A 144,179-nucleotide genomic window follows, 5' to 3' on the forward strand; every position below is an offset into this window, starting at 1 on the left:
ATCGAACTCAGGGCCTCAGGCATGCAAGGCAAGCGCTCTACCACTGAGCCATCTTCCCAGCCCCCACAGTTGATGTTTTAATGAATCCAGCCCCTGGGCCTCTGCTTCCTCCCCATTCTCCCTCATCTGTCCGGTCAGCGCCCACGTTCCGCCACAACCTGCGTTCACGACTGCTGTGGCAGATGTGCGGTGACCTCTGTCCACATGGTCGGCTCCGGCTTTCCCACGGCCAGGTGTCCTGAGCCCCGCAGCTGGTTTCCCGACTCCCTGTCTCCCTGCAGTCCACCTCCGCGCCCCAGACCCCCTGCATGCCGGGATTTAAACAGAGAGGCCGGGTGGCCCCGCCCTGCCCAGCGCCAGAGCCCTCACAGGCCTGGAGGCGGAGCGCCGGCGCCTGGCGTTGACCAAGGCCACTCCACAGAGGCCGAAGAAAGGCCGTGTTTTCTTTTCATGCCGCCACTGTGTTCTGGGACAAGCCATTGCCTCTGAGAGCCTTTCTGACACAGATCACTGCCTGGGTGGTGGAGCGTCACTGCGCTGTGGCTGCTCCTGTGGCACGTCCCTGGGGCTCATTCCAGGGGAGGCTGGTGAACCCCAGAGGATCCGCCACACGGCAGAGCTGCTCCGAGCAGACGGGACCTGAGTGCAGGCTTGCCTGGCACCGGGCGGCCCCCTCACCTGGGCAGTGCCCACAGACTGACCAGGGCCTCCAATCCGGTCGGCGGCGTGCAGTCTCGTGGTGCACAGGGACCCACGGCTGCCCCGGTCCCACACACGCTCGACGAATTCTTGTTTCATTTTAACATCTTGGAAATTTTACTTTATCTTTCTAAACTAGGTCTAAGACTTTATTCGGAGACTTTTGTACTTGGCACAAGCAGAAACATTTAGGTGACAAGGAACAAAAGGCAAAACCAAAAACACCACCATGGCTCAGACTGACGCATGGCCCGGCCCCGGCGATCTGTTGCCAGGAGACGGCGCTCACTGGAGAGTTGCTGGTGGATTAAATGCCACTCTTCACGGAGTGAAACTGATTATGGCGGCTCTCAGCACCCATGGGTCAGCCCTCACCGCACAGAGACGCGAGCACAGATCAGACGGAGCACCAGGAGCATGCGGCAGTGAGGAGGACACGACATGGGTTCTATTTCTGGGTCCACAGAAAACAGGAAGACAGGAGGAGAAAGGGAAATGCATATCTTTCAGACGTCAACTTCCTGTTTGTTACCAAAAGGGGGAAAACCTTGGGGTTCAGACACCCAGTGTCGGATCGCCTCTCAGCCGCAGGGGCCCCTCCTCTGGTCCGACCCTCTGCTTCCCAGCCCACAGACGGGAGATTCCCCATTCTCAGCCCATCCCCCTCCTCAGCCTCTCTACTCTAGTCCAGGGCTGAGGCTGTGCACACTGGGTCACAGCTGAAATCCAGCTTCAATACAATCTGCCTCACAATACCCAAAATACTCTGCCTAAAATGAGAACAAAAACCAGTGCTGTAAAACTGTAAAATGCCCAGAAGAGTGCAAACAGTGGAAACAACTCTGACCCCGATTTCAATAGCTCAGGAAGTAAAAGTGGGAATTAACAAATAGGATGATGTCCAGCTGAAGCACTTCTATCCAGTGAAGAAAAGGATCAGACGTGATCTGCAGCACGGGAGGAAATCTTCATAGTTATTCATCCAGCAGAAGACTAATGTCCAGAACCCCAAAACCCAGCAACAAAAGCCAAGTAATAACTCAATGTAAGCATGAGCAGATGATCATAAAGAACACTTCCCCTCCAAAAGAAATACACATGGCCAATGAATAGATGAAGTCTTCACTATTACCAGTCACCAGAGAACCGTGACTAAAACTACATGAGCCTCTGCCACCAGATTAGGACAGGGGTCAGACAAAGGGCTGCAGGAGCTGGCAAGGACGCGGCTGGGGGAACACGAGCAAATCACGGTGGAAAGCAGAATGGAGAGTCCTCACGAAACCAAGCAGAGTCCGCGACACACCGCTGGCAGTACCAAGGGAGCGCACCTAGTACAACCGAGGCCCAACGCTCATGACATCGGTCACAGCAGGCATGCCGAGGCATGAGCCCACGGCCTCATCAATGAGGAATGGAAAACGCACGGGCAGTGTCTACACCAAATAGAGTTATTCAGCCATCAAAAAGCATGAAATTACATTGTTTGCAGGGAATTAGGTAAAGCTGCAGTGTATCATGTTTAGTGAAATCAGCCTGATATAAAGAAAGATAGGTATTGCCTATATTCTCTTATATGCAGAAATCAAGTAACAACAAAATGAGACACAGCTGAAGGCAGAGAGACTGTCCGGAACTGGTCGGGGCTGACCAGGGGCTGGCGGCTCAGGGTGTGCACGTGCAGCTGATATGTGATGATTGTGATGGAAAGCGGTTTCCTCCCGCAGTGATGGGTCGAGGGATCTCATGAAATGCACAGAAATGACTAGAAAGCATGAACTTAGGACACGGTGGTACCAGTGACCCTATGGTTATTAATGTGTCAGCTGATGGGAATCATGTGACCAGAGATGAACTCAAAACTGACAGCAGGCAGGGAGGATGAGAGAGGAGGGCAGTAGGAAGTGAAATGCTCCGAGGGATTCGCTTACGTTCTGTGGGTGGCCTCGGCTCTGACTTCTATAATCAAGTGCAGCCAGGACACTTTTCTTCTGATAACTGAGGTCATTAAAACTCAGATCACAAGATCCGAAGAATGTCATTAAAGTAAACTTAGAATGTTCAAAACTGTTTGCTATGAATCTGTTCTCACACACATCGATCCCAACGTTGCCAGATCTACCACTAAAGGAGTGTCTTTCTCTCCTTCCGGGTCAGGTCTGCTCTTGGCACCTTGCTCCAGGCCAGGGTGTGGAGCTGCACTGGGTCTTTCTAAACCAGGTTTACTTTCCCCTGTGCATTCCCTCTTCTGTCAGCTCAATCATTTGTCCTGGTTCTGTTGTTAAAATGCCACGTTTTGCACCAGCAGACCCTGAAAGTGATTCACAGCCAGATGAAATGACTGCGTCACACCTGTAACTGGAGACACAACCTTGTTTCTTACTTTTTAGGAGGCTTTTTAAATATATACCTTTTACTGTAAAGATACTGTACAGAGGGGTCACAGTTACGTGAGCAAGGTAGTGAGTCCACTTCCTATCAAGCATTGTTACCTCCTCCTTTGTTTTTCCCCTGCCATCCTTTCCCCCCCCGCCTCCCCAGTCCCTCCTTCCGCCCCCCTAATGTGAAAAGTTCGTTTTCAACATAACATCTTCTACATCTTGTTGTTACAATGAGTCAACCTGTACCCTTATTTCAGCATTTTGTTATTTCCCTTCCCCTCCCCAAATTAGAAAAATGCAGGTTTTTCCTCCTAAAAATGTGAATAAATTCCAAGATAGCCATCAATTAATGTTAGCAAAGTGAATTACTTAATTCTACAAAGAATAATATTCTGTCAAATACCTGTATTTAGATTGGAAATATTTACAGGTTACTAACCTGAATAAAGACAATTTCCCAATTAAAATATACCGCTTGAGCCATCTCCCAGTTAGCAGAACGATTTCTGTCCTTGGCTTCCCATGGAAGGAAAGCTGCATAGAAGCTCACTTGTGTGTGGTACCTCAGTGCTTTCCGGAACCCACAGGCTGCCACAGCGTCTGGACGCTGGCTGTCTGTCCTGGAGGGTGGGAGGAGATGGGCTCCCGTCCGGTCGCCATACCCCAAGCACAGGTGCCCGGATGATCGGCTGACCTCCACGAGCTCATGTTTGATTGCACCTGCGTCCAGGTGAGCTGTGGGAGCAGGTGAGACAATGCTCAGGTGAGGCTTCTACAAACAGCAGCTGCAGAGCCTGACCTGCTTCTGACTTCTGCCAAGACCTGACTCACTAACCGCCTATCATCTCACATACAACCCCTCTGACATGTGCCTGCCCCAGAGGGCCTGCGGGCCGTGCCAAGGCCGACTCTCAGAATGGTGACCGGCGCCGGAGGGCTGAGGCCTCACGCCAAACGTGCCTGGAGAGTCAGGCAGGGGCTGGAGGCGTGGCTGGCGGTGCAGCGTCTGTACCTCGCTGCAGCGGGGTCCACACAGCGGTGCAGCGTCTGTACCTCGCTGCAGCGGGGTCCACACAGCGGTGCAGCATCTGTACCTCGCTGCAGCGGGGTCCACACAGCAGTGCAGCGTCTGTACCTCACTGCAGCGGGGTCCACACAGCGGTGCAGCGTCTGTACTTAACTGCAGCGGGGTCCACACAGCAGTGCAGCGTCTGTACCTCGCTGCAGCAGAGTACACACAGCAGTGCAGCGTCTGTACCTCGCTGCAGCGGGGTCCACACAGCAGTGCAGCGTCTGTACCTCACTGCAGTGGTCCACACAGCAGTGCAGCGTCTGTACCTCACTGCAGCGGGGTCCACACAGCAGTGCAGCGTCTGTACCTCACTGCAGGGGTCCACACAGCAGTGCAGCGTCTGTACCTCGCTGCAGTGGTCCACACAGCAGTGCAGCGTCTGTACCTCACTGCAGCAGAGGACACACAGCAGTGCAGCGTCTGTACCTCACTGCAGCAGAGTACACACAGCAGTGCAGCGTCTGTACCTCACTGCAGGGGTCCACACAGCGGTGCAGCGTCTGTACCTCACTGCAGCGGGGTCCACACAGCAGTGCAGCATCTGTACCTCACTGCAGTGGGGTCCACACAGTGGTGCAGTGTTTGTACCTCACTGCAGTGGGGTCCACACAACAGTGCAGCGTCTGTACCTCACTGCAGCAGAGTACACACAGCAGTGCAGTGTCTGTACCTCACTGCGGTGGGGTCCACACAGCAGTGCAGCATCTGTACCTCACTGCAGTGGGGTCCACACAACAGTGCAGCATCTGTACCTCACTGCAGTGGTCCACACAGCAGTGCAGTGTTTGTACCTCACTGCAGTGGAATGTTGTACACAGCAGTGCAGCGTCTGTACCTCGCTGCAGTGGAATGTACACAGCAGTGCAGTGTCTGTACCTCACTGCAGTGGGGTTCACACAGCAGTGCAGTGTCTGTACCTCACTGCAGTGGAATGTACACAGCAGTGCAGCGTCTGTACCTCACTGCAGTGGGGTCTACACAGCAGTGCAGCGTCTGTACCTCACTGCAGTGGGGTTCACACAGCACTGCAGTGTCTGTACCTCGCTGCAGTGGATTGTACACAGCACTGCAGCGTCTGTACCTCGCTGCAGTGGATTGTACACAGCAGTGCAGCGTCTGTACCTCGCTGTGGTGGGGTTCACACAGCAGTGCAGTGTCTGTACCTCGCTGCAGTGGAATGCACACAGCAGTGCAGCGTCTGTACCTCACTGCAGTGGATTGTACACAGCAGTGCAGCGTCTGTACCTCGCTGCAGTGGAATGTACACAGCAGTGCAGCGTCTGTACCTCGCTGCAGTGGGGTTCTACACAGCAGTGCAGCGTCTGTACCTCGCTGTGGTGGGGTTCACACAGCAGTGCAGCGTCTGTACCTCGCTGTGGTGGGGTTCACACAGCAGTGCAGCGTCTGTACCTCGCTGTGGTGGGGTTCACACAGCAGTGCAGCGTCTGCACCTCGCTGCAGTGGATTGTACACAGCAGTGCAGCGTCTGTACCTCGCTGTGGTGGGGGGAGGGAGGAGAACTGCCCTGCTCTTAGGAGACAATGTTTGATGCATTTTCCAAAGAATTGTACATTTGTACAAAATACGAAAACAACGCATAGTGTAAGATCTCCCTGGAAAATGATTGTCTTTATTGTGGTCTAGTAAATGCTCATTTTTGAAACTTTTTTCATAAAAATGAAATGAGTGTGCAGGGCGAGTATCTGTGCCAAAGACACGTGCAGAGTGTCCGCTGCAAGAGGCCTGGAGAAAAGGAGTCTGGTTTTATGTCTACTGGGTGCACAGTTCACTGGCAGGGGTGCTGGGAGGTAGGTAGAGGCAGTGGAGAATTGATGGTGGGGCTGGGGGAGATGGGGTGGCAGAGATGGTAGGTGGGGGTGGCGGGGCACTGGGGGCAGGGGTGGGGGTGGCGGGGGAGCTGGGGGCAGGGGTGGGGGTGGCGGGGCACTGGGAGGCAGGGGTGGGGGTGGCGGGGGAGCTGGGGGCAGGGGTGGGGGTGGCGGGGCACTGGGAGGCAGGGGTGGGGGTCCGGGGGAGCTGGGGGCAGGGGTGGGGGTGGCAGGGGAGCTGGGGGCAGGGGTGGGGGTGGTGGGGGAGCTGGGGGCAGGGGTGGGGGTCCGGGGGAGCTGGGGGCAGGGGTGGGGGTGGTGGGGGAGCTGGGGGCAGGGGTGGGGGTGGCGGGGCTCTGGGAGGCAGGGGTGGGAGGGGCAGGGGTGGGGGTGGTGGGGGAGCTGGGGGCAGGGGTGGGGGTGGCGGGGGAGCTGGGGGCAGGGGTGGGGGTGGCGGGGCACTGGGAGGCAGGGGTGGGGGTGGCGGGGGAGCTGGGGGCAGGGGTGGGGGTGGCGGGGCACTGGGAGGCAGGGGTGGGGGTGGCGGGGGAGCTGGGGGCAGGGGTGGGGGTCCGGGGGAGCTGGGGGCAGGGGTGGGGGTCCGGGGGAGCTGGGGGCAGGGGTGGGGGTGGCGGGGCTCTGGGAGGCAGGGGTGGGAGGGGCAGGGGTGGGGGTGGTGGGGGAGCTGGGGGCAGGGGTGGGGGTGGCGGGGGAGCTGGGGGCAGGGGTGGGGGTGGCGGGGGAGCTGGGGGCAGGGGTGGGGGTGGCGGGGCACTGGGAGGCAGGGGTGGGGGGTGGCGGGGGAGCTGGGGGCAGGGGTGGGGGTGGCGGGGCACTGGGAGGCAGGGGTGGGGGTCCGGGGGAGCTGGGGGCAGGGGTGGGGGTGGCAGGGGAGCTGGGGGCAGGGGTGGGGGTGGTGGGGGAGCTGGGGGCAGGGGTGGGGGTCCGGGGGAGCTGGGGGCAGGGGTGGGGGTGGTGGGGGAGCTGGGGGCAGGGGTGGGGGTGGCGGGGCTCTGGGAGGCAGGGGTGGGAGGGGCAGGGGTGGGGGTGGTGGGGGAGCTGGGGGCAGGGGTGGGGGTGGCAGGGGAGCTGGGGGCAGGGGTGGGGGTGGCGGGGCACTGGGAGGCAGGGGTGGGGGTGGCGGGGGAGCTGGGGGCAGGGGTGGGGGTGGCGGGGCACTGGGAGGCAGGGGTGGGGGTGGCGGGGGAGCTGGGGGCAGGGGTGGGGGTCCGGGGGAGCTGGGGGCAGGGGTGGGGGTCCGGGGGAGCTGGGGGCAGGGGTGGGGGTCCGGGGGAGCTGGGGGCAGGGGTGAGGGTACGGGGGAGCTGGGGGCAGGGGTGGGGGTGGCGGGGCACTGGGAGGCAGGGGTGGGGGTGGCGGGGGAGCTGGGGGCAGGGGTGGGGGTCCGGGGGAGCTGGGGGCAGGGGTGGGGGTCCGGGGGAGCTGGGGGCAGGGGTGGGGGTGGCGGGGGAGCTGGGGGCAGGGGTGGGGGTGGCGGGGCACTGGGAGGCAGGGGTGGGGGTGGCGGGGGAGCTGGGGGCAGGGGTGGGGGTGGCGGGGGAGCTGGGGGCAAGGGTGGGGGTGGCGGGGCACTGGGAGGCAGGGGTGGGGGTGGCGGGGGAGCTGGGGGCAGGGGTGGGGGTCCGGGGGAGCTGGGGGCAGGGGTGGGGGTCCGGGGGAGCTGGGGGCAGGGGTGGGGGTGGCGGGGGAGCTGGGGGCAGGGGTGGGGGTGGCGGGGCACTGGGAGGCAGGGGTGGGGGTGGCGGGGGAGCTGGGGGCAGGGGTGGGGGTGGCGGGGGAGCTGGGGGCAGGGGTGGGGGTCCGGGGGAGCTGGGGGCAGGGGTGGGGGTGGCTGGGGAGCTGGGGGCAGGGGTGGGGGTCCGGGGGAGCTGGGGGCAGGGGTGGGGGTCCGGGGGAGCTGGGGGCAGGGGTGGGGGTGGCGGGGGAGCTGGGGGCAGGGGTGGGGGTGGCGGGGCACTGGGAGGCAGGGGTGGGGGTGGCAGGGGAGCTGGGGGCAGGGGTGGGGGTGGCGGGGGAGCTGGGGGCAGGGGTGGGGGTGGCGGGGGAGCTGGGGGCAGGGGTGGGGGTGGCGGGGGAGCTGGGGGCAGGGGTGGGGGTCCGGGGGAGCTGGGGGCAGGGGTGGGGGTCCGGGGGAGCTGGGGGCAGGGGTGGGGGTCCGGGGGAGCTGGGGGCAGGGGTGGGGGTGGCGGGGGAGCTGGGGGCAGGGGTGGGGGTGGCGGGGGAGCTGGGGGCAGGGGTGGGGGTGGCGGGGCACTGGGAGGCAGGGGTGGGGGTGGCGGGGGAGCTGGGGGCAGGGGTGGGGGTGGCGGGGGAGCTGGGGGCAGGGGTGGGGGTGGCGGGGCACTGGGAGGCAGGGGTGGGGGTGGCGGGGGAGCTGGGGGCAGGGGTGGGGGTCCGGGGGAGCTGGGGGCAGGGGTGGGGGTCCGGGGGAGCTGGGGGCAGGGGTGGGGGTGGCGGGGGAGCTGGGGGCAGGGGTGGGGGTGGCGGGGCACTGGGAGGCAGGGGTGGGGGTGGCGGGGGAGCTGGGGGCAGGGGTGGGGGTGGCGGGGGAGCTGGGGGCAGGGGTGGGGGTCCGGGGGAGCTGGGGGCAGGGGTGGGGGTGGCTGGGGAGCTGGGGGCAGGGGTGGGGGTCCGGGGGAGCTGGGGGCAGGGGTGGGGGTCCGGGGGAGCTGGGGGCAGGGGTGGGGGTGGCGGGGGAGCTGGGGGCAGGGGTGGGGGTGGCGGGGCACTGGGAGGCAGGGGTGGGGGTGGCAGGGGAGCTGGGGGCAGGGGTGGGGGTGGTGGGGGAGCTGGGGGCAGGGGTGGGGGTGGCGGGGGAGCTGGGGGCAGGGGTGGGGGTGGCGGGGGAGCTGGGGGCAGGGGTGGGGGTCCGGGGGAGCTGGGGGCAGGGGTGGGGGTCCGGGGGAGCTGGGGGCAGGGGTGGGGGTCCGGGGGAGCTGGGGGCAGGGGTGGGGGTCCGGGGGAGCTGGGGGCAGGGGTGGGGGTGGCGGGGGAGCTGGGGGCAGGGGTGGGGGTGGCGGGGGAGCTGGGGGCAGGGGTGGGGGTGGCGGGGCACTGGGAGGCAGGGGTGGGGGTGGCGGGGGAGCTGGGGGCAGGGGTGGGGGCACTGACCCTCCTTCTGACCCAGGAGGAGCAGCAGCCCCCGCCAGACGCACCCCGCGCTGCAGGGCATCCTCAGGCTTCCTGTCCCTCTGTCTTCACATCGTGAGCACAGTCTTGGGTTTTCCTAACCCCAGCTGTGTTTCTAAAGAAAATTCAAGAACTCCAATAAATGACCTTTAATAGCAAAAACAGAATCCATCTGAGCTTAGAAATCCTATACGATGTGGGAATAAAGGAAATCAAAGGAAGAGCTGTATTTGATGAACTGGTTAAAAATAGTCCTGCCACATTTAAGTGGCAGGACTCCGTAGGAAAGGATGGACACGCAGGTATGGTCTCCTCTTCCCAGTCCCAGCCCTCTGCCCGACCTCGGGCGCCGGGCGTGGGGCCTTTCTCCTCTCCAGGACGCAGCGGAGGTGTGCTCTCAGCCACCCACGAACCCGCTACATGTCTGACGATACACAAACGCTGCCTGTGGCCAGCGTGGCAGTGGAGTGTCCCCCCACCCCAGGGGCTCGGGGTGCACCTGCCCCCATCAGCATCAACAACGAGGCCGTCTGTGAAACTAGTGATGTCTTCATTGGTGTAACAACTAGAGGCTCCCTATAAAACCACACAACATTGCCATACGGTGCAGGGAAGATTCATTTCTTAAGAAAACAGTGTGTCGGCGGCACTCAGTTGCTGCAGGCGAATCTTCGAGCGACGCTCTGGCTGGCCATGAACAACGGGTCCAAGGACGCCACCTTGGCGGCCAGGAAGGAGTGGATGCAGTGCAGGACTGCCGTCAGGTCCTGGAACTCCAGCTCCTGGGGAGAGACGAGGCAGGGCTTGCCGTTACTGGGGCAGGGCAGGGGCGCACTGCGCACGGCCCGTACCCGCAGGACGGCAGCAAGGCTTCTCCAGGGAGCTCAGCTCCACGCACGATCGGGGTACATTCAAGAGTCGGGAGGAAGCTGTTCGTGAAGTGATGTGTGTGTCTGCCTTTCTGTACAGACAGAGCCCGACAGAGCCCAGGACTCATCCGGAGCCCCCCTCGGCTGATCGGTCATTTCCGGTATCTCGCATCCCTGCCTCCTCTGTTCTGAGTCTTAATCGGGCCTTGGGGTTGAGCTTGGGTCCGCCAGGACCTGTGTGTGTGACGGTGCGTCGCTGGCCACGGGCTGGCCTGGGTTTTCAGGTCATTCTTCCTGGATGACCGGGGCTGCGGGTGCCGAGTGGGTGTCCAGAGCCTAGGCATGGGGTGGGGGAGGGGACCTCGGGTCCCCAGTCCCGCTGCGCTGAGGGGAAGGGGCCGGGTACCCTGAGGACCGGGCTGCAGGCGGTGCAGAGCCAGGAACACTCCGGACCCTTCCTTCCCCACCGCAGAGACCACCCAGATGCTATGATGATGTGAGACCGGTGATTCCATAACCCCTCCTCCCCACAAGCGTCCCCAAGTTGACATTGAGCTCCAAACTGAAGAAGATGCTGACACAGTCTCCAAGACCACTCTGCTATGGGGAACCAACCTCGGGGCCTGCTGGGATTCCCGCCCCCAGCGTGGGAGCGGCCCTCAGGGCTGCTGGGATTCCCACCCCAGCCTGCCCAGGCCCAGCCTGCAGCCCCCTCCACAGACAGGATGGGAGGGGCCCTCGGGCTCTCAAAGCTCCAGTCAGTGAGGAGCAGCTGTGCTCCTTTTAAGGCGATCGCTAATTGATGAGACACATCTACCGACCTTCAGCAAAATTCCAGCAGATTCTAACCTGTGGAGATGACCAAGTAGGAGCGCTATCAAATTTTAAGGCAAACAGCCCAGTTAGACTCATCAGTCTCCTGAGGTGTTTCTGGAAGCTTCCCCAGGCCAGGGCCTCCGGCCGGGGAGGGGGTCTACTGGGGGGGGCGGTCCACTGCAGCAGAGCAGCACCACGCCCTCAGACCCTGCCATGCTTCCTTCATGGGGGAACCAACCGCCATCTTCCCCCACGGTCCGTCTGCCTCCGCCCTCCGCCCTGCCGTTCCTGTGTCTTCCAGAGAGGAGATCCACAGAGGGGCCTGGGGTTTTCTTTGCAAAGACCACACAGAGGGAGTGAGATGATGCAGGGAAGGACCGCAGTCCCCGTTAGTGCAGCGCTGACGCAGGGAGGACCGCAGCCCCCGTTAGTGCAGCACAGATGCAGGGAGGACCGCAGCCCCCGTTAGTGCAGCACAGATGCAGGGAGGACCGCAGCCCCCGTTAGTGCAGCACAGATGCAGGGAGGACCGCAGTCCCCGTTAGTGCAGCGCTGACGCAGGGAGGACCGCAGCCCCCGTTAGTGCAGCACAGATGCAGGGAGGACCGCAGCCCCCGTTAGTGCAGCGCTGATGCAGGGAGGACCGCAGTCCCCGTTAGTGCAGCACAGATGCAGGGAGGACCGCAGCCCCCGTTAGTGCGGCACAGATGCAGGGAGGACCGCAGCCCCCGTTAGTGCGGCACAGATGCAGGGGGGACCGCAGCCCCCGTTAGTGCAGTGCAGATGCAGGGAGGACCGCAGCCCCCGTTAGTGCGGCGCAGATGCAGGGGAGGACCGCAGCCCCCGTTAGTGCACTGCAGATGCAGGGAGGACCGCAGCCCCCGTTAGTGCAGCCCTGACGCAGGGAGGACCGCAGTCCCCGTTAGTGCAGTGCAGATGCAGGGAGGACCGCAGCCCCCGTTAGTGCAGCACTGACGCAGGGGAGGACCGCAGCCCCCGTTAGTGCAGTGCAAATGCAGGGAGGACCGCAGCCCCCCCGTTAGTGCAGCACAGATGCAGGGAGGACCGCAGCCCCCGTTAGTGCGGCACAGATGCAGGGGAGGACCGCAGCCCCCGTTAGTGCACTGCAGATGCAGGGAGGACCGCAGCCCCCGTTAGTGCAGTGCAGACGCAGGGAGGACCACAGCCCCCGTTAGTGCAGCACAGATGCAGGGAGGACCGCAGCCCCCATTAGTGCAGTGCTGACGCAGGGAGGACCGCAGCCCCCGTTAGTGCAGCACAGATGCAGGGAGGACCGCAGCCCCCGTTAGTGCAGTGCAGATGCAGGGAGGACCGCAGCCCCCGTTAGTGCAGTGCAGACGCAGGGAGGACCGCAGCCCCCGTTAGTGCAGTGCAGACGCAGGGAAGGACCGCAGCCCCCCGTTAGTGCAGCGCTGATGCAGGGAGGACCGCAGCCCCCCGTTAGTGCGGCACAGATGCAGGGAAGACCGCAGCCCCCGTTAGTGCAGCGCTGGCGCAGGGAGGACCGCAGCCCCCGTTAGTCCAGTGCTGACGCAGGGAGGACTGCAGCCCCCGTTAGTGCAGTGCAGACGCAGGGAAGGACCGCAGCCCCCGTCAGTCCAGCGCGTGCACCCCCTCCCTGGCACAGGACGGTCCTGACCTCGCCATCTACCCAGAAACATTTGTCACTGGTTGTCTGCAAGAAAAATCTTCCCGACATCTAGGGTCCTCCCAAGACGCTCTGTGTGTCCAGAACTTTCTCAGACAAGCTCTGGGTTTGCCAGCAAAACAAGAAGCACAAAGCCACCTCCTGTGCACTGCAGTTGCTGGGTTTTCTATGCCAACCAGAACCCCCTTTACGGACGCTGACCACTTACCCAATACTAGTGTGGCTCACCGGGACAGGAGGCCAGGCCCCGCCAGGACTGGCCCACAAACCACAACCCGCAGCGGCCTTCTCTCAATCAACGTTAATTAGCTGTTCAGAGGTTTCAGTTCTGCCTGTCAGTCTTTCTGACCAGTGCCCGTCCATCACCCCTCCACTGCATTTTTACCAGCATAGATTAGTGGACAAGTGCGTTCCTCCCGGCATGCCCACACACACAGTGGCTCCTCCGACTCCCGTCCCCCCCTCACGGTGCCGCACTGTGGCGAGTTCACACCTGCACGCACACTGTCTAGTCCTTATTCACCCGCCTTCCCTCTGACCTCTTCCCCTCCCGCCCAGCACCCGCAGGGTGCTTTACTGCAGCTAACGGCTCCAGGGCTTTCTCTGTGGTGATTCACACGCAGATGTAGAGTGCATTATTCAGATTGGCCCTTTGCTTAATTTCAATCATCAAAAGTACTAGCAAAATGTACAAGTGAACCCAATGGTGAAACTCCACACAACCTGGGTCCACAAGGCTCAACCCAAACAACAGCCTCTGTAAAACGTGGCTGTCAGTGAGCCAGATTCAGAGTAAGCAGGCAGGGAATGTTCCAGAATCCCCTCTCCCAGCCAAAGGCTGAGCAGGAGGCTCTCTCTTCATCTGTGAGCAGACCTGTCAGCTGTCTGCATGGAACTCTGGACGGGACCTGTCAGCTGTCTGCATGGAACTCTGGACGGGAGCTGTCAGCTGTCTGCATGGAACTCTGGACGGGACCTGTCAGCTGTCTGCGTGGGAACTCTGGACGGGAGCTGTCAGCTGTCAGCTGTCTGCGTGGGAACTCTGGAGATGGAGCTGTCAGCTGTCTGTGTGGGAACTCTGGACGGGAGCTGTCAGCTGTCTGCGTGGGAACTCTGGACGGGACCTGTCAGCTGTCTGTGTGGGAACTCTGGACGGGAGCTGTCAGCTGTCTGCGTGGGAACTCTGGACGGGAGCTGTCAGCTGTCTGCGTGGGAACTCTGGACGGGACCTGTCAGCTGTCTGCGTGGGAACTCTGGACGGGAGCTGTCAGCTGTCTGCGTGGGAACTCTGGACGGGAGCTGTCAGCTGTCTGCGTGGGAACTCTGGACGGGAGCTGTCAGCTGTCTGTGAGGGAACTCTGGAGATGGAGCTGTCAGCTGTCTCCGTGGGAACTCTGGACGGGACCTGTCAGCTGTCTGCATGGGAACTCTGGACGGGAGCTGTCAGCTGTCTGCGTGGGAACTCTGGACGGGAGCTGTCAGCTGTCTGCGTGGGAACTCTGGACGGGACCTGTCAGCTGTCTGCGTGGGAACTCTGGACGGGACCTGTCAGCTGTCTGCGTGGGAACTCTGGACGGGACCTGTCAGCTGTCTGCGTGGGAACTCTGGACGGGAGCTGTCAGCTGTCTGCGTGGGAACTCTGGACGGGGAGCCCTGCTGAGCCTTGCCTCGGCATTCTGTGTGAACTGATCCTCAGGGAGACTCTGCTTCCGCTCCTGCGCCCCGCTCCCTGCGCCCACCACTCCTGCTGGGTCCTCCAACACCCCACAAGTCAGCAAGGACCCAGCCCTTGGGCCGGCAAGGGAAGGGGCTGGGGCTGTGTGCACAGGAAGGGAAGGAAGTCGCTAAGTATCAGCTCAGCCGCAGTTCCTGAGCTGGCCCCTGGGAGGAGTCTGTGTTTGAAGAGGAGTCTGTGACTCAGACAGACTAAAGCAGGACACCCTGGGGGAGGATCCCAAAGGCATAACTCCTCTGGACATTTAAAAGACAGCTTCTCTAAGTGAATTCCAGGAAATAGAAATGCAGGTTTTGCTTTTTGTTGTTGTTGTTGTTTGCCTTTGCTTTGGTCTGTTTTTCCTTTTCCTTTTAGGAGATTCACGGGAGGAGCAGAAAGGGCGGGAGGAAGGGGGAACAAAGGCAGTCATGTTATTCAGCAGACACCTGGAGGAGAATGAACTCTGGAAAACTCCGGAGGGGGAAACTGGAGGACCAGGAAGGAAGGGTGGCATTGTCTCAAAAGAAACAGTCTCGTTGAGTGACGGGTGGAACTCTGCGTCACATTAACGACAACAGTAGCGTCTACTTTAACAAGCACCCAGGAACTCAGGAGGCCAGACGGCTGCTTGCTGGGACCGGCCTCAGACCACCGTCTCCACATCCCTGCTTCCAAGTGAAAGGCCACAGGCCCGAGCCACCCCGTAAGCACCGGCTGTGTTTCCTCAAGTCTTTCTTTACATGGTGGTGGCTGGAATGGTTCAAAACGTGATCTGCAGCCTGGTGCCGCTTCCCAGCCTCCAGTGTCTCAGGGCCCTCAGTCTGGCCTTAGTTAAGCAACATGGCTTCTGCAAGTCTGAGCAGTGACTGGAAAGGTGTGCCGCCCTTCCCACCCTGTGCTCCCCGTGCTCCCTTCCCGCTCCCCGTGCTCCCTTCCCCTGTGCTCCCTTCCCCTGTGCTGTGCTCCGGTGTGCTCCCTTCCCCTGTGCCGTGCTCCGGTGTGCTCCCTTCCCCTGTGCTGTGCTCCGGTGTGCTCCCTTCCCCTGTGCTGTGCTCCGGTGTGCTCCCTTCCCCTGTGCTGTGCTCCGGTGTGCTCCCTTCCCCTGTGCTCGGGTGTGCTCCCTTCCCCTGTCCCGTGCTCCGGTGTGCTCCCTTCCCCTGTGCCGTGCTCCGGTGTGCTCCCTTCCCCTGTGCTGTGCTCGGGCGTGCTCCCTTCCCCTGTGCTGTGCTCGGTCGTGCTCCCTTCCCCTGTCCCGTGCTCCGGTGTGCTCTCTTCACAGAAGGAAGTGTTCACAGCATCCTCCGTCGCCAGCGAATTTCCCAGTGGCAGTGGCATCCCTCTGCACACTCCACAAGTCCACTTCTGCCCAGACCGCTGGACACCCACCCAAGGCTGTCAGCAAGCCGGCCGCCTCAGAAGGCTGTCGCCTCACGAGGTTGCTTTGCCAGCTTGTCACCTAGTGACCCAGGGAGCACGAGGAGCTCTCCCTTCACACGGGAGACTCGCGTCCACTCAGAACCTGCAGCCAGTGACCACATGGCGAGTCACACGGCCAGTCACACGGCGAGTCACACGGCCAGTCACATGGCCAATCACACGGCCAGTCACAGGGCCAATCACGGCCAGTCACAGGGCCAGTCACACGGCCAGTCACACGGCCAGTCACCACACAGCCAGTCACACAGCCAGTCACACGGCCAGTCACAGGGCCAGTCACACAGCCAGTCACACGGCCAGTCACACGGCCAGTCACAGGGCCAGTCACACGGCCAGTCACCACACAGCCAGTCACCACACAGCCAGTCACACAGCCAGTCACACAGCCAGTCACACGGCCAGTCACACAGCCAGTCACACGGCCAGTCACAGGGCCAGTCACACGGCCAGTCACCACACAGCCAGTCACACGGCCAGTCACAGGGCCAGTCACAGGGCCAGTCACAGCGCCAGTCACACGGCCAGTCACAGCGCCAGTCACACGGCCAGTCACACGGCCAGTCACCACACAGCCAGTCACCACACAGCCGGCCACCCCTGCCTCCACCTCCCCTGGGTCTCTGTAGCTCAACACAGAGACTATGGGGCTTTGAGCATTTGCGTGACACTCAGAAGACCCTTGATGCCCAGATGTTTACAGCTCAGCAGGGGTGGGATCTGGAAGGCAATCTAGAAGGGCCCGGAAACAAGAGTGTGGCGAGTCTGGACAGTGGGTGGTGGCCAGGCTGGGCTCAGAGACGGCTAGGAGGCCAGGCTGGTCAGGAGATCAGCCAGGCCACTGCACAGCATGCCACCGACGAGGCCTTCCAGGAGGCCCGGCAGGCTGCGTGGAGGGCACTGTCCTCTGCGGGAAGACTGCCATCATGAGACAGGTGGGCCAGCCAGAAGGCAGGACGTCCTGTAGGAGGAGGATCCTGGACTAGGCGTGACAGAGAAGGGAAAGCAGTATCCGTGGAAGAGAACCAGGAACCCATGAGCTGGGGTCGGGACGGTATGCCTGGGCGCTCCTGGTACAAGCAGGACAGGGTGGAGTTAAATGAGGTGCACGCTTCCATCTGTCTGTGTCCAGGACCACAAATCCCAGTCAGGGCTTCGCGTTCTCAGATTCATCTACCTGTGGTCACTGTGGTTTGAGACTATTAAATGGAAAATTCCAGAAGTAATTTGCAAGTCTTAGGATGCTTCCCCTTCTGTGTAGCTGACACAACCCCACGCTGTCCTTTTTAAAGTGCTCCCAGGGTGGACACCCCATGTCCAGTGTGTTCACGTGGTCTTCTGTCCCCCAGGGTGGACACCCCATGTTGAGTGCATCCACGTGGTCTTCTGTCCCCCAGGATGGACTCTCCTGTGTCCAGTGTGTCCACGTGGTCTTCTGTCCCCCAGGATGGACACCTCATGTCCAGTGTATCCACGTGGTCTTCTGTCCTCCAGGATGGACACTCCATGTCCAGTGTGTCCACATGGTCGTCTGTCCCCCCAATATGGACACCTCATGTCCAGGGTGTCCACGTGGTCTTCTGTCCTCCAGGATGTACTCTCCTGTGTCCAGTGTGTCCATGTGGTCTTCTGTCCTCCAGGATGGACACTCTTGTGTCCAGTGTGTCCATGTGGTCTTCTGTCCTCCTGGATGGACTCACCCTATGTCCAGGTGGTCTTCTGTCCTCCTGGATGGACACTCCTGTGTCCAGTGTGTCCATGTGGTCTTCTGTCCTCCTAGATGGACACTCCATGTCCAGTGTGTCCATGTGGTCTTCTGTCCTCCTGGATGGACTCACCCTGTGTCCAGTGTGTCAATGTGGTCTTCTGTCCTCCTGGATGGACACTCCTGTGTCCAGTGTGTCCATGTGGTCTTTTGTCCTCCTGGATGGACACTCCATGTCCAGTGTGTCCATGTGGTCTTCTGTCCTCCTGGATGGACTCACCCCGTGTCCAGTGTGTCCATGTGGTCTTCTGTCCTCCTGGATGGACTCACCCCGTGTCCAGTGTGTCCACGTGGACTCAGCCCATGTCCACGTGTATGTCCACGTGTTTTCCTTCCCTGTACTAATAACCTCATGTGCCTCGGGAGCAGTGAGTCCCGGCTCCTGTTCCTTCTACCCTCTCTCCGTCTCTACTCACTTCTGCAGCTCAGGGATCCAGTCCTGCTGCTACAGTCGCAGAGAGAAACAGCTCCATTCCGACCTCTTCCTCAGAGTCAGGGGAAGCGTCTGAGGTGGAGATGGCCTCTCCTTGGCCAACGCTCCCTAGGAACCTGTGCGGGAGTCTCGGTGGAGTCTCCGTTCTCGGTGAGTCTGTCTGTGCGCACCCCCGGGGACCGTCTCCCGGATCCTGAGGGACAGGAGGCGCCGGGCCCGGCAGGAACACCGGAGCAGAAGCGGCTCCGGGCGCTCCGGTGCCTCTGCTCATCTCTGGGCCATGCTTTCTCATCCATGCTCATAAAACTTACACATTTTAATTAAAGCAGATAGTTCATTATTTTAGAAATAATCATCTCCAAACGGCAGGCTGTGCGTCTGTGCTGAGCTGCACTGACATGGCTGAGCAGCGCGCACACACCCTGCCCCGGCTGGCCACGGCCACGGCCACGGCCACGGCCCTGTCCCTGGAGCATGGCGTCCACACGGAGGCAGGAGTGTGCTTCGTGGGACCGAGCCGGGCTCTCAGCAGGGTGCCCCGGCTCTGTGTGGCATGGGCCCTGCGTCCTTCCTCACTATGGGCTTGGAGACGCCGTGGCTCTGGGGCTGTCAGCTGGCCGGAGCCTCACTCAGCCTCCCTTACCTAGAGAACACATCTGAGGAGACCAGCCGCCCCATGGACGCTTCCCCGAGAGGTCGGGGTGCTGCCCTGCATGGTGCACACCGAGGTGCGGACGGCCACGTGGAGTGGGGGCCCGAGAGTCGGCGTCCCCCAGATCCACACGCACAAACCCGGGGCCTGTCCTCGCCGCGTCGCCAACGGATACGGAGTGCCCGTGCGTGCCCGCATCCCTCACCACGGTGCCCAAAGAACCGAAGACCGGGGGACGTGCTGACTTTACCAGCAGTAGCCACCGCAAGGGAGATGGGATGGGCTAACACATTCTTCCTTCCTACACTTACCTGACTGAGCTCGACAAAGGCGTGGCTTTCTCATTCAGCAGTCCCGTGCGTCCTGGCTAATTTCATCAGAACCCAAAGTGTGCCAGCAGCAGACTTCCAGTGCCTAACCACGAGCTCATGGACTCAGATCTCCAAACGTACTTTCCATTGTGTGAAATCTGCACTTTGTTTACTTTCTGACGCTGTGTGTGTTGGTTTGATGACACACTGATGTCAAAGCATCCATTCAATGGTATCCACTGATAGCAAGGGTGGATCTAAATGCGGTAAACTTGTTAGAGCAGAGAGGCTCACTTTTAATGCTACAGATGATTCATCACATACTTAATGTAGTTTGCAAAGAGGTCCTGAATTTTTACTTCTGTAGTATTTTAAGTAGTACCTTCCTGGAACTAAGAAACTTATGATTTTCAGTGGAACCAAGTGCTTGTTTCAGAGATCCCAATGCCAGGATTTAAAGTGCCCAGGAGCAAGCCTGGGTCTTTGCAGCAGGACCCACCCTTCAGGAAATATTTCTCTCCTTCACATGTGGACTTTTTAACGCATCGACCACTTACGTCTCTTTCTGGGCATGCACTGTGTGCCTGGGGAACAGCCCTTACCTTCATCTCGATCTGTTTGGTGTCTGGATTCTGAAACAGCAGCTTCACTCGGGCTTTTCCATCATCAGAGGACCCCTTGAGCTGGGAGAACTTGAATCTCCAGAGTACGTTCTGCAAACGATTGACGTTAATTAGCGATTTATGAGCAAGAGCTCATTTGCTTAATTAACATCTGCTAACAAAGTGAGCCGCCTGTTCAGGTCAACGCTGCCCTTTGTCTACCTGGAGGCTGATCAGAGTCCGGTCTGCTTCTCTCCCACACTGCCCTGTGACCCTCAAGCAGGCCGCTCCCCCCTCCCCCTGCCCAGCCACAGGTACCGCAGGTCCCAGTGACCTCATTCCGCTGGGGCCTCTTGGGTTTCCCAAACTCAGATGGAAGACTTCCTAAGAGTCTTGTCCCTTTTTCTATCTGGAGAAATGTAACTACCACCACCTCCTCCCATTTCCTTCCTCCCCTAACCCCTCCCCCTCCCCTCCCCTTCCCCCCCCCCCCAACCCCTACTCCTCCTCCTCCTCAGGAACAGCCTGCAGGAGACACACGCTGTAGTGCAGAGCAGACGCTCTGCCTGGCCACGGTCTGCCCATGAGGCTCTCTGCCATCTCCAAGAACCAACGTGAAAGGCGTGGGCACGGCTGCCTGGGCGTCCTGTGGTGAGAATTACTCAGAGTTCATGGAGACCACTCACAGATGAATCGTGATCTACACAGGCCCAACACAAGACAAGGAGCTGCAGTGCAGGGAATAGGACAGCCGTTTCCATAGAATGGAATGATACGTCATCTGTGGAGGTAAGTTCTATCTTCCCACAAACATTTCAATAAGAAATTACAATTACTTATTAAGGCAAAAGCTAGGCTGAAATTCTATCAATATCATTTGTTTGAATAATGAATATATTTTTCTCAACGGAGAGCTAGCATGGAGATAGAGTTTCGAAGATCACCTGTCACATGAAATCCATGTGCTCACATCCAACACCAGCTCACCTGTCACCTGACATCCATGTACTCTAGCAAACACCAGCTCACCTGTCACCTGACATCCATGTGCTATGTCCAACACCAGCTCACCTGTCACCTGACATCCCGTGTACTCTGTCCAACACCAGCTCACCTGTCACCTGACATCCATGTGCTATGTCCAACACCAGCTCACCTGTCACCTGACATCCATGTACTATGTCCACACCAGCTCACCTGTCACCTGACATCCATGTACTATGACCAACACCAGCTCACCTGTCACCTGACATCCATGTGCTCACATCCAACGCCAGCTCACCTGTCACCTGACATCCATGTGCTCACATCCAACACCAGCTCACCTGTCACCTGACATCCATGTGCTATGTCCAACACCAGCTCACCTGTCACCTGACATCCATGTGCTCACATCCAACGCCAGCTCACCTGTCACCTGACATCCATGTGCTCACATCCAACACCAGCTCACCTGTCACCTGACATCCATGTACTATGTCCAACACCAGCTCACCTGTCACCTGACATCCATGTACTATGTCCACACCAGCTCACCTGTCACCTGACATCCATGTGCTCACATCCAACACCAGCTCACCTGTCACCTGACATCCCGTGTACTCTGTCCAACACCAGCTCACCTGTCACCTGACATCCATGTACTATGTCCAACACCAGCTCACCTGTCACCTGACATCCATGTACTATGTCCAACACCAGCTCACCTGTCACCTGACATCCATGTACTATGTCCAACACCAGCTCACCTGTCACCTGACATCCATGTACTATGTCCAACACCAGCTCACCTGTCACCTGACATCCATGTACTATGTCCACACCAGCTCACCTGTCACCTGACATCCCGTGTACTCTGTCCAACACCAGCTCACCTGTCACCTGACATCCCGTGTACTCTGTCCAACACCAGCTCACCTGTCACCTGACATCCATGTGCTCACATCCAACACCAGCTCACCTGTCACCTGACATCCCGTGTACTATGTCCAACACCAGCTCACCTGTCACCTGACATCCATGTGCTCATATCCAACACCAGCTCACCTGTCACCTGACATCTCCTGTACTATGTCCAATACCAGCTTACCTATCACCTGACATCCATGTACTATGTCCAACACCAGCTCACCTGTCACCTGACACCCATGTGCTATGTCCAACACCAGCTCACCTGTCACCTGACATCCCGTGTACTCTGTCCAACACCAGCTCACCTGTCACCTGACATCCATGTGCTCACATCCAACACCAGCTCACCTGTCACCTGACATCCATGTGCTATGTCCAACACCAGCTCACCTGTCACCTGACATCCATGTACTATGTCCACACCAGCTCACCTGTCACCTGACATCCCGTGTACTCTGTCCAACACCAGCTCACCTGTCACCTGACATCCATGTGCTCACATCCAACGCCAGCTCACCTGTCACCTGACATCCATGTGCTCACATCCAACACCAGCTCACCTGTCACCTGACATCCATGTGCTATGTCCAACACCAGCTCACCTGTCACCTGACATCCATGTACTATGTCCAACACCAGCTCACCTGTCACCTGACATCCATGTGCTATGTCCAACACCAGCTCACCTGTCACCTGACATCCATGTGCTCACATCCAACACCAGCTCACCTGTCACCTGACATCCATGTGCTCACATCCAACACCAGCTCACCTGTCACCTGACATCCATGTGCTCACATCCAACACCAGCTCACCTGTCACCTGACATCCCGTGTACTCTGTCCAACACCAGCTCACCTGTCACCTGACATCCATGTACTCTGTCCAACACCAGCTCACCTGTCACCTGACATCCATGTGCTCACATCCAACACCAGCTCACCTGTCACCTGACATCCATGTACTATGTCCAACACCAGCTCACCTGTCACCTGACATCCATGTACTATGTCCACACCAGCTCACCTGTCACCTGATATCCATGTGCTCACATCCAACACCAGCTCACCTGTCACCTGACATCGTGTACTCTGTCCAACACCAGCTCACCTGTCACCTGACATCCCGTGTACTCTGTCCAACACCAGCTCACCTGTCACCTGACATCCATGTACTATGTCCAACACCAGCTCACCTGTCACCTGACATCCATGTGCTCACATCTAACACCAGCTCACCTGTCACCTGACATCCATGTGCTCACATCTAACACCAGCTCACCTGTCACCTGACATCCATGTACTATGTCCAACACCAGCTCACCTGTCACCTGACATCCATGTGCTCACATCCAACACCAGCTCACCTGTCACCTGACATCCATGTACTATGTCCAACACCAGCTCACCTGTCACCTGAAGCTGCCTCATTACTCATGTTCAAGATGAGCTCTAGGCTTTCTACACTGAATTTGGTGATGGACAGAGTCTTCTAAGTGCACAAGTCATCAGAGCTGATGGAAAGGGGAAAAACTTTGGGGTTCATACACCCAGCCCTCTGGTCACCACTGAGCTGCAGGGCCACAACAGGCTGGGTACAGAGGGAAAATCCTTTAGAGGATTCCGGAGGCCGCCAGCAGCTCTGATCACAGGCCTACCTGCTTTGGTGTTGGATATGAACATGAAGTCATTCCTTAATATTAGACTGTGTGCAAATACATCTTGCTGTTGTGAAGCCTACGTATGTCCTCCAGGAAATGCCCTAGTTTCCCCTGGGAAGCACAGGTACAGAGCCCACGTGAGCGCCGGGTGCTGGCCTTCTGTGGAGGCTGTGCTGCGTCAGCACGTTGGATTGACATCTCTGTGACTGTGTCCTGCCCTCCGGTGCTCCACAGCATGGCTGGCCGCGGATGCAGGAGCCGAATGTCTCCAGAGATCTGCACGTGCCCCACAGGGGGCAGACTTGTCCTGTCTAAAGCCTGTGCGCTAGCGGAAGGACGCGAGGCGGCCAGGACAAACCTCCCCCAGAAGGGTGCTGCCCCCCAGGCGTCAGTACCCGCATCCACAGGGACCTGCAGGAGACAGGGCCCAATGCAGCAGCTGGGAGTAATGACGAGGTGAGGGCTGACGTGGGTCTGAGGCGAGGCTTGGCTTATTCAGGGACACAGGAGCACAGGCTGAGTGTGCAGAGCGTGCTCGGGACATGTCACGGGTAGAGCCGTGTGCAAATGGTCCTGGTGAAGCTCGTGGGCACACACTGCCTACACTGAGTCCAGCACGGGGCCCCCAGACAGGCGGAAATGGAGAAACTTGTGCTAAACGCTCTGGAAGCTGAAGCCTGCCACACCAGCACAGACAGGAATCCCCAGGCAGAGCAGAGTCCCCAGACGGGAGACTCAGAGGAGCGCAGCCTGGCAGCCAGAACTTCTCCTTCCTGCAAGAACAAACCCACCGCCTGTCACCCAGCGTCCTGACGTCACCAGCTCTGCCATCTGATGTCACCAGCTCTGCCTTGATGTCACCAGCTCTGTCATCTGATGTCACCAGCTCTGTCATCTGACGTCACCGGCTCTGTCATCTGATGTCACCAGCTCTGTCATCTGATGTCACCAGCTCTGTCATCTGACGTCACCAGCTCTGCCATCTGATGCCACCAGCTCTGTCATCTGATGTCACCAGCTCTGCCTTCTGATGTCACCAGCTCTGTCATCTGATGTCACCAGCTCTGCCTTCTGATGCCACCAGCTCTGCCATCTGACGTCACCAGCTCTGCCTTCTGATGTCACCAGCTCTGCCTTCTGATGTCACCAGCTCTGTCATCTGACGTCACTAGCTCTGCCATCTGATGTCACCAGCTCTGCCATGTGATGTCACCAGCTCTGCCATGTGATGTCACCAGCTCTGCCTTCTGATGTCACCAGCTGTCATCTGATGTCACCAGCTCTGCCATCTGACGCCACCAGCTCTGTCATCTGATGTCACCAGCTCTGCCTTCTGATGTCACCAGCTCTGCCTTGATGTCACCAGCTCTGTCATCTGTCACCAGCTCTGTCATCTGATGTCACCGGCTCTGTCATCTGATGTCACCAGCTCTGCCTTGATGTCACCAGCTCTGTCATCTGATGTCACCAGCTCTGTCATCTGACGTCACCGGCTCTGTCATCTGATGTCACCGGCTCTGCCATCTGATGTCACCAGCTCTGTCATCTGATGTCACCAGCTCTGTCATCTAATGTCACCAGCTCTGCCATCTGATGCCACCAGCTCTGTCATCTGTCACCAGCTGCCATCTGATGCCACCAGCTCTGCCATCTGATGTCACCAGCTCTGCCCTGATGTCACCAGCTCTGACATCTGATGTCACCAGCTCTGTCATCTGTCACCAGCTGCCATCTGATGTCACCAGCTCTGCCATCTGATGTCACCAGCTCTGCCCTGATGTCACCAGCTCTGACATCTGATGTCACCAGCTCTGCCATGTGATGTCACCAGCTCTGCCATCTGACGTCACCAGCTCTGCCATCTGATGCCACCAGCTCTGTCATCTGATGTCACCAGCTCTGCCATCTGACGTCACCAGCTCTGTCATCTGATGTCACCAGCTCTGCCATCTGAGGTCACCAGCTCTGTCATCTGACGTCACCAGCTCTGCCATCTGATGTCACCAGCTCTCCCATCTGACGTCACCAGCTCTGCCATGTGATGTCACCAGCTCTGACATCTGATGTCACCAGCTCTGTCATCTGATGTCACCAGCTCTGCCATGTGATGTCACCGGCTCTGTCATCTGACGTCACCAGCTCTGTCATCTGATGTCACCAACTCTGCCATGTGATGTCACCAGCTCTGCCATCTGATGTCACCAGCTCTGTCATCTGATGTCACCAGCTCTGCCTTGAGGTCACTTCCTCTGTCACCCGCTGGTCCTGTATCCAGGCCCCATCCTGCTCAGGCCACCTGCAGGAAGCACAGCCTTCCATGACCGGGAGCTCCCTCAGGTCTAGACCCAGGGTCCCGCCTAGGTGGAACTTCTAATAAAAGTAATTCCATCAATCGACTAAACAGCTACTTCCTTACTCATTGTCAGTCACATACTCAGCTGATGGAGAAGCACAGCGGCGGATTATCAGTGTTATCTTTGGAAAACAATTAGTGATGCTGATGACAATTCCCCGTAGGCGCCATTAGCCAGGAAAGGCTGAAATCAAGCACAACTTGGGTGTGTATTCTATAAGCTCTCAGCAATACAGAGTTACTGTTACCCCAAACACAGGCAAAGTTCACTTTTCCTTCCCGTGTTTCCGTGAGTGCCGTGTCCCTCCTCGCCCTGCTGACCCCGGTGATGTCACTCGCGCTCCAAACTCCCCGTACCGGGGTCCCCGCGGTGGGCTCTGGGCTGCCAGTGTCCCGGGGCCCGGGCCATCGCGGGAAGACAGGCCACACGTAGGTGCAAGCCCATCGGCCCTGCTAGAGGTGACCCGAGTCACGTGCGGCGTCGCTGTGGCCTGCAGGGGGTTGACTCTCGCTCGTTTCCGTGGCTGTGTGCACTCCTGACGGCCTCTTACCTTAGACTCACTGTCAAAGCAGGTGAAGCCCACAGCGAAATCCACCACGAAGCACAGCGCCTCCCCTTGCCAGCTGCACATGTATGTTTTTGACTAGAAAAGAAATGAAGCTTGAGTAAGCACTCTTTCATACTTACATAGTAATCCTCCTTCAGTCCAAGGTGGTGTTAAATTTATTCCCAACGTGCTAACAGAGGAGTCGGGTCCCAGGGAACCATGGACATGTTTTCAAGCAGGGTTCTTTCTTTTGTCTTTAGACAGACAAAAGACATCTTTGCAGGCATTCCCTAAACCACAAACCAACAAATATCATAGTTGGGATGATATTGATATTCCATGCCTAGGTGGCGGGGAAAACGCTGGATGACGGAGCTTTCGTTTCGTTCGCCAGCCCAGAACACTGCTGTGATACACCTCCTTCTCCTTTGCACATTGCTGTGATACACCTCCTTCTTTGCACACTGAGTGATACACCTCCTCCTTTGCACATTGCTGTGATACACCTCCTTCTTTGCACACTGCTGTGATACACCTCCTTCTCCTTCGCACACTGCTGTGATTCACCTCCTTCTCCTTTGCACACTGCTGTGATACACCTCCTTCTTTGCACACTGAGTGATACACCTCCTCCTTTGCACATTGCTGTGATACACCTCCTTCTTTGCACACTGCTGTGATACACCTCCTTCTCCTTCGCACACTGCTGTGATTCACCTTCTCCTTTGCACACTGAGTGATACACCTCCTTCTCCTTTGCACACTGCTGAGTGATACACCTCCTTCTTTGCACACTGCTGAGTGATACACCTCCTTCTCCTTTGCACACTGCTGTGATACACCTCCTTCTCCTTTGCACACTGCTGAGTGATATCCCTCCTTCTTTGCACACTGCTGAGTGATACACCTCCTCCTTTGCACACTGCTGTGATACAGCTCCTCCTTTGCACACTGCTGAGTGTTACACCTCCTTCTCCTTTGCACACTGCTGAGTAATACACCTCCTCCTTTGCACACTGCTGAGTGATACACTCCTCCTTTGCACACTGCTGAGTGATACACTTTCTTCTTTGCACACTCTGTGATACACTTCCTCCTTTGCACACTGCTGAGTGATACACTTTCTTCTTTGCACACTGCTGAGTGATACACTTTCTTCTTTGCACACTCTGTGATACACCTCCTCCTTTGCACACTGCTGTGATACACTTCCTTCTTTGCACACTTCTGTGAGTTGGGCGGGGCTCTTGCTCCTGGCACAGAGGTGTGTTCCGGACCCAGGTGTGGTGGTTCTGGGCAGCTCTGCAGAGCTTTGCAGACAACATTTAAACATCTGGAAAACAGCGGCAGTAACAATGCCTAAAACCAGACAGTCAGGCCTCCAGCCGAGCACAGAGCATCGTCCCGTCTTATGGGAGAGCTTTCTGCTCAGTGCGGAGGCTGAGGCCTTCCTCTGTGGGGGGAATTGGGGAATATCTCCTCACCAGGGCAGAGGGCTGGCCCGACCTGGGACCACAGACAAGGCTGGGACCGGGTTCTGTCTGTCTGTCTTGCCAGTGCACCCTGGGAAGGCACAGGGCGCCGCCTCACCCCTGCACAGCCTCCTCAGTGTGGCCGAGTGCCCTCTGGACAGCGCCCTGCGCCTGACTCACCTCTTCTTGACCCACTGCGGCTCTGTCCTGACAGCTGAGCAAATGCCCTAGATGCCCGGCGACACGGGTCCACACACATTCTCACAGGGGCAGGCCCGCGAGGAACTCTCCTCTCACGGCCTTTGTGGTGCAGCGGCTGTAAGCGATGAGGTAAGGGCCCGCCCCGGCCTTCGGGGTGGGCTGGCTCGCGGCCATCGTGAGGCCTGTGGAATTGTGGGCTGAGCAGGTGGTGACTCGCACTGCGTATCCGACCCCAGCATGGTGCCCGGCCTCCGGAGGGCAGCAGAGAGCCGTGCGGACACCAGGGCAGAGGAGGGGCGGAGCCGAGGTGCTGCACAGACAGTCGGCATGCGAATCAGTCCATGGTCCCCAGGCACAGAGCATCTCAGGGTCGTGTGCTGCGGAGCTGGGCGGAACGAAAACCCCACATTGCAACGGTGCTGCGCAGTGCCACCCGGTCGCCACACCTCCTCACGGAAGAGGGCCGTGTGCTTCCAGGCACCTGTTTCCTGCTCATCTTACGGCCTGGGAAGACCTGACGGACACCCTTGGTGGGGTCTGCCACACAGCCCGCCACGCACCTCTCAAGATACCCGTGTAGACGGCTCAATTTTTACAAAAATTAGTGATTCAAACATCCTCAAGGAGACATGATATCAGGGCTTCAAGAATGACTTACTGGGTGACACAGATTTGCTGGAAAAAAATCAAGCCTAACATTTGCAGGACAAATACCTGCTGTCCACACCCCCCCCACCCAGGGCTTGTGACTCTACCTCAGCAGGTCCCACTGTGGCCCACAGGGCAGCAGTCCACTGCCAACCCACAAGACAATGGTCCACTGTGACCCACAAGGCAACAGTCCACTGTGACCCACAAGGCAATGGTCTACTGCCAACCCACAAGACAACAGTCCACTGTGACCCACAAGACAATGGTCCACTGCCCACCCACAAGGCAATAGTCCACTGTGACCCACAAGGCAACAGTCCACTGTGACCCACAAGACAATGGTCCACTGTGACCCACAAGGCAACAGTCCACTGTGACCCACAAGGCAATGGTCCACTGTGACCCACAAGGCAACAGTCCACTGTGACCCACAAGACAATGGTCCACTGCCAACCCACAAGACAACAGTCCACTGTGACCCACAAGACAATGGTCCACTGTGACCCACAAGACAATGGTCCACTGCCAACCCACAAGACAATGGACCACTGTGACCCACAAGGCAACAGTCCACTGTGACCCACAAGGCAACAGTCCACTGTGACCCACAAGACAACAGTCAACTGTGACCCACAAGGCAATGGTCCACTGCCCACCCACAAGACAATGGTCCACTGCCCACCCACAAGACAATGGTCCACTGCCAACCCACAAGGCAATGGTCCACTGTGACCCACAAGGCAACAGTCCACTGTGACCCACAAGGCAATGGTCCACTGCCCACCCACAAGACAATGGTCCACTGTGACCCACAAGGCAATGGTCCACTGTGACCCACAAGGCAACAGTCCACTGTGACCCACAAGGCAATGGTCCACTGCCAACCCACAAGGCAATGGTCCACTGTGACCCACAAGGCAATGGTCCACTGTGACCCACAAGGCAATGGTCCACTGTAACCCACAAGACAATGGTCCACTGCCAACCCCAACTCTGGGCTTTTTAAATCAATTAGTAAGTTCTAGAAAGGGTTCCTCCCTCCACACATGCCCAGAATTTAGAATAAATTCTTAGAGTTTCAAGTTTGAGAAACTTCCTATGAAAAGGCCAGAGGTACTCACAGAAGCTCCACGTGCATGGCCAGGTAGGTCAGCTTTGAAGCGGAACACACCAGGAGCAGCGGCAGAGAACATTCTGTATTTCAACCCAAGAGCCAGCCAGGCCCGCAGCGCCCCACCCATGGCGAGGCAGGGTGGAGACGCCACCGTGGCCAGGCGTGGGCGGCGGGTGCCGGCTGCTGCCGCCCGCATGCCCGCGGTGGGCACACGCTCTGCGTATTTCCAGGAAGGAGGAGCTGTGTGGAAGCCCAGCGCTGGGAGGTGGGGGCAGGAGAGTGTGAGCGTGAGGTCGGCCCGGCCACACCGTGAAAGCCGCTCTTAGAACAATGACAACAATGGTGTGCGCACAGTAACACGAGCCCCCTGCGGGCCTGGGACACGCGCGTGTGCAGAGGCGTGGCTGAGCGGGCAGATCGCTCACGCTCCCTCACAAGCTCTACTTGCAGAAAGCTGACCTGCCGGCCGGCGTGCCATCCTCGCCCGGGCTTGGTGTAGGGTAACAGCAGCTTCAGGAGGTGAGTGGTAAGGCATGTTTCTTTTCTGGAAGTTTGTGGAGACCCAGTCCTAATTCTCTCCTAAACGTCGATGACAGGCAACGTGGCAAGTTCAATTTTCCTCAGTCGTCTGTCCTTCCTTCCTTCCTTCCTTCCTTCCTTCCTTCCTTCCTTCCTTCCTTCCTCCCTCCTTCCCTCCCTCCCTTTCTTCTCTCCCTTTCTCCGTTAGTGTCTCTGCAGGCTTGCACATCTGATCATTTTACTTTTACCATAAAAATAATCTAACTCGAGTCTTCTCGTTGATGCCTTGATTCATTAGAGACATGCTGTTCCTCAGTGTTTGGAGATTTTTCTGTCTTTTCATTATCGTTTGAGGATCTGTTTCAATTGTAGGTGGAGAATGTACTTTGAATGAATTCTTTTTTTTTTTTTTTTTGCCTGGCCTTGAACTCAGGGCCCCAGCATGGTCCCTGAGCTTCTTTTTGCTCAAGTCTAATGGTCTACCACTTGAGCCACAGCACCACTTCTGGCTTTCTCTGAGTATTTATTGGAGAGAAGAGTCTCACGTACTTTCTTACCCTGGCTGGTTTTGAACTGTGATCCTAAAGTCTCAGCCTCCTGACTAGCTAGTATTACAGGTGTGAGCCATGGGCGCCTGGTTTAGGTTTCAGGTCTTATAAATTTGTTCTCGTTTATCTTGCAGGTACTGTATGGCCAGCCTGCTGTTCTGTAAATGGTGACAATGTCTTGCTGGTTGGCGGTGGTGCCAAGTCCTGCCCCCGGCAGCTTTCTACTTAGCTATCTGTAGACAGGGGTTTAGAAGTCTCCGCCGTGGCTGTAGCTCTCTTTTTCTCTCAGTCCCATCAGTTTTGCTTGGGTTTTGCAGCTCTGTTGTTGGGTGCTTCTCCAGGATGGCTGACTCCTTCCTCCCTGAAGCTCTTCTCCGGCCCCCAGCACTTCTCTCTGGGCCCGGAGTGGGCTGGGCCTGGTGGCGCAGCCCTGCCCCCTTCACTCAGCTGCAGCAGGCTCCCCTGACCCTTTCCTTCCAAGCTGCCTGAGCTGTTAGAAGCAGGGAAGCTGCTGCCGCGGGTCCTCGGTGAGCGCGCTGCCGCCTGAGCTCGGCTTCTGTTTACTGGGGGCTTTGTTACTCCAAGCCTTGGCGTCCGTGTTGCTTTCTGTTTTCTGTGTTTTGTTTTCCTGTCTAACCACAGCCGTGGGCACAGTTTTCAGCATTCTGTCGGATTTATGTGTAGCTGGCAGGCTGTAGTGGTGGTCAGAGCTCTGACGTGGCCGCTCAGCCGCCCTGGCAGCTCCTGCGACCCCAGGAGCCGAGCCTCCACCCGCCTTTCCTCTCCCGTCGATCACATACCCACGTACGTATTTTCTCCACATGCCTGTAACATGCCAGGCACTGATGTCACAATGGAGGCCTGGAGGCAACGGCTCACGCCTGCGATCCCAGCTACTCTGGAGGCCGGGATCTGAGCACGGTTCCAAGCCAGCGGCAGACCAGTCTGTGAGACTCATCTCCAGTTAACTAGCAGAGAGCCAGGAGTGGAGGTGGTTAAAGTAGCGGAACACCAGGTCTGATTGAAAAAGCTAGGGGATAGCACATAGGTCCCAAGTTCAAGCTACAGTGCTGGCACGAGGGGGGGGTGGGAGAAATGTACAATTTAGAAAACTCAGTAGGACAGGAATGGCCTCTTTATCTACCCTGTTCTTCCTGGAGGCCTCCAGGGGCCTTCAGCCAAGGGCTCTCTGCTCGAGAACCTTCTTTAACCGTTATTCTAAACAGGGTGGCCGAAGCCACAGTATCTTAATTGCCCTTCACGGGAAATGCTTTAAAGGTATTTTTCACTCCTGAAATGCATTCCAGTCCTGAATGCAGGCAAGATTCTGTGCACCAACGCCCTTCCAACGCCTAAGCATGCAGCAGCGCCTTCCAACGCCTCTCACTGCTCCTGACGAGAGGCTCTCGTGGAATCTGAATTGATTTTCCTTTGTAGACCATGTATTATTTTTCCCTGGCTCTTTTCAAGATGCCATCTTTCCTTACACTTCAGAAATGTAGTTATGGCGAGTCCTGGCATGGATGTGTTCTGATTGGAGTTTGCTCAGCTTCCAAAAGAGGCACATCTATGTCACGTGTTACGTTTGGAACTGCTAGCCATAATTTCTGAGAGCTTTTGTTGCTCCTGCTTTCCTTCTCCTGGCCCCCAGGGACAGACCCTGACCTTTCCTGGCCCCCAGGGACAGACCCTGGCCTTTCCTGGCCCCCAGGGACAGACCCTGGTCTTTCCTGGCTTTCCTCCTGCTGGGTCTCCACGGGGCATGACGACGCTGTGGAGGCAGATTTCTCTCGCTGCTTCTTTCCTCTGCCTCCGTTCTGCCACCAGACTCACTGGGTAAGCATTTAATTCCACCATGACAGTGTTCACCTCTCATCTCCCCGTTTTTATAGTAACTCCATTGCTTTGCGGTGGAGTTGGGTTTTACAGTAACTCCATTGCTTTGCGGTGGAGTTGGGTTTTACAGTAACTCCATTGCTTTGCGGTGGAGTTGGGTTTTATAGTAACTCCATTGCTTTGCGGTGGAGTTGGGTTTTACACTAACTCTATTGCTTTGCGGTGGAGTTGGGTTTCTGTGTCTCCCTTAGGCTTTTCCCTCATCTGTTTCAGCGCACTCACAGTAGCCTTTTGAAGCAAATTAAATAATGATAGCTACTTGGAAACCCTCACCTGACATGTCTGGTCTATTTAATGTGGCACCATGGGCTGACTTGTTTTGGTTTAAAATCTTGCTGGTTCTCGACTGTTAAATCTTGTTTTGGTATAAGACTCCCCGACCCACCTCCAACCTTCTCCTGTAACCACCTTTCCCAAATACCACTCAGCAGGGCGGCGGGGCAGACGCAGCATCCTGGCTTGCCCTCTACCCTGCGTGCCCTGGTCACCGTGGAGGTGGCCGGTCACACTCCGGGGAGTGTGACTGTTCCCCGTGGTTTCTCTGAGCCATCGCAGGCCCAGCTCCTCAGAACAGCAGCCAGGGATGGCAGCGCCCTCCCTGACTGAACGGACTTGTCACACCCACACAAAAGCTGGCTAGCCCTGCCACCTCTGAGAACCATCCACGGCCATCGGTGTGTGGAGACTGGCTTTGTCCCACACCCAGGCCAGCCCTCCCCCCCCCCCCCAGGCAACAGCCAGCCCTCCCCCCCACAGCCAGCCCCTCCCCCCCCACAGCCAGCCCCTCCCCCCCAGGCACAGCCAGCCCCTCCCTCCCCTCCCCCTCTCTGCACCTGGCACAGCCAGCCCCCCCCCCCCCCCCCGCACAGCCAGCCCCTCCCCCCCTGCACAGCCAGCCCCTCCCCCCCAGGAACAGCCAGCCCCCCCCCCCCCCCCCCCCCCCGCACAGCCAGCCCCTCCCCCCCTGCACAGCCAGCCCCTCCCCCCCAGGAACAGCCAGCCCCCCCCCCCCCCCGCACAGCCAGCCCTCCCCCCCTCCAGGCACAGCTAGCGGCTGCCTTCTCCTTATCACACACTGAGGCTGAGGCACGAACTAGGAACAACTGCTTCAGTTCCCCAGGGGTGGTAGAGAGGCCAGGCCGGCCCGGCACCCTGCGGCACCACCACGCTGCCCGGCCCGGCACCGCCACGCTGCCCGGCCCGGCACCCTGCGGCACCTCCACACTGCCCGGCCCGGCACCCTGCGGCACCGCCACGCTGCCCGGCCCGGCACCCTGCGGCACCGCCACGCTGCCCGGCCCGGCACCCTGCGGCACCGCCACGCTGCCTGGTAGCAGCCTGGGTCTCACAGCCAGCCCTCGACCCTGAGGCACCCACAGACCACACACGCAAATGCCACAGAAGCCTTCTGTCCCTGCACGGGGGCTCGGAGCAAACGTGCTTTCCTTAACCGTGACCTTGGCCTCCAGGTGAGACTTTCAAGTGCTCTCTGTAAAGACTATGCTAGTTATAGTGTCCTCTGAGTTCTAACCCAGTGCATTCCACCGCTATCTCTGCCTGCCCCACCTGCAAGCCGCTGCCCGCTCAGAGCCTCTGCTGCGCCTCCCTTGTGCGCCCACGTGGTACCAGGGCAACCCAGGATGGACGGGGCTGCAGCTGAGGAGAGAAGCAGCGGCGCCAGCACCCGGCTCTGCAGACAAGACCGGGGCGACCGTGTCAGCAATCCCGTATTTGGAGGACACCGCGGGAGGGGAGTCCAGAAGCAGAGCCTGGGGGGACACGTGCAAGGCCAGCCCAGGCCACACAGGGCCTGGTGAGACCTCCCGCCAACCAATTAAAAAGCGGGGAGCGATGGTTTACAGCTGCCACCCCAGCTGCGAGTGAAACACCAACCGGGGAGCGCGGTCCAGAACAGTCTGGGAACAAATGGGAGACCCTATCAGAAAAATGCCACATCAAAAGGGGGGGAGACCACGGCCCAAGAGGGAGAGCACCGCTGCGCAGGCCCGCCTGAGCCCCGGCTTTGGCTCCCACACAAGCCCACGCATCGCGTCTCCCGCCCCTGGAAGCTGGGCTGTGGGAAGTTTTCCTGACTGGCAAGTCAGTGCAGCGGTCCACAGACACAGTCACCGGGCAGGTCCACAGACAGTCACCAGGCAAGTCCACAGACACAGTCACCGGGCAGGTCCACAGACACAGTCACCAGGCAGGTCCACAGACACAGTCACCGGGCAGGTCCACAGACAGTCACCAGGCAAGTCCACAGACACAGTCACCGGGCAGGTCCACAGACACAGTCACCAGGCAGGTCCACAGACACAGTCACCGGGCAGGTCCACAGACACAGTCACCAGGCAGGCCCACAGACACAGTCACCAGGCAGGTCCACAGACAGTCACCAGGCAGGCCCACAGACACAGTCACCAGGCAGGTCCACAGACACAGACACAGTCACCAGGCAGGTCCACAGACACAGTCACAGTCACCAGGCAGGTCCACAGACACAGTCACCGGGCAGGTCCACAGACACAGTCACCGGGCAGGTCCACAGACACAGTCACCAGGCAGGTCCACAGACACAGACACCGGGCAGGTCCACAGACACAGTCACCGGGCAGGTCCACAGACACAGTCACCAGGCAGGCCCACAGACACAGTCACTGCGCAGGCCCACAGACACAGTCACCAGGCAGGTCCACAGACACAGTCACCGGGCAGGTCCACAGACACAGTCACCGGGCAGGTCCACAGTCACAGTCACCAGGCAGGTCCACAGACAGTCACCAGGCAGGCCCACAGACACAGACACAGTCACCAGGCAGGTCCACAGACACAGTCACCGGGCAGGTCCACAGTCACAGTCACCAGGCAGGTCAACAGACACAGTCACCGGGCAGGTCCACAGACAGTCACCAGGCAGGTCCACAGACAGTCACCAGGCAGGTCCACAGACACAGACACAGTCACCAGGCAGGTCCACAGACACAGACACAGTCACCAGGCAGGTCCACAGACACAGTCACCAGGCAGGTCCACAGACACAGTCACCAGGCAGGTCCACAGACACAGTCACTGCGCAGGTCCACAGACACAGTCACCAGGCAGGTCCACAGACACAGTCACCAGGCAGGCCCACAGACAGTCACCAGGCAGGTTCACAGACACAGACACAGTCACCGGGCAGGTCCACAGACACAGTCACCGGGCAGGTCCACAGACACAGTCACCGGGCAGGCGGGGAGCGGAGGAGCCTGGCTGGGGGGGTGGGAAGCAGGCCTGGGGAGGGGAGGCGGGGAGTGCTCACCACAGTGCTCACACCTACAGCCTGAGTGCTCACCACAGTGCTCACACCTACAGCCTGTGTGCTCACCACAGTGCTCACACCTACAGCCTGTGTGCTCACCACACAGTGCTCACACCTACAGCCTGTGTGCTCACCACACAGTGCTCACACCTACAGCCTGTGTGCTCACCACAGTGCTCACACCTACAGCCTGTGTGCTGACCACACAGTGCTCACACCTACAGCCTGTGTGCTCACCACACAGTGCTCACACCTACAGCCTGTGTGCTCACCACACAGTGCTCACACCTACAGCCTGTGTGCTGACCACACAGTGCTCACACCTACAGCCTGTGTGCTCACCACAGTGCTCACACCTACAGCCTGTGTGCTCACCACAGTGCTCACACCTACAGCCTGTGTGCTCACCACACAGTGCTCACACCTACAGCCTGTGTGCTGACCACACAGTGCTCACACCTACAGCCTGTGTGCTCACCACAGTGCTCACACCTACAGCCTGTGTGCTGACCACACAGTGCTCACACCTACAGCCTGTGTGCTCACCACACAGTGCTCACACCTACAGCCTGTGTGCTCACCACAGTGCTCACACCTACAGCCTGTGTGCTCACCTCTGTGCTCACACCTACAGCCTGTGTGCTGACCACACAGTGCTCACACCTACAGCCTGTGCGCTCACCTCTGTGCTCACACCTACAGTGTGTGTGCTCCCCACACGAACTACACGTCTTCACGGTGATTGACACAGCTACACTGAGAGTGGTAACTTCAAATAAACCTGCTTGCTAACCCACATCTGAAAACCACCAGACAAACTAGATTTGCAGTGCGTCTTGTGACATAATAGAAATAGCCTAAAACTACTGTGGAACTCAATAAGAACTTCTGGGAGCAAACCAATAATTATCTTAAAATGATCTCACAAGTCGAATCTGAGCGTCATTTAATATTGCACTTAATTTTCTCTTAGGTCTTCTTGTTTATTTTAGGAGACACAATATGACATATTTGTAATATTTCATATTATATGTTACTATAAACTCACTAATATTAGTGGGTTTTTTAATTTTTATTTTGCTGGTTGTGGGTCCTGAACTCTGGGCCTGGGTGCTGTCCCTCAGCTCTTCAGCTCAAGGCTAGCACTCTACCACGTGAGCCACAGCGCCACTTCCGGCTTTTTTTTTCCTGCTTATGTGGTGCTGAGGAATCGAACCCAGGGCCTCATGCATGCAAGGCAAGCGCTCTACCACTGAGCCACCTTCCCAGCCCCATATTAGTGGGTTTTTAAAAATAACTTGACTGAATTTTTGTAATATTTAGAAAATTAATTGGAGCATTTAAGGAAAAGACAAATATGTTCTCTTATATGTGGAAGCTAGGTCTAATTTATAAGTGTGCAGGCGAGTACTTGGGGCTGTAGCAAATGTACACAGTGATGCATGAACTGAAATACAGTATTTTCATGCAAGAAGTCGAACGTTGTAATTCCTTGAAATTCAAAGGCTCCATAGTGGCCAAAATAGATTACATAGTGCTCATGCAGAACTGCTCAGCTTCAATGTGCACTCAAATGGGGCTGGGGGCGGGCGACCTCCAAGTCCACAAATGCCGGAAAGGGGTGACCAAAAAGGTGAGGACTGGGGCAGGAAGTAGAGGGCAGAGGGAGAAGACGTAGTCAAATATCTACTGCATATCACATAAAAGGGAGAAAGCTGCAGGGAGGGTAGCGTTTGGAGAGCTGGGAAAGACCGCTGCTGGGTGACACTGAGCAAGGGCCCCTGCACCCACAAACGTGTTTGCTGGGTGGCGGCACCTCTGCACAACCACGTAGAGATGAGTGAAAACAGCAGGTCCAGGTTCTCTGGACCCATGAGGCTGAAGTGTCCTTCAATGCACAGGTCGATCAAGGAAATGTGGTGCACACATACACCATGGAACTCTGCCCATCCACCAGGAACAGGGATGGTCAATGCCTTGCAGAGTGGACAGACGTGGGAAACTTTAGGTTGGGTGGAGTGAGTCCGGCCAAGAGAGACAATGGCACACGTTTTCTCTCCAATGTCTGATTTCAAAACAGATATGCAAACATACAGCGTCACACACATTTTAACTGAAGTATGGTACAGTTAGAGGGAGGCAGACAGATGGCAGAGCACTGAGGGAGGGTGCAGGCTTCATACGCAGGTACACACGTGACAATGGAGCGGGACCAGCCGAGGGGAGGGGTGGCTGAGACAGGGGCAGAAGGGTGGAAGAGGTGACACGCGGAGTTGAAATCGCTCTGCATGACTCGCGATACTATTTTTGGAAAGATTACTCCAGAGCGGGGCACCGAGAGGGAGGCTGTTGGGGGAGAAGACCGACTCGGGGCACTGCCAGCCTCTCAGAACGCCGACAATGGGCGAGGAAGGGTCGTGGAGGCTGGCGCTGGGCTCGCGTGGCCCGGGACAGAGGCAAATGAGCCGCCACAGCCCCACGGCAGGGAAGGGCAGCGGCTCCATCACATGGCAACCAGGCAAACCTCCAGAGACTAAAGTTGCACATTATCAGTAAAACCAAAGTAAAAAACCAGAGGAAAAAAGTGGTAAAAGAAGCCAAAGCAGAAATCAGAGTTGCATAACAAAACACAGCTTTGTTAATTAAGACAAGTTCTTAGAACTAGCTTTTACTACCAAAAAAGAAAAGAGAAAAGAAATCAGTTGGACCCAGGTGTCCGTGGCTCCCGCCTGTCATCCTAGCAACTCAGGAGGCTGAGCTCTGAGCACCATGGTTCAAAGCCAGCCCAGGCAGGAAAGTCCAGGAGACTGATCTGAAAGTGGCGCTGTGTCTTAAAGTGGTGAGCGCTAGCCCTGAGCTGAAGAGCTGAGGACCAGCGCCCGGCCCAGAGTTCAGGCCCACGACCGTGACTGTGAGTGTGCAGAAAAACGGGAAGCAGGGACGCGAGGAACAGCGCCCCGGCCCAGAGTTCAGGCCCACGACCGTGACTGTGAGTGTGCAGAAAAACGGGAAGCAGGGACACTTGCGTCCCCGGCCCCAGCTCTGGGCCCTGCTCCAGTCACCTGGCAGGCGGCATGGGGCCCGGGAGGAGCACTGAGGGATAACTATCCCACCACTGCATGGGGGCTGTCCCAGGGAACAGCGGCTGCTGCCCCCCCCCCCAGGCTCAGCCACCTGAGCGCACGTGTCGCCCCCTGCCCTGGACCTGAGGAGTGAGTGGGCTCTGTGGCTCTGAGATGGCCCTCCCCTGCCGCCCATTTCCCTCTGTTTAGGTGTGAAGCTCATATGGCTGGTGTTTCCCATGCTCTTCCTGCCCTGGGCTATGCCGTGTGACCAAATCTCCTTTCTCCGCCTTCTCCACCGGCCTCTCTGGCTTTCCGGGGAGGCCTCTCAGAGCTGACAGGCTGGGTCTCGGCCTCGCCCGACTGCACTGTCTCCAAGGACTCCAGGTCCACCGCTTCACTCAGCGCGTCTTTCTTTGTCACTCGAGACTCCGTGTATTTTAACGGGAGGCGCGCACTTCTCAGCACAGACGTCCCGGAGCAGACCGCACCACTGTGGGGTAAAGTGTGGATGTGGAAACGTCGCACACCCTCTGGAACTGGAGTTTTCCACAGTGAAATGAAAAAGAAGTCAGGAACTTCATCTTAGATATATTTAAACTTTCAATGGTGCACTTGAAGTGAACAAATCCTGGCACAGAGTATGTACTGACTGTGTATGTATTAGAATTCACAATCTGCAGCCAGTACCACGCAGCTTGGAGACCCACGTTCTCGAGTCACAGAGGAAGTGGAGGTCAAGGCTTGTGCCTCTTGCCAATGTAGAGCTTTTTCTTCTGGAGGGTCTCCAGGGGCCACGGAGCATGCGTCCCTTTCTGAGCCGAGCCTTGGAAGGCACGCAGGCTGGTTTCTGAGTCCTGGTGAAGACTGCCCACCTTCGGGTAAGACGGGAGCACAGCGGGGCTGGAACACCAAACCCTTGTCAGTTTGGGGGCTCCCCCTGGCTCCACCACCCACGAGGGACATTGGTGACTCACTCCCGGACACTGGAGATTTTCCTGACACACCGCTGCCTCCTGGGTCCGACAGGAGCGTGGGATCTTTCTCTCCAGCCACGGTCCTCAGCCTCACTTCAGCCTCGCCGCAGGCCCTCCTCAAGGGCAGAAGCCCCGGATGCCCAGACTCCCATCCCTCGCCTGGCCCTCCCTCTTCTTTGGACAAAGGCGACTCTGAGAACCCTCTGGCCATTGCCCTTTGGGGCAACTTTAATCCTTGGAGATGCTGAGTCAGTGTGTGTCCATCAGAACTCACACTTTCATGGTAAGAAACCTCCGTCCCGTCTGCCCCCACGCCAAGGTTTTGTGACTTCCTTAGGACATCTCTGAGGTGTGGGCCCTCTAATGCCACTGGGAACTGTGTCCTCTCAGCGGCACACACCAGATGCTGTTGTTCGGTGCACACCCTGCCAGGGGCAGAGTGCTGTCCCCACGGCCAAGTGCCGTGTTGAAAAGAGAGCCACTGCTGTGTCTCCAAGCAGAAGCCCCACCCCCAGAAGCACCTCTGCACGCTGGCCTCCAGTGCACTGAGTTCGGAACCGGCAATTCTACACGGCTACACACGGCACACAGGAGGTCGGTCCCAGTGGGGAGGCTGAGCTGGCTGCCCACCAGCGCCACGCCCTGAGCCGTGACCTCGAACCTCAGACACGAGGTTGCAGTGAGCAATCCCTGAACGACACCCAGCGCAAGGGAAGCCGCAGGGATGGGGCCAGGGAGGAAGGCCGTCCCTCACGTCCCGTGAACCTCCAACTGTGACGTCACATCGTGAGCTAGCAGACCACATGCACGAGGAATAGAAGCAGCGCTGCTGAGCCTCGTCCCGCCCGGCACAGCGCGGGACGGAGCGGTGCACGTGCATGCCTGGCTGACCGATGAATAACCCACACGCCGCACATTATCTCCTGTTTGGAAAAAAAAAGCTGCCTCTGTCTCCAGGTTCAGCAGCCTCTCCGACTATCTACGCCTGGCCAGGACTGAACGTGGAACTGTGAGAAGGTAAGCCTCTTCTCCAATGCTCCATGCACTTCCTGTCACCCCTCTTCCCAGAGGTGCGCCCCCCGAAGGGACGCCACATCCATGGACGGAACACATCCCCCTCTGTCCACTCAGTGGACACCCGTTTCACATTTGTGGGTGATCGATTAGCTGCCGTTAAGAGGGAGACGCAGCTCGACGCGAGGTGTTTTGCACTCTCCTTTGGACCCTTAAGCTTGAGAAGCACCATCAAGTGCCTCCCAATATGGCGTATCCAGGTACTACAAGCCGCCTTCCACTCACTCGCAGGCCGGCGTCCCGTCCCCTGCAAAGGCAGCCAGGTTTCATCTTTTCTAGCATCTGTGGAGCCCCTTTCCTTGTGTTAAGTGCGTGTATGCGTGTGAATGTGTGTGTGTGTGTGTGTGTGTGTACAAACGTGGACTGCTTCTTACCTCTCCTACAACAGCGTCTGCCACGTACTGAGCAATCTGAGTGGGAAAGGCCTTGCTTGTCGAGGGCTCAGCTGAGTAATGCTCACTCCCAGCATGAGTTTTCTGAGTAACGGGTCAATGGGTTCCGGCAGCCATGTTTCCGAGTGTGTGTGCAATGACAAGGACGGGCCGTCCACTCACCCCCGTCCTCTGCACTTCCAGGAAAGTGGCTCTTTGGAATGACTTCTCCCACACGGCCAGCTCACAGCCCAGCTCCACCCCGAAGACGTGGCTCTTCCCGTGGCCAGCAAGAACGCTGAAGCAGTACGGCCGCTGGTCCTCAACGTCCAAGTCTTGGAGACCCAGATATACGTTGGCCTGTAGCCAGTAGTCGTCTGTAAGCCAGAACTGGAAAACAGCATGGATTGAAAGTGGGTTAGAGCTGGAAAGCAGAGTCTGGCTGGAGGAAAAGGAGGTGGAAGGAGGGAGGCAGGCACTGCGGGGAGAGGCCACCCGGCCATACTTCATAGGCAGGCTTTACCTGGGGCGGGCGGGGCTCCAGGACAGACACCATACATACTTCACACACATGCCTCGGCTCCGATTATCCCCGGTGACGTTCCCTCAAAATAATGGTAACCAAACGACTTCTTCTCCAGGTGTAGTGTTAAAGCAGGAGGGAAGGCTTTTGTGCTGATGACTGGCATAAACTCAACTACATTGCAGACAGTGCTCACTTGAGCATGTACCTCTGCCTGGTCCCTAGGAAGAACTGGCTCCCTATCGTGCAAAGAAGAAAAACTCAGCCTGTCCCCCGCACTGAAGATTCCCCTCCTCCCCATGCTCAGCCTGTGCTCCAGCACTGAAGATCCCCCTCCTCCCCATGCTCAACCTGTCCCCAGCACTGAAGATCCCCTCCTCCCCATGCCCAGCCTGCGTTCCAGCACTGAAGATCTCCCTCCTCCCCATGCTCAGCCTGTGCTCCAGCACTGAAGATCCCCCTCCTCCCCATGCTCATCCTGTGCTCTAGCACTGAAGATCCCCCTCCTCCCCATGCTCAACCTGTCCCCAGCACTGAAGTTCCCTTCCTCCCCATGCCCAGCCTGCGTTCCAGCACTGAAGATCCCCCTCCTCCCCATGCTCAGCCTGTGCTCCAGCACTGAAGATCCCCCTCCTCCCCATGCTCAACCTGTCCCCAGCACTGAAGATCCCCTCCTCCCCATGCCCAGCCTGCGTTCCAGCACTGAAGATCCCCCTCCTCCCCATGATCATTCTGCCCCCAGCACTGAACTTTCCATGTCCTCCTCAGTCTACTTATAACACAAGATCCTGAACAAAAAGAGCAAACGTTTTAGAAATAGTCTCCAAAGTAAAGAAAGCTCTATATCGTGTGTACTGCGTTGCCAGGATCACAGATTCCCCTCACTGTCCTATGACTTCTGACCCCTGGAGCACGGAGCCATCTTCTCACCACGCCACCTCCTGGGCCTTCACACCCCTGGAGCATGGAGCCATCTTCTCACCATGCCACCTCCTGAGCCTTCACACCCATGGAGCACGGAGCCATCTTCTCACCACGCCTCCTTCTGGGTCTTCACACCCCTGGAGCATGGAGCCGTCTTCTCACCATGTGTCCACTGGGTCTTCACACTTGGGGAGCTGGAGCTTTCTTCACACCATGCTTCCTCCTGGGTTTTCACACCTGTGAAGCATGGAGTGTGTTCTCACCATGCCTTCTCTCTTGGTCCTCACACCTGTGGAGCACGGAGCCATGTCCTCACCACATTTCCTCCCGGGGTCTTCACACCCACAGAGCATGAAGCTACGTTCTCACCAGGCCATTTCCTGGTCTTCTCTCAGCATGCCTTCTTCCTGAGTTTTTACACACACTTCCTGCCCAACTTCAGATTTTTATCTCAGGGTAAGACACGGGGCCTGCATGTTCTCAGCTGTCACCAGCGTCGGATCAGCAGTATGGCGGAAGGTGACATGTCCAGGTGGGGTTTTCTTCTCTCTTCTGCTGTGTCTCTCTGCCTCTATCTCTGTGTTTCTTTCTGTCCTCTGCCTTTCTGTCTGTCTATCTCCATCTCTCATTCACAAATACCCAGCCCGATGCGCAGTGACAGAAAGGTGGGCCGGCTGCCCACATGCGGGGGCCATGGCCCACTGCTGTCCACTCCCTTATCTGTGCCAACCCAGAGGGTGGCTGGTAAATGACTTCATCCGAAGTCTGCTTACACAGGCCTTGGAGGCACTGCTCTGGCGTAAACGTGACCCCTGACGCGTGTGACACTGTGTGCAGGGGACACAGATGCCCCACGCCGGGGTGCTGACGCCGCAGGAGGTTCCCGAGACCCTGTGCGTGTCTTCTGCGGCTGCGGCCTGGTGATCGCACCCTTAATCTCGTGAATCATGCAGACACTTGCTCCTTTCTGGTGTGAGTGCATGAATTGGAAATGTATGTGCGTGTGTTACTAATCTTAAGTCAGCCTTAACTTTGGAGCCCCTGAGATCCTTCAAGCCAGAAAATGATACCATGAAACTATTCAGTAAGAGGATTAAATCTCATAAACTAAGAATAACGTATTAGTCATTGGCCTTGCTTTGCAGAAAATTTTGAATTTATTAAGCTTAAATGTCAAAGACAGATAATGAGGGAAGAACTCTCACGGGCATTTATCGGGCCAGGCACTCTGAGCGGCAGATCATTTTCTTTCTTATCACTAGTTGTCGTTGGAAAGTGATACGTTCACAAATAAGTATATAAATATATTAAAGAGGTTAGACAAAAAAGATTTGAGAGCCTTCTTTGCTACCTGTAGCTGCATAACCTTGAGCAATTTACTTCTAAGCCTCAACTCTTAAAACTATGAAATGGAGGGCTGGGAAGGTGGCTCAGTGGTAGAGTGCTTGCCTTGCATGCCTGAGGTCCTCGGTTTGATTCCTCAGCACCACATAAGCAAAAAGAAAAAAGCCGGAAGTGGCGCTGTGGCTCAAGTGGTAGAGCACTAGCCTTGAGCTGAAGAGCTGAGGGACAGCGCCCAGGCCCAGAGTTCAGGCCCCACGACCAGACCCAAAACAAAAAACAAACAAACAAAACAACCCCCCCCCCTATGAAATGGAGCCAAAATCAAATGACTGCACGGCTTGAAGTGACAGCTTGGCAGGGAACCCACCCTCAGCTCGCAGAAGTTCAATTATCTTCTTCAACAGGGATCATGCTGTCTTTATACGGCCGTCCTGAGCCATTTGGGTGAGAACTGATGCTTATTCTCACATCACCAGATTCCTGGCAATGCAGCTACAAAATGATCCTGTGCAGTTGCTCACGATGCCCAGCTAGGGACTCCTAACTTTTGGTTGATGGCTGTTTGCAATCAAATTCTCAGCTAAGTCCTGCACTTACACTTTATGTACGTAATGGCCGCCTCGGATTTTATTTTCTCCCATAAGAAGGAGGAAAAGAGGTTCGTTCATCGTTGCACTGCTCTGCTATCCCGGGAACGGTGGTGTCTAGCTGCCAGGCAGACCCATCTGTCACGGAGGCAGAGGTCGGGAGCTGACCTGGGGTGTGATCCCGCCTCAGTGGACTGCGCAGAAGCGGCTGGAGAAGTGGAACCCTTGTCTAAACATCTGTCCATCCTCTCCTGAGAAAGACAGGCAGCCAGCTCTGATCAGCGTCGGAGACAAGCCAGGCGGGCCCAAAGGCCAGCTAGAAGCTTCCATTCATCCTGGCACGTGCTTCCGTGGAACCTTCCTGGAGGTTCTAGGGATCTGAACCTCTACGGAGTGCATTCTAGCGAGTGCAGCCAGCTGTGGAAAGGCCATGGGGCTGGAAACGGCAGGGCACGGAGTCAGGGCCGCTCACATCCCAACAGCGTGTGCTGGGTGCTGGACACAGAGGTGCAGGACTTAGCATCTGCCCTGTTAGACTTTGGTCTAGGGCTTCCTTGGTGCTCCCGCGATTCCTCCTCCCTGTGACAGTAATGGTTACTCGGTGACATGGAGGGCTGGATGCTAGAGCTTGCTTTTGGAGTTTTCCGTGAATTGGGCTTTGGCTTCGGAACACTGTGGGGTCTCGGGAGATGAACGGGTTGCGTTCTGCGTCGCGGAGCATGCCCATCCTTCCTGGGGAGGGGTAAAGCTCTAGCACACAAGCAGCACAGTTCACCCAGTGCTAAGGAGAGGTCGTCACGTCCGCACACTTCCATGCCATGGCGCCACTTCACATTCTTTGTTCAGTTTAGGGCTGTGAACATGTCTCTACAAACCTGGAGGTCTGCTAGCTCTCAGGAACATGCACTCAGCACAATGTGCTCTGCGCTCCCAACGGCTGTCTGTGCACCTGTGTGCGCGCGGGGCTGCGGCCTCACCCGCGGTCTGTGCCCTGCCCGGACGCACCGGCGGCCGCTCATCCTCCCTTGGGCAGCCCTGGCATTCCTCCTACCAAAGCCCTGCCACACAGTGAAGCACACAGGCGGAGCGCCTGTTAGGAGCAGCAGAGTCTGAGATCCTAGAAGGGAAATCTTCTCTGCAACCGTGCCCTCAGGCTGCCCGGAAAGCTCTCAACCACCCTGTGTAAAACTTTGCCCCTCACTGCTCAGTGAGTCTGTCCCTCTGACAGGGGTCAGAGTTCTTTAACATTACCTTTGTCAGTCCAGTTAAGGCTTACACAAAACAGGATTTAAGGCAGATTTGTACTTGTGCTTGGAAATATCTCCAATAGCAGCAGCCACAATAAAGATACCAATAACCACACCAAAATAAAAATTCCCCCAAATATGTCACATGAATCAGAAACACTAAAACACAAGTCCTTCAAAAGTACACTTGCACACGCATTCACACAATCTAGCTGCCTGTGACACACACATGCAGGTTCGCCTGTCTGTGACACACACACACACACACACACACACACACATGCACGCACGCTCACCTGCCGCAGTGACACAGAGGAACACCTCCATGCATCCCCCAGTGAACACCAGCACAGCAGCCTTCTTGACTCACACAGCAGGATGCATGCAGGAAAGGTTCTATTATTTTACTATTTCAGCTGACCCCAGTGACCAAGCCCTCTCGCTCTGGCACCCAAGGTATCTCAGTGTCCAAGGCGCCCACCTTGTGAACTTTGAAGAGCACCTCACAGAGGCTGTAGACTCTTTCTGCTCGTGCCCAGTCCAGTGTGCTCACCTGCAAGAAACACAAAATAGACAGGTGGCGGGAGGCAGGGAACACCAGCCTGAGAGCACACATGTCTTACACAAGGATGACACCACTGTGGGACACTGTGGGGCCTCCAGACCGCCACATGACATGGTAGGTGTCCAGGGGCACCGGCGTAACTGAGCTCCATGTGGGCCAGGAATGCGTGTGCACTGTTGGCATGCGGCTGTGTGTGTCACCAGACAAGAACAGGCAAGCTGGAACTGACCTGTTTCACCGTCAGGTATAACAGTAGGAATCATTTTAGACCCTCCCTAGGTTAAGGATCAATTACAGGTTAAGTGTAGAGAATTTAAGACGCGCTTTCTGTGAAAGCCGGAACTGACCTGTTTCACCGTCAGGTATAATAGTAGGAATCATTTTAGACCCTCCCTAGGTTAAGGATCAATTACAGGTTAAGTGTAGAGAATTTAAGACGCGCTTTCTGTGAAAGGGGTTGATTGTATGTGCGGGTTGGGACGGTGGAGAGAGATGCTGTGGGGCAGCCACTGGCCTTTAGGACTAAATTTACCGTTCAATTCTGTTTCAGAAATGAGTGAAATACTTATCAGCTAACTAATTATTTGGATTAAAAATCCAAAATCAGTTGGATTAATATTTACAGTTAATATTTCATAATTAATCCTGACTTATTACAGTTCACCACAATGATGATGAAAACCCTCTAATTTTAAATGACATGCTATGGCTTACAACTCTAAGCTAAAATAGTCCATGCAGAAATATCTACAGTATTCAACAATGTAATAAATTTTAATTTTATTCTCAATCTTACACCTTTTTTCCAACCAGTATAATTAATCCAGTTTACCCCATCATGTCTTTAAACCATGATCTCATCATGTGGCCATCAATTGGTGGCTCCTCACCAGCAGCCCAACATAGGCTAGCCCATAGCAGATGACATAAAAAGTTAAAGAAAATAAAATTAAGGGCATAAAGAAAAATCAAAACGAGCTCAGAGCCAGGTGCTAAGAATGAGCCATTTATTAATAAGTTACCTGAAAGGTCTCACTCACAGCTGGCTACAGTAGCTAGCCATGATTCCAGCCTTGTGCTCAGAGCTCCAGGTACACACATCTCGAGTAAATAGCCAAGAAAAACATCAGGTAAAACTCATCCTTTGACTGAGAGGAGACCTTAAGACACAACAAATGAGGCTGACCTGCAGAGGACATAGCCGACAAGCCAAACAGACAGCACACAGGACAGGAGACTTGTCAGCTACACATCAGACAAAGTCCAAGTATCCAGAATATACTGATCACTTAAAAATTTAAACCCTTGCCAGGCACTGGTGGCTCACCCTGTCATCCTAGTTACTCAGGAGGCTGAGATCTGAGGATCTCGTTCAAAGCCAGCCCAGGCAGGAAAGTTCATGAGACTCTTATCTCCAATAAACCACCAGAAAACTGGAAGTGGTGCTGTGGCTCAAGTGGTAGAGAACTTAATTTTGAGCTAGAGAGTCTTCTCAGAAGTAAAAATGGCCAGTAGATACATGGAGAAATGCTTAACATCTCTGGCCATAAAGGAAATACAAACCAAAACAAGAGCAAGATTCCACCTCATACCATGCAGAATGTCCATTATCAAGAACACAAATGCTGGTGAGGATATGGCTGAAAGGGAATGCTACTACACTGTTGGTGGAAATGTAAGCTTGTTCAGCCACTCTGGAAAGCAGTGTGGAGGTTCCTCAAAAGATTAAACATAGAACTACCCTATGACCCAGCAATTACTTCTGGGCATTTATCCAAAAGACCACAAGCCAGCCCACACTAAAGCCACCAGCACAACCATGTTCACTGCAGCACTATTAACCACAGCCAAGGTATGGAATCAGACCAGATGCCCCTCAATGAACAAATGGATCAAGAAAATATGCTGTATATACACAATGGAATTTTACTCATCCAATATAGAATATTGTTCCATTTGTTAAGAAATGGAAAGACCTGCAAATAATTATGTTAAGTGATGAAAGTCAGGCCCAGAGACAAAGGATGTATGCTTTTCCTTATACGAAGCTAGATTTGTATTATAAATGTACAAGCAAATACAATGGGTGGTATGTAAGTATATGCAAATGCATTACCTTAAATATAGCAAATTCAAGAGAGAACCTAAATAGTGAAATTCCATAGAAAGGCAAAATAAAAATTCAGGAAAGTAAAACATTAGAAACGGGGTACTTGAAAGGGGTGAGGTGACGCCACTTCCAGTTTTCTAGTGCTTTATTGGAGATAAAAGTCTCATGGACTTTCCTGCCTGGGCTGGCTTTGAACCGCGATCCTCAGATCTCAGCCTCCCGAGTAGCTAGGATGACAGGCGTGAGCCACCAGCACCTGGCCACTTTTTTTAAGAAACAACTGCCATTTCTACCTTAGAATCATATAAATTTCCTCCAACGTGGGAGCTGGCGAGTGAGCCTCACTGGGCCCCCACGCAGAAGCCCTGGCACTGAGATGTCCCGTCGGGGCTGAGGGCCTGCTGTGCCCCGGCCGATGGTGCTCCTGGATGGGGTACACTCGGTCCCCCCTCCCCCCTCCCTCCCCCCCCCCCACCTGCAGGAAGTTCTGAAGCATTCAGAGTTAGACTGTCTATCGCCTTCTCTTGGAATGTGCTCTGTGTTTGGTTGAAAGTTTAAACCCCAAAATACTTTTGAGATTTGCTGTCTCCCCTCTCCTCTGCCCTCTATGTTCGCTCTAAAGAAGATTTTCCGACATGCCCCAGCACAGAGGACGAAAGCCGCAGAGCTTCTCTATCTCCGATGCCTGTAAGTCACTTGCTCCATAATACGCAAGAAACTTCCCCTCACTCCAGGGTTATTCTAGATTTGGAAAAAACAGGGTAGATACAAGGTCAAGAAACCTTCCAGCTCGCTGGAGAAGAAACACATGGCACTTGAGAAGACTTCCATGCGAACCACCTGCTTTACGGTCAGGGTGGCATCTGCTTTATGTTCTCCACACAGGAGCCACTGCGTGAGGGCCAGAACCCCACCAGAAGTCCCACAACCACGCGGAGATTCCAGGAGTGCGCAGACAAAACCGGTCACAGGACTCTAACCTTGAGACTAGTTATCCACCCTTCTGCCCTCCCCTTTCCATGTCTTCCTGTGAGCTCTGGTGTTGATTGGCACAGGAGGAAGGAGGAGCCGCAGGCCTCAGAAGCAGATGGCTCCATCAGTACTTGTCCTGCTCTAGCCAGACACGTGGCGGTGCCAGGGTGTCCCCACCACCGCAGAACGCCACGCGGCTGAGGTATGCAAACCTGAGACGCGGCTCCTAATTCTACTAAAAACCTTTCTAAAAACAGTTCTTCCCTGAAGTGCTCTCTCAGGCAACACAATAGAAACTACATTTAGGAAAAATGCTAGGAACATTAGTGTATTTATTCAGTCCACACTTGTACAAGTATGTGTGAAGGTAACTCTAATGTGGGCAAACGCACAACATTGGTCTGTGGCTTGTAAATAAGAAGCGGAACTCACAGCTAGACTCAGGGTGGTGTCCTCTATCTGGTCTTGGGGGAGAAAAAGTGTGTTGGGGCAGAAGGCAGTCTGAGGTGGATGCAGGCTGTGGGTGGCAGTCACCGCCGGTCAGTCACCTTTCCTGTCATCAGTGGCCCTGTGAGCTGTGAACATCAGGGGAAGAGGGGGAATGGTGCAAATTCTGCACTCATAAAAGAACCCCAAGTTACTTATTTATCAATGAAGAGAAAACACATACGTTACTGTCCTCATGTCTGGAGGTGACACTTTGTGTCACGCTGTTTGATTTTAGTGGTCATGCAGTGTGGCGTGGGTCTAGATTCTTTAGCTACCTGAGCTTTCAAGTTTTATTGTCTGTTTGCAGCTCTGGTGGTGTTCAGACTCACAAAGAAGTGAAAATGACGTAAAGAACTAAGCTTTCCCAGAATCCCCATGTTGTGTCTGCCAGTTTGGGAAGCAGCCCCTGTGCGGGAGTTGGAAAGTGAAACCAAAGAACTTGTGTTTAGTCCCACATTTCTGTTCCAGCCCCACTGAAGCGGCATATTTATTGTAAAGATGTCTGGAAGGTATGAGGGAATAACTTTAAATTTCATGATCGGCCACTGCATTCTGAGGAAAAGGTTGTTTTGGTTTGGTTGCATTTTGGATTCTCCGACCAGGGAACAGATGCAGTAAGCCCACAACCTTGAGCACTCTACCTCCAAACCAATGCAGAGACATGCTACAATATCCAGTTGACACGTGAACTGAAAGCCGGGAATGGAATTCCTCAGGAACCTCTGTGAACCCGAGGCTGGGTCCTGCCAGCCACTGATGTCTGGAGAGGGCGGCTGCAGCCTCCTCTCTGCCCTCCTCAGACCTGGGTCCAACGGCCTCGTCTCTGAACAGCCCTGGGAGTCACTCGAAGGTGTCCTTACCGGAGGAGTGTGGAAAATGTAGACGGAGGAGCCCTTCAGCGCCAGGAACTTGGAGGAGAACGACAGAGCGGCGTCTTCTCCCTGGAGCCTCTCGCTCACCCACCCCATGTGCACGACCTGCAGAGGGAAACCTCTGAAAATTAAAAGCCAGCCTTAAGGAGGGCACGCCAGGAGACAGTGCTTTAACCACACGCAAGAGCAGTAACCCCAGACCAGACCCGATCCAGACAGACCATGGGAACAGCCATGCTGTTTGAGAACACAATGTATGAGTTTAAAACATACCAAGAACGATTCTCGCCAGACCTAAACTCTGAATGTGACATGAATGTGTATACTAAACAACAGTGGCCGGCCATCTCTTACCTCATCATTACATAATTTCAAGGAAGCCATTCATGTAACGTATCCTCATTCAAGAAACTTTAGTCAAGACAGACGCCAGACCCCATTAGTGAGTAAGAGACCTGTTCAGCTTCAGGGCAGCACTGGCCCGGGCCGGGTCCTCAGGCATGAGCAGCGGCTCCTGCCTGTGCACAGAGCCCCGGCTGCACTGGGAGCTCATGGCTACGGCCAAGTGGAGGCAGCATCTGCTTCAGGCCTCTCTGGATGGCCTGGCCAACTCCCTCTGGTGCTCAGTGAAAAACTCCCCGAGAGGTGAAGAACTCCGAGGGGCTAAAAACACCACCTCTTCCAGGAGATGATGTTGCCATGGTGCACAATCTGCCTCAGGCAAAGTTTCCATTTTGTTTCACCCGACTCTCCTGGATAGGCAAAGCTTTTCTGAATTTCCTTTGAGTAAATTTATAGTACCAAGGAGTTCCTCGGGTGCTCGCGGTACACCTTGAGCAGGTTCAGCCCCTCCATACCAGTCCTCTGCCCTCCACTGTGAGACAGGGCTGGGCAGGGTTCACCTACATGTACATACCACACACACCGTGGGTGTCAGCCTCTAGGACCATCTCCTTTCGCACACTCATGCTGGTCCCAGCCATTCCTGTTTCACATTCCAGTCCCATCATCCCCATCATCTCCATCATCCCCATCATCCTCATCATCCCTACCATCCCCATTATCCCTACCATCTCCATCATCCCCATCATCCCCACCATCCCTACCATCTCCATCATCCCCATCATTCCCACCATCTCCATCATATCCATCATCCCTACCATCTCCATCATCCCCATCATCTCCATCATCCCCATCATCTCCATCATCCCTACCATCCCCATCATCTCTACCATCTCCATCATCCCCATCATCCTTACCATCTCCATCATCCCCATCATCTCCATCATCCCTACCATCTCCATCATCCCCACCATCCCCATCATCTCCATCATCCCCATCATCCCACCATCTCCATTATCCCCACCATCTCCATCATCCCCACCATCTCCATCATCCCCACCATCTCCATCATCCCCACCATCTCCATCATCCCCATCATCTCCATCATCCCCATCATCCTCATCATCCCTACCATCCCCATTATCCCTACCATCTCCATCATCCCCATCATCCCCACCATCCCTACCATCTCCATCATCCCCATCATTCCCACCATCTCCATCATATCCATCATCCCTACCATCTCCATCATCCCCATCATCTCCATCATCCCCATCATCCCCATCATCTCTACCATCTCCATCATCCCCATCATCCCTACCATCTCCATCATCCCCATCATCCCTACCATCTCCATCATCCCCATCATCCCACCATCTCCATTATCCCCACCATCTCCACCATCCCCATCATCTCCATCATCTCCATCATCCCCACCATCTCCATCATCCCTACCATCCCCATCATCTCTACCATCTCCATCATCCCCACCATCTCCATCATCCCTACCATCCCCATCATCCCTACCATCTCCATCATCCCTACCATCCCCATCATCTCCATCATCCCTACCATCTCCATCATCCCCACCATCTCCATCATGCCCATCATCTCCATCATCCCCATCATCCCCACCATCTCTATCATCCCCACCATCCCCACCATCCCTACCATCTCCATCATCCCCACCATCCCCATCATCTCCATCATCCTTATCATCCCCATCATCTGCATCATCCCCACCCTCTCTACCTCATCATCATCTCCATCATCCCCATAATCTCCATCATCCCCATCATCCCTACCATCCCCATCATCCTCACCATCTCCATCATCTCCACCATCTTCATCATCCCCACCATCACCATCATCCATCATCCCCACCATCCCCATCATCCCCACCATCACCATCATCTCCATCATCCCCACCATCTCCATCATCCCCATCATCTCCATCATCCCCACCATCCCCATCATCTGCATCATCCCCACCCTCTCTACCATCACCACCATCCCCATCATCCCCACCATCACCATCATCCCCATCATCCCCACCATGTCTATCATCCCCACCTTCCTCATCATCCCCACCATCACCATCCCCATCATCCATCATCCCCACCATCCCCATCATCCCCACCATCTCCATCATCCCCATCATCTCCATCATCCCCACCATCCCCATCATCTGCATCATCCCCACCCTCTCTACCATCACCATCATCTCCATCATCCCCACCATCTCCATCATCCCCACCATCTCCATCATCCCTACCATCTCCATCATCTCCATCATCCCCATAATCTCCATCATCCCCACATCCCCATCATCTCCATCATCCCTACCATCACCATCATCCTCACCATCACCATCATCTCCATTATCTCCATTATCACCACCATCTTATATTCCTCAGTGAAAACATATTTTGGTTTTTTATGTTTTTTTAAGATTGGCTTATATCAGTCAAGGTGATTTCCAGTTCCATCTAATTCCCTCCAAATGATCTAATTTTGTTTTTCTTTATGGCTGAATAGCACACCATTGTGTGTACCAAATTTTCTTTATTCATTCACGGGCTGTTAAGCCCCTCAGCTCATTGCACAGCTGGTGAACAGAGCTAGGACAGACACAGCACATAGGTGTCTCTCTGGCATGCTGATTTATACCCTTCAGATTACGTCAAAAGCTGGTGTGGCTGGGGCTTCCGCAGGTCTGTTTTGGAACGTGCAGGATCTCCATGCTGATCTCCACAATAGCTTCAGTAGGTGCATAAGCACCAATAGTGCACAGCTGTCCGTCCGTCTGTCCCCAACATCCTCAGCAGCATTTGAACATGATAATGGTCATGAAGTAGGTTGGATTCACAATGCATTATCTTTTGCACCAGTCCTGGGGGTTGAATTCAGGGCCTGGGTGGTATCCCTGAGCTTTTTGCTCAAGGCTAGTGCTCTACCACTTGAGCCACAGCTCCACTTCTGGCTTATTGGTGATTATGGGAGATAAGAATGTCACAGACTTTTCCTGCTTGGGCTGCCTTTGAACTTGGATCCTCAGACCTTAGTCCCCAAGTAGCTGGGATTACCGGTGTGAGCCACCAGTGCCCAGTACCATACCATTTGATTTGCATTTCCTTTTGGGTTAAGGATGCTGAACATTTCTTAATGTACTTCTTTGCCATTTGTACTTCTTTAGGGAACTCTGTTCAGTTTGTTTACCCATTTATCAACTGGACTTCTTTTGTTGTTTACTTATTTAGCTCTTTTTATAATATAGAAATTAATCCTCTATCCATTGAATAGCTGGAAAGATTTTCTTTACTGTTCTAAAAATTGTCATAGTAATTACTATTCTGTAGAATGTCTAATAATTGTTTTCTTTGATGTAAAAATGTGTAATTTGATGAAATCCAACTTGTCAATTCTTGCTTTTATTTCCTGGGCAATTGCATCCTATTCAGAAAATAACTGCACTAGCCAGCATCCTCAGGTATTTTCTTCATGCTTCCTGTGATAGTTTTGAAGTTTACGATGTTGCTTCAGCTCCTTTGTCACAAATCAGATTGCTGTAGCTGTGTCAGTTTATCCTGAGTTTTCTATTCTATTTCCTTGGTCTTCATGTCATTGTCACACTGCTTTGTTAACAGGGCTCAGAAAAGAAATACAGCTTTTTACATGACTCAAATATTTCATGTCTCATGAGTTTGTGTTTTTTCTATGTATATACTTACATCCAAAAGATAACATTTGTTATAAATGTGACAAGATGGTGACATTACAATAATACATTTTATTTTGGATGTGACCGTGGACACATATGGCATAACTAGAACCTTTCCCCCCAATAAACAGAACTTGAATCATTTATCTCACATGATAATGATGAGAATTTAATACGTGTTGTTGAACAATCTCCTCTTAAATATATCAGCCAGGAGGGGCAAAGTATGCATTGTTCAGATAGTACCAATGTTCTGAACAGCCACTAAAATATAATCCATGCCTTGAATGTCTCTGGCTTTGAAATTCAATTCACACGTTGCTTACACATATCTAATAACGGACTTGCCCTTTCTGAAATTTCTGAGGAATATATTGGCAGAAACGCTGCTTAAACTTGTAAGATGTGCTCAATTTTCACTGTTAAAATGAGGCACTTTCCTGAGCTAGCAGATATTTGATGTGTTTAAAACTTACATGAGTTAAATGCATGATCACTGCACTACTACATGGTGATAATGATTTATATAGTTTATTTTGTAGGATTCATTTTAGGCAGGGGATATAGAATAACTGAATTACATACACTGATTTTTTACAGAATAATGAAAAAAATCACTGTTTATGTAGCAATGTGTTCAACAGAGCCACGTTTCCAGAATATCTGGGTGTGTCCTAAGGTGTTCAGAGTTCCCTCAGCAATTGTATGTTAACACAAGGTCCACTGCTACAACTCCTAAGGGCACTGAGTCTGGTGAGGATTCACGCCACACTCAGGGTCTGAGCCTCGTCTGTGGCGTGGTGAGCAGGGCTGAGCTGAAAATCTTCTGCTCCTGATTTCCTCATATTGTTATCTGAAACTGTAGGAGCATTAACTGTCCATTTCTCCCCATGGCTGGTTAGTGTCCAAACTTCCCTTCAAGTCGAACCTCAATGATCTACTTCCTGCAAGCAGCCCCACAGCCTAATGTCCAGACCACCTCCCAGACGGCCACTAGCCAGGGAGCAAGTGCGGAAGGCAGGAGGCATGAAGGAACTAAAAACAGTGCAATCTGACCACAACAGCTAAGCCTCCTGACCTCCTCTTTCCTTCATGAAATGCTCAGCCATTACTGTCACTGAGAGTTCACTAGGAAAAATTATCAACTATGGTAGTCCCACTAGGGGCTGAGGGCAGAGCTATACATTTCACAGACACAAAATGACTATGGACAGGTGAAAGAGAGAGAGGGAGAGGGAAGGACAGTGCAGAGGGGCTGAGGGTGAGCACAGGAAGGACAGTGTGGGGGAGGGAGGAGGAGCACAGGAAGGACAGTGTGGGGGAGGGAGGAGCACAGGAAGGACAGTGTGGGGGAGGGAGGGTGAGCACAGGAAGGACAGTGTGGGGGAGGGAGGGTGAGCACAGGAAGGACAGTGTGGGGGATGGAGGAGGAGCACAGGAAGGACTGTGGGGGAGGGTGAGCACAGGAAGGACAGTGTGGGGGAGGGAGGGTGAGCACAGGAAGGACAGTGTGGGGGAGGGAGGAGGCGCACAGGAAGGACAGTGTGGGGGAGGGAGGAGGCGCACAGGAAGGACAGTGTGGGGGAGGGAGGAGGAGCACAGGAAGGACAGTGTGGGGGAGGGAGGGTGAGCACAGGAAGGACAGTGTGGGGGATGGAGGAGCACAGGAAGGACAGTGTGGGGGAGGGAGGAGGAGCACAGGAAGGACAGTGTGGGGGAGGGTGAGCACAGGAAGGACAGTGTGGGGGAGGGAGGGTGAGCACAGGAAGGACAGTGTGGGGGATGGAGGAGCACAGGAAGGACAGTGTGGGGGAGGGAGGAGGAGCACAGGAAGGACAGTGTGGGGGAGGGTGAGCACAGGAAGGACAGTGTGGGGGAGGGAGGGTGAGCACAGGAAGGACAGTGTGGGGGAGGGTGAGCACAGGAAGGATAGTGTGGGGGAGAGAGGAGGAGCACAGGAAGGACAGTGTGGGGGATGGAGGAGCACAGGAAGGACAGTGTGGGGGAGGGAGGAGCACAGGAAGGACAGTGTGGGGGAGGGAGGAGGAGCACAGGAAGGACAGTGTGGGGGAGGGAGGGTGAGCACAGGAAGGACAGTGTGGGGGAGGGAGGGTGAGCACAGGAAGGACAGTGTGGGGGAGGGAGGGTGAGCAGCAAGTTGAAAGTGCACTCTTGAATCTGAGTGAACTTGAGTTGAGATTATTTCCTCTGACAGCTGCAGCAAACATTTCTTTAGTTTTGAGATGCAGCCATGGTACATGATCCTCTAGCTGTGGGTTAGTCTGGAGGTCACTCTGTGTTGTAGATGATCCTCTAGCTGTCAGTTACAGTGGAGGTCACTGTGTGGTAGATGATCCTCTAGCTGTGGGTTAGAGTGGAGGTCATTTTGTGTTGTAGATGATCCTCTAGCTGTCAGTTACAGTGGAGGTTGTAGATGATCCTCTAGCTGTGGGTTACAGTGGAGGTCACTCTGTATTGGTAGATGATCCTCTAGCTGTGGGTTAGAGTGGAGGTCATTTTGTGTTGTAGATGATCCTCTAGCTGTCAGTTACAGTGGAGGTTGTAGATGATCCTCTGGCTGTTGGCTAGCATGGAGGTCACTCTGTATTGGTAGATGATCCTCTAGCTGTGGGTTAGAGTGGAGGTCATTTTGTGTTGTAGATGATCCTCTAGCTGTCAGTTACAGTGGAGGTTGTAGATGATCCTCTGGCTGTTGGCTAGCATGGAGGTCACTCTGTATTGGTAGATGATCCTCTAGCTGTGGGTTAGAGTGGAGGTCATTTTGTGTTGTAGATGATCCTCTAGCTGTCAGTTACAGTGGAGGTCACTCTGTTGTAGATGATCCTCTGGCTGTTGGTTAGCATGGAGGTCACTCTGTGTGGGTAGATGATCCTCTAGCTGTCACTCTGTGTTGCTGGCCTGGGATCATAGCGGGGGCTCCGGAAGCCCGGCATCTATTGCTTGGCTCTTCCCCCATCTTTTTTTTCGGGGTCCGGTTGTGGGGCCTGAACTCTGAACCTGGGCGCTGTTCTTCGGCTCTGCAGCTCAAGGCTAGCGCTCTACCACTTGAGCCACAGTGCCACTTCTGGCTTATGTGGTGCTGAGGAATCGAACCCAGGGCCTCAGGCATGCAAGGCAAGCGCTCTGCCACTGAGCCACCGTCCCAGCCCCTCTTCCCCCATCTCTTTTGACTGGACACCATCCAGGTGGTTCTCCTCCTCACATCTGGTTGTACTGTGAGTGGCAGTTGATTGTTTTTGTTTTGTTTTGTTTTTTGTCAGTGGTGGGCCTGAACTCTGGGCCTGGGCGCTGTCCCTCAGCTCTTCAGCTCAAGGCTAGTGCTCTACCACTTGAGCCACCTTCCCAGCCCCGTGAGTGGCACTTTAATTCAACAAGAATTACGTATTGTGTAGTAACAAGCTGCTCTTCTGGACAGCATGTTGGTAAGTCATGCTGTTAATATCTGAATCATCAATTAGATGTGAATATAGTTACCGCTTATGTAGAATATCACTGTCCAGCTCCATTAGCACAGAAATAAGCTATTATTGGAAACACTGGCTGCTTTATGAATGTTTTTTCCCCTTTAGACTACTGCTCATAAGTAATATTAAGGGAGGTTAACTTTATCCTTTTTATTCACTTACATTAATTACTTCTACACTTGTATACTGTGTATTCTAATGAAAGTCATGCCCACTAGCACTCTCCATTTTCCACTTATAGCTCTCTCTAACATTTTTTGGCAGGATTCATCGCTCTGTCTTCATACACTCTAATAGTCCACTTTAACTATTTTCCTCCTTTTTGTTATCCCATGACCCCACAGCTTCCCACCCACCACAGAGCCTGTTTCTCTTCGCCTCAACCAACTAGTGACTAACAACTTTTATCGAGGCCGTGTGCTGTTTTCATACATAGTAGCAATATATACCAAAATTATTCACCCTGTATTTTCCTTTTTTTGCTTCCCTTTCCCCTTCTTTTCCTAAATTGTCCCTTAGAGTCATGTTCTATGTTTATCCATACATAATTATGTATATGAGCATAATATATACATATGTACATAAGTATGCATTTCTTTTTGATGTAGCTTTCACACAAGAGGAACATGTTTGATATCTTGTTTTGGATCTGGTTTTGTCTTGCTCAATATGATATCCTTATTTTGCATCCATTTTCCTGAAAAGGACACCATGTCTCACGTCTGAATAGTATTAGTGTATATTGTATGTATAGTGCATATGCAGTACACATCAGTGCCGCGTCTTTATCTGTTTGTTGTTGGCATCGTGGTTGATCCTTCCTTGGCTCCTGTGAACAGGGCTACAGTAAACAGCTGTCAGGTGCCCTTCTGGCACGTTCATGTACTCTCCTTTGGATATGTGCACAGTGGAGGTATGGAGGTTGAAAGGCAGGTCTGTGGAGTCTCATGGTCTTCTCTGCCGTGGCTGGTCCAGAACCAAGACTCTCCTGATCCCAGTCCATGCCAAACAGACGAATTCAAACCCTGGAGAAAATTCAAAGTGACATGGAAATTCAAAGTTTACAAAGACCCACAGTGTGACGTCCTTACTGCAGAGATGGAGATGCTGAGGCTCCACCAGCCATGCTTATTTGGGTTGGATTAGAATGCAGGACTGAGTGGAGGAGGGCTGTCAGCGCCAGGGTCATCCAAGCCAGGCGCAGGGCAGGTTCACGGGGCTGGAGCGGAGGCGAGCTGAGCCACCACCTCACACCTGTTAGGTCTTGTCCTGGCTCCACGGCTTTTCTGACGGTCCAGGGTCTCGGCACCCCTCTTGTGTTTTTGCCCTTGGTGATGAGGGAAGCCATTTCAAAGTGGGAAAACAAGGCTTGATTGCAGAGGAATGCTTTTCCCATAGTAACAGGTAATTCCCGTACACTCGTGAGAGTCCTGTGTTGCTCAGTACCCCTGAGTCAAGTCCTGCAACCGCAGTGCTTTCCAACGGCCTGTTCTCAAAGAGGGCTTGCACCTTCCTGTCCGCTCACCGGGTGGCCTGGTTTGCGAGCATGCTGTGATTCCTTCCAGGCCGGCGGGGAGCTGAGGCACCCGGGGGCTTGCAGGAGCTGATTTTCCACACACAGACATGCAGTCTGTGAGTTTTCATGATGCTCACAAGGTACCAGGCTTCAAATGGAAAGCACCGCATAGAGGGCAGAGCCAGTTGGGGGCGGTGTCTCAGCAGCAGGGACGCCGCCGGGGCGTGCTGAACAAGGAGGCCGTGAGAACTCCATTCAGACGCCAGCACGCAGCGGAGAACGCGGATTTTGTAGAAGTGTAAAATAAATCCCATGTTACGTGGGAGACATTTGTGAAATGTCTAACCCCCACCGACTTGCATAAAAGGTAAACAGTTGATTAATTTGGAGAAACATTAAAAGTTCTATTCAGGACATTTTTTAGTGTTCCTTACCTAAGGTAAGAATATAGATAGTGGGTCTAATTCAAAGCAGCCTGAGTGCCCCATGATTTTCAGTACACCTGGATAGGAAGAGCACTTTTCCTTCTAGAAACCAGTCTTGGATCCTCACATTGCTACTGAGCTTTGCAAAGTTGGCAGGCATCAAACAGAGACGCCCTCCCGTGCCTGCTTCCTCTGAACTATAATGAAAACGTACAAAATAGCTTAATCCCAGGCACTGCCATCCAGTAAAACCAGAAGTTTATTAGAAAGGAAATAGAATAATAGTGGCTTAAAATTAATCGTCCTCACACTGAAACGGCTCTGTTACAATGGCTGTGGCTGGTCTCCATTGAGCTGCACCAAAACAGAGCTGTCCTCACTGAGCCAGTAAGGCTGATGACTGGCGGGGCTGGTGGGTCTGAAGAGGGGCCTGAAGGAGCACTAGACACCAGGACTGTGAGAGCAAAGCCCCAGGACCGGGGCACGGGGTCAGGATCACACCAGCATTAACTCCTGTCATCATAAGGATGCCGTCCAACAGGCCAGTCCTAAATTATACAGGTACAACGTGTTTTCTTATAAAATGTTTACAGCTGCCGATAGACAAGTTGCTTATGCATGGAAGTCACAGGTAATCAGATTGATCTAGTACATATTATAGTTAATTCCTGTCAAAATGTCCAATTCACATTTGCAAGAAAGGATCTGATTACTTTTGGAGATTTGTTACAGAATCAAGGTGAAACCTGCAGTTCCTACCTGGTCCGAAGGAGAGCAGCGTTTATTTGCCATCTTCATCTGTAGAGAAAGGGTAGCAAAGAGTCAGCACACAAGTATATTCATGCCTTCGGTCTCTAGCCTGTCTAAAGCACATCACAGTCTTTCTTTCCCGAATCTCAGCATTTGATACAAGTCTAGCTGTGACACAAGCAGAGGGTTAGATTTCAGCATTTGGAAAACGTGATCGGCAATGATCAAAGCTCATACCGAGTCTCCAAACCTTGGGAGGTCAATCTTAGTTCCTAAAACATTACCGTGATTTATATAGGAGCAGAACAAGCCCAGGGACAACTAGAGTACCTGTTCTTCTCCCCTCCCCCCCCCCCCCCGCCTCACCTCACCACCCCATCCCACAGAGCAGATGGGGAACCACGCATGCAGCCCTGTCCACACAGCATATATGCAAATGCTGATCTGGCATCACTGGATTTTTGTTTGTTTTTGTCAGTCGTGGGCCTTGAACTCTGGGTTTGGGCGCTGTCCCTCGGCTCTTGAGCTGTCAAGGCAAGTGCTCTACCACTTGAGCCACAGCGCCACTTCCTGTTTCCTAGTGGTTTACTGGAGATAAGAGTCTCATGGACTTTCCTGCCTGGGCTGGCTTTTAACCAAGATCCTCAGATCTCAGCCTCCTGAGTAACTAGGATGACAGGCTTGAGCCACCAGCGCCCGGCTACTGTTTCTTTTTAACTTCTATCCACCCGCATATTTTTGGAATTCAAAGTGTCAAAACATGAAAACTACAACTTTAGTAAGGAACTTTCTTATATAATTTCAGAATAGAAAGGTCATCAGAATAGAACTCTCACATCTTACTTCAGCCCAGAGATCTCACATGCCTCCCTCGCTGGCAGCTGCTAGGGTGGCCAGCTACAGGCAGGCAGGGCCAGCATGCAGGTCAGCAGGGCTGGTGTATGCCCTCCAGCCCGGCTGCTCACTCCACACCAGACATGGGGTGTGAGAACAGAGTAGAGGTGCTGGGAGGGACAAGGCCCTGGGGACTGGCGCTGGCCACGGCGCCGGGAGGGGTAAGGTGGGGCCTGGCACTGGCCAGTGCTGGGGGGGAGTAGGGCGGGGCCTGGCACTGGCCACTTTGGCCAGGTGCCAGTGCTGCCAACTCCCCTGCCAGCCTGGGATAGCCGAGGCTTACAGAAGCTGGGTCTGCTTCTCCCCTGTCTCATTAATTCTCTTCTTTGAGAAGTTTTCTTGACTTTAAACATCAAACACATCACTCAAGGGCACAGATTTGTTTTCTTCTGGCCCAGATTAGTGTTTTTGGTTAAGGAAGCTTTCCTGTACATTTCCATCATCTTTGGGTAATTACATTTTTAACCCAATTAAACATCCTCGAGTACACGTAACATATCACGCCAATGTGTATGCATGAAACAGTTCCTGTGTTTGTGTGTGGAAAGGAGGGGAGGGGCCGAGAGGAGAAAGCTCAAGGGATGGGGAAATATCCGCACGTGACTTAGTCTGAACTCTTCCTTTGGACATCTCTAGATGACTTAAGCTTTAGCCTTGGGGTCAGACGCGCCCTGCAGGTCCAGCCTTGCGGAGGGTCATTTGCAGTGACGTGCGTCCTTCGTGACTGTCTTGTCCCGGGGGCTGTGCTCACATTGTGAAGGACCAGACTGTTGATGTTGGCCGACACCGCGCACAGCCACTCGGTGCACTCCTGAGCCGAGCAGAACTGGAGGACGCCGGAGCTGGCTCCATCCTGCGCCACCACCTCAAAGGCACTTAACCTGTGGGAGGGAGAAGAGGCGGCTCAGCCAGCCCTCGGGGAGGAGGCACAGCGCTGGCCACCAAAGCAACAGTGGGTACCTGCATTCCTAGCCAACACCCGGAGCACGTTACACAGACGAAGGTGGACAAGCCTTGCATCTCAGGAGCTCCTGTCGTTCAGTGAACACGTGGAGAGCAGCTTGTGTGGGAAGAGAGGCTTGCTCGTGGAGAAGTTCTGTAGCTACTTTTTTTGGGGGGGAGGGGGTCCGGTCGTGGTGCCTGAACTCTGGGCCTGGGCGCTGTCCCACAGCTCTTCAGCTCAAGGCGAGCGCTCTACCACTGAGCCGCCTTCCCAGCCCATGTAGCTACTATTTTTTATAGGCTTGCAGTGCAGGGATGATTTGGAAGGCCCCTCACGCTAGGTGTGCTGGCTGTCGCGGGCAGGTAAACTCCTGTCACAGATGTCGAGACAGACCCATCATCAGGACCAGTGAGAACACACTGCGGGTGTGACCATGGGCCTGGGAACACACAAGGCGTGTCATCGGCAGGGGACTGTCAGGTCACCATGGGGACTGGGAGCACACAAGGCGTGTCATCGGCAGGGGACTGTCAGGTCACCATGGGGACTGGGAACACACACAATGCTTGTGGTCACCATGGGTCTAGAAGAACATATCCTGGTACTTTGTAGCTGAGCTTTAAGAAATCGCAGCTCCATGACTTAGCTATGAGCCACTGTCATTCTGGCGAATTCACTAATAATAGACACGTGATCCAGCACGTTTCTTTTTTCTATCATGCAGACTTTCAAAAGCCACGTTCAAAAATGAAATTCTGTTTATACTTCTGTTCACTTTTCAAGAAAATAATGCAGATTAATTCACGTAACCTGTTTCTCTGTTGACTGCAGCAGGGAGTTGTGAGACAACAAAACCTCACAAACAAAACCCAACATTTTGAAAACCAAGGTCCACACTAAGTTGTATTTTAATAACCCCTCTGAAGTGAATTTCATCAGAGCTTTGCCAGTCAAGTGGAAAGAGAAGGGAAGGGAAAAAGGAGGAATTATGAAACTTCTCTGCATGTCTCTGAGCCAGTGTATCAGACCGGTTCTCCGTGAGCGAACAATCTTTCTTTCTAAAGCAGATACACCTGACTAGTTCCACCCCACCTTAACTAGCATTTCTTGAATTAGAATGTAAGGTTGAATTTCTTCCAGCTCGTATTTCTTCCTCGTGGAATATTGAGCACGATAAATAAGGCATTTTGAACACTGGGCCCTTTGCAGGAGGAGAAAGCTGAGAGTGGAATGAACCTTTCACAGAATTTCTTCATGGCCGAACGCCGTCCATCTCTGACACCATCTCGGACCTTACGGTGCCTGGTCTCCCTGTGCGGCCGCCTTAGACCCCTCAGGAGCGGCTTTGACCCACTCGTACTTTCTCTGTTCTGCTGCATTTATGAGCAACCTACTCCCATGATTGCTGAGGACACAACAAGGATGTACATCTTATCCCAAGTGTACAGCAAAGGAGTTAAAAGGGCACTGGGCAAAGAACTGGCTTGGTCTGAGGTGTTGACTATGTAAGTTGAGTCATGGGAAATGGGGGGAGGGAGAAGTCTGGAAAGAAATGGAACAAGCCGGGGGGAGGGGGAAAGCAAACACCATGATCCTACTAGCGGAACACCAACAATGAAGGTCTGACTTCTCATCGGAAACCACGGGAATCTGCCAAAGGGCAGTGGCAGGAGAAAGTCTTCCAACCCATGCATGACGAACAGAACCACAGATGACCGCACACACACCGACTTGTCCTTTCAGCTCTGTCCAGAGATGCTGGGATCCCTACCCCTCCCACACTGGGGTCTCTGTGCTCACACACACTGTGGTCCTGTGCTCACACACACTGTGGTCCTGTGCTCACACACACTGGGGTCCCTGTGCTCACACACACTGTGGTCCTGTGCTCACACACACTGTGGTCCTGTGATCACACACACTAGGGTCCCTGTAATCACACACACTGGGGTCCTGTGATCACACACACTGGGGTCCCTGTGATCACACACACTGTGGTCCTGTGATCACACACACTGTGGTCCTATGATCACACACACTGGGGTCCCTGTGCTCACACACACTGGGGTCCTGTGCTCACACACACTGGGGTCCCTGTGCTCACACACACTGGGGTCCCTGTGATCACATACACTGGGGTCTCTGTGCTCACACACACTGGGGTCCTGTGCTCACACACACTGGGGTCCCTGTGCTCACACACACTGGGGTCCTATGATCACACACACTGGGGTCCTGTGCTCACACACACTGGGTTCCCTGTGATCACACACACTGTGGTCCTGTGATCACACACACTGGGGTCCTGTGTTCACACACACTGGGGTCCTGTGCTCATACACACTGTGGTCCTGTGCTCACACACACTGTGGTCCTGTGATCACACACACTGGGGTCCTGTGATCACACACACTGTGGTCCTGTGATCACACACACTGGGGTCCTGTGATCACACACACTGGGGTCCCTGTGCTCACACACACTGGGGTCCCTGTGCTCACACACACTGGGGTCCTGTGACCACACACACTGGGGTCCTGTGCTCACACACACTGGGGTCCCTGTGCTCACACACACTGTGGTCCTGTGCTCACACACACTGGGGTCCTGTGATCACACACACTGGGTTCTGTGTGATCACACACACTGGGGTCCTGTGCTCACACACACTGGGGTCCCTGTGCTCACACACACTGGGGTCCTGTGCTCACACACACTGGGGACCCTGTGATCACACACACTGTGGTCCTGTGATCACACACACTGGGGTCCTGTGCTCACACACACTGGGGTCCCTGTGCTCACACACACTGGGGTCCCTGTGCTCACACACACTGGGGTCCCTGTGCTCACACACACTGGGGTCCTGTGTTCACACACACTGGGGTCCTGTGCTCACACACACTGGGGTCCTGTGATCACACACACTGGGGTCCTGTGATCACACACACTGTGGTCCTGTGATCACACACACTAGGGTCCCTGTGCTCACACACACTGGGGTCCCTGTGCTCACACACACTGGGGTCCTGTGACCACACACACTGGGGTCCTGTGCTCACACACACTGGGGTCCCTGTGCTCACACACACTGGGGTCATTCACAGACACTGGGGTCCCTGTGATCACACACACTGGGGTCCCTGTGCTCACACACACTGGGGTCCCTGTGATCACACACACTGGGGTCCCTGTGATCACACACACTGGGGTCCTGTGACCACACACACTGGGGTCCTGTGATCACACACACTGGGGTCCCTGTGCTCACACACACTGGGGTCCTGTGTTCACACACACTGGGGTCCTGTGCTCACACACACTGGGGTCCTGTGCTCACACACACTGAGGTCCCTGTGATCACACACTGGGGTCCTGTGATCACACACACTGGGGTTCTGTGCTCACACACACTGGGGTCCTGTGCTCACACACACTGTGGTCCCTGTGCTCACACACACTGTGGTCCTGTGCTCACACACACTGGGGTCCCTGTGCTCACACACACTGGGGACCCTGCATCTCACAGATGCCTGGGGTCTCTGCCCTTCAAATCCCTCCTAAAAAGTACGCAGTGTCCTTGGTTTTCCTCCAGAGGAAAATCTGTCAGATGCCGGAAGCCAGGTGAAGGCCTGGCCTGGACACACAGAATTTCTTATCGGGTGGGAAATCAGCCATTCAACCTTGTCACTGTTCTCCAATTTCTATTTTTGTGTAATAGCTTTAAAGGTGACGTTTGTTCCTCTGGGAGGCTTTTTTCCACAGTGGCAGGACACTCATGACAGGAGTCTGTCCTGGCAGGACACTCATGACAGGAGTCTGTCTTGGGTCCCTGGAGCCACAAACACAGTTCGCATCCGCGGTCTCTGTGTGTGGGGACCCGGGGTCTGTGTGTGTGGGGGGACCCGGGGTCTGTGTGTGTGGGGACCCGGGGTCTGTGTGGGGGGGGGAACCCGGGGTCTGTGTGTGTGTGGGGACCCGGGGTCTGTGTGTGTGTGGGGGGACCCGGGGTCTGTGTGTGTGGGGACCCGGGGTCTGTGTGTGTGGGGACCCGGGGTCCGTGTGTGTGGGGACCCGGGGTCTGTGTGTGTGGGGACCCGGGGTCTGTGTGTGTGGGGACCCGGGGTCCGTGTGTGTGGGGACCCGGGGTCTGTGTGTGTGGGGACCCGGGGTCTGTGTGTGTGGGGACCCGGGGTCTGTGTGTGTGTGGGAACCCGGGGTCTGTGTGTGTGTGGGGACCCGGGGTCTGTGTGTGTGTGGGGACCCGGGGTCTGTGTGTGTGGGGACCCGGGGTCCGTGTGTGTGGGGACCCGGGGTCTGTGTGTGTGGGGACCCGGGGTCTGTGTGTGTGGGGACCCGGGGTCTGTGTGTGCTGGCAGCTGACACAGTCCAGGGACCCAGCTGGAGGACCTGGGCTTCCAGAACCTGCTTACTGCTCAGAATAAGAAACATCCTGTGAGTGTTTGTAATGTCTGCTTCATCTGGAGATATGGCAGGGATGTTTGTCTTTCCTTTCCAATCATGTCCCGGTCGGCAGGGTACTCAAGCACGCCCCAGAGACCCCCGTGTCCACTTCTGGCGAGTATGCCATTGATTTCATGGAACACCAAAAGGAGTAAGAAAACCTCACGAGAGTTTAACTACAAGAAGACAAAATTATATATTTCTCTCCTCTTACTTCTGCCTTTCTGTATAATTTAAAATAGGTCAATGTGAAAAGAATTCTTACGCTGTTTTAACAAAACTGTATCCATTCTTCACATTTACCTAAGAATAAGTATTCAATAAATTTGGGAGGGCCAAGAAGACATCAAATGTGTGTCAATTTGAGTGTGCATCCCCAGCAACCGCGTTTATATGAGGCGACGCAGAGCCGGCTGGTGCGTCCTGTAAAACCACGTGGCGCTCCTCACATACCCACGTGGCTCCAGTCTTCACGGAAACCGCAGAGAGGAAGGCTCAGCCGATAGCCAATCATTTTAGAGACAAAAACACTGGGAATGACTTCCTGGGCTAAGTACTTTACCTGAGGTTTGGTACGAGGCTAGAAAGAGCAAAGAATGTGGGACACAACCAGAGCAGAAAGGGAGCGGCCTCTGTGCAGCCACCGCCCCGGCCTGCCGGCGTCTGACAACCTCCAAGCCTTCGAACCCAGAACCCAGAACCCAGAACCCAGGCGCGGCTGCCTGCAGGACGCAAGGCCCTCCTGCCCTCACCACAGCACGGGCACCGCGCCATCAGGTGTGACACCACCGCGGTGTCTCCGTGTGACACCAGCAGCACTGTCTCCCTGTGACCAGCGGCCCTCTCTCCGTGTGACACCAGCAGCCCTGTCTCTGTGTGACACCACTGGCCCACAGTATATGAGTGCCACCCTCCCCTCCCCTCCCCCATCTTGGTGCTTTGTCACAGCTACCACAGGGGACAGTGACAACATCTGAGTCAGAGGAAGCACTGGAACCACTGTACACCCTGGCGTTTGAGCTTTCTAGAACTTTCTCCATCAGTTCTTCCAGTCAAGGCGGAGAAGCTTGGCTCCTCCCTGATCTGGTATTAATTTTCCTGGACAAGCGTTCCATTACCAAGTCCTTTCCTCGAGCCCTGGCAGTCGGTTCCTGTGCGCTGGCTTTGCTGAGGTGAAGAGGCCGGTGCTGGGCTGGCCGGGGCGGGCAGCCGCCCAACGCTGTGAGCTCTGGGGTCACAGCGCCAGGAGTCGGCATGGCTTCCACGGACAGACAAAGCCCGGAGCTGGGCAGAAGCCCGGCACGGGACCAGGGACAGGCACGTGCCTTCTTACGTTCTGTCATCGACTGTGATTCAGGTCCTCAAACTTTAAAACCCTTTCTATGCATTTTAAGCTCATATCTTGAAAGCCTAGTAAACCTCCACACACAAGGAAAAGTTGCATCAAGTTTACGTTCAAAGAAGAGGGCCGGTGATGAGCTTATCTTGCTTGGTGAAGGAGAAAAGATCTCCTGAAAGCTTACACTGGCAGTGCTGTGCGCAGATCATAATCATCCCCGGTGCTCCTCAGAGACAGACTCTCAGAGGCTGCCTGCCAGAGCAGACGGGCGAGGGAAGGCAGCCTCACACGCACACACTTCCAGGCCCACAGCGTCTCCTCCCAGGGTGCATACCTGGGGAGGGCGTTCTGTGTATGTGCACATGTGCATGTGTATGTATACACGTATGTGTGCATGCATGTGCATATGTATAATAATCTCATCACCTCCTTCCTGTTTTCTTATTTTGTCCTTCCTCAAAAGCGAGGCCAGTGGCTCAGTGCCTGCCCCTAGGCCCAGTGAACAGAGCTGTCCACACACCACGACCACGAACACCACAAACACTCCAGCCACACACACACCACACACCCACATTTCACGAAGGCTCTGTTTACAACAGTGAGACTTTGCTGCGCTGACTGGTGCTGGTGGTGGGCTGCAGTCTCGCTCCCCTCTTAAAGCAGAAGAGCCCTGACTGCTCGCTTCCGGCTCCGTGGAGCCAGACAGAGTGCTGCCCCACCACTGACAGCAAAACCGCTCTGCAGAGCGAGCAGGCCACAGGCTTTGCTCATGATTACTAAACTAACAAAGCCCACGGAGTTTAAATGGCTTTTCTGCAATTATTTGCTCTTTAGACAAGATTCAGTGTCATCATCTTGAACCTAACTCTGTGAACGTTTAGAATGGAAAATAGAATTTCTCCTGTGGTGACAACGGCGATGAGACAGCGCAGAGCCTGATCCGCGTCAGCATCTCTGATCGCTGTGGTCCTCCTCCCCCCGTTCTCCACCATCCCCCCAAACTCCAGCTCCACAGAGCATCACAGCACAATCGGCAACCGCCACCGCACCACAGGGCAGCCGACGGGCCGCTGTGCCGGGCACAGACGCAGTCACCCCTCCCCGGACCTGAAGTCACACACCTGAGCTTTTCCGTGCCAGCTTTGTACCTGGAGATCCGGGCCACGGACAGAGGCACTGACACACTGTCCAGCCAGTGCTTCTCAAACTTTGGTTCATTAGCTATGGGTGAGGAGGGCGACGGCGGAGCCTGCACAAAACAAACGAGAGTCAATCAGCCCCGAATCCTCAGACGTGCGGTGCAGGGGCAGCGCCCGGGGAGGAGGCAGCCCGTCCCAGAAAAATAAGCTGCCTTCTATGGAGAAGAACACATTAAAAACCCTCTCCAGCACCCCAGGTACCACGCATTCTCTTCCTTGAATGTAAAAGAATGTCGGGGTGCTGTTTAACAACATTTTGCATAAAGGGGAGAAAGCTCAAGGGGACAGGGGGCTGTGGTGTGGAACACGACAGCCATGACTCAGCCCTGCACCACCAAGACACAGGCGCAGAGAGGCCCAGCCAGCCCAAACGTGGGCTAACGCAAGTGTGCGTCCAGGACGGCATGTGAGGGGCTGGGAGCAGAGGGCGTGAGCCAGCCCTGTCAGCTGCCCTCTCCAGAATCGGGGCTGGTGACAGCGTGCTGCATAGAACGAGATCTCAACTACATGGGTGTACACATACACTGGAAAATGCATACACACACACATTCACGAAAGGGCGGTGTAACTCCTTTGAACAATGAACTCCCAGTCCAACAGAATGAATCCCAGGAAGCTGGGAGGGAAATGAGGGAGATGCGTGGAAGAGGATGGAGGGTCAATGTGTCCTGACGTCAGTGCACATCTGTGAGCCGTGATCTGTGAGCCGTGATCTGTGAGCTGTGAGCCGTGAGCCGTGATCTGTGAGCCGTGTTCTGTGAGCTGTGATCTGTGAGCTGTGATCTGTGAGCCATGATCTGTGAGCTGTGATCTGTGAGCTGAACATCTGTGAGCTATGATCTGTGAGCCGTGATCTGTGAGCCGTGATCTGTGAGCTGTGATCTGTGAGCTGTGATCTATGAGCTATGATCTGTGAGCTGTGATCTGTGAGCTGTGATCTGTGAGCCGTGATCTGTGAGCCATGATCTGTGAGCTGAACATCTGTGAGCTGTGATCTGTGAGCCATGATCTGTGAGCTGTGATCTGTGAGCTGAACATCTGTGAGCTATGATCTGTGAGCCGTGATCTGTGAGCTATGATCTGTGAGCCGTGATCTGTGAGCTGTGATCTGTGAGCTGTGATCTGTGAGCCGTGATCTGTGAGCCATGATCTGTGAGCTGTGATCTGTGAGCTGAACATCTGTGAGCTGTGATCTGTGAGCTGTGATCTGTGAGCCGTGATCTGTGAGCCGTGATCTGTGAGCTGTGATCTGTGAGCTGAATATCTGTGAGCTATGATCTGTGAGCCATGATCTGTGAGCTATGATCTGTGAGCCGTGATCTGTGAGCCGTGATCTGTGAGCTGTGATCTGTGAGCCGTGATCTGTGAGCTGTGATCTGTGAGCTGAACATCTGTGAGCTATGATCTGTGAGCTGTGATCTGTGAGCCGTGATCTGTGAGCTGTGAGCCGTGAGCCGTGATCTGTGAGCCGTGATCTGTGAGCTGTGATCTGTGAGCCATGATCTGTGAGCTATGATCTGTGAGCCGTGATCTGTGAGCTATGATCTGTGAGCCGTGATCTGTGAGCTGTGATCTGTGAGCTGTGATCTGTGAGCCGGGGCTGAGATGGAAGAGGAGGACGGCAGTGACACGGTTGCGATGTGCTGAACTCACAAGCCAATGTAGTAAATCGAAACCTCTGTGCACTAAGAAACGCACACGCACACGCACACGCACACGCACACACGCGGCTGTTGCCTGAAGAAACGACAGCATTTTGACTCTGGTTCTAGACAGTCCACGAGCTGCCTACGCAGTCTTCAGAGCCTCTGCACTCGACAGGAAGCACACGCTGTCTCCTAAGTGCTGCCCCAGGGGTGCGCCCCCCACACCCTGGACTCCCCACACCAGGCTGGGACTCCCGTTCTTGTAGCACACTGTGCATGCAGGTGACTGACTCCACAGCCCTGACCCCGTTCATGTAGCACGCCGCGTGTGCAGGTGACTCCACAGCCCTGACCCCGTTCATGTAGCACGCCGCGTGTGCAGGTGACTCCACAGCCCTGACCCCATTCTTGTAACACTGTGCATGCACACCACAGCCCTGACCCCGTGCTTGTAGCATACCGCGTGTGGAGGTGACTCCACAGACAGCCCTGGCTGTGGGCACACGTATGATGCCAGACATCTCTTTTGGGTCACACCAGTCTCCACTTTCAGCTCCTCCTCCCGGGCCCAGGTCAAGCCCTGAACTCTGTGCCTGGGGCCTCTAGGAAGGAGTGGGGAAAGGGACCCTGCCTCACGGGGCAGATAAAGTTGATGCGTAAAATGTCCTCAGAATAAAACTTGGAAAATGCCAACTGCACCGACTCCTGAAGGGCAGACGCAGGACAGCTGGGCTTGGGTGTGAACTGTGCCGTCAGGAAGGACAGTTCTCTTGGTAGAGAAGAACGTGAGTGGCCAGGGATCAGGGCTCCTACAGCCAGGGCCTGGCTCTGTACGCCTGACCAGCTCCAGGGCCACTGTGGGCCAGGGCATCTCTGTCCTCCTACTGTCCACCACATGGATGAGATGTGTTCCAGGATTGGATTTTATCTGTGCATGGGGACTCCCACTGCAGGAATCCTGCCCTGGGTGACGGGCAGAGCCCTGCCGTCCGCGGCAGTCACCGGGTGACGGGCAGAGCCCTGCCGTCCGCGGCAGTCACCGGGTGACGGGCAGAGCCCTGCCGTCCGTGGCATGGCAGTCACCGGGTGACATCCTGTGCCAGCCAGCCAGCGGGTGAATCATTGGGAGAGCAGCTCAGCCAGGGAGCAGTCTAGAAGCATCCTGCCCAGCCCTCTGTGACTTACAGATGCTTGAATTAAATAAGGCATGGGGTTACAGACGATATGTCCCCAACAAGCTGCAAAAACAAAACAGATGGACACGATGGCCTAAACGCCATAATGATGAAGGAAAAGCTGAATGTGTCCTCTGGCTTCCTGTCAGAAGGGGCAGCACACAAGCCAGCGCTGGACCTCAAGGATGTGGATGACACAGGATGCGGGGGTAACTGACACTCACAAGACACGGGGCCAGTGTCATGGGTGGGGTGAGGAGGTGCTCTGGAGGACGCAGGCACTGTGGGGTGAGGAGGTGCTGGAGGACGCAGGCACTGTGGGGTGAGGAGGTGCTCTGGAGGACGCAGGCACTGTGGGGTGAGGAGGTGCTGGAGGGCGCAGGCACTGTGGGGTGAGGAGGTGCTGGAGGACGCAGGCACTGTGGGGTGAGGAGGCTGTGGAGGACGCAGGCACTGTGGGGTGAGGAGGTGCTGGAGGGCGCAGTCACTGTGGGGTGAGGAGGTGCTGGAGGACGCAGGCACTGTGGGGTGAGGAGGCTGTGGAGGACGCAGGCACTGTGGGGTGAGGAGGTGCTGTAGGACGCAGTCACTGTGGGGTTGGAGGCTGTGGAGGACGCAGGCACTGTGGGGTGAGGAGGCTGTGGAGGACGCAGGCACTGTGGGGTTGGAGGCTGTGGAGGACGCAGGCACTGTGGGGTTGGAGGCTGTGGAGGACGCAGGCACTGTGGGGTTGGAGGTGCTGGAGGACGCAGTCACTGTGGGGTGAGGAGGTGCTGTAGGACGCAGGCACTGTGGGGTGAGGAGGTGCTGGAGGACGCAGGCACTGTGGGGTGAGGAGGCTGTGTAGGACGCAGGCACTGTGGGGTTGGAGGTGCTGGAGGACGCAGGCACTGTGGGGTGAGGAGGCTGTGGAGGACGCAGGCACTGTGGGGTGAGGAGGCTGTGGAGGACGCAGTCACTGTGGGGTGAGGAGGCTGTGTAGGACGCAGGCACTGTGGGGTGAGGAGGCTGTGGAGGACGCAGGCACTGTGGGGTGAGGAGGCTGTGGAGGACGCAGGCACTGTGGGGTGAGGAGGTGCTGGAGGACGCAGTCACTGTGGGGTGAGGAGGCTGTGGAGGACGCAGGCACTGTGGGGTTGGAGGCTGTGGAGGACGCAGGCACTGTGGGGTGAGGAGGTGCTGGAGGACGCAGGCACTGTGGGGTTGGAGGCTGTGGAGGACGCAGGCACTGTGGGGTGAGGAGGTGCTGGAGGACGCAGGCACTGTGGGGTTGGAGGTGCTGGAGGGCGCAGGCACTGTGGGGTTGGAGGCTGTGGAGGACGCAGGCACTGTGGGGTTGGAGGTGCTGGAGGACGCAGGCACTGTGGGGTGAGGAGGTGCTGGAGGACGCAGGCACTGTGGGGTGAGGAGGCTGTGGAGGACGCAGGCACTGTGGGGTGAGGAGGCTGTGGAGGACGCAGGCACTGTGGGGTGAGGAGGCTGTGGAGGACGCAGGCACTGTGGGGTTGGAGGCTGTGGAGGACGCAGGCACTGTGGGGTTGGAGGCTGTGGAGGACGCAGGCACTGTGGGGTGAGGAGGCTGTGGAGGACGCAGGCACTGTGGGGTGAGGAGGTGCTGGAGGGCGCAGTCACTGTGGGGTTGGAGGTGCTGGAGGACGCAGGCACTGTGGGGTGAGGAGGCTGTGGAGGACGCAGGCACTGTGGGGTTGGAGGCTGTGGAGGACGCAGGCACTGTGGGGTGAGGAGGTGCTGGAGGGCGCAGTCACTGTGGGGTTGGAGGTGCTGTAGGACGCAGGCACTGTGGGGTGAGGAGGTGCTGTGTAGGACACAGACTGAGAGACGTTGGCCCACTGGGCACTGAACGCATGGTGATGCCTCTCAGAAACATTCCAAGGACTGAAAGAGACCAGATCCTGGTTCCTGGAACCTGTTTGTGCTGCAACAGCTCTGCGGATGGCCACCATAGAGCTCCAGGGTGCATAAAGGGTCCATGGCCATCTGGGGAAGACCTCACCACCGTTTGTCTTCACGTGGGAGAGAGGGAGGGAGGGGACACAGGAGGACAGAGGAGGGGACAGAGAAGGACAGAGGAGGGGACAGAGGAGAGGACAGAGGAGAGGACAGAAGAGGACAGAGAAGGACAGAGGAGAGGACAGAGGAGGACAGAGGAGGACAGAGGAGAGGACAGAGGAGGACACAGGAGAGGACAGAGGAGGACAGAAGAGGACAGAGAAGGACAGAGGAGAGGACAGAGAGGACAGGACAAGACAGAGGAGGACAGAAGAGGACAGAGAAGGACAGAGGAGAGGACAGAGGAGAGGACAGAGGAGGGGACAGAGGAGAGGACAGAGGAGAGGACAGAGGAGGGGACAGAGGAGGACAGAGGAGAGGACAGAGGAGAGGACAGAGGAGGACAGAGGAGGACAGAGGAGAGGACAGAGGAGGACACAGGAGAGGACAGAGGAGGACAGAAGAGGACAGAGAAGGACAGAGGAGAGGACAGAGGAGAGGACAGGACAAGACAGAGGAGGACAGAAGAGGACAGAGAAGGACAGAGGAGAGGACAGAGGAGAGGACAGAGAAGGGGACAGAGGAGAGGACAGAGGAGAGGACAGAGGAGGGGACAGAGGAGGACAGAGGAGAGGACAGAGGAGGACAGAGGAGAGGACAGAGGAGAGGACAGAGGAGGACAGAGGAGAGGACAGAGGAGAGGACAGAGGAGAGGACAGAGGAGGACAGAGGAGAGGACAGAGGAGAGGACAGAGGAGAGGAAAGAGGAGGGACAGAGGAGAGGACAGAGGAGAGGACAGAGGAGAGGACAGAGGAGAGGACAGAGGAGAGGACAGAGGAGAGGACAGAGGAGGACAGAGGAGGACAGAGGAGAGGACAGAGGAGAGGACAGAGGAGGACAGAGGAGAGGACAGAGGAGGACAGAGGAGAGGACAGAGGAGAGGACAGAGGAGGACAGAGGAGAGGACAGAGGAGAGGACAGAGGAGGGGACAGAGGAGGGGACAGAGGAGGGGACAGAGGAGAGGACAGAGGAGAGGACAGAGGAGAGGACAGAGGAGAGGACAGAGGAGGGACAGAGGAGAGGACAGAGGAGAGGACAGAGGAGAGGACAGAGGAGAGGACAGAGGAGAGGACAGAGGAGAGGACAGAGGAGGACAGAGGAGGACAGAGGAGAGGACAGAGGAGAGGACAGAGGAGGACAGAGGAGAGGACAGAGGAGGACAGAGGAGGACAGAGGAGAGGACAGAGGAGGACAGAGAGGACACAGGAGAGGACAGAGGAGAGGACAGAGGTGGACAGAGGAGAGGACAGAGGAGGACAGAGAGGACACAGGAGAGGACAGAGGAGAGGACAGAGGTGGACAGAGGAGGTGACAGTGGACAGAGGTGGACAGAGGAGGTGACAGTGGACAGAGGAAGACAGAGGAGGTGACAGTGGACAGAGGAGGACAGAGGAGGGGACAGAGGTGGGAAGGACACACCCACAGCCAGGGACACTGCAGAACCAAGCACGCTGACCAGCGCTTCTGCAGGACCCCGGGGTGGCAGGGAGCCTCGGACCCCCAGGCCTCAGAATGGGGGTGGTCTTGCCAACACGCCAGTTGCTCTTCTGGCCACCCACGCTGCAAGGGGATAGTACTTAAACCACCAAGCTTGTGGCGAGTGTTATAGCAGCCACGGAGACCAGAACTGCGGTCCTGAGTTGTGAACTGAGCACTCCTGCAGCTTCTCTAGCAGAGTCTCGGGAGACCGCTCGACGGCGCAGGAATCCAGCCATCCATCTGTTGATCCGTTACTTCTGTACTGTCCGGGAACAAGAGCCCACCGAACTCCCGCATCCAGAGGTGGGTGTGTCCGAAGGCTCCACCTTCATCCATGGTGAATGCGCCGGCCGATCGTAATTTGGTGGGGGTGTCAGGGGGCCGGGCCCAGCTGGAGGGAGGCCGGTGGGGGTCTACGCTGTCTCTGAAGGGGACCTGTCTCCTGGCCTTTCCTCCCTACCTGCCAGTCTCTGACTTCGTTTGCAACCGGTTTCACCACAGGCTCCCGATCTCAACCCGGGCCCAAGTGAGGCTGAGAGAACACGGACTGATCCGTGAGCCGAGCCGCACTCCACCTGACCTCTGCCGTTAGCAGCAATGCATGCGCGTTTGCTTTCTGTTCAGTTACCACAGCCGTCCTAAAAATCCACCCTCACGGTTTGTAGGGCAACCAAGTAGAAACAAGCTACCTAAATAAACAAAATAGAAGAGGCCCTTCACACGGCCATCTTAGGAACTCAGGATAGAAAGCAAGTTGCCACTATAGCAACCTTCAGCTCCAGAGGCACATTCGGCATTTTCCCGTGAAGTCTCAGACGCGCCGCTCCTCCGCCCGGCCCCGCCCCGCCCCGCCATGGGAAGCTCCCTGCTTGAGGAGCTCTGGTCAGGCAGCTTCCGGTCAGCTTGGGTGTGTACCTCCTTACGGAATACTTGTGCATTCTGGAGAAAACACGGCACAGCCACGTGGCCCTGTGTGAGTGTGTGAGTGTGTGCGCACACGCACAGGTCTCCTCTCCAAGGCCGTGGGTGCTCTGTGCTGCCACACACGCCTGCCACACTGGGGGAGGCCGTCTTCCCTGAACTCGGGTCCCTGAAGCGGCTGCTCGAGCATGCCCAGCCACTCCTCCCTGAAGCTGTGAGCCCACCATTTCGGCAACACCGAATTCCATGCGTGAGTGCTGGACTGTCTCCCCTAAGCTGTCTCTGGCACTCTGTATGGGCACCAGGAGAGCCAGGCTGGAGTGAAGGAGCTCACTCTGCACCAACCACAAGCAGAGCCACCTGGGACTCAGGCCAGCCCCACTGTGGCGCCCACAGACCCTCCCGTCCACCCGCCGCACAGGGTCTAGAGACACACAAACCAAGTTCTGCAACCTTATGCTTAACTTTTGAGGCAACCAAGAGGTGTGAAAAAGCTAGAGACAGGAGAAGCCATTCTGCAGCACTATAGGTTGTGCTGCATGTGTACAAAGGGCTCAGAGGCCACACCCCATGAGAGGCCACAGCCCTGAGGCCACGCCCTGTGGGAGGCCACGCCCCTGAGAGGCCACACCCTGTGGGAGGCCACGCCCTGTGAGAGGCCACACCCCATGAGGTCACAGCCCTGAGGCCACGCCCTGTGAGACCACACCCCTGAGAGGCCATGCCCCATGAGAGGCCACACCCCTGAGAGGCCACACCCCTGAGGCCACACCCCTGAGAGGCCACACCCTGTGGGAGGCCACGCCCTGTGAGACCACACCCCATGAGAGATCACAGCCCTGAGGCCACGCCCTGTGGGAGGCCACGCCCCTGAGAGGCCACACCCTGTGGGAGGCCACGCCCTGTGAGAGGCCACACCCCATGAGGTCACAGCCCTGAGGCCACGCCCTGTGGGAGGCCACACCCCTGAGAGGCCACACCCCTGAGGCCACACCCCTGAGAGGCCACGCCCCATGAGAGGCCACACCCCTGAGTCCACGCCACATGAGGCCAGACTGTGCAGTCATCAACCTCTGTCAAGATGCACAGATGGGAGGCCACACTCAGCCTGGCATGCGCTCACATGGGGCTGCCGGGGAGCCTGGCCTCTAGCAGAGGGGCCCCACATGCCACGGATTTTCTGTATAGCAATCATGTCCCTCAGCTCCCCTCAAACCACAGGTATATTGCTGAAACTCAAAGTTGAGTACTAAAGCCGAGTACTCCTCACGGGTACTATGAAGCTGAGTACTCCTCACGGGTCCTGTAAAGCTGAGTACTCCTCACAGGTCCTATGAAGCTGAGTACTCTTCACGGGTCCTGTGAAGCTGAGTACTCCTCACGGGTCCTATGAAGCTGAGTACTCCTCATAGGTCATATGAAGCTAAGTACTCCTCACGGGTTCTGTAAAGCTGAGTACTCCTCACGGGTCCTACAAAGCTGAGTACTCCTCACGGGTCCTATGAAGCTGAGTACTCCTCACGGGTCCTGTAAAGCTGAGTACTCCTCACGGGTCCTACAAAGCTGAGTACTCCTCACGGGTCCTATGAAGCTGAGTACTCCTCACAGGTCCTATGAAGCTGAGTATTCTTCATGGGTCCTGTAAAGCTGAGTACTCCTCACGGGTCCTATGAAGCTGAGTATTCTTCATGGGTCCTGTAAAGCTGAGTACTCCTCACGGGTCCAATGAAGCTGAGTACTCCTCACGGGTCCTGTAAAGCTGAGTACTCCTCACGGGTCCTACGAAGCTAGGTACTCCTCACAGGTCCTGTAAAGCTGAGTACTCCTCACAGGTCCTGTGAAGGTGAGTACTCCTCACAGGTCCTACGTAGCTGAGTACTCCTCACAGGTCCTACGTAGCTGAGTACTCCTCACAGGTCCTGTAAAGCTGAGTACTCCTCACAGGTCCTGTGAAGCTGAGTACTCCTCACAGGTCCTACATAGCTGAGTACTCCTCACAGGTCCTACATAGCTGAGTACTCCTCACAGGTCCTGTAAAGCTGAGTACTCTTCACAGGTCCTACGTAGCTGAATACTCCTCACAGGTCCTGTGAAGCTGAGTACTCCTCACGGGTCCTATGAAGCTAAGTACTCCTCACGGGTCCTGTAAAGCTGAGTACTCCTCACGGGTCCTATGAAGCTAAGTACTCCTCACGGGTACTATGAAGCTGAGTGCTCCTCACAGGTCCTATGAAGCTGAGTACTCCTTGTGGGTTCTATAAGCAGAATACACCTCTCTGATCCTATAAAATTGGAATCAAATAAAAATGACAGGAGAACTGCAACCTGGGAGATGCTGGATTGACAGGTGGCATTTCACACCAGTATCTGCTTCCTGAAGGTCTGGTGCCAGCACTGGGTACAGAGCCCTCATCTGGGCCTCCTCCTGACCACCCGTGACACCACAGCTTCCTGCTGACCTGTGACACCACAGCTTCCTGCTGACCTGTGACACCACAGCCTCCTGCTGACCCGTGACACCACAGCTTCCTGCTGACCACCCGTGACACCACAGCCTCCTGCTGACCTGTGACACCACAGCTTCCTGCTGACCCGTGACACCACAGCTTCCTGCTGACCACCCGTGACACCACAGCTTCCTGCTGACCACCCGTGACACCACAGCTTCCTGCTGACCACCCGTGACACCACAGCCTCCTGCTGACCCATGACACCACAGCCTCCTGCTGACCCTTGACACCACAGCCTCCTGCTGACCTGTGACACCACAGCTTCCTGCTGACCACCCGTGACACCACAGCTTCCTGCTGACCTGTGACACCACAGCTTCCTCCTGACCTGTGACACCACAGCTTCCTGCAGACCTGTGACACCACAGCTTCCTCCTGACCCGTGACACCACAGCTTCCTCCTGACCCGTGACACCACAGCCTCCTGCTGACCTGTGACACCACAGCTTCCTGCTGACCCGTGACACCACAGCTTCCTGCTGACCACCCGTGACACCACAGCCTCCTGCTGACCCGTGACACCATAGCTTCCTCCTGACCACCCGTGACACCACAGCTTCCTGCTGACCACTCGTGACACCACAGCCTCCTGCTGACCCGTGACACCACAGCCTCCTGCTGACCTGTGACACCACAGCCTCCTGCTGACCTGTGACACCACAGCTTCCTGCTGACCACCCGTGACACCACAGCTTCCTGCTGACCACCCGTGACACCACAGCTTCCTCCTGACCACCCGTGACACCACAGCCTCCTGCTGACCTGTGACACCACAGCTTCCTGCTGACCTGTGACACCACAGCTTCCTGCTGACCTGTGACACCACAGCCTCCTGCTGACCTGTGACACCACAGCTTCCTGCTGACCTGTGACACCACAGCTTCCTGCTGACCTGTGACACCACCGCTTCCTGCTGATGCCCATGACACCGTGGCGTACCCACAGTCACCAGAGACTTAATGTCTCCTGAGGAGAGGATGACTGGTTTCGGAGAAACGGAGAATGAAAACCAACTGTTTACCTTAAAACACTGCCTGACCTAGTACAGAAATGGCTGCAGGATCCGGCCCCATGCACACTGGCCTTGTGGACACTCAGCAGCGTCAGCGGTGGCCCTGTGAACAGCCAGACCTGCGACAACCCGGCTCTGCCGTGTTGGCTATGTGGCCACTGGACGTGTGGGCAACTTGCTCTGTGGACACTGGACGTGTGGGCAACTTGCTCTGTGGACACTGGACGTGTGGGCAACTTGCTCTGTGGACACTGGACGTGTGGGCAACTTGCTCTGTGGACACTGGATGTGTGGGCAACTTGCTCTCTGTGGACAGCTGGGTCTTTGACTATCTGCACCTGGGGCTTCCTGGACACCTGGTCCTATCCACACCCACCCTATGCTCGGCTGACCCCCCACCGCTCCCGGCCTGTGGGTGGGAGGGCAGAGGGCTGTGCGGGGCTCAGCAGGGCTCTGTCTCCCAGTCCTTGAAGCGGGAAGTCAAAGTTCCCCTCAGAAAAACAGTCAGGACCCACTTTAAGTTTGACGTGTTAGAGTGGAGTTCCCGTTTGTATTATCTTCACAGCTATTGTAGTGGAAGGACTAAGCATTCAGTCAAAAGCACATGTAACTGGAAGCACTCCGTGGGCTGTGAGCTCCTCTCTCTCTCTCTCTCTCTCTCTCTCTCTCTCTCTCTCTCTCTCTGTGTGTGTGTGTGTGTGTACGTCCTGTGGACTGTGAGCTCCTCTCTCTCTCTCTCTCTCTCTCTCTCTCTCTCTCTCTCTCTCTCTCTCTCTCTCTCTCTCTCTCTCTCTCTCTGTGGGTGTCCTGTGGACTGTGAGCTCCTCTCTCTGTGTGGATGTCCCGTGGACTGTGAGTTCCTCTCTCTCTCTCTCTCTCTCTCTCTCTCTCTCTCTCTCTCTCTCTCTCTCTCTCTGTGTGTGAGCTCCTCTCTCTCTCTCTCTCTCTCTCTCTCTCTCTCTCTCTGTGGGTGTCCTGTGGACTGTGAGTTCCTCTCTCTCTCTCACTCTCTCTCTCTTTCTCTCTCTCTCTCTCTCTCTCTCTGTGGGTGTCCTGTGGACTGTGAGCTCCTCTCTGTCTCTCTCTCTCTCTCTCTTTCTCTCTCTCTCTCTCTCTCTCTCTCTCTCTCTCTCTCTCTCTCTCTCTCTCTCTCTGTGGGTGTCCTGTGGACTGTGAGCTCCTCTCTCTCTCTCTCTCTCTCTCTCTCTCTCTCTCTCTGTGTGTGTGTGTGTGTGTGTGTGTGTGTGTGTGTGTGTGTACGTCCTGTGGGCTGTGAGCTCCTCTCTCTCTCTCTCTCTCTCTCTCTCTCTCTCTCTCTCTCTCTCTCTCTCTGTGGGTGTCCTGTGGACTGTGAGCTCCTCTCTCTCTCTCTCTCTCCTCTCTCTCTCTCTCTCTCTCTCTCTCTCTCTCTCTCTGTCTCTCTCTCTCTCTCTCTGTGGGTGTCCTGTGGACTGTGAGCTCCTCTCTCTCTCTGTGGGTGTCCCGTGGGCTGTGAACTCCCTGCTGCCCCTGTCAGACAGAGCACCAAGAAGACCCAGGAAGCTCAGCACTTCTCCCTGAAAGCTGAGTCGGGACCACGCAGCAGAGCAGACAAACGTCAAGCGGAGATGGTTTCTGAGGCTCCCTGGGTCCGGGTTAGCTGGCTCCGCGGCTGCAGTCCCGGGGGAGCAGGCAGAAGAGCAAGGTGGAGCACACCTACGGCACAAGGCTGCCAGGGACACGCACAACCCAGGTTCCCCTCAGCTGACCTGCTTCTCCAGCCCCACGCCACTCCTAGCTTCCAAAACCTTCTAAGCACACCGCTAAGGTTAGAACCGTCTATGGGCCTGCCATTCCCGGGGCTGCGCCCAGCTGCACCTTCGGCAGGAGACATGTCGAACCCTCGTCCTACCTCTGGTTTCCTTGCCGTGCTTCCATTTGACCCTGCGAAGGGGCTTCACTGCAGCTCCAGCCAGTGCCAAGACGGCACCGTGCACCTCCAGGGCAGAGAGCTGACCTGTAGCCTGTTCTGCACCTGAAGTCTCTAACAATTAACACTCACACAAGCAAGCAAGCACACCTGACCACGGGTGGCAGAGCCGGGCCTGCAGTAGGCTGTCTTCTGATTCTCATGAGATTCCCAACTGGGAACACCTGTGCCGCCCCAGGACAGCCCTCAGCTGCCCCTGCCTCCAGCGCAGGCTGAAAACTTTGGGTGCACTTCTGAATATGTTTTAACAATCAGAAGTGTGGCCGGGCACACACATCCCAGATCCTAGCTGTTCAGGAGGCTGAGATCTGAGGGTTATGGTTTGAAGCCAGCTTGGGAAGGAAAATTAGTGAGAGTCTTATTCCCAATTAACTACCCAAATGCCAGAAGTGGAGTTGTGACTCAAGTGGTAGAGCAGTAGCCCGGAGCAAAACAGCTTAGGGTCAATGCCTAGTCCCCGAGTTCAAGACCCAGAACCAGCACCGCCACCCCCACCAAGAAAAAAGAAAAAAGAGTGAGTATATTTTTAGGACTCAGATATTGAGAAGTGAAAGACCAGTGAGACAAGGAAGTCGACTCTGTTCCTTAGCATGACTCTTAGGAGGCTCCTGAGGAGGGCTCTCGGAGTCGTGTTATTACGTTCACTGTCAGCAGCGAGCACATGGCCATTGGGGGATGGGCTGCAGTTTCACAGTCCCTTCTAACACCTCTGCCGTGATCTTACATCTCTCATTCTGGAGTGGCAGTGGACGCAGCCTCCCTTAGGAGAGAAGGTGTCATCATGCTTGTACACTCTCATTTTTTTTTCTGGCTTCTTTAGTGACGTTGAAGTGGTAGTTTACGTAGTGCTTTCACCTCCTCGCGGCCTTGTGCCAGCCGCTGCCATCTCCATCTCCATCTCCATCACTTCCCCGCCCCTCCACCCTGCAACACACAGGGACACTCGCCTACCTGCCCGGCCCTCAGCTCTGCACCTGTGCACATCGTGAGAACAGGCCAGGTGGGAGCCGACACAGCCACCGGGCCGCTCAGCCCAGCCCAGCGCAGACTTCCTGCGCCTCCCACCAGAGGGCAGTGTGGGATGGGAGACCTTGGCCGGCCTCACTGCTGGGGATGGTGGCGAGAGGACTCACTGCTGGGGACGGTGGGGAGGACGGAGGACTCACTGCTGGGGATGGTGGGGAGGACGGAGGACTCACTGCTGGGGACGGTGGGGAGGACGGAGGACTCACTGCTGGGGACGGTGGGGAGGGGGGAGGACTCACTGCTGGGGACGGTGGGGAGGACTCTGCTGGGGACGGTGGGGAGGACGAAGGACTCACTCCCCAGCTTGGCCAAGTAAACACAACAGCTCTGCAGCTACTCCTTCCTGAGTGCTCTACCTGGAGAACACAGGCCCGTCACCCTGGCGGGGTCTCTACCTGGAGAACACAGGCCCGTCACCCTGGCGGGGTCTCTACCTGGAGAACACAGGCCCGTCACCCTGGCGGTGTCTCTGGCTCCTCGCTGGGGGCTCAGCCCAATGAGGGTCTTTCGGGCAGCGGTGGGCTCCACAGCCAGTGCACCTGAAGCCTCCAGCCACTCAGGAGCCAGACCATCCACACCGGCCCCGCCCACCCGAGGGGAAGTCCCACCCACCCCAAGCGGAAGCCCCGCCCAGCACGGTCCCGTCCTTGTAAGGGTCATTCCCCCGACACCTCATCAGGAGAGAATGAGTTCAGTGTGTGGGCTGTGAGTCCATCCACACACACACACACACACACACACACGTATCTCAAGGCAGCCACAAAAGCAGTTCTAGCTCCTCTCTTATGCCAAGGGACGGGCAGCTGGCCTCTGAACCTCCTGGGCTTGGCCTTCTACTGGGAACCACTGGGTCTTCTGAACACACAGTCACACTGACCAACAGGTCAGCTTTTCATAGGCGGTGAAAAATCAACACACCTCTGAACACCGTGCTTCAGAAGTTAAACTCTGCTTTAATGACAGGATGGCTTTAGTTATGGGTTCTACTTGCTGTCTGAGCACCTCGAAATGAAGGAAACTGAGTTTGTGCTTAAAAGATGTCTTCCTGCACTGTCCTCCCTCTGTTGGTGCTAAGATCCCTGCCAGAGTGAAAACAGATCTCACCAACGTTGCCACTGCCCAGAGCCAGTGCTCTATGCAGAACCAAACCATGCAGGACCACTGCTGCCCACTGCTGCCCACCGCTGCCCACTGCTGCCCACCGCTGCCCACCGCTGCCTACTGCAGCCCACTGCTGCCCACCGCTCCCCACTGCTGCCCACCGCTGCCCACCGCTGCCTACTGCAGCCCACTGCTGCCCACCGCGGCCCACCGCTGCCCACTACTGCCCACCGCTGCCTACTGCTGCCCACCACTGCCCACTGCTGCCCAGTGCTGCCCACTGCTGCCCACCGCTGCCCACTACTGCCCACCACTGCCTACTGCTGCCCAGTGCTGCCCACCGCTGCCCACTGCTGCCCACCGCTGCCCACTGCAGCCCACTGCTGCCCACCGCTGCCCACTACTGCCCACCGCTGCCCACTACTGCCCACCGCTGCCCACCGCTGCCCACTGCTGCCCACTGCTGCCCACCGCTGCCCACCGCTGCCCACTACTGCCCACCGCTGCCCACTACTGCCCACCGCTGCCCACCGCTGCCCACTGCTGCCCACCGCTGCCCACCGCTGCCCACTACTGCCCACCGCTGCCCACTACTGCCCATCGCTGCCCACTGCTGCCCACTACTGCCCACCGCTGCCCACCGCGGCCCACTGCTGCCCACTACTGCCCACCGCTGCCCACTACTGCCCACCGATGCCCACTACTGCCCACCGCTGCCCACTACTGCCCACCGCTGCCCACTGCTGCCCACCGCTGCCTACTACTGCCCACTGCTGCCCACTGCTGCCCACCCCTGCCCACTACTGCCCACCCCTGCCCACTACTGCCCGCCGCTGCACACTACTGCCAGCCGCTGCACACTACTGCCAGCCGCTGCTCACTGCTGCCCACCGCGGCCCACTACTGCCCACCGCTGCCCACTACTGCCCACCGATGCCCACTACTACCCACTGCTGCTCACTACTGCCCACCGCTGCCCACTGCTGCCCACCGCTGCTCACTACTGCCCACCGATGCCCACTACTGCCCACCGATGCTCACTACTGCCCACTGCTGCCCACTGCTGCCCACTACTGCCCACCGCTGCTCACCGCTGCCCACTACTGCCCACTGCTGCCCACCGCTGCCCACTACTGCCCACCGATGCCCACTACTGCCCACTGCTGCCCACCACTGCCCACTGCTGCCCACCGCTGCCCACTGCTGCCCACCGCTGCTCACTACTGCCAACTGCTGCCCACCGCTGCCCACCACTGCCCACTACTGCCCACCGCTGCCCACTGCTGCCCACCGCTGCCCACTACTGCCCACTGCTGCCCACTGCTGCTCACCGCTGCCCACTACTGCCCACCGATGCCCACTACTGCCCACTGCTGCCCACCACTGCCCACTGCTGCCTACCGCTGCCCACCGCTGCTCACTACTGCCTACCGCTGCCCACCGATGCCCACTACTGCCCACCGCTGCCCACCGATGCCCACTGCTGCCCACCACTGCCCACTGCTGCCCACCACTGCCCACTACTGCCTACTGCTGCCCACTACTGTGTACTACTGCCCATCACTGGGCCCACCACTGCCCACTGCTGCCCAGCACTGCCCACTGCTGTCCACTGCTGTGTACCACTGCCCACCACTGCTCACACTGCCCACCACTGCCCACCGATGCCCACTACTGCCCACCACTGCCCACCACTGCCAGCTACTGCCCACTGCTGCCCACCACTGTGTACTACTGCCCACCACTGCCTACTACTGCTCACACTTCCCACCACTGCCCACAGCTGCTCACACTGCCCACCACTGCCCACAGCTGCTCACACTTCCCACCACTGCCCACCACTGCTCACACTGCCCACCACTGCTCACACTGCTCACACTGCCCACCACTGCTCACACTGCTCACCACTGCTCACACTGCCCACCACTGCTCACACTGCCCACAGCTGCTCACACTGCCCACCACTGCCCACAGCTGCTCACACTTCCCACCACTGCCCACCACTGCTCACCACTGCTCACACTGCTCACCACTGCCCACCACTGCCCACCACTGCTCACACTGCCCACCACTGCTCACACTGCCCACCACTGCTCACACTGCTCACACTGCTCACCACTGCCCACACTGCTCACACTGACCACCACTGCTCACACTGCCCACTGCCCACACTGCTCACACTGCTCACACTGCCCACCACTGCTCACACTGTTCACTGCCCATCACTGCTCACACTGCTCACACTGCCCACCACTGTCCACCACTGCTCACACTGCTCACACTGCCCACCACTGCTCACACTGCTCACCACTGCCCACACTGCTCATACTGCCCACCACTGCTCACACTGCTCACACTGCCCACCACTGCTCACACTGCTCACCACTGCTCACACTGCCCACTGCTCACACTGCTCACACTGTTCACTGTCCACACCGCTCACACTGCTCACACTGCCCAGCACTGCTCACACTGCTCACACTGCTCACCACTGTTCACCACTGCTCACACTGCCCACCACTGCTCACACTGCCCACCACTGCCCACACTGCTCACACTGCTCATACTGCCCACCACTGCTCACACTGCTCACATTGCTCACCACTGCCCACCACTGCTCACACTGCTCACACTGCCCAGCACTGCTCACACTGCTCACCACTGTTCACCACTGCTCACACTGCTCACCACTGATCACCTCTGCTCACACTGCTCACACTGACCACCACTGCCCACACTGCTCACACTGCTCACACTGCCCACCACTGCTCACACTGTTCACACTGCCCATCACTGCTCACACTGCTCACACTGCCCACCACTGCTCACACTGCCCACCACTGTCCACCACTGCTCACACTGCTCACACTGCCCACCACTGCTCACACTGCCCACCACTGCCCACCACTGCTCACACTGCCCACCACTGCTCACACTGCCCACCACTGCTCACACTGCTCACTGCTGCCCACACTGCCCACCACTGCTCACACTGCCCACCACTGCTCACACTGCCCACACTGATCACACTGCCCACCACTGCTCACACTGCCCACCACTGCTCACACTGCTCACACTGCTCACTGCCCACCACTGCTCACACTGCTCACCACTGCTCACACTGCCCACCACTGCCCACCACTGCTCACACTGCTCACACTGCCCACCACTGCTCACACTGCCCAGCACTGCCCACACTGCTCACACTGCCCACCACTGCTCACACTGCCCACCATTGTTCACACTGCTCACACTGCCCACCACTGCCCACCACTGCCCACCACTGCTCACACTGCTCACACTGCTCACCGCTGTGTACCACTCACTCTTAATGAAACACTAGGACAGTTACTGACAATGAACCTAGCTTTTTTTTTACACATATTCACTTTGCTATGCAATAGCAATAAAACACAGACAAATGCAAAAATATTGAATGTAGGATAGTAGGTAATTTATTCTATCCACATTTTCAGCATTAAAGCATCGTGACTTTAGCTACTGCTTGTACAACAATATGTATTTAATTGAAATACTATTATTTAAGTAATTGTAGTGAAAATGTGGACAAATTGAATGTTACTAAAATTTAGATATAGACAAGCATTGTAATTGTGATAGGGTAATTAAAAAAGACTTAAATAGCAGCTGAAAGTAAAAAATTCACTTCAAGTTTTACTATTTTCTTCATTTTCTCACAAGAGAAAACTTTCCTAGTCAGTCTCGTCAAGTCATCAAGACTTGCCCTGGCTGTCATGGTAACCACTCTTACTGACAATCAGATCAGCTGCAGCAACGAAATGCCTGGTAATTCTTTTTTTTTAATTTAATTTAATTTTATTTGTGAACATACTGTACAGAGGAGTTACAATGCCTGGTAATTCTGAGACCACTGTCCCTCCACGAGCCTCTGGTCCAGAGATCAGCTCCCCTCCTGTCTCCATCCTGATCACATGTCCCACCAAGCCCTTCTCATCCTCACTAGGGTCACTGAAACCCCCAAGATCCAGCCTCCATGTCAGACCCAAAAGCCAGGGCTGGATCATGCCCCCAAACCTGCTGCCCTGCCCTTCTATGCAGCATGAATGTGTGGTGGTAAAAGGCAGCACACGCAGTCTGCCACTGAATGCAGAAGACAAACTTGTCAACTCATCAGGGCTGCCTGGTTTCAGAGAGCTGAGAGACAGTCACTAGTGGGTGACTGTTACTGAAACAGTCCCAAGACCTCAGGGGATAGGAGAGAGGCTGTCCAACACAGCGGACCCTCGGTGTCCACAGAGTATGGTTCTGGGGCCTCACTGATGGAAAGGATGCACAGAGCGAGCACAGCACTGCAGACGCTGGACTCATTCATCACACACCGACGAGGCTCTGCTGACCAGAGCATTCTTCACACAGTCCACAGCTCTCCTCTGACTACAGCCATCGTCCCAGTCTACAGCTCTATGTCTGACTACAGCCATCTTCCAAGTGTCTAGAGCTCTATATCTGACTATAGCCATCTTCCCAGTCCACAGCTCCATGTCTGCAGACAGCCATCTTCCCACCGTCTACAGCTCTATGTCTGACTACAGCCATCGTCCCAGTCTACAGCTCTATGTCTGACTACAGCCATCTTCCCACCGTCTACAGCTCTCCTCTGACTATAGCCATCTTCCAGTCTACAGCTCTATGTCTGACTACAGCCATCTTCCCACCGTCTACAGCTCTGTGTCTGACTACAGCCATCTTCACACAGTCTACAGCTCTATGTCTGACAACAGCCATCTTCCCACCGTCTACAGCTCTATGTCTGACTACAGCCATCTTCCCACCGTCTACAGCTCTCCTCTGACTATAGCCATCTTCCAGTCTACAGCTCTATGTCTGACTACAGCCATCTTCCCACCGTCTACAGCTCTGTGTCTGACTACAGCCATCGTCCCAGTCTACAGCTCTATGTCTGACTACAGCCATCGTCCCAGTCTACAGCTCTATGTCTGACTACAGCCATCGTCCCACCGTCTACAGCTCTCCTCTGACTATAGCCATCTTCCCAGTCTACAGCTCTGTCTGACTACAGCCATCTTCCCACAGTCTACAGCTCTATGTCTGACCACAGCCATCTTCCCACAGTCTACTGCTCTATGTCTAACAACAGCCATCTTCCCACAGTCTACAGCTCTATGTCTGACAACAGCCATCTTTCCACAGTCTACAGCTCTATGTCTGACAACAGCCATCTTCCCACAGTCTACAGCTCTATGTCTGACAACAGCCATCTTCCCACAGTCTACAGCTCTTCTCTAATTACAGCATCTTCCCAGTCTATAGCTCTCCTCTAACTACAGCCATCTGCCCACTGTCTACAGCTCTATGTCTGACTACAGCCATCTTCCCACACTCTACAGCTCTATGTCTGACTACAACCATCTTCCCAGTGTCTAGAGCTCTATGTCTGACTACAGCCATCTTCCAGTCTACAGCTCTATGTCTTCCTACAGCCATCTTCTCCCAGTCTACAGCTCTATGTCTGACCACAGCCATCTTCCCACAGTCTACAGCTCTATGTCTGACCACAGCCATCTTCCCAGTCTATAGCTCTCGTCTAACTACAGCCATCTTCACACAGTCTACAGCTCTATGTCTGACAACAGCCATCTTCCCACAGTCTACAGCTCTATGTCTGACAACAGCCATCTTCCCACAGTCTACAGCTCTATGTCTTCCTACAGCCATCTTCCCACAGTCTACAGCTCTGTGTCTGAATACAGCCATCTTCCCACAGTCTACAACTCTCCTCTGACTACAGCCATCTTCCCACAGTCTACAGCTCTATGTCAAACTACAGCCATCTTCCCACTGTCTACAGTTCTATGGCTGACTACAGCCATCTTCCCACACTCTACAGCTCTCATCTTACAGCCATCTTCCCACAGTCTACAGCTCTCATCTTACAGCCATCTTCCCACAGTCTACAGCTCTATGTCAAACTACAGCCATCTTTCCACTGTCTATAGCCCTATGTCTGACTACAGCCATCTTTCTACTGTCTACAGCTCTATGTCTGATTACAGCCATCTTCCCACCGTCTACAGCTCTGGTCTCATCACCGAAGCACATGTACCACTACTTTTTCTTTTTTTGCCCCATTTACTCTTGAAGAGGATTATTTTCACAAAATTAGGAGCAGGTAAATAGCTGATCATACAATGACATCAGAGCTAAGTAATATGGCACTGAGAGTTCCACATCAACTGAACCATGCAAAGCACACATGGAAACTAAAATATTTTGTTAAAATTTGAGTTTTTTAAGTTTACTGTTTTTGTGAGGTTGCTCAAGCAAAGTCAAATATAAAGTCTGTTTCTGTCAAATATATACTGCCCTATGGTGTAGGGTATCTCCTGTGTGGACACAGGACATATTCTTATCCCCTGTGAGGACACAGGCATGCATGTGTACTGTGACATCTCCCGTGAGGACACACGTGCTTGCTGTGCTGTGTGTGGTGCAGGACGCATGTGCTTACTGTGTGGCTGCAGTGTCCGTTCAGGTGCAGGCCACTGTCAAAGAGCGGGGAAGAGGCCCTGCTGCTGTAGTCACTGGCTGGCCCCGGTGACCCTGAAAGGAAAGAAAGGTGTTCATGCCACGTGACTCCGACATGTGTGTGACTTCAGGAGATCTAGGTATGGGATGCGCAGACCTCGCATTTCCAGTGCGTCTGAGAGCTGAGACTTAACCTGGATTTAAGGGCCGGGCTGGTTTACCTCCACCCTGGCCATCCCCCCTCCCCACCCTGTCCTCACTCAATCAGAGGAAAGAAGGGACCTGTGGCCCAGCTTCTGGGGATGCCACTACCCACTCCACCGAGATGCCCGTGCTTGCATGGAGCCCCCATGCAGCTCTGCAGAGTGTGATGGACATGTCCACTCTCAGAGACGTTGGCTGCCCTCTGCGGGCAAGTGGTGTAAGACATCGGAAATGCAGGCTCAGGGAGCAGGGCAGCACCAGCACCCTCACTTAATATCCAGAGCCCTCCTTGTCCTGGTGTACTGCTCAATCACAAGAGGGTCACACTGACGTTCCATGGCCCAGCCACTCTGAGACCTCAGTGGTTCAGGTCCAGGGGCCATGGCTCTGAACTAACTCAAGGGATTCACGGGCTCAGACTAGTCACACCCACAAGACTCCGTACAGAGTCATCCTACAGGAGCCCATCTCCCCAGACACCCCACAGGAGCACCGTCCTCCCCAATGCCCACAGGAGCACCATCCTCCCCAATGCCCACAGGAGCACCGTCCTCCCCAATGCCCACAGGAGCACCGTCCTCCCCAATGCCCACAGGAGCACCGTCCTCCCCAATGCCCCTCAGGCAGATGTCACGCAGTTTGATTCACCTCTGTGGCTGGCCATTTCCCTCTGACCTCAAGCTGTGCAGCACACCTGGGCAGAGCATCTCGGTGTCCTACCTAGTGTGCACAAATCTGTGGCTCTCATCTTCATTTAAAGCACTGCACCATGTTCCCACCTGAAAACAGTTTCTTCCCTTTGTGTCAGCACCTGGACTCCCTTTTGCCTGTCCAGGTCTATACACGCTGCACACTTCTGGGGGAGGACTTCAGCTCCAGACTTCATCGCTCTCCACCACCGGCACTATGTTTGAACAGCCCTCACCTGTTCTTAAGCATCTGCACGCACACCTTAGGACACTGTGTAGAACTCTTTCCAAAGCCTCCCGCCTCTGACCATGATCAGCTCTCACTAATTTGAGAGTACCATCAAAGCATTTTCAACTCTTTCACTTTCCTGAAACCCCAAGGGTCACGCTGCGTGTAGAGATGCAGGACAGGCAGCATCACAGACACAGGACAAAGGCAGTCACGAGAAAGTACTAGACTCCTATCCATTAATTTCTTGATGATTGCTATATTTTCTCTAAACTACAAAGGGAAATATGAACAGTTACAATCTCTTTCTTCTGTTTATCACCACAAACCCAAATGGTAGGTATTAACAATTACTCATAACAAAATAGTTGTTATAGAAACAAAAAACCTGCAAGCTATAATTTATAATAAACATTAATTAAAAAAACACCTTGGAAGCATGATCTACCAAGTGTGCCTTCAGAAATGAGAAGAGCCCCAGTCCACTCCCAGAGTGGTGTGTACCCTGTAACCAGCGACCCCACTGCTAGGGAGAATCAACAAAGAACGATGTCTTTTAAACAAAACTCGCTAAAGGAATGTTCACAACATCATTGCAGCCCAGAAATAGAAACAAAGCCCATGAGTGGATAAAAACGTTGTGTGACCATATAAAGGAATGCTTTCAGACGAAAGTAACACCGTGTTGGGGCTTGCTACGAATGACGAGCCCTGAGAATGCTGCGCTGGTGGAGGCCAGACACAGGACACATTTGCACGATTACGTCTGGTAACATGCCCGTAGAAGGCAGGCCCGGGGAAGGGGAGCAGAGCTGCCAGCCGCTGGGCAGAGACCACCACGCCTGACGGGGGCTAGCTTGGTGGCAATGAGAAGGTTGTGAAGTTCGTCACGGGGGATGGCTGCGGAGCGTGGTGCGATACTGAACTGGGAGGTGTCACGTTCAACAAGTGAGTGCATGTTACATGAACTGCACCTTCACAGAACGATAGCCAGAACTTCCTTCCGCCCCAATGCCATTCATTTTCCCTCTGACTCAAATCCAGTGCTGCGGCTGGAAACCTTCCTTACGCATCTGTCAGGACTCTCTTCTACATCCCCCGTTGGAGCGAGGTGAACGTCTGCTTCACACAAACCACCCACCCATGGGGCAGCCCGGGCAGAAGTTGTGCTGCTTCATGGGGTACTTTTCCACAAGAGGGCATTTTACCTGAAGGTGGCCTGACTGTGACCACTGTTTCAATTGGCACGGGTAGGAAGATCTTAATATTGGTGGGTTTTAAACAAATTACAGCACAGGGGATGTTTCAACTCCTGAGAACACAGCTGGCCCCTGCAGCGTGGGGACACAGACCTCATGGTCGACACCGGAGTCCCTGCCAACGCCCCTCCTCCTAACGTGCATGCACATTCTAGCCACCCGTTCGGGTCCGATCCAGCTGGACACGGTGCTCAGACACTCAGCAGTGAGCACCCAGCCAATGAGCCCACCCTGGCTGGGTTTCAGCCATAGAGCAGCCAGCACCACAATCAGGACCCCACACCAGGCTGGGGCTCCGGAGTCCACAGCCGCTCCGATAGGACAGGAAAATGCAGCACCTGCCGTTTAAGACAGGTGTTCCATTCAGCCAGAAGGCGTGAAATGCTCCTGTTCACACTTAATTATTCTACCTCCACAGCACGAAGAACAGTTGCTCCAGAAACCTCTCCCTCTGCCCAGGACCGCTGCTCCATCCCTAAGAGAAGGAAGGAAAGGCCTACAGAAGCCTCACTTTAAAACATCCCTTACTTTCGGTCTCAACACAGGGAACAACAGGGTTTATCACATTCCTAGAGGATGACAGGTCTGCGTCCTAGCACATACTTCACAGCCTGAATTAAAAATTCTTAGGTAAATCTATGCAGGTGTTTTAAATGTGTGCGTGTGTGCACGCGCACGCATGTGCACACATGCACACACAGAGTTGCAGTCAGTACATTAAATGGGAACACAGACTCAGTTAACTGACAGGCCACCATCTGATCATGCTCTGTTGAATCCTGTGAGGATGCTGAAGTGGAGAAAGCTTATGGAAGACAAGCTGCTGTGCCCGTACACACAGCTCAGGCCAGTGCCGTGCCGTGTCACGCGAATGATGCGGCGGGGACAGGAACGCCACGGGACATCCGTCCCCCCTTCTCACTCACCTAGTGGGAGTTTCAGGAACGAAGGTGCGTCCCTGAGATATGCCACAGTGATGGTGACCTCGTCTCCAGCGTTTCTCAGAAGATGCACCTGCCAAAGTGAAGAGACAGCGCACCATCACATAAGGGGACAGGGCAGTGAGCCCCGACGCCCACACACCACCCCTGCTCCCAGAATGCACTTCAGTTACCAAGACGCTCCCAGACTGCAATGGGGCAAGAGACAGCGATGCACATGTCCAAGGCACCAGCTCCAGTGCCTCCTCCTCTCCGTAAGTGTGTGCAAACCTCCCATTTCCCCACCCATAAGACAAAATGCTCTACACTCTCTGTTTAACCTACTCGAAATAGAATCCCACAAGAAGTCAAGTTATAAGTATACACCGCCAATGTGGAGATATTGACAGAACACATGCCAGCTGAATAAACTGAAGAAAACCAACCGTCCGTGCTAATTTCCAAATCTGGGTGCCATTTCCGTTTTCAGGGAGTGTCTGGGCATTACTCCATGTGATGCGATGCACAGCATGCTGCGATTCCAGGTTGCTCCACGGACTTGACGTCAGGCATTCAGCACCATACACAGCACTTCTCCACTTACAGAAAGCCGACATACTCTAAGGCTGGCTTGTCATGCAGTTTATGTGTAGGTGCTCAGGTAAACTGATTCAGACACTGGATGTCAATAGGCTATGAAGCTGAGCTCAGCAGAATGCATTATGACCCCCAGTGAGCCTATTTCTCCTCTGAAAATTACTGTGAGCAACGCTGCCTGCAAGCGTAGCAGGTCTGGGAGACGGTGAAACCTGGACTAGAGACCTCGGGGGGTGCTCAGGGTCCCCAGTACCCAGCAGCATCCCAGACTGGCCCGTTCTGGGCCATCTTCAAGCTTTTCTGCCTGGCACGCTGTCTCTCCAGTCAGTCACGCACTCTGCCCCAGGCCCTCTTCCGGCCAGACTCTGGCCTCAGACCAATCCCTCAACTGTCACGACGTGTCCAGGGCCCTAGCTCACTCCTTCTAAGGCTCTGTGAAACTCCAGACCCACATCAGTAGCTACTGAGATGCCGTTCATTCCACCAAACGCTGAAGGGCCCGCTTCGTCGCTGTGGGGCTGACCACCAGGGCCCCGCGACTCAACCTGGCGATGGTGCCCTTGCCACAGCCGAGGGCGTCCTAAAACTCTGCCCCGAGTCCGAGTTGTTCCTGGGGACAGCTGCCCACGATGGCTGCCACTGGCCAGCTGCGTCCAGACAGCGGATGAATGCTAACGGTGCCACTGGGACCTAAGCGCTCCTGGCGACCGGTTCTGAAACCCTGGAGCGTCCCTGGGGGACGGGCTGCGAGCGGAGCCTCATGCAAACGAAGGTGCTGGGTCCCCACAGGCTGCCTGCCCAGCAGGACAGCAGAACCCACGCTTAACCAACGCCTGTGAATGTGTGTGTGCGTGAGTGTGCATGCATCCTATTGTCTGTGAATGTGTGTGTGCACGAGTGTGCATGCATCCTATTAACTCTGTGAATGTGTGTGCACGAGTGTGCACGCATCCTATTAACTTTTTAAATAAAATCTAATTTCAGTCTATTCGGCAACCTTCTTAAGTCAGTCTTCCTGGAGAAAAAGCATGAATTCAAGCATGGAAGCCTCCATATTTACATGAGCCTGTGCATCTCAAAGGGCTAGTAGATCTTGTGCCTGAAAGACACTTCCAGTCAATGATTAGCTTCTAGTTGTGGCTCAGTGGTAGAGTGCTTGCCTAGCATGCATGAAGCCCTGGGTTCGATTCCTCAGTACCACATACACAGAAAAAGCCAGAAGTGGTGCTGTGGCTCAAGTGGTAGAGCACTAGCCTTGAGCAAAAGAAGCTAGGGACAGCGCCCAGGCCCTGAGTTCAAGCCCCAGGAATGGCAATAAATAAATTCTCAAATCTTGAAGATCTTGCTTTTTGTTTTTAAAAAAATATGAGACTACAACCTTCACTTCATCAACATCTTTTTAATCGGGTACAAGGTGGAGGTGGTGTGTCTGGAAGGAATCAGCCCTGGCCTCTAATAGCTGCAAACAAGGGTGTCTCCTCCTCCTCCTCCTCCTCGTGCTCCTCCTCCTCCTCCTCTCCTCTCTCCTCCTCCTGCTCCTCCTCCTCCTCCTGCTGCTCCTCCTCCTCCTCCTTGTGCTCCTCCTCCTCCTCCTCCCCCTCCTCCTCCTCTTCCTCTCTCCTCCTGCTCCTCCCCTCCTCCTCTCTCCTCCCCCTCTCTCCTCCTCCTCCCCCTCTTCTTCCTGCTCCTCCTCCTCCTCGTGCTCCTCCTCCTCCTCGTGCTCCTCCTCCTCCTCCTCCTCCCCCCTCCTCCTCCTCTTCCTCTCTCCTCCTGCTCCTCCCCCTCCTCCTCTCTCCTCCTCCTCCCCCTCTTCCCCCTCCTCCTCCTCTCCTCTCTCCTCCTCCTGCTCCTCCTCCTCCTCCTGCTGCTCCTCCTCCCCCTCCTCCTCCTCGTGCTCCTCCTCCTCCTTCTCCTCCTCCTCCTGCTCCTCCCCTCCTCCTCTCTCCTCCTCCTCCCCCTCTTCCCCCACCTCCTCCTCTCCTCTCTCCTCCTCCTGCTCCTCCTCCTCCTCCTCCCCCTCCCCCTCCTGCTCCTCTTCCTCTCTCCTCCTGCTCCTCCCCTCCTCCTCTCCCCTCCTCCTCTCTCCTCCTCCTCCTCCTCTTCTCCCTCCTCTTCCTCTTCCTCTCTCCTCCTGCTCCTCCCCTCCTCCTCTCCCCTCCTCCTCTCTCCTCCTCCTCCTCCTCTTCCCCCTCCTCCTCCTCTTCCTCTCTCCTCCTGCTCCTCCCCTCCTCCTCCTCCCCCTCCTCCTCCTCTTCCTCTCTCCTCCTGCTCCTCCCCTCCCCCTCTCCCCCTCTTCCCCCTCCTCCTCCTCTCCTCATTGCCTTCCTCCAGCCGGGGATGGAAGACAGAGCTGACCCGGTGGCTTATGAGAGGAAGCTCTTCTGCCAACCGCAGCACATGGAGGCCCTGCAGCCTGCTCAGCCTCTTCACCTCCGGGCGGGTCCTGATCTTGAGGCAGACCTGGCTCCCCGCTGGGTGGAGGCTGCCTCCAGCTTCCATCTCTCCAGCTGTGCTGTCTGACTCTGACAGCTGAGACACAGGCATGCATCTTCTCAGAAACGGCGCTACACCTGAATCCATCTCCATGTTCTAAATGCCACTCAAGACGTGGCTCCACGTGGTCGGCAGGCCCTGGACACCCTCCCGGGCCACCAGAGACCAGCGGCAAATGCACATCACCACCGCCTCAGGGTCCTGGAGCTGGTGTGCAGCAGGGCTGGCTCCTGCGGCCAGGGACAGAAGTGCTGTGTGTTCACCAGGAGAGAGCATGCACACTGCACACTGCTCTAGGCCTACACACGTCTCGCTCAAGGCTTCCTGGAGCCTGAGTCACCTCCTCAGGGATCCATCACCACCCCCTGCAGATTCTTGGAATACAAGGACTCAGCCCACAGTCCAGGGTCTTGGGGACATCAGCAAGCTCCCCAGGGAGCTCTCCACAGGTTACAGGGCATGGCCAGAGGTGTGAAGCCGTACAACATCCACTCAATGCACAGCACATTGGCTAGTTTGGACTGCAGCCCAGGCCAGAAGTGTGCAAGGAAAACACTTACCTGTCCCTTCCTGCTCTGGCCCGCTGAGGACACTGAGGCCGGCAGGGAGCAGAAGACTTGCTCTGCGGGCGGCTTGGTCAGGTCTGTCAGACTGGCCCACGGTCTGGAGCCCACTCCGCTCCGCGAGCACATGGGCAGAGAGGTGGTGCCAGGTGCCTAACGCACCACGCAGACGACCCCGCCTCAGCCCCCGGCAGGTGCGGGAGGCCTGCCTCACTCAACATGCCTTCTTTGTCCAGAGCGTGCACCTCACAGCACATCTGCACCAACTAGTACGTCCTAGCTCTTCTGCATGGGTGTGTCCAGCAGTCCTGGATTGCACGGTCCACCCGGTCCCCTCTCCCTGGCCCTCGCGTGCCCCTGGCATCTCTTTGCCCCTTTTCTCAGAGGCTCTGTGGTGGTGTTCTCCGAGGAAGCCTGTGGGAGGTGCTGCCTGCTAACTCCCTTCTTCCATACTCTGTTTTCTTTTTCACAAACCTGTGTCATTTTCTTTCTTTTGTGCTTACAAGTTATTTTGTTGTTCTTTCTTCAAAGTTCTGAGGTGGAAAACAGCTCTATCTTTGTTTTTTAACTGCAGAATTTTTTAAGTAAACATATTTAAAACCTGCCAACCTTATGCAGGTGGCTCACACCTGTAATCCTAGCTACTCAGGAGGCTGAGATCTGAGGACCAGAGTTCAAAGCCAGCCCAGGCAGGGAAGTCTGTGAGACTCCTATCTCCACTAAACTACCAAAAAAGGCAAAATAAAGTAACTGTACTTAATTAAGCCAAATGTCAGTGCGGGAGTATAATGTGTTTCCACCACAGTCACCTCCCCCATCTCTCCCGACCCTACCATTCCGCTGTCAATGCTACTGGAGATAGCCAGTGGGGATAACCAGAGGGGTCACAAATGGGGACAATCCGTGCGAACGATCAGTCTGTGTTCTGCCTGGCATCCGTGAAGACTGGCAGCCCAGCTGCACAGTGGGCTTTCCCGGTGCCCAGTCTGGCATGAATACCTAGACATCAGTGTTCTCTCTCATTCTGTAACTGTGCCTAAAAGCACACTCAATCGAAGGTAGGTATGGAGAGCAAGTTAATTAGAATAAAAGAGTATCTGAAAACTATAAGACAATGCACTTACCACTTCTTCATGGGTCGCATTTTCTACATGAATGCCATTAACCTGAACAGATGACAAAGTAAGAGTATTTAGAATAATTGTCTAAAATCAAAAGGCAAAGATTCAAGTGTTCACAACTAAAATACTGACCTGCAGAAGAGCATCTCCTATGAACAGCATCCCTGTCTGGTCAGCTGCAGGGTTGCAAAGGCAGCAGAAATGTTAGGAGAGATCTCAGTGATATGATGCTTTGTTTCTGCAGTTTTTAAGCAGCATTGTACTTGAAAGGCAGGTATGTGTGCATGTATTTAAGCATGTGTATGTACTGGTGAATGTATGCACAGATGTGAATGTGATTGGTAGGGCACAGGAATTACTGTGTGTGCACATGTGTACATGCACACATACCTATATGGTGCGTGTTCCTGGAGTAGCTAAGGCATGCACACAGATGTGCGCATCCTGTGCATTCATGCGTGAGAGAATCTGTGTTTGTGTGTGTGCATGTGTCTGTGTGAACAGGGAAAATGCAGCACACAACAACAAGCAGTAACTGGTGAGCTCTGCCGTCAGTCCCTTTACCAGCACAGTAACAGAATCACTTTCAAGACAGCTACTGTGTGATGAGAAACACACATGCCATTTGCTGGAATGAAAGATCCCATCACATTGTGTGGAAAGTCGGACTCACACCTAAGTCCAGACAGACAAAACCTAAAGACTTCTAGAAGCCATTTAGCATCTCCTTCATTGTGCAGAACAAATATACACACACAGATATGCATAAATGTAATTAAAAAGACTGCCAGAATGTCAAAGCCAAGGAAAGAACTGCATTTAAAGTGGATGTAATATGCACAGTGTAGTTTCAATTAACATTTTCTTTGTCAAGGGAAGGAAAGATCCTTTCGATAAGACTGAGCATATCTGCACCGAATGTAAAGCCATTTTTCCTTTGTATGGGTTAGCATTAGTTTTATGTCTTTGATTAAATACCGAGAAGCAAATAAGAATAGGTTTCTTTGCATGACAGAATGCTATGTAAAACAGTAAGCAGATTTAATGTTAATGGTCAATGTTATTTCTAGTCATTAACAGCATTAGATCATGTTGAGAATAAAATATAGACTACGTATATTCCTGCATGCTAAGGCACAGATATCGAGTGAACTTAAGTTATCATTCCAGGCCAGAGCTGCCACCCACTTAGTGGTGTGATTCCTCAGGCCAGCCCCACGTACAGGTGTGATTCCTCAGGCCAGCCCCACGTACAGGTGTGATTCCTCAGGCCACCTGCAACATAGTGGTGTGATTCCTCAGGCCACCTGCAACATAGTGGTGTGATTCCTCAGGCCACCTGCCACATAGAGGTATGATTCCACAGACCACCTGCTACGTAGAGGTGTGATTCCACAGACCACCTACACATAATGGTGTGATTCCACAGGCCACCCCCACGTAGAGGTGTGATTCCACAGACCACCCCCACATAATGGTGTGATTCCACAGACCACCTGCTACGTAGAGGTGTGATTCCTCAGGCCACCCCCACGTAGAGGTGTGATTCCACAGGCCACCCCTCACATAGTGGTGTGATTCTGCAGGCCAGCCCCCATGCAGTGGTGTGATTCTGCAGGCCAGCCCATGCAGTGGTGTGATCTTGCAGGCCAGCCCATGCAGTGGTGTGATCTTGCAGGCCAGCCCATGCAGTGGTGTGATCTTGCAGGCATGCTGCATGCAGTGGTGTGATCTTGCAGGCAGGCCACATGCAGTGGTGTGATCTTGCAGGCCAGCCCATGCAGTGGTGTGATCTTGCAGGCCAGCCCATGCAGTGGTGTGATCTTGCAGGCCAGCCCATGCAGTGGTGTGATCTTGCAGGCAGGCTGCATGCAGTGGTGTGATCTTGCAGGCAGGCCACATGCAGTGGTGTGATCTTGCAGGCCAGCCCATGCAGTGGTGTGATCTTGCAGGCCAGCCCATGCAGTGGTGTGATCTTGCAGGCAGGCCCCATGCAGTGGTGTGATTCTGCAGGCCAGCCCCCATGCAGTGGTGTGATCTTGCAGGCTAGCCGCATGCAGTGGTGTGATCTTGCAGGCCAGCCCATGCAGTGGTGTGATCTTGCAGGCTGGCCGCATGCAGTGGTGTGATCTTGCAGGCTGGCCGCATGCAGTGGTGTGATCTTGCAGGCCAGCCCATGCAGTGGTGTGATCTTGCAGGCCAGCCCATGCAGTGGTGTGATCTTGCAGGCCAGCCCATGCAGTGGTGTGATCTTGCAGGCAGGCCCCATGCAGTGGTGTGATCTTGCAGGCAGGCCACATGCAGTGGTGTGATCTTGCAGGCAGGCCACATGCAGTGGTGTGATCTTGCAGGCCAGCCCATGCAGTGGTGTGATCTTGCAGGCCAGCCCATGCAGTGGTGTGATCTTGCAGGCAGGCCCCATGCAGTGGTGTGATTCTGCAGGCCAGCCCATGCAGTGGTGTGATCTTGCAGGCTGGCCGCATGCAGTGGTGTGATCTTGCAGGCCAGCCCATGCAGTGGTGTGATCTTGCAGGCCAGCCCATGCAGTGGTGTGATCTTGCAGGCAGGCTGCATGCAGTGGTGTGATCTTGCAGGCAGGCCACATGCAGTGGTGTGATCTTGCAGGCCAGCCCATGCAGTGGTGTGATCTTGCAGGCCAGCCCATGCAGTGGTGTGATCTTGCAGGCAGGCCCCATGCAGTGGTGTGATTCTGCAGGCCAGCCCATGCAGTGGTGTGATCTTGCAGGCTGGCCGCATGCAGTGGTGTGATCTTGCAGGCCAGCCCATGCAGTGGTGTGATCTTGCAGGCTGGCCGCATGCAGTGGTGTGATCTTGCAGGCTGGCCGCATGCAGTGGTGTGATCTTGCAGGCCAGCCCATGCAGTGGTGTGATCTTGCAGGCCAGCCCATGCAGTGGTGTGATCTTGCAGGCTGGCCGCATTCAGTGGTGTGATTCTGCAGGCCAGCCCCATGCAGTGGTGTGATCTTGCAGGCAGGCCCCATGCAGTGGTGTGATTCTGCAGGCCACGACCCACTTAGTGATATGAGTGGCTCCCTGTGGCTCCTACCGATGTTAACATTCTGTGTCCCTCTGTCCATCTCAGTCTCTAGTGATCTCTATTTCCATCGATCTCCATTCCTCTTACTGTCTCTGTTTCTGTTGTTCGGTCTCTATTTGTCTCTGTCCGTGGGTCTCTCCCTGTCCTCTCTGGCCATGTCCCTGTCTCTCTACCTCTCTGTGTGTCTCTGGCCATCGTCCCTTCCTGTCCCTGTCTCTCTGATCTGTCTCCTGCTCTCTTCTTTGCACTGTGCTGCGCTATGCGGTACTGATCACACGTGCACCAGGGAGGGCCATGTTGAAGGAGGACCTCTCATCTGGAACACTGAACTTTAAGTCGAATCCAATAGAACCCCACACCTGACTTTTCAGTGTTCAACAGTATAAATCACACACAACGCAGAAGCATTCAAAGCTGTAAGAAGCTATAGGTTCATGGCTACGTCCTCCATGTGGAACACAGTGAAAAGGTTTGTTTTGCTCCCAAGATGGCCAGAGACTACCATTGATGTTTGGAGAGCGAGAAGCAGAGTTGATGCAGGACCGTGCTCTGTGCCCTGCTGCCGCTGTGTCCCTCAGGGCCTGTGCTGGTCATGCCACGCCCTGGTCCCCGATGAGCCGCGGCCCACCGCAGACGTCGCCCAGGCAGCTGAGCCAGTGCAGCCCCAGGGAGCGCGTCCTGTGTGGGGCAGCGCTGGACTGGGGGCTGGTCTGCCCAGACTTGCATGCTCTGAGCTCAGCAGTCACCAGCTCTCGGCCGCAGTACAGACAGCGCTATATTCTCAGCCATGCCGTCGTGGGAACCTCCTGGGGCTGAGCGGTGGGAGAGACTGGGCGCCCACAAATAGCATGTCATACACTCCGAAGAGACGAAATTAAAATGTCAGCAGCGAGACAGGTAAATAGCACAGCACTTGTATGAGACTTCTAACGGCTTTGAGTAAAATTAAAACAAATGTGAAAATCCTTAAGAAACATTGGCAAACTCTTTTTTTAAGTGGAATCCATGAGTTTGAACAGCAAAGGATATTTTTTAATTTTTGAGTATGGAAAGGGGCCTGCTGACTTGCCTGGACGTCCCCCCCCCACGCCCTCCTCTGTGGACGTCCCCCCCCCACGCCCTCCTCTGTGGACGTCCCCCCCACCAACGCCCTCCTCTCTGGAGACCCCCCCAATGCCCTCCTCTCTGGACGTCCCCCCCACGCCCTCGTCTCTGGACGTCCCCCCCACGTCCTCCTCTCTGGACGTCCCCAACGCCCTCCTCTCTGGACGTCCCCCCCATGCCCTCCTCTCTGGACGTCCCCCCCACCAACGCCCTCCTCTCTGGACGTCCCCCCCACGCCCTCGTCTCTGGACGTCCCCCCCACGTCCTCCTCTCTGGACGTCCCCAACGCCCTCCTCTCTGGACGTCCCCCCCACGCCCTCGTCTCTGGACGTCCCCCCCACGTCCTCCTCTCTGGACGTCCCCAACGCCCTCCTCTCTGGACGTCCCCCCCACGCCCTCCTCTCTGGACATCCCCCCCACCAACGCCCTCCTCTCTGGACGTCCTCCCCCAACGCCCTCCTCTCTGGACGTCCCCCCCACGCCCTCCTCTCTGGACGTCCCCCCCACGCCCTCCTCTCTGGACGTCCCCCCCCACGCCCTCGTCTCTGAACGTCCCCCCCACGCCCTCCTCTCTGGACATCCCCAACGCCCTCCTCTCTGGACGTCCCCCCCACGTCCTCCTCTCTGGACGTCCCCCCCCCAACGCCCTCCTCTGTGGACGTCCCCCCCCACGCCCTCCTCTCTGGACGTCCCCCCCATCAACGCCCTCCTCTCTGGAGCCCCCCCAATGCCCTCCTCTCTGGACGTCCCCCCCACGCCCTCGTCTCTGGACGTCCCCCCCACACCCTCCTCTTTGGACGTCCCCCCCCAACACCCTCCTCTCTGGACGTCCCCCCCACGCCCTCGTCTCTGGACGTCCCCCCCACGCCCTCCTCTCTGGACGTCCCCAACGCCCTCCTCTCTGGACGTCCCCCCCACGCCCTCCTCTCTGGACGTCCCCCCCACGCCCTCCTCTCTGGACGTCCCCCCCCACGCCCTCCTCTCTGGACACCCCCCCAACGCCCTCGTCTCTGGATGTCCCCCCCACACCCTCCTCTCTGGACATCCCCCAACGCCCTCCTCTCTGGATGACCCCCCCCACGCCCTCCTCTCTGGATGACCCCCCCACGCCCTCCTCTCTGGACGTCCCCCCCCAACGCCCTCCTCTCTGGACGTCCCCCCCACGCCCTCCTCTCTGGACGTCCCCCCCACGCCCTCCTCTCTGGACGTCCCCCCCACGCCCTCCTCTCTGGACGTCCCCCCCACGCCCTCCTCTCTGGATGACCCCCCCACGCCCTCCTCTCTGGACGTCCCCCCCCAACGCCCTCCTCTCTGGACGTCCCCCCCACGCCCTCCTCTCTGGACGTCCCCCCCACGCCCTCCTCTCTGGACGTCCCCCCCACGCCCTCCTCTCTGGATGACCCCCCCACGCCCTCCTCTCTGGACGTCCCCAACACCCTCCTCTCTGGACGTCCCCCCCACGCCCTCCTCTCTGGACGTCCCCCCCACGCCCTCCTCTCTGGATGACCCCCCCACGCCCTCCTCTCTGGACGTCCCCCCCACGCCCTCCTCTCTGGATGACCCCCCCACGCCCTCCTCTCTGGACATCCCCCCCACGCCCTCCTCTCTGGATGACCCCCCCACGCCCTCCTCTCTGGACGTCCCCAACACCCTCCTCTCTGGACGTCCCCCCCACGCCCTCCTCTCTGGACGTCCCCCCCACGCCCTCCTCTCTGGATGACCCCCCCACGCCCTCCTCTCTGGATGACCCCCCCACGCCCTCCTCTCTTGCGGTAGAGGCCGTGCCTCCCTGTCAGGAGCTGACCATTCAGTCCATGCCAACTTTTCAAGGCCAGACAAAGGGCGTCAACCTCCTACCTCATCTTCCAGGTGGACACAGACTGCACAGCTGCACACGCCTCTCCTGTGCCTTTTCCTTTCTCTCTCTGTGGCAGAAGCTGGGTCACTAGGCTCCAAGGAAGCCCTAAGTTTGTGGTTTCAGATGACAGAGCACTGGCAAGACTGAGGTGGAATAGTCCAGCTGTTACCAACAATTTCACTGAACTTTGAGTAATTTTTTGCTGTAGATTTACTGGAAGTAAATAGGAAAATAGGGAATAGATACCAGAGAAATGGCTGCAAACCATGCAGCTGCATACTTGCTGATAATGTTATTAATGACTAAGTTGAAAAGTACCACAAAAATGTGTGGTCCCTTGCACAGTCTTGGCTAGGTGCTGATTAATCTCAGTGGAGGGAACTGGAACGAGAACCACTGTTGGTGGCTGAGTGAAATTAATTTCAAATACCTTTCCAATTAAAGCGAGGAAATGTTTCCTACTCAAGGGACTCCTTTTGTTTTAATAGAGCAAATTAAAGACGGTAAGATGTATGATAACATAAAATCACAAATGTTTTATAACTTTAATTAATGTTCCTAAATAAAACATTCACTTTGTTAGCCGAGGGTTATGGATTTTAATTGAACAGTGATGTCAGTTTTTATCTGGGGTAATAGTGCCCTTGTGCCCTAACATAAAACTGAAGTAAAGCCTACGGTACTGTAATCCACATGCACACTCTACTTTCTGTACAACTGTCATAATGAGATAGCAATTTTATTGTAATACTTGCCCTTGCATGAAAATGCTATTGCTTTAAGTGTTATCTGAGGCATTAAAAAACAACACAAGCATTGCTTGCAGCACAATTGTGTTATGAGATATAACCTGATCCCTGTAAACGTTTTGGAAAATTCATACTTTGCTAAATACACATATCAGCCCACTTAAAATGTTAATGCTTCAAACCAAATCTTTTTTCCATTTATGTACCTTAAGTATTTGTACAAAAGACCTTCAATTCAACATGCCAAATACATGCAAGTGCAATACACCCTGAATTCAACATGTAAGTAATGTAAGTACAGTGCATCCTGAATCCAAATGCCAAATACACAATACACCCTAAATTCAACATGTCAAGTACACGTAAGTACAGTGCATCCTGAACCCAACATGCCAAGTGCATACAAGTGCAATACACCCTGAATTCAACATGTCAAGTACATGCAAGGTAAGCGCTCTTCCCACCACTGAGCGATCTTCCCAGCCCCTGTGTCAAGTACATGTAAGTACAGTGCACCCTGACCCCAACATGTCAAGTACATGTAAGTATAGTGTACCCTGAATAAAACATGACAACTACATGTAAGTACAGTGCATCCTGAATCCAACACACCAAGTACATGTTAGTACAATGCACCCTGAATTCAACATGTCAAGTACATGTTAGTACAATGCATCCTGAATCCAACATGTCAAGTACATGTTAGTACAATGCACCCTAAATCCAACATGTCAAGTACATGTTAGTACAATGCATCCTGAATCCAACATTCCAAGTACATGTTAGTACAATGCATCCTGAATCCAACATGTCAAGTACATGTTAGTACAATGCATCCTGAATCCAACACACCAAGTACATGTTAGTACAATACACCCTGAATCCAACGTGTCAAGTACATGTAAGTACAATGGGTCCTCATCAATGCCATGCCTCACACCGAGTCTTGACCGAGTCCTGTCGTTATCAGCATTCGGGTGGACAGTGGGGGCCTCCCTCAGAGTCCTTCCTCCGTGTCCTTGGGCACATTGGAATCTCAGAGCAAAGCATGTGTTCGGCAATACCCCCTGCAGTCCACAGATCTGGCCCATATGGTCACCAGCCCCACAGCGGGGCTGGGCCGCCCCTGCTCTGTCTCCACGCCTCCTCCCACCGCCAAGGAACAGAACCCAAACCCAGCAACACAAGAACAAATGCAGCTGCCAAGTTGCCCGGCACAGCCCTCAACGTGCCCACTTCTGCCGGGAATTACTGGGCAAATCCGTCCAAGGCAGAGCAGTGCAGAGCCGAGCATCTCCGTTACTCCATCTCAATACCAAAAGGAGCACAGGCCTCAAGGCGCCGGCACCACTGCCCGGTCAGGGGAAGCACCACGTGAGAACTGGCGCAAGGCGGGGCTCAAGGCACACGCCTGTGTGTTACTACTTACTGCATGCTGCTCGATAAAAACAGAGAAAGCAAGTAGTCAACACATTCTAACTAGCCCTAGTCAACATGTCGGAAAGAACCATAGCATTGATGGTAGGCTGCCATATTTACACATCTGTTTAACTCGCTGTGTGGACTCTGAGCTTCTAACAGGCGGCTGGATACCTCACAGACTGCAGAGATGACCAACGGGTAGGCAGACACAAGACCCTCCGTGACACACAGCCTAACCTCCAACACCAAATGCCACACGCTGACCACACACGCTGACCATACACTGACCACACACGCTGACCACACAGGTGACCACAAATGCTGACCACACGCTGACCACACTGACCACACATGCTGACCATGCTGACCACACGCTGACCACATATGCTGATCACAGGTGACCACACATGCTGACCACACTGACCACACATGCTGACCATGCTGACCACATGCTGACCACACTGACCACACACACTGACCACACACACTGACCACAGACCACACGCTGACCACACGGACCACACATGCTGACTACACTGACCATACACACTGACCACATGCTGACCACACATGCTGACCACACACGCTGACCACATGCTGACCACACTGGCCACACACGCTGACCACACATGCTTACCACACACTGACTACACACTGACTACACGCACTGACCACATGCTGGCCACATGCTGACCACATGCTGACCACACACTGACTACACACTGACTACACGCACTGACCACATGCTGGCCACATGCTGACCAAATGCTGACCACACACTGACCACACGCTGACCACACGCTGACCACGCGTGCTGACCACACGCTGACCACGCGTGCTGACCACACGCTGACCACGCGCTGACCACACACTGACCACACGTGCTGACCACATGCTGACCACACATGCTGACCACATGCTGACCACATGCTGACCATGCGCTGACCACACGCTGACCACGCGTGCTGACCACATGCTGACCACACGCTGACCACACGTGCTGACCACACGCTGACCACACGTGCTGACCACATGCTGACCACATGCTGACCATGCGCTGACCACACGCTGACCACGCGTGCTGACCACACGCTGACCACACGTGCTGACCACATGCTGACCACGCGTGCTGACCACACGCGCTGACCACACGCTGACCACACGTGCTGACCACGCGTGCTGACCACATGCTGACCACACGTGGTGACCACACACTGACCACGCGCTGACCACACACTGACCACACGTGCTGACCACATGCTGACCACACGCTGACCACACATGCTGACCACATGCTGACCACATGCTGACCATGCGCTGACCACACGCTGACCACGCGTGCTGACCACATGCTGACCACACGCTGACCACACATGCTGACCACACGTGCTGACCACACGTGCTGACATGCGTGCTGACCACGTGTGCTGACCACATGCTGACCACACGTGCTGACCACGCGCTGACCACACACTGACCACACGTGCTGACCACACGCTGGCCACATTGAGTGGTAGCGGCTTCGCAGTCGGTGCCGGGTGCTGGGGAGCTGCTCTCTGCGCAGTGCTCCATGTCCCCGCTTCAGTGGCAGGAGTGTAGGCGAGGTCTTCATTCTGAGCGCAGAGTGTGCCACTGGTGCGCTCACACTGATGAGCGGCAATTCCCCTCTGGGTAGCCAACGTTTTCACTCTGAACAGTCACTGTGTGCACGGTGTCAGTGGCCATGACCTCCTTCTTCCGTCCAGGGGAGGTCTGCTTCCTGCTTTACTCTGGGTCCCCTCAGGGGACGGCACGGGCTTGGTGCTTCTACTCCAGCTGGGGGCTGTACTTAGGCGTCCCTTCTGGGCAGCCACGAGGTGCTGCCCTTTCGCTGAGGGCCGTGACTGCACGTGACGCTCTCACTCCAGGCACTGGCCGCACGCTTGCCTTCTTACTGCGGGTGGTTTGGTTGAGGTTTTCTCTCTGGGTGCTGACTTTGTGATGGATGCTTTTGTGCTGGGCAGTGACTACGCGCTTGATGATTTCAGCGTCTCTGTAGTGTTCAGATGTCTGACGTGCCACTCCGTTCTGATCTGTTTCTGGATGCTTTCATACCAAGTGGCAGCTGTGCTAAATGCATTTGCTCATGTTATTCGGCATTAATCATCTCTGTGCTTCCCAGTGAGTTGTAACTATGCGCTTTCACTCTGTACGGAGCTGTCTTCTCCATGAAGACACTGTGCAGTTGAGTTGTCGTTCTGTGTTGGGACAACGCTCGTAGTGGCAGCTTATTCATTCTGGGTAGTGCTACGTGCTTGGAGCTCTCAGTCTAGATGATGACCATTCGTGGTAGTTCCATTCTAAGAGGTCACGCCAGATGGTGGCTGTACAGAATGCTCCCCCTGTGGGTGGACTCTGTGCTGGGTGAGTGAGCAGGCACCGGTTGTGTGCTTGGTGCATTCCCTGCAGTGAGTGGGTGGGTACTGAGGCTTTGATCCCCGTCGTCCATTCTTGACACCTGCACTCTGGGTTGTGGATTCTGCACAAAGTTATCCTCTGGCTGGTGGAGACTGCTCAGTGCGGTCCTTGGTAGCAGCTATGTGCTTGATGTTCCGCTCTGGTAGTGATGTGTGCGCAACAGTTTCACTTTGAGCCGTGGCTCGTTTGGTATCTTCATGCGGGAGTGCCAGTGTGCTTGAAGTTTTCACTTGAATATGATTCATATACTCTGAATCTGTAGTGGCTGTTTCACGATTTCACTCTGCTCAGTGCTCTGCCCGAGGCACGCGATCACCTTTAAATTTCAGCAGCTGTACAGAGGAGTTGCTATTCAACACGGCAGTGTATGAGCACACTGCGTCCTCCTCCTCACCCCCCTCACAGCCCTCTCCCCTCACCCCTGCATTTTGTAGGATTCGTACTGGATTCTCGCCGGCATTATCCCCACTTCCTAATCTTGGTGGTGGTCGTGTGCTGGAGTGTTCATTCTGGGTGCACTCATCTGGCCATCTGCGTCACACGTCACAGTGTCGCTCTTCATGTGCTCACGCTGACGAGTGACAAAGTGTCTGACCGCGCCTCTCCGGCAGTGCGAGTGCTTGTGCTTCACACTGGGCGCTTTCCGTCTTGCAGTGGCTGAGTGTCGGACGCTCTCATTCTGCTGGCGGCTGGACTTCCCGCTTTGGCTCTGGTTAGGGTGTCCATGCACTTCTTTTTAAATGTCTGAACACAAAATGTGTGCTTGATATTTCTTCCTAGTTACTGGCAGTTTTGATGCTTCGCTCTGGGTGGCACCAGCTGTACCCATGCTTCCATTCGCGGTGCAGGCTGCACTTGAGACTTCCGCTCCGGCTTGTCATTTCATGTTGATGCTTTCCGCCCTGCACACCCACCACGTGCCTGACGCCCTCGCCCCAGGGGCTGCTGTGCATCAATACTGACATCTTGGAGCCACTCTGTGCTTGATGTTTCACTATGCGTATTACTGCTTTGAATTTTACTGTGGCATTGATGGTCTTGACTCTGTGATTGATTCATACTCTGTGTGGAATGACGACGCATTTCATAATTAATGTATTCACTCTGCAAAGCCCCACGTTTCCTACGTTCCCTATCATTAGTGACTGTGTTTTAAGCTAGCACTGTGGGTAATGACTGTGTCTCAGAATCATGTAGATCAGTGCAGTGCACCGGGTAGCACAGTGTGCAAACCGCTGTCACGCAGGGCAGTGCGTCCGGTGCTGTACGTCCTCAGTCAGGGGACTGAGGGTGCTTTCGGCCGCAGGCTGTGCTTGATGCATTCCCTTCTTGCCATGAGTATTTGCTTGGCATTTTCACTCTGAGGAGTGGTACGCTTTTTGGGGGTGAGCAAATTCGACCTGAGAGGCAAGTGTTTACAGAGCAATGGAGTCCGTCCCGCCAGGGGCTTGGCCGTGCTGGTCTTGCTGTGCCGGATTTGCTGGAGGTTCCCTGGCAGCTGGATGAAGGACTTCCTTCTCAGTGGGTTTGTACTGACGTGGCCCCCTCCTTGAGAGCTCAGTTTGGAAGTCACGGCTCCAGGCCCTCTGGTCACCCTCACCCACCCACGGCTCTCTAGGAACAGAGTGAGGCCTCTCTCTCTCTCTCTCTCTCTCTCTCTCTCTCTCTCTCTCTCTCTCTCTCTCTCTCTCTCTCTCTCTCTCCCCCTCTGCACACCATGGCTCTCTGGATACAGGGATGCAGCATTTCTCTCTCTCTCTCTCTCTCTCTCTCTCTCTCTCTCTCTCTCTCTCTCTCTCTCTCTCTCTCTCTCTCTCTCTCTCTCTCTCTCTCTCCCTCTGCACACCATGGCTCTCTGGGTACAGGGATCAGACCTCTCTCTCCACACGCCTGCTTGAAAACTTCAGCTGCATGCCCCTATTCATGACCCATGTGTGGCCCTTGAACACATGCATCCCTGGACAGATAAAAGTTTTCTTTCTGAATTTGGCACACAATCTTTCACCGACTCTCTTAATTTGATTCCCTGTTCTCCTTCTTTTCTGAGACAGGATCACATCCACGAATAGTAAAAACATACTAATGAAAAAGAACTTAAATGTTCTCAGAGATCATTGATGGAGCCAACAATGCACTCGGGCGATCTTCCTTTCGATTATGAATCAGTCAACCAGATGGCTTGCAGGAATTACACAGTGCTATTGCAAGAACAAATTGATTTATTTCCTGTATGCAGGATTTCTGTTCAAGTGCACTGAAGCCTGTAGCTCCCACAGAGTGTCACACAATCGGACTATTTCATTTCAAGGTAACAACAATGTGGTTAACATGAGGTTTTGCAATGCTTTAAAGACTTCAGAAAGAATGACCATGCAATTAATTGTTAACCTATCCTTCCATGGACAGTTATAACTACGCCTCTATTTCCTTTTCCTTTTTCATATTTTATATGTGTGACAGTAGTAGACTCGAGCCAGGGCCTCACGCACTGACTTGGCTGTTTCATCAAAAGCAGATTGTAAATTCAGTGGAATACCTATAAAACTCCAATATCATTCCTCATAGAATTACATTCATTACCACAAAAGTTCATATGAAGGCAAAAGGATCTTGAATTTCAAAAGCAATAACTAAGTAATGAGTATTGCTAGACATATCACAATACCAAACTTCAGATTATACTAGAGAGCCACAGAAACAAAACAGCATGATGGTAGCATAAAAACAGGCATGAAGATCAACAGAACAACGTAGAAGCTCCAGAGGTTAAACCAGACACTCACAGCCAACAAAGGAGCCCAAAACATACAGTGGAGAAAACAGTTTTTTTCAACCAATACTGCTGGGAAAACGAGGTATCTGCCCTCAGGAGCTGGAAGCTGAACCTTTATCTATAACCTGTTCAAAAATCAACACCACTTGGACCAACCACTGGCACCAAACTAAGTCCTGAAACTTTAATCTACTACAAGAGTGTATGCAAAATCACCAGAATATGTAGGTGCACGTCAATGTCTGCTGAATAATATTCTAGACACCCAGAGCGTGGCATCTAACATTGACAAAGGAGGCAATATCAAATTAAAGAGTTTCTGTACCACAAAATAAGCAACTATCAGAACAAAGTGACTGCCCACAGAATGAGAGAAAATCTCCAGCCAGTCAACAGAATACATGAGAACTCAAAAAAAAAAATTAGATAGCAAGAAAATAGCAATCCTACCAACAAATGCAAGAGAACGGAGCAGAAAGTTCTCATAAGAAATACATGGGAAAAAAGTGTTTGCTATCCCTGGCCATAAAGGAAATGCAAATCGAAGCCACACTGAGACCCATCTCATCCGGTCAGAATGGCCACCATGAAGAACATGAAATGGTGCATCATGGAGAGGATGCTCGGAACGAGGATTCTGCACACTGTGGGAATGTTAACTGGTGTAGACTGGTGGGATTCATATGGTGCTTCCTCAAAGAAGTAGATCTTCTTTATAACCCTCCCACTCCACTATGGTTTGTACCTGGAGGAGAGTGAATCCATGCACCAGAAAGACTCTTGCATAGCCACATTTATCATAACAATGTCACAATGGACAAAAAGAGACAAATAATGGAATCAGCCAGGGTTCCCAGCAACAAATGAATGGATAAAGAAGATCTCTGTCTGTCTGTCTGGTCTGTCTGTCTCTCTGCCCCCCCCCCACACACACACACTAGAATGCTACATAGCCATAAGGAAAAATAAAATGTTATCCTTTGCAGGAAAATGGACACAACTAGACAGCATCATACTGAGACAAGCCAAGCTCAAAAACCAAAATAACACACACATATATATATATGGAAGCGAGGTATGTATATTCCTGGACAGGCACGTAAGTCTAAATCTATCCACATGCATAATTACTTAGATGATAAAACACAGTCCTCGAATGAAGCTGCGAGTACTCAGGAGTTGGAGAGGGGAGAACAGGAAGAGGAAGAGTCTGCCAAACTGTGTAACACATCTCAAGTACATACAAGGACAACGAAACTGATGGCGGGTGGAGGGAAGGGCAGGAATCAGACCCGGCCAGGCAGGGTCTGGTGAGGGCCCTGGGCTAAGGGAGGCAGAAGAATGTGGAAGACTGTTGAAGTAAGTTACCTGCAGCTAGTAAAGCTGACGGGGCGAGACTGTGAGAGAGGAGGTGAAACTGACCGGAATACAGCATAAAAAATCTCAATCAAACCCCATCAAAGCATGCAAGTCAGGTCCTGTGGGCAGGGGCTGGTGCGAGGGGGCCGACAGGGAGAGCAAGGGCAAGGTACTGCGTACACGCCTGTGAAAACGGGGTTTTCCGGGGTTCGTGGGGGAAGGTGGTGAGGAGTGCCTGATTGTAACACTGTCCATGTAGACAAATCACAATGAAACCCCTCACACAACTAACTGATGCTAATGAAACACGCAGGAGAAAGAACACGCTCCACTCGTGTGCAGAACTCATTGCTGGTTTGGGGACACCGCCAACTTCTGCCTCTGCCCCGAACCCACTGGACACCTGAGGCCCTGCGTCTCCTGTCCCTAGTCCGTGTCTACTGCCCTGCAGCGCTTCTTTGAGGGACAGAGCGGCAGTTACGGGATCGTGACAGTGCCCGGACACTGCGTGGTGGCATGCTCAGCCCTTCCCTCGGTCTGCAGTCTGCCGTAGGTTTGTTACCCTCTGATACTCACGGACTGTAGTGACTCCACTGAGCTCTCTGCCACTAGCTAACCCCCTCAATTTTTAAACATGCCTTACACCCTCAAACCACGAAGGTCACCAGTACCCAGGAGAATGAGTGGATGCATCAAAGAGGGAATCGATATGTCCCTTAAGGCTGGAAGGACCAGCAGGACCAAAAAGGGCAGCACCTCTCAGGAAAATAAACATCCTCAGAAGCTACAAAAGATGGCAATTTAAAGACACAGCCTAGGGTTCATTTCCCTAACATCACCTTATCTGACCTTTTCTGCTTGACTCAGACATATGCTAGATATTGTAAAGAAGGGAAACCATGGGACCTATGGAAACCTCTGGGCCTGGCTTACTTCACTTATTATAATTTTTTCCAAGTCTTTCCATTTCCTAACAAATGGGGCAATGTTATTCTTTCTGATGGAGGCATAGAATTCCATTGTGTATATATACCACATTTTCTTGATCCATTCCTCTACTGAGGGGCATCTGGGTTGGTTCCATATCTTAGCTATGGTAAATAATGCTGCAGGTGATTGTTTCTAACACATTTACAAGATGATTTCTTTGTTGCTTTGTATGTCCCTCCCCCATGGTATAACCCCTGCTTTCACTGTATTTCAGGTTGGTATAATTTGTGGAGGGGAAGGGAAAAAACAAATCGTTTAAATAGGGACACAGGTGGATCCACTGCAACAATGAGATGTACTAGTTGTTATGTGGAAAAACGAACTTTACAACTTTAGTGGGGGGGGATTGGGTGGGGGGATAGGGTAGGATGGGAAGGGATGGGAAGGGGAATCAAAGGAGGAGTCTACAATGCTTGATAAGAAATGTACTCATTATCTTGCCCAGGTAATTGTAACCCCTCTGTACAGTATTTACACAATAAAAAAAATAAAGACATGGTCTAGTCAACATCTTGCATTTTTTATCACTTAAAATACTTCATTACCTGACCACCAGCTGCGACCCTTACCTGCCTGGCCTTTGAATATCTTGGATATGACGACAGGAACGCTATGCTCAGCCCCACCCTGAAAGAGAGATCGTTAAAGCAGCTGGTCAAAGGGCTGGCAGGTGGCACCTCCCGGGAAGCAAGGGAGGAAGGAAACAAAGCTCTGCCCTACCTTGATACTCAGGCCCAGGCCACCCACGGGCTGTCGCCGAAGAGTCACAGTTCTGTGCTTTAGAAAACGTTAAGAAAAAAGGAAGGTTAAGCTCAAATATGTTATCTGAAAAAAGGAAAATGCACAATACACATGTAGCTATTTTAATTTCTGAAAGTAATTGCAAAAGCAGAATATAACAAAAGTTTATGAATACCATATATTTTAACCAATGTCACCACTTTCAGCATTTTCAGGGGTCTAGAAGGGAAGAATCGGCAGGGACCAACCTACAAGAAATTCTCTCAAGGCTTATAAGAAAAGCTTCCAGACAAGAGAGCATGGGAGACCCAGAGTCAACCCACACTCAAACAGCCATCCCCACCAGACAGTCAGACCACCTCACAGTCATCCCCACCAGACAGTCAGACCACCTCACAGTCATCTCCACCAGACAATCAGACCACCTCACAGTTATCCCCACCAGACAGTCAGACCACCTCACAGTCATCCCCACCAGACAGTCAGACCACCTCAGTCATCCCGACCAGACAGTCAGACCACCTCACAGTCATCCCCACCAGACAGTCAGACCACCTCACAGTCATCCCCACCAGACAATCAGACCACCTCACAGTCATCCCCACCAGACAGTCAGACCACCTCACAGTCATCCCCACCAGAAAGCCAGACCACCTCACAGTCATCCCCACCAGACAGTCAGACCACCTCACAGTCATCCACACCAGTCAGACCACCTCACAGTCATCCCCACCAGACAGTCAGACCACCTCACAGTCATCCCCACCAGACAGTCAGACCACCTCACAGTCATCCCCACCAGACAGTCAGACCACCTCACAGTCATCCCCACCAGTCAGACCACCTCACAGTCATCCCCACCAGACAGTCAGACCAACTCACAATCAGCCCCACCAGACAGACCACCTCACAGTCATCCCCACCAGACAGTCAGACCACCTCACAGTCATCCCCAGCAGACAGTCAGACCACCTCACAGTCATCCCCACCAGACAGTCAGACCACCTCACAGTCATCCCCACCAGACAGTCAGACCGCCTCACAGTCATCCCCACCAGACAGTCAGACCACCTCACAGTCATCCCCAGCAGACAGCCAGACCACCTCACAGTCATCCCCAGCAGACAGTCAGACCAACTCACAGTCATCCCCACCAGACAGTCAGACCACCTCACAGCCCCACCAGACAGTCAGACCACCTCACAGTCATCCCCACCAGACAGTCAGACCACCTCACAGTCATCCCCACCAGACAGTCAGACCACCTCACAGTCATCCCCACCAGACAGTCAGACCACCTCACAGTCATCCCCACCAGACAGTCAGACCACCTCACAGTCATCCCCACCAGACAGTCAGACCACCTCACAGTCATCCCCACCAGACAGTCAGACCACCTCACAGTCATCCCCACCAGTCAGACCGCCTCACAGTCATCCCCACCAGACAGTCAGACCACCTCACAGTCATCCCCAGCAGAAAGCCAGACCACCTCACAGTCATCCCCACCAGACAATCAGACCACCTCACAGTCATCCCCACCAGACAGTCAGACCACCTCACAGTCATCCCCACCAGACAGTCAGACCACCTCACAGTCATCCCCACCAGACAGTCAGACCACCTCACAGTCAGCCCCACCAGACAGTCAGACCACCTCACAGTCATCCCCACCAGACAGTCAGACCACCTCACAGTCATCCCCACCAGTCAGTCAGACCACCTCACAGTCATCCCCACCAGACAGTCAGACCACCTCACAGTCATCCCCACCAGACAGTCAGACCACCTCACAGTCATCCCCACCAGTCAGACCACCTCACAGTCATCCCCACCAGTCAGACCACCTCACAGTCATCCCCACCAGACAGTCAGACCACCTCACAGTCATCCCCACCAGACAGTCAGACCACCTCACAGTCATCCCCACCAGACAGTCAGACAACCTCACAGTCATCCACACCAGACAGTCAGACCACCTCACAGTCATCCCCAGCAGACAGTCAGACCACCTCACAGTCATCCCCAGCAGACAGCCAGACCACCTCACAGTCATCCCCAGCAGACAGTCAGACCAACTCACAGTCATCCCCACCAGACAGTCAGACCACCTCACAGCCCCACCAGACAGTCACACCGCCTCACAGTCATCCCCACCAGACAGTCAGACCGCCTCACAGTCATCCCCACCAGACAGTCAGACCGCCTCACAGTCATCCCCACCAGACAATCAGACCGCCTCACAGTCATCCCCACCAGACAGTCAGACCGCCTCACAGTCATCTCCAGCAGACAGTCAGACCACCTCACAGTCATCTCCAGCAGAGTCAGCCCCACCCTCACAGTCATCCCCACCATTGTCACCCCACTACTGCTCAGTCATCCCCAGCAGTCACCTCCACCTCTACCCCTCACAGTCATCCCCACTAGAGTCACTCACTATCATCTGAACCTCAGTGATAGCACAATGGTATATATATATCAGAGAAAATATATTTCTCCCTTTAAATCCTTATCAAATTATCATATTTTAACATAACATTATTGACATTTAGAATTTCCAGGAGTAATCTTGAGATAACTTGAGTATTCTTAATATTTCAAAGGAAATATGATAATAATTCATCATCTTCAGCAAAATGAGTTAGAAAAATACCTTTAATATGTGTTTAAGAAAACTGGATGAAACTACTGTCTATTTTCCAGGTAAGCCAAAGAGATTTTTTAATATTTATTGTATAAAGGGAGTTACAACGTTACTTTCTATAAATACGAACTATCCATTTAAGTATCTCTAAAACTTGTTTCTATTCCTGAAGAGTGTATACTGTGTAGGAAGTTTCAATGGACTGAACTGCATCCCCTTAAAATTCAGAAGATGAATTCTTTTTGTTGTTTTTTTGTTTGTTTTTCGGTTAGTCCTAGGGCTTGAATCAAGGCCTGGACACTGTCCCCTATGTTTCCTGTGTTTTTTTGGGTCAAGACTAGTGTCTATCACTTCAATCAAAGCTCCACTTCAGGCATATATGGTGGTCAACTGGCAAGGCTGTCACTGAAGATGACGTGTACATGTGCACTGTCCCGGGAGGACCATCCCTGAAGATGACGTGTACATGTACACTGTCCTGGGAGGACCATCCCTGAAGATGACGTGTACATGCACACTGTCCTGTAGGACTGTCCCTGAAGATGACGTGTACATGCACACTGTCCCAGGAGGACCGTCCCTGAAGATGACGTGTACATGTGCACTGTCCTGTAGGACCGTCCCTGAAGATGACGTGTACATGCACACTGTCCTGTGAGGACTGTCCCTGAAGATGACGTGTACATGTGCACTGTCCCGGGAGGACTGTCCCTGAAGGTGACGTGTACATGCACACTGTCCCGGGAGGACTGTCCCTGAAGGTGACGTGTACATGTGCACTGTCCCGGGAGGACTGTCCCTGAAGGTGACGTGTACATGCACACTGTCCCGGGTGGGCTGCCCCAGGCAGTCCGCAGGCACTTACGTTGGCACCGGGAGGGCTGCCCCCTATGCAGACGATGTCTTGCCGCTGAATGGTCAGGGCCTCGGGTGTCAGTTTTAGGCGGACATCATAGGTGTTGTCTGAGGCTTCGTCGTACAGCAGGGCCAGGGACGTTTTGCTCTGTGGAGAGAAGGCAGAAGCTGGTACAAGTGGCCTGAGTGCAGTCGCCCTGAGGGAACACAGTGCCCACCCTGGCTGACAGCCTCCTCGACCACAGGCAACACCTCACTGGCTGACACCTGTGCTCGTATGGCTTGTAGAAACACAACCCGTTAGCCAAAACAGACTCTGGAACACCGCACTCAGGGCATTCAAGCTTGCTAAGTCCATGCGATCCACTTCACACCCCACTGTCCTCCACACAGTCCCAGCACACACAGCTGCTAGGACACAGGACACACCCACGGGAGACAGTGTAAATCCCACTGTCCTCCGCACAGTCCCAGCACACACAGCTGCTAGGACACAGGACACACCCGACCCCACGGGAGACAGTGTAAATCCCACTGTCCTCCACACAGTCCCAGCACACACAGCTGCTAGGACACAGGACACACCCGACCCCACGGGAGACAGTGTAAATCCCACTGTCCTCCACACAGTCCAACCACACACACAGCTGCTAGGACACAGGACACACCCACGGGGGGCAGTGTAAATCCCACTGTCCTCCACACAGTCCCAGCACACACAGCTGCTAGGACACAGGACACACCCACGGGAGACAGTGTAAACACGCTGGAAGGACAGACTCTGGGCATGTGAGAACAGGTCCTCGGGGGGACCAGGGCCTTCCACTCTAGGACAGGAGGTCAGGACGGACCAGGCAGGGGCTGTGGCAGGTGACATGACACAGGGCCTGTGAGTAACCAGAATGACAGCCAAGCAGATGCCTCTGTGAGAAGAGGGTCTTCCACACCCGCTGCTCCGGACACGCCGACTTCTCAGCTGACACCTGAGGAGCCATACTGACCAGCAAGCCAGTATGTACCACATGAGTGCGCTGTCAAGCTTCATGAATCCATCAGGGACCAGCTCCATTGTACCGCTGGGTCATCTGCATGAGGGGAATCCAGGAAGGAGGCAGACGAACTTGGTGTTCAGAGGAAACAGGCCCTGCCCAGGGTCAAGTCAAGGAAAGGGTGCTGGGCCTCCAACTAGCGAGCGTAACATTTAAGTTGCCCATTTTGATATTTAATTATACACACATTTGGAAGGCAGCAAAACAGCAAAAGCAACTCAGAAAAACTCTACGTGCATTGAAGCTGCAGTCCTTTGTCACCAAAACACACAACGCTCCCAAAACAAACCAAGCTTCCGCTTAAAAATGTCACAAAATCAAAGGCAGGAGAAAAACCAAATCGGAAATCATTACACATCCCAATTCAATTTGTATTTTTTATAATGATGTTCTTCTATAGAAAACATTCATCTTATGTCCAGATAAGAGTTTTTTCCAGGGATAACAACGCACTTTACTATAAACGCTCTGCACTGTCCAGCAACACCTGTACCTTCCTTACTGCGCCCCTTCCGTCCCCACCCCTGCCCAGGGGGAGCCTGTTCCACAAACAGTAAACCCATCTCAGCCCTGGGCTTCCCTGGAGAAGTATCAGGTCAATAAGTTGGACTATATAAAGGGACGTATTGCACAGAGAGCCAACACCTCGGGAAAAGATCTTAAGATATTTCTTCACAATTTTATAACAACCAGTATGCTTCAAACACATCTAATTCAAAGACTAAGTTCTAGTTATCCACAATTACAGAAATTAAACATCCATGAAGAAAATCTCTGTGTGTGTGTGTGTGTGTGTGTGTGTGTGTGTGTGTGTGTGTGTGTGTGTGTGTGTGTGTGTGTGTGTGTGTATTAGTGAACTATTTGGGATTATCTTGACTTGAAAGCCAGAAATTCTTGAGAGGACTCACATTTGCTGTATAGAACATAAAACATTTCTATCACAAAACACCATAAAACATGGGGTTAAAGAGCTTTTCAGATAAAGATAGAAATGAATATACATTTTCAATTGAGCACAGAGCATGAAAAGAAATTGCTAGAAGAGCATAAAAATGTATGTTAAAAGAGCAGTAAGTCTGAAATAAAACATCAAGAGGGTATAGTAAGAAATATTTAGAACTGAATGACATTATGTGTGTAATAAATGTGTATGTATGTGTGTATGTGTATGGTGGGTTTCATTAGACAGAGTGATGAAAATATTGTTTGAAAAAGAAGTACAGGGGGAAGGCAGGAATAGGAAGCCAGTGGGAGAGATGAATTTGTTCAAAGTGCAATCTGTGCGTATATGGAAATGTCACAAAACTTCTTCATACCACAAATTAAGTTAAATTCCAAAGAAAGAACATAAAGGAAAGAAAGAAGGGAAGGAGGAGGGAGGGGAAGGGGAAGGGAGGGGGAAAGGCGGAGGAAGGAGGGAAGGAAAGAGAAGAGCAAAGGGGAAGCCAACTTCACTATCACCTAGATTCACAGTGACCACAAACATCATTTAAGATTTATAAAAATATGACTAGTTACTATTTAAGATTAGGGGCACCAGGGGCTGGGAAGGTGGCTCAGTGGTAGAGCGCTTGCCTTGCATGCATGAGGCCCTGGGTTCGATTCCTCAGCACCACATAAGCAAAAAGAAAAAAGCCGGAAGTGGCGCTTTGGCTCAAGTGGTAGAGCACTAGCCTTCAGCTGAAGAGCTGAGGGACAGCACCCAGGCCCAGAGTTCAGGCCCCACAACCGGATCCAAAAAAAAAAAAAAAAAAGATTAGGGGCACCAGTGTTTGCAAGGGCAAGGATATGAGGATCATATGTAGTACATACAGATGTATGTGTGTGTGCACGTGTGCGTGCATGTATATGTGGCATGCATGCGTGTGTGCTCATGTGCTTGTGTGTGCGCACGTGTGCGTGCATGTGTATGTGGCATGCATGTGTGTGTGCTCATGTGCTTGTGTGTGTGCACATGTGTGCGTGCATGTATATGTGGCATGCATGCGTGTGTGCTCATGTGCTTGTGTGTGTGCACGTGTGCGTGCATGTGTATGTGGCATGCATGCGTGTGTATGTGGCATGTATGCGTGTGTGTATGTACTCATGTGCTTGTGTGTGTGTGTGTGTGTGTGTGTGTGTGTGTGTGTGTGTGTGTGACCTACTTATCTCTGGAAAATGTGAAGAAAATGAACATCCGCTGTAACAAGATTTAAAGGAGGCATTTCTTCTCAGAGGTATCTGTGCAGACTTAATCAGACAAGGACATGGCTTCCTGATTACTGATAGATGTTCACCTCCACTTTTCATTTGTAAAGTGAGGCTGGTGTGTGTAATGCTGACATGCTGCTTACATTGTTCAGCTCTTGACTTCACAAGCAAGTGTCCAAGAATATCAATGCCTGAGGAGTAAGAATATGACCATAACAAGTATCTTAAAAATTACGCTTTCATATGAATGCACACATATGCATATGTGTGGGAGAATTTAGAAATGCAAAAATTAATTATTAAATTTATATATCATAAGCCAAGTACCAGCAGCCCATGCATTCAATCTTTGTTACTCAGGAGTCTGAAATCTGAGGATCACAGTTTAAAGTCAGCCTGGACAGGAAAGTTCATGAGACTCTTTCTCCAATTAATCACCAAAATGCCCAAAGTGGAGCTATGGCTAAAGTGATAGAGATCTAGCCTTGAGCATAAAAATAGCTCAAGGCAGTGCTCAGGCCCTGAATTCAAGCCCCAGGACCACCACACACACATACACATATGTGCACACACACAATATAACATATAGATATCTGTAATATAATTTTATTAGTATATAGCATTTACTATTATTTTAGAACATTACGTTCTATTTCATTAGTGCCACATTTTGACACCAAAGTTCATTTCCCCTTAAAAAAATTTAAAGTGGGCCTGTGCTAATTAAAAAAATCATACACATTACATTTCACCATTTTACAGCTTTTAAATGTATGTATCTGAGTACACACATGCCCAAAGGATCACGAATGCATTTACATGACAGCATACTAAAGCTTGTTAATAGTTCAGACAAAAGAAGGCTTTTTGTAAAACAGAACACATTTGACAAAAAAAGATCAGACACTAAGATTCACCAAATCTCTATCACCATTTCATTACTCAGAGTGTGAAGAAAAGGTATACTAATGGCTGCAATTTGTTTTCCATTGCTAAAGCAGAAATGAGCATGTCATTTTCACTGAATTATAGACCTTAACTGAATTAAAGCATGAACTTCACATGCTGAGATAATTCTTTAAAAGTGCTACTCAAGTGCACAGAGCAGGAGAAGTTGTAACAGTGAGAGAGCTCAGGGCCGAGTCATCATTAATTGTCTTTTTCTTCAGCCTAAGTAATGGATATCTCCTGCTTCATAACCATAACTGCTTTAGACTAAGACTTTGAAGAGAATAGACTTCTTTTGCACACATGCCAAATGATTATCGAAATGTAAACAGATGACAGAATGATTTCTCCACTCACACTGGAAGAAAGTATAGCTAGCTAAATACTTCAAGTCATATGTTTTGCTCAGTTTATGATAAAGCCAGAGTCTTAGTGCAATAATGAGTCTTTCTGGAATTACTTCAGTGTTAAGGCACTTAGTACTTTTAACATAAATATAAGTTCAAAACATAGATATGCTCTATGTGAGTAGCTATAGTAAACATTCTCCTTGCTATAAAACTTTACAGCATGCTTCTCATTGTGATTATATAGCACAGTGATTGAAAGACGTTATTAAATGCACATTTGCTTTAGCCTGTTAAAACGGCAGCTCTGTGTAGACAGCCCTGAGGACGACGAGCAGTATTTTCCTGGGCAGAGGCACTTGGCATGCTGCTGAGGTTTCAGAATCCTAATGATAAGCTGGTGTCACATTCAATCTCTGGAGACAGGATGTGTCACAGCTGCTCCCGGTAGCTGCTCGCTGGTCTGCACAGCCCTCAGCACCAACGCCTGCTCTGTGCTCTTCACTGGTGCTTGAGGTGCTGAATTTAAGGTAAGTGCAGGCACCTTTAGTAACTGTCAAAGCAGCCTTTGTTATGAGTAATGTAGCTAAAATATAGCAGATGAATATATAAAAGTGATAAAACATTAGAAGGCTGTAAAAATAGAACACTTTTCTAATTTAAACTTTTATGTATTTCTGAAATTTTCAGCATTTTACCACTTTTTACTATCTTGTTTCTCAGCTCCTTCCTTGTATGCAGTGTCTTTAAGTGGAAATTACATCCACGTGCTCTGTAAAATACACATAGCAGAGACCATTCAGTAGAAAAGGAGCCAAGCACTTTATTCTCTGCTCATATAAAACTCTGCTTACTCAATAATTATTTAAGGAGGAAAGCCTATCTTCAAAACGATGGCTCACAGGGTATTGTGTACAGGAAGTTGGCTCCAAAGTACATAGTTTGAAATTATTCCTCAAAGGAAAACAAAAACAACTAAACTCATACTTTGCAAATGTTAGGAAATAATAAAGTACAAATCAGGAATAAATCAGAGATTTGTCCATAGAAATCCACAGAAAATCCATGAAGCTGAGTTTTTTTTTTGAAAATGAAAGCAAAATTTTCTAAAACTGAGATAAAAAGAGAAAGATAAGAAGGAAGATTAAAATGAATAAAATCAGAAGTGAAGGGTGACATTACAACAGATGCCTTGGATAAAAAGAACATAAAAGGGGCTATTTATGGACAATTACATGCCAACAAATTAAGTTTCCTGATGAAAATGAATACATCCTAGATAAATGCAGCTTACCAAGATTTAATTAGGCAGAAATAGAAGCTCAAACAGACCAATAGCAAATAAAAGACTAAAGCCTTAATTAAAACTTCCCAAAAACAAAGCCCAGGACCAGATGGTTTTACATTTGAATTCTACCAAACTTTCAAGGAAGAATGAATGTTCTCAAACTCTTAGTAAACAGAGCTTTTAGGAAGACTTCTAAATGCAGTGTGTGAGGCCACTATCACCTTTACATTTAAGCCAGACAAAGACACCACACGGAGTTAAAACTATGGGTCAATTTCTGTGATAAGTGTGCAAAACTCATGAATGAAACATCAGAAACCAGATTCACCACGCTGCACAACCAGTGTAGATCAAGGCAAAGTAGGGCACGCCCCTGGCATGCAAGGTTAAGTGAACACGTGTCAATCAATGTGGAGCATCATATAAACAACATGAAAGATAAAACGAATGGCTGTCACAATCAAAGTGGGACACACAGCCTACAGAGTCATTTGGTAGAGGACAGAGTAGAGAGCAATGCTTCTCATATGCCCCTTGTTGGCTCTCTGTGTCCTGTCTGCCTGCCTTGAAAATGATGTATGGCCTGTGAGTGATACTATAAATATCTAATGAGCCGGGGAAGAAGAAGGGTTCTCTGCACATCTTAAATTCACACAGAGCAAGTATCCACAAAGCATGGCACCCTTTCTTCACAGAGCTAGCAACAGCTTGGACACTGACAAACATTGTCATTTGGCAAAAACTCGCAGTTAACGTGAATAAGGAAAACTGAAAAATTGTCCTTTACAACCTGATTGGAAGGAGGACTTCTACTACTTCCACTCAACATAGTACCAGAAGAATCATCACACACAGAAAGAAATGAAAGGGACGGAATATGGAAAAGAAAAAATAAAATGATTTCTGCTCAAAGATGGCATGGTCCCTCATGCAAAATCCCAAAAGTAGCCATAAAAACAGTAGAGCTAAGAAATGAATTGAGTAAAACTGCAAACTATAACATCAACACACAAAAGTCAGTAGCATTTCTATAAGCAATGGTGTAATAGAAAATGAAATCAAAAGAACAATCCCACCTGCAATGGCATATACGTGAGTGAAATGGCCAACCAATTAGCTACTTTAGAATATGTTGAACCAGAAAGTGGAAAGTTTATATTGTGGTAATTATAAAGCGTAGATGAAAGACGGTTAATGAGACACAAATAATTGGGAAAATATCTATGTTCATGTATCAGAAAAATACTGCAAACTCAATAAAAACCTCAGTGGTGTTCTTTGCAGAAACAGCAAAAAAATGAAAATATATATACAAAACCAGAAGAGACTGCAAATGTCCAAATTAATTCTAAGAAACAAACAACACAAGTGGAAAGTTGAAGACACCAAACTTCCTGATCTTAAATTATATTGCAAATCTACAGAAACCAAAGAAACGGAGTGTCGGCAGCCTAGCAGATACAAAGGCAAGTGCGACCGTGGGGAGAGCCTGGAAATAAACCCAGATGTTTAAGTCAACTAATTTTCTGCAATGGCAATAGGTGTTTACTAAAGGGAAATGATAGTCTACTCAGTAAGTGATGCTGGGAAAATGGGATTTCTACATGCAAAAGAATGAAATTGGGTCCCCGTGCTACATTATATAAAAAATACATCCTGCCAGGGGCTGGTAGCTCACGCCTGTAATCCCAGCCACACAGGAGGCTGAGATCTGAGGATCAAGGTTCAAAGCCAGCCAGGGCAGAAAGTCTGTGAGTCTCTTATCTCCAATAAACCACTAGAAAACTGGAAGTGGCATTGTGGCTCAAGCGGTAGAGCGCTCGCCTTGAGCTGAAGAGCTGAAGGACAGCACCCAGGCCCAGAGTTCAAGCCCCACAACTGACCAAAATAGATAGATAGATAGATAGATAGATAGATAGATAGATAGATATAGAGATAGATAGATATAGAGATAGATAGATAGATAGATAGATAGATAGATAGATAGATAGATAGATAGATAGATAGATAGATAGATAGATAGACAGATAGATAGATAGATAGATCCCAACTACACAAAAGGTGTGAATGCAAGAGCTGAAGCAATAAACTTCCTGGAAGACAGGGCAAGAGTGCCTTGTCACTGGAATTGACAATAACTGTTTTTGGATATCACAGCAAAACCTCAGACAAAATAAAGGGACAAAATAAATGGAATGACAACAATTCTGCACTGAAACAGTCATTGAAACGAATGAAATGGCAACCTGTGGATTGAAAAGCTCAAAGCCATTATAGCTGAGAGGGAGTTCCTCACACAACAAAGCAGCTAAAAATTAATAAGCTGATGAAAGAATGGGCAAAGGTCTTGAGTAGCCCAGAAGGACATGAAAAAGTACCCGGCACTGTTAATCTGGAAAGCCAAAACGCTAGGGAAGACCACCTCACACCACAAGACGGCTGCTATCAAGTCAGAGCTTATATGGTGGGGGTGAGAGGAGGAAAACATCCGTGCGCCGTGCTGGAAACACACCTTGGTGCCTTCACTGGGGAAAACAGCATGGGGGTCCTCAAAAAATACAAACAAACTTACCTGGTGGCATTTACCTAGTCAGGTCAAGGACCTGAGTTCAAACCCCAAGACCACAACAAAAAAGCACCTGGGAATAAAATCACCCAACTCCCACTCTCTGTGCATGCGGCTAACTCAAGCAAATGAAAACACCACTGCAGGGGCTGGGAAGGTGGCTCAGTGGTGGAGCGCTTGCCTTGCATGCCTGAGGCCCTGGGTTCGATTCCTCAGCACCACATCAGCAAAAAGAAAAAAGCCGGAAGTGGCGCTGTGGCTTAAGTGGTAGAGTGCTAGCCTTGAGCTGAAGAGCTGAGGGACAGCGCCCAGGCCCAGAGTTCAGGCCCATGACCAGATCTCCCTCCCCCCCAAAAAAGAAAAGACCACTGCATAGAGCACCGACCATGTCCATTACAAGAACCAGCTACAGGAGTAGCCTGCATGCCTGTCAGTGCATACATAGATAAAGTCACAGATGCATCCATGCACAATAAAATATTATCCAACCTCTTATTTATGAACATATCTATTTACTTATTTATTATTTGTGGTGCTGAGTCACCACACGCAGGGCCTGGGCTCTTGTTCTCAAGGTTAGTGCTCTACCACTTGAGCCCCAGTGCCTCTTCTGGCATTTTTGATTGTTAATTGGAGATAAGAATTCTCCTCTGGGGGCTGGCTTTCAACCAAGATCCTCAGATCTCAGCCCCCTGAGTAGCTAGGACTACAGGCGTGAGCCACCATCACCCAGCTCAACCTTAAAAAGAAAGAGAGAAAGGATCCTGCCATTTACCACAACACAGAGATATCTTGCTGTTAATCAGGTGCACACCATAATTTCATTTCTATGTGGAATCTCAGAAAAAATGCAGCACACCAAGACTAGAACTGAATAGTGGTGACCAGCAGTAAAACAGAGAAAAGTTGAGCTATGGGTCATAGTCAACAGAAGCAGACAGAGGGATGAGCCGGCCAGACTTGTTTCTTCCTGTTGCTAATTACTGTTATCGTAGCGGTCATGTAGAGGGACTGCAGTTACACGTCAGGTAATGGGGACATTAATTTCTGAGCAGTATCGCCCCTCTCTCGTTTTCTCTGTGTTTTTTTCCATCCCAATCCCCTCTCCCCAAGCTGTATAGTTCACAGTGTCTAGTGAGTGTCACTGCTGAATTAGTTCTCCCTTTGTCCATCCATTTCTGCGCTTCCCCACCCCTCCCCAAATCAGATAAACACATATAAAAGACAAATAGTACAGAAACCAAAAACAGCGACAAAGGGGGGAAAACAGAAATCACACACACACACAGTAAAATGAAGAACTCCTTTCCATTTCTTGTTCATTCTGATAAGCATCATTTTATATGATCATATGCACACAGCCACTGAGGCTTTGTGATCCCCTCTTAAGAATATCCTCCTTTGTTTCCATTGTTTGAGAACCCCGTTCAATCAATCACATCCAAGTGTAATTTTTTGTCATGAAATAAACAACACAGGGACTTATGGCTCACTCTGTGTGTTATTGGATTCGTGTTAACTGAGTAAATTTGAATTGCTCCTGCCAAAGAAGATGGTGTAGCTGTAGAAGACAGAGTTCAACATTTCTGTCCATAACTCCACATGCCATATTGTATTCTACCAATGTACACAATAAAATGCATTTGAAAGTTTCCAGGATGACAGGGCTGAGGATAATTATATAAAACAGAACTTAGGAAGAAAATTCATAAATTGAAATGACTGCTAAATTCAATTTTGTACCATAAGTGAACATTCTCCCCCTGAAAATAACTTGAATATTTAAATTTCATGAATTTATAATAAACAACATCTAATCCTCGGATGCATTCTTTGGAAGAAGCAAAGTCACATCCTGGCAGCAACTGAGAAACTAACTCTCCCAAGTGGCATCACCCAAATGTCTTCAAAGGGTGGGTGCTCCCCGGGTCGGGGAGCACGTGGGAGAAGGTGCAGTTATCAGAATGGGGCTGGGGTGAGAAGTAGCAACTCAAAGAACAGGAAAGTGGCCCCACCAGTGTCCCACCACGCAGAGAAACCATTTACATCGTGAGGAAACTGTCTGGCCATGAAGACTTTAAGACAGATAGTTCTCTCGCTTTACAAGTCAGGAAAGGCAAAGACTGATGAAGACAGCTTAGCTAGCCGCTCGCGTCCCGGGCAGGCTGAGGGCAGGCATGAAGACACGGAAGACTCAGGAGACGACTCTGCTTGCTTCTGTGACCCCAGAGGCCTGGTCCTTGCTGAATGGACCCGTGTACCCCCTAGCCTTTGCCCGACGCCACACCAGCCTCTCAACTCACATCACCACAGCTTCCCCTGAAAAACGACCCCGTCACTGATTGAGAGCTGACAGAACAAGAGGCGTGAACAGGGACCCACTCAGAACCCTGCCCCTCATCTGACTGATGCACAGCCAGGCCCTGTCACGCAGGTGTATTTTTGAAACATAATTCACATCAATGTCAAGGGCGGGCTGAGGAGAATGCATTCTGCTGCCTACACCGTCATTATGCCATTCAGACGCCTCAAAAACGTATTTTTCCATCACGCCTTTGAATTGCCTCACACCATCAGGACTGATACTGATTTTAAGGAATATATGCAAATTTGTTTTGAACTCTGTAGAATCACACGGTCCAAGGCCAAGGAGTGGGGAGGTTTTCTATACCTATGAGAACCCCAAGTTGGGGGCCAGAGGAAGGGAAAGAAGGGCCATGGGCAAAGGTGAAAGGAAAACGCATCAGGAGGGGGAAGAGCTAGGAAGAGAGAGACAGAGAGACACGGAGAGAAGATGCTAGAAACCAACGGTGTGAAGAGCGAGGGCAGTTGGACCAGCGGCCAGCCAGGAAAATGGAGGGCTTCCCAAACTCAGGTGGCCACTGAAATCACCATCTGATAAGACTGAAACCTGCTGGTGCCGGGGTTCCCGGACATGGGGACCCGTGTCACAACGTGAGCTCGAGGACTGTACTGTGTTGGTGATTCTACTGGACACAAAAGCAGAAAGCAGAGACAGGATGAGGAAACGAGGAGTGGCTGGAAACAGACGGCCAGCGAGAGGCAGCCATGACTGTGAACAGAGACAAAGGCTACACAGCAGATCCCGGATAACGGTAAGAACTTTCCAAGTCAAGTGACTGCACTCATGAAGACCTTCACAAATGGCTTGACTCTAGAGTCGAATCTTCCATCTGATCACTGGACGGGACAGTAGTCATGCAATCTGGAGCAGAGCACTCCACGCGATGACTGGACAGGACACCATTAATGGTCTTTGTCACCTGCCGACACTAACCAACATTGCCAGCAGAGCTGTATTTCCATTGCTGAGACAAAAGAAACTTTCTACCACAATATTATAAGCAACAAAGTTATCCTTTTAAAACTCAAAAAAGAAATAAAGACCTCCCGATATAAGTAAGAACTGACAGAATTCATGACAGTTTTAAAGAAGATACTTAGGGGACTATTACACAAAGAAGAAAATAAGTATTCATAAGAACATACACCCACTGTAAAAGAAAATTTTAGAGACACTTGATGAATACAGATGTTTACACCCTCAATATTTGCAAACAAGTTCAACAATACACTAAAAATGAGACTATACCATGATCAAGAGATTGAAGACAATTCAGCCTATATAAGTCAATAAATACAATAAAGTGTACAAATAGAACCAAGAACAAAAGTCAAAAGATCATTCCAACAGATCCAGAGTGAATCTGACAGGTTCCTGATAAAAGCCTGGAAGAACCTGCCAGGCCACCGCTGAGAAAAGCCCCTGCCCTGTCCAAAACCTCACCTGCCCCGCCATTCTTCAGGGGCAGGTCTGAAACCGCTCACACTGGCAAAACAAGTTCCTCGCTGAAAGTTCCTGCTGACTAAATGTCCCGCGTTTAGCCCAGGCATATGAACCCTGCGTGACCTCTCTGATCCTGACCAGGGACTTCGCCCGGAAGCGTACCCCAATAAACCTTTCTTCTATTCACCTTTACCTCCTCCTGCCTGTTCTTTTGTCGCCTAAAACCTTACAGAATCTAGAGATGGAAAGATCACATTTCAACACAAAAAAGACAATACATGATTATGGTGTGTGCCTGCCTGCTGGATTTTGGCTGATGGTGCAGCCTTCAGCAGAAGTAAAGTTTGCCTTGCAAAAAAAATAAAAATAAAAAGCAATCAATCCATGAAAACCCAAAGCCAACATTATACCAAATGGGGAAGAGTTGGAAGCATTTAATCTAAAATCAGGAATGATAGAAAAGTTTCCTCTCTCTCCACTCTTATTTAATATAGTGCTTGAAACCTTTGCCAGATAAATAAAGACAAAAAAAGCAATAAAAGGGATAAAAGAGGAAAAAAGTTAAAAAGTTGCATTATCTCTATTTATGATACACTATATACTTAAAATATTCTAAAGACGCATCTAGAAAACTCTCAGGCTTGATAAATATTGTAGCAAAACAGCAAAGTAAAAGAAATCAGCATGTAAAAATCTACAGCTTTTCTCTCTAGCAGCAGTGACCAGGCTGAGAACACAATCTCATCCCACATGATGGAGACACGTGCACATCCAAGTTCACTGTGGCACATTCACTACTGTCAGGGATGGACCTGCATCGTGCGGTGGACCCTCAGAGACCTACGCAGCCACCAATAACAACAAAATTACCTCATTGTCAGTAAAATGCACTGTCATATTAAGCAAAATAAGCCAGACTCACAAAGACAAATATCACATGTTTTCTTTCTATCTGCAATCTCGATTTTCCCCCCTAAAACTGACATGAAAGTAGGAGAGTATTTGAGAAAAAGGAGGGAGCAAGAGAAAGTAAAGGAGACAGGATTATGAATCACATTGAGTCAAAGTTCACTACACACACACATGAAAAGGTCATGCCGAAACCCATTAAAATGAACAAAAAGAAACTAACAAAAAAGGGAAGAGAGAAACAAGAGAATCACATTGCGCCCTGTGGCATCCATAGAAGGACTTACATTTTCCCGTTATTCAGGAGTATTTTAAAGTATGCCTTTTGAACTTCTGCTTCAAAATCTGGAGAGACCCAGCGTTTAGTCAATAGCAATAGCCCTGCAAGCTGCCCATGGTCTAACGGGATCGAGTCTCCGTCCTCAGGACACCCACAGCAAAGGAAAAGGCCAAACCTGTAGGTCATGACCTACCTGGGACAATTTTTGCACAGGACAGACAGGACTCCTATTCACGCACAATCAGACACTAATGTGAGCCTGAGTCCAGCAGTCACGCTCACAGTCTGCCTCTCCACTGAGTGACAGAGTTTGACACACAGCATTTTGATGCTGTTGGAACTACATCTCCCAGTTGAATGGTATCTGAAACGCGAGAAAATGTAAGAAAATTGTCAGCACACAACCTCTTACGGGGCACAGAGGAAATGGAATGTGTGGGCAGTTGTCTTTCTGGGTTCCACATATTGTCACCCTCACTGCAGATCCACAAAGACCCACACGTCAGCCATGCGGAGGGCAGCCGCCCCGTCCTGCACAAGTCTTTCCTATTTTAATAGGATTCACCAACAACTTTAAAAACAAAATTCAAGGCTGACTCCCCTTCTGAGTGGGGGCTTTGCCTTTAGAAGTGGCGTTGAGGGGGCTTTTCATAGCCTCCGCCTGGACATGAAGATTTGTGAAGAATAGATGTCAGGATGAATACCCCTGAGTAAAGATGACCTTGTTTCTAAAAGCTGAAGACATAAAATAATGGCCCCGGTAGGAAAAATAATTACAGGTATAAACAGGATGAAGAAACATGGTGAGAGGTGTAAATTTTCCAAATTTGTCGCCTGTTTTACAGATGTCACCTCTGACAGGCAGGAGCTGCTCATGTTTTTCAACAGCAAAGCTTCAGTGCTGGACTTAGCAGGCTCCCCGGCACCCCCTGGATACCACCCTCAAATGTGACTAGGATGAACTGGGACCTCAGGGCTGCAAATGGCTAAGGCCCTCTTCATCTACACCAAATCCCTACAGCCATTTTGTGAGTCCCTGTGGATTTTACCTCACATTACAAAGAAAATGGCTCCACCGTTTCTCCAGATTCCGTTAAACGGGAACAGAAGCAGAGTTCCTGTGGGGCGTGGCCCCGAGGGAGGGGACGCTCGGTGCTGCCTTCCCGCCTGGACTGCAGCCGGTACAGGCTGGATGCCAATTCAAAACCACAAAAGCCAATGACTCGGGAAGGAGCATCAATCAATGCATCAGTGGAACAGCACTGACGATCCACACGTGTGCGCTTCACGGTCAGTCAATTTTTGACCCGAGTGTAAGACAACTCAGCAGAAAGAATGTACATCACCCAGGGAGAGCTGGGTACAGGGCACACACCGCACCCCCAGCGCTCCACAGGCCAGGGCGGGAGGGCTTGAGCTCCAGGCGTGGGGTGGGCTGCCCAGGGAGCTCCAGGTCAGCCTGGGCTTCACGGCAAGACCCCAAGAAAACAAAAGGAAGGAAGGGGGGAGAAACGAGAGGAGAAAAGAAGAAAGAGACATAAAGTGAAAGAGTTAAGTAGATGCACATGCAAACAATGTATCTGTGCCCTGCTCCACACTACAGTCCTGCACAGAAGTTAATGTAGGAAGACTGTTACCTGAGGGTAAGAGTAGAATATGTAGAGCCTTTACAGGAGAAAACTGTGTGGGCAATAGATTAGTGATGGTTTCTTGGAATGACATTTGTGGGGTTTTTTTGTTTGTTTGTTTTGGGCAGTCTTGGGGCTTGAAATCAGAGCCTGGGCCCTGTCCCTGAGTTTCGTCGTGTTCAAGGCTAGCACTCTACCACCTTAACCACAGCCCCACTTGCAGCTTTTTCTGAGTAGTTTATTGGAGATAAGAGTCTCATGGACTTTTCTGCTCAGGCTGGCTTTGAACTGCCATCCTCAGATCTCAGCCTTGTGAGTAGCTAGGATGACAGGTGTGAGCCACTGGCACCCAGCAGAATGACACTTTTAAAGCACAAAAACCAAATGAAAACTGGCAAGGTGGGTTTTATCTCCTGTGCTTCAAGAGATTACACTAAGATGAGGATTTTTAAAAGTACCTGCAAAATGTGAAGAAAATTGAAAATCATGCATGACAAATCAGTTCTATAATTCTATTTCTACAGTAAAAACCTCCCAATTTTAAGACAGGCAAAGATTTTGAATGTGAATTTCCATGAAGAAAGCAAGCTAGATAGATACTAACATAATTAAACATGAGAAATTTGCAAATAAAAACAAAGTAGAATTCTATTTCATACATTCTAAAAATTGGCAAAAGATGGGAAAATCCAAATGCTTATGACATGGTGGATGAATTAAGTGTGGCTTATAGATAAAGAATGTGGTGTCAGTGCCCACAGAAATAATAAAGTGTACCTGCATGCTACACTGCAGATGAACCACACAAATGTTCTGAGAGGAACAGGCTGGATGAGAAAGTATCTCCTATTGTGCAGTCGAGTCATGTGAAATGTCCTCAATTCTACAAGGAGTGAAAGGAGACCAGCATGTTCAGGGGCGGACAGTTGCTTAGAATGGACACCAGGTTTCTTTCTGGGTTGCAGAAAATGTTCTACAGTCAGTAGTGATGATTGTACAATTCTGTGATAAAATAAAAATCTGAATTATTAACTTTAAAACAAGTGAACCACAGTGTGTGTGAATTTTACCTTATTTAAGTGATCTTAAAAGTTGACTTGTGACATCATGGAGTCTCAAACACAATTTCCTGACCCCCATGCTTGGGGGGCTTTGACTTCCTAACCTCCCATGGTCCAGGAAATTTGGCTTTCTGATCCCCTGGTCCAGGGGTACCACACAGACTTCCTACCTCCACGGTCACGGCGCCTTGTCCTGGAACCCTAATATATTGGTTGGCATCGAGCAGATTTGAAACTAACAGCAGCAAGTGGATGGACAGTGAGGGCGGACCTGTCCAGGCCATATTGTGTTCGGTGATGACGTGAATGATCGGCCAGGTCACCATGGAGCAGGCTTGGTGGTTTCCAATGAAAGTCAAGGTTTGGGCAGACATACGTTCAAAATTAACTATCCAGTGATGAACAAGAGCTGTTTGCTTCACCAGGTCCTGTTAGCAGGTTACATTAAATTCGCTTCTTTGGGACTGGTTTTAAAATATACATTTTAAACATATCAACGAGAAAAACAAGATACAACGTTTCTCATGAGGTGAGGGTGAGCCTCTCCTGTTGATTCTGCAGAGTTGGTGTGTATGACACTGTGCTGGGCTGTTTGACAATCTCTCTAGACTTCGTCTAATGTGTGTTCAGTCGTTAGCCCAAGTCAGTGTTAACTGGAAAGTTTATTGCTCAAACAATTCTTGTCTGCTCATTCCAGATAAACTTGATCAGAATTAATCTTTTAGTTTGAACACTCAGTATTCTTACTAGAATTATATTTGGAATATATTGCTATTTATGGAGAAAGCATAATAAACTATCATATTACTTGTGATATTTATTGAAATATTGTATTCATGCTGTCTCCTCACTTCTGCTGTGATTTTTTACTTTCTGGATGAAGATTGAGAGCCATGGCCCACGGCCAGACCTGGTGTGTAGGTAAAGACACACTGGCGTCACCACACATACTCTCTACGCACGGTAGCTGATTTTTCTCCAGTTAAGTAGGGTAAACAGCTGGCTGGATACAAGAAGGCCTAAACAATTTGCTATCTGTCTCTGAAAGAAAAGTGTGCCAACCCCTGTAACTAATGCAGCCTCCATACCATCAACTACTCGGTCAGGCTCTCCTTGCATTGCAAAACGTTTGGGAGCATTTCCTCCGCCAGGTCCCAGAAATGGGAGGTGCAGGAGCAGAGCTGCAGCTCTTCTGGGGTGCAGGGGTACCCCACTCCCCTGACAGGGCGGGAAGGTGCTGGGCCTGGCTGCCGTGGCTGTCTGACTACCGCAGATGCCTAAAGACCAGAGACCCTGCTGGCCAGGAGCGCTCAGACCCCAGGCATCGCAGGGCCTCAGGGTGTTCAGAGAAGACTGAACTGTGGGTGCCTGGACCGCCGGGGGCCCCACAGGGCCCAAAGATGGGGGAATGGACTGACCTTTGGCACACAACATCCACAGTAGGAAACCATCATGCCGCTCTAAAAGGATCCATTGTCCACCCCAGTATAAAACTCACATCTCACCAATTGTTTTTAATGGTACTTGCCAGGTAGGTACTCTACCACTTGAGTCATGTCCCCAGTCCCTCTGTGCTTGTTTTCCTGATGGGGATGACCCCAGCCTTGATCCTCCCGTGGAAGGCCTCCCGGGCTTGGGAGATCACGTCTGGTTAACCGGCTGAGGGGGACTGCACACGTTTAGCCTAGGATGATCTCAAACCATGACTCTCCTGACCTCTACCTCTAGAGTAGCTGGAATTAGCATACTCTTATCAGGCATAAAATGTTGTCTTTAAGCAAGAAAACAAGAAACAAAGGATATTTTGATTTTTCTAGTTATAAACAAAACTACATCATTGATTTACATGTTGACTGCGGAAAATGGCTTTAAAAATAGCCTGATTACCACCTGCCCACAGGCGGCCTGCCTGGGCAGCTCAGCCCAAGTTAGGGACACTCGCCTCAATTAAACCAGTGGGGAAGAAACACCGAGGCTCAGTCTGGTGCAGGAGAGGAGGCAGCACCAGGCACCGGCTGAGATGACGCTCACAGAGCTGCTGGAGGCAGGATGGTCTGGCCCCGCGCACAACGGAAGCACAGCCCAGAAACAAGCGGAAATGAAGCGATTCGTCTGGCTTCTGGCTTGGATGGGACCCAAGGACTTGGGCCTGTTCCGTGCTCTACTGCTGAGCTACACACAGCCCTGATGAAAACAACTCAAATTTCCTTAACTAATAAGGCCAAAAATGATTCCTCTTTCTGTGCCTAGAAACCACTTCATACAATTAATATATACAGTATACAAAAGGCAGTATGCAAAGAGAATGAAGAAGATGAGGGAAAACGTTCACAGAGAAGATTCTCTTTGACCCAGCGGCCGCGCAGCTCCGCACCGCATTCCCTGCGTCTGCTGGCTCCATCCCCGCTGGCCTTCCCTCGCTGCTAGTTCACGTCTCATCTTTCCTCTCCTGACTCTTTCGTTTTACCTCTTCCAAAGTGAATATTAACCCTGGCTGCACTCTGTAGACCTCTGTTTTGAGATCTAAAGATTCACGTGGCTACTCAGCCTCTCGGCCTCAACTCTAGGCCTTGGCTAGAAGGTAGCTTCTCCACATTTGAGAAGGAGGAGGCAGGGGCGCCTGGAGTTCTGAGAAGTGTCGATCCATCTGGAGCATCACTTGCCCATGCAAGTTTGCCTCTGTGGGTGTGGCTCATGTGTGAGGGCTTGGATGTCCAGGCACCAGAGCCAAGCACATAAGGTCACAGCTCCCAAGGGCCTGGGTCCCGGGGCCCTGACTGCCACAGCCCAGAGCCCCACCGGCCATGGACCTCAGCACCTGTGACAGGAAGGAATCATCTAGAACAGTAGAGCTCGGAGTAATTCTCTAATCCCTCTCAACGCTGTGTGGACTGTGACACAAGTGTGTGTTCTCTGACCTCTCTCCATGATGTGTGGACTGTGGCACAAGTGTGTGTTCTCTGACCTCTCTCCATGCTGTGTGGACTGTGGCACAAGTGTGTGTTCTCTGACCTCTCTCCACGCTGTGTGGACTGTGACACAAGTGTGTGTTCTGACCTCTCTCCACGCTGTGTGGACTGTGGCACAAGTGTGTGTTCTCTGACCTCTCTCCACGCTGTGTGGACTGTGACACAAGTGTGTGTTCTCTGACCTCTCTCCATGATGTGTGGATCATGACACAAGTGTGTGTTCTGACCTCTCTCCACGCTGTGTGGACTGTGACACAAGTGTGTGTTCTGACCTCTCTCCACGCTGTGTGGACTGTGGCACAAGTGTGTGTTCTCTGACCTCTCCCCACGCTGTGTGGACTGTGGCACAAGTGTGTGTTCTCTTGTCTCTCTCCATGCTGTGTGGACTGTGGCACAAGTGTGTGTTCTCTGACCTCTCCCCACGCTGTGTGGACTGTGGCACAAGTGTGTGTTCTCTGACCTCTCTCCACGCTGTGCGGATCATGACACAAGTGTGTGTTCTCTAAAGGGATGAGAAGGGGAAACAAAGGAGGAGGCAACAATGCTTGATAAGAAATGTACTCATTACCTTTCTTGTGTAATTGTAACCCTTTTGTACATCATTTTCACAATAAAAAAAAGAAGAAAAATGTCCATATTTAGAGGCACATAGTTTCTATACATTGCCAAAGTATCTTTAGGAAAACGTGCATGTCAAAATTCAGTTGATTTCCAAGCCTAATTTTATCTAATCTCTTACAGCATTAACTTTGAGAACGTCACATTAAATACTTTTAAAGTTTCAACAAACTGTTCAAATAGTTTAACAAGCTCTCACAACCAGACTTCAGTATTTTATGTTTAAAATCAAAATCAAGAAGAATCCACTGATGCAAAAGCCAGCAGCCGCCTCTGAAGGGGAGCACACTGCAGACATGGTGTCACCATGATATAAAAGGGACGGTCCATGACCCGTGACCCAGAGGGACAGGACCGGACGGTCCATGACCCCGTGACCCAGAGGGACAGGACCGGACGGTCCATGACCCCGTGACCCAGAGGGACAGGAATGGATGGTCCATGACCCGTGACCCAGAGGGACAGGAATGGACGGTCCATGACCCCGTGACCCAGAGGGACAGGACCGGACGGTCCATGACCCCGTGACCCAGAGGGACAGGAATGGATGGTCCATGACCCGTGACCCAGAGGGACAGGAATGGATGGTCCATGACCCGTGACCCAGAGGGACAGGAATGGACGGTCCATGACCCGTGACCCAGAGGGACAGGACCGGACGGTCCATGACCTCATGACCCAGAGGGACAGGACCGGACGGTCCATGACCCCGTGACCCAGAGGGACAGGAATGGATGGTCCATGACCCGTGACCCAGAGGGACAGGACCGGACGGTCCATGACCCCGTGACCCAGAGGGACAGGAATGGATGGTCCATGACCCTGTGACCCAGAGGGACAGGAATGGATGGTCCATGACCCCGTGACCCAGAGGGACAGGACCGGACGGTCCATGACCCGTGACCCAGAGGGACAGGAATGGACAGTCTATGACCCCATGACCCAGAGGGACAGGACCGGACGGTCCATGACCCGTGACCCAGAGGGACAGGAATGGACAGTCAGTCCATGACCCGTGACCCAGAGGGACAGGACCGGACGGTCCATGACCCATGACCCAGAGGGACAGGACCGGACGGTCCATGACCCATGACCCAGAGGGACAGGACCGGACGGTCCATGACCCGTGACCCAGAGGGACAGGAATGGACGGTCCATGACCCGTGACCCAGAGGGACAGGACCGGTCCATGACCCGTGACCCAGAGGGACAGGAATGGACGGTCCATGACCCATGACCCAGAGGGACAGGACCGGACGGTCCATGACCCATGACCCAGAGGGACAGGACCGGACGGTCCATGACCCGTGACCCAGAGGGACAGGAATGGTCAGTCCATGACCCCGTGACCCAGAGGGACAGGAATGGACGGTCCATGACCCCATGACCCAGAGGGACAGGCATGGACGGTCCATGACCTCATGACCTAGAGGGACAAGAATGGTCAGTCCATGACCTCATGACCCAGAGGGACAGGAATGGACGGTCCATGACCCCGTGACCTAGAGGGGCAGGAATGGACGGTCCATGACCCCATGACCCAGAGGGACAGGCATGGACGGTCCATGCTTTGGGAAGTAAGGCCACCCCTAGATATTGGCATGGGCCTCCATCAGAAGGAGGCTTGGGGATTCCACTGAGCTGGGCAGCAAAGGCTCCTGGCAGCAGCCGAGGGTCCCCAGGGATGCTGTGTGGGCGCAGCCGTCCCTCAGCTGACCCGCCACTGGGTCAGGGCAGCCGGGCCACTCCTGCTGCTGAGCAGCCTGGGCCTCGGGGTGGAGCCCGACAACAGAGGCAGCCCCATGGGCGCCACCTCTGACCCCTTCCTCTCTAAGGTCTTCTGAAGGGTCAAGGCTGCCACATTTGCTAACGTGATTCTAACCTGCAGAAGTCTCTATATAAATATACACACGTGGGTATATATAAGAACAACCAGAAATTCATAACTGTGGTAAACGTGTTTGCCTTCGTTCCCTTGTTGGTTTGGCTAATTTGGGTTTGCATTTGTTTAATTCTATGGTTTCTCTCATCTCTAAATCAGAAAAGGGCCGTTTAACTTTCAGTTTCTCATTCTAGCATGGATCCATTACCCTCTCGCACTTAGTCTTGGAGTTTGCTTTGCCCCTTCCTTTTAAGTGAAACTGCATCATAGTCTGGCCTCCTTCCCTTCCCCATCTATCCTTATGTCTACCAGTGCGACTCATCTGTTCACACTCTCTCCTGCCCCTGCCCCCACCCCTTAACCTCCCTCAGCACCTAAAGGCTTAGCTGGCAACGAGACTAGGGAAAGCTAGAAGATTAAGAAAACTTACAAAAAGCCAATGAAATAAAAAGTTGGTTCTTTGAAAAAAATAAGATAAATAACCCTAACTGATCTGAACAAAAGAGAGTTTCAAATAAATAAAATTAGAAATGAAAAAGGAATTACCACAATGAACACCAAAGAAATTCAAAAGACTGTGAGAATGCTTCTTTCCTTCCTTTCTTTTTTGAATATTTTATTATGTTTAAATAGTTGTACAAAGGAGGTGCCATTGAACAAACCATATGATGTAGTACGTATTCCCACCCACCCTTCTGCCCTCACTTTTCTCAATGTTTAGGACATATATTGAGTTTTCTGCCATTTATCAAAGAAGTCTGCATCCCTCCTCACCCATCCCCTCCCTTCTTTTTCTTCATGTTGCGTCATGTACAATAAATTCTTGACTGCACCCTCCCCCTTCCCTCTCAATCCATACACCCCTACACCCCTCTCCCCTTGACCCTCTCTTGTAAATACCCATTTCCTGGTGCTTACTCTAAAGAGTAATGCACAATTTGAGCTTGCCATGGTCCATCATCCTTCAGTTAATACATTTGTCACCATTTGCATAACATCCAGGGGGTTTAATGTGGTATATATACAGAAAGGCATTTTACTCACCCATCAGAAAATTTATATTAAGTGAAGTAAGTCAGACCAAGAGAAATGAAGGTTGTATACCCTCATTTGTGGTAACTACAATGTGTCCATAAATCTGTAAGTAAACACAGAGGGAATACTTCAAAAACCTATATACAAATAGACTGGAAAATCTAGAAAAAAATAAATTTCTAGATGCATATGAGCTTCCAAAATGGAACCAACAAGTAAAACAAACACTGCTTTAACAACCAATGAGACTGTAGCATAATAAAGACTCAATGAAGAAAAGCCCAGGTCAGATGACCAACAGGTGGACTCTGCCAGAGGAGACCCAGTATCAATACTCCTCACACTCTCCCATGAGTCAGAGAAGGAGCGCTACCATGCGCATTCTATGCAGTATAAAGGAGAATTATACACGATCTCACCAATGAACATTGAGGCAAAAATTCTCAATAACATACTTGCAAATAGAATTCAACAGCGCGCACACACACAAATCCTATACCACAGATTGATTCCATCTCAGGGATGCAAGGATGGTACAATACATGCAAATTGATAAAAATATAAGCAAGACCAAAGACAAAAAATACATGATTATCTGAATCAATGCAGAAAATCCTTGACAAAATTCAATATTCTTTCATAGTCACCATCTCAAGTTTCTGGCTGTTACATGTCCAGAGATGTGGCAGTCAGCAGGGTGTGAACACCCCCGATCCTCAGGAGGGTCCTCCATCAACACAAACTATAGATTCACACAGAATGTGAAGTATGAAATAAATGTGACTTTAATCTCCAAGTATATGGTGACTCACAGAGTCCAAACCCATGTCATTTCATTATACCACTTATTTTTTCTTGCTAACTTCTTTTATAATCAATGAAAGAACTTGAGTATTTCTGAACTTTTGATTCTCTTGAAATGATTTTTCTAAGTCAGCCCTAACATCATGAAAGGCTGTTTTATATAATATAAATAATACTCTAATGCTGACAGGGTAAGATGAAAAAATTCCCTTGATGTGGGAATGCTGACAAGGGTGACACTGATAAAAATACAGTGTATTCAGCAGGGACCCAGGGGCTCACACCTGTATTCCTAGTCAGGAGGCTGAGATCTGAGGATCGCGATTCAAAGCCAGCCTGGGTAGGAAAGTCCATGAGACTCTTTTTTTTTATTGTGAAAATACTGTACAGAGGGGTTACAATTACATGGACAAGATAATGAGTACATTTCTTATCAAGCATTGTAGCCTCCTCCTTTGTTTCCCCTTCCCATCCCATCCCCCCCTCCCCACCCAGCCCTCCCCCCCCACCAAAGTTGTAAAGTTTGTTTTTGACATAACGACTTGTACGTCTCATTGTTGCAATGGTCCACCTGTATCCCTATTTAAATGATTTGGTTTTGTTTTTTTTTTCCCATGAGACGCTTATCACCAATTAAGCACCAGAAAACCAGAAGTGGAGCTATGGCTCAAAGTGGTAGAGAACTAGCCTTGATTGAAAAAGCTCAGGGACAGTGCTCAGGTCCTGAGTTCAAACCCATGACTTAAATATTTAACTCATAAACTGCTTTGTTAAATGGCAACTCCTTTATACAACTACTTATCATCAAAGTCTTATAATATTGAATCAAATACATTTTCTTTGTCCTATTTATTATCATGGATTTTGTCTTCTATGCCCTTTGTATTCACCTGCCTTTCTCACAGGACACTGTGAACTTACAAAAATCTTACAGATGGAAGAGAGTGGTTATCAGACACCACGGAACACATTTTTATATTACAACACGTATACCACCAAGCCTGTGTGGCCAATATGGAATCAAACGATAGCATAAGAGCAATGAACTTTCTTTGTACAAGTTGGATAATTTGAGATCTCCTTACACTGGAACTGGAGACACAGTCTAGAGAAGGCCAGAGGTCAACAGGAGAACAAATAAAATGACCCACTGGAATATATAACAGGATACACTGGAATATATAACAGGATACACTGGAATATATAACAGGATACACTGGAATATATAACGGGATACACTGGAATATATAACGGGATACACTGGAATATATAACGGGATACACTGGAATATATAACAGGATACACTGGAATATATAACAGGACACACTGGAATATATAACAGGATACACTGGAATATATAACAGGATACACTCACTCACATCCGCAGTAGAATGTGACAATGCACAGTGGAGCCAGAGCCAGGGAGAGCCCTCGGCTGAGAGATCAGGAATCGGTTCCGAGCCTGGGAGGGGGGCGGAGCCTTGGAACACGCCGCAGGAGTA

General features: G+C 53.1%; 3 protein-coding genes across 3 annotated transcripts; 1 reads left to right on the top strand and 2 right to left on the bottom strand.

The window, feature by feature from the left end:
* Positions 1 to 6,375: 6,375 nt before the first annotated feature.
* LOC138822134 (uncharacterized) lies at positions 6,376 to 9,685 on the bottom strand (the record flags this gene model as incomplete). The annotated part of the gene is given in 9 exon segments (XM_070014688.1): positions 6,376 to 6,589; positions 6,621 to 6,921; positions 6,924 to 7,238; positions 7,289 to 7,391; positions 7,393 to 7,648; positions 7,650 to 8,395; positions 8,397 to 8,959; positions 8,962 to 9,087; positions 9,631 to 9,685. Coding segments are annotated over 9 exon segments (2,679 nt in total), but the record flags the coding sequence as incomplete, so codon positions are not given.
* Positions 9,324 to 115,781, bottom strand: Sntg2 (syntrophin gamma 2). Its single transcript, XM_070014668.1, has 15 exons — positions 115,773 to 115,781; positions 115,622 to 115,679; positions 99,415 to 99,458; positions 99,286 to 99,327; positions 94,515 to 94,602; positions 91,191 to 91,282; positions 69,691 to 69,818; positions 62,575 to 62,704; positions 60,939 to 60,977; positions 50,679 to 50,795; positions 46,164 to 46,235; positions 41,241 to 41,447; positions 25,872 to 25,964; positions 19,397 to 19,507; positions 9,324 to 9,913 (listed from the first exon to the last, which is right to left on the bottom strand). The coding sequence occupies exons 3-15, from the start codon at positions 99,442 to 99,444 to the stop codon at positions 9,782 to 9,784; spliced, it is 1,281 nt and encodes a 426-aa protein (XP_069870769.1). The 5' UTR covers positions 99,445 to 99,458; positions 115,622 to 115,679; positions 115,773 to 115,781; the 3' UTR covers positions 9,324 to 9,781.
* LOC138822135 (uncharacterized) lies at positions 109,846 to 118,243 on the top strand. The gene is made up of 5 exons (XM_070014689.1): positions 109,846 to 109,876; positions 110,365 to 110,540; positions 110,585 to 110,642; positions 116,140 to 116,920; positions 117,013 to 118,243. Exons 1-5 carry the CDS (start codon positions 109,846 to 109,848, stop codon positions 118,241 to 118,243), a joined length of 2,277 nt encoding a protein of 758 aa, XP_069870790.1.
* The last annotated feature ends 25,936 nt before the right edge of the window (positions 118,244 to 144,179 follow it).

The sequence above is a fragment of the Dipodomys merriami genome, unplaced genomic scaffold, assembly GCF_024711535.1.
Source record: "Dipodomys merriami isolate MVZ:Mamm:240054 unplaced genomic scaffold, mDipMer1.0.p SCAF_99, whole genome shotgun sequence".
Taxonomy (NCBI): Eukaryota; Metazoa; Chordata; class Mammalia; order Rodentia; family Heteromyidae; genus Dipodomys; species Dipodomys merriami.

Coding starts and splice junctions, on each gene's coding strand:
- Sntg2 (XM_070014668.1), bottom strand. CDS start 99,444: ATGCTGTTCATAGGAGATGCTCTTCTGCAG. Junction 99,328..99,414: donor TAGGAGATGCTCTTCTGCAG/GTCAGTATTTTA, acceptor TCATCTGTTCAG/GTTAATGGCATTCATGTAGA. Junction 94,603..99,285: donor ATGCGACCCATGAAGAAGTG/GTAAGTGCATTG, acceptor TCACTTTGGCAG/GTGCATCTTCTGAGAAACGC.
- LOC138822135 (XM_070014689.1), top strand. CDS start 109,846: ATGCTCCCCCTGTGGGTGGACTCTGTGCTGG. Junction 109,877..110,364: donor GTGGGTGGACTCTGTGCTGG/GTGAGTGAGCAG, acceptor TGCATTTTGTAG/GATTCGTACTGGATTCTCGC. Junction 110,541..110,584: donor CTGACCGCGCCTCTCCGGCA/GTGCGAGTGCTT, acceptor TCCGTCTTGCAG/TGGCTGAGTGTCGGACGCTC.